We start from the raw sequence: 144,179 nt of genomic DNA on the forward strand, positions 1-144,179 counted from the left end.
ACCTGTTCAAACAGTTCTGTTTCCAGATTGTATGAAAATCTGGAAATTACCTTTTCTCTTAATACAATTTGAATGATAAAACAAAAAAGTACTTGCTACTATTACTAGGATCTTACACAAGTCAAAAGACCCACTGATATGACTCGGAATCTGCCTCCCTTCAGTCTGTCTCTCTGTTCACACTTCTATGCACTCTGTTCCTCTGTGTTTCACCAGCAGTTCCTCAGTCCTGAGTTTCATGCTGTCTATTCTTTCTGTAATTACTACTGAGTTCTGTTCAGTGTGTAATACTACAGAGTGCTACAAAGAGATGAGAGTTTCAAGATGGGTCTAGCAAAGAGGGGCATCTGAATTTTCCATTCCAGCAAATTATACTTGGTAAAAAGGAAATTTTAGTATCCCTCTTTCTCTTGCTTATGGTCAGCATGTTTGAAAAAAACGAAACAAAACAAAACAACCCTAAAACTTTAAAAATGTTTTTTGTAATCTCAGTTAAGTGGGAAGCCAGACCAGAGGTATAACTGTCCTTTGAAGCCTATTGTTTTTGCATGTAAATATTTCAATTCCTATTGATATCAAAGCAAAAAATAACTAAAAGTTTGACATTTGATGTCAAATTTCAACCTGAAGTCCCGGTAGTTTTAGACTTTTATGGCAAAAGAGACTATTTTGATCATTTAGTCTCATCCGCGTTACAGAGAAGTGCAATTCCTTCAACCAGACCATAAATTCCATTCAGCCTAATACAATATGGATTCACCGGGTCTAACTTCATTCATTTGGATCACTCCAAAAAGCTACATTTCATTGCAAGAAGCTATAACAAAAAGTGTACCTGCTACCTTAAATTTAGAAGATCTGATAGGAGCTCACAAAGCTGACATCTTCCTTTAAGTGCTTTTGGTACTTACTGTTGTTATGGGAATGGCTCAGGAGTCCTTCTGGCAAGAATAGATGCAGCAGATAAAATTGCTTTAAATCCACTGATTTGTTACACATTTAGGTCCATTACATTTAAGCATGTTTTAAACCTATTAAAATTAATGGGTAACAAATGCTTGTAAATGTTTTGCTGAAGGGGACAGATTGGTGAACTGGGACCTTAGATACTTTTTTTTTCTCTACACTATACTTCAAATATTTTTTTAATGTAGATTAGAATCACAGTCCTTCAGAATACAATAACAGCAAATTGGATATAGTAAACTTGAACCGTTCTTATTTTATGATAATTCTCTTTTTAATAACTGTATTTATTTCAAAAGCATTCCACATTTAATATAAATAAAAAGAACATTAATGAAGCAATAGTAATATGATTAACATAGAAATGGCTCTGTCTTCCTTGGCTGATTGTGAGCTATGGGCAATGAAGTAAATCCATTGCTATCTGCTAATCAGAAGTTCAATATGCTTAACAAAGCCTCAAGATTTAGCAGTAAGATAAACTAAACATGAAAATAGTTCTGCTTACCCAAACTTTGCTTTTAGGTAAGTAAGTAAGCCAATTGAAAACTGAACTGGAGGCAAACCCACAATATAATATGCCCTACTATGAACAATTTCTAACACCAGTATGTGCAGTGTGTTTCTCCCCAAATGAAGAAAGCTGGATGCAGAAGGAGCAGAGGAAGTTAATTCCCTTTCTATAGATGTAGGTCACAAACACTGAGTGTCCATATTTGTTTATAAATTTATAGGTATGGAGGAAACAGGTAGTTCTGTTTACTGATTTTACTTTAATTCTTCGAAAGCTAAACTAAAAGTTTAATGTATATTTCCTGTGATTGTTATGAGACCTGATCGTGAAGCTGCCCTCAGCTTCTGGTTATATTCTCAAAAGTCAGAAAGATTTACCACCTCTCAAGAGGACATTCCTGCTTTCATTTGTGAAGTGAGATAACATGCTTTTAAACTCTCTTTTCTTTGATACTGAGCAACATTGTTTTAAAAAGAAAATGGCTGGAAGATTATTCAACTTCCATAGGGTGCTGTAGATGTAAGAAAAGGTTGAGCCTTCATAAGTTCCTTCACTGCAGCCATTTATTTTGGTTATGTAAATGCAGTTATCTGGTAGAATTTTTCTATTATGAGTGCTATCTGAAAATATTGAATCAACCTGGAGGTATGTAGGGGTTGAGGAATACCATTGTTTCAATATTCCCATATTAAGCTCCTGTGAATAAGTGTTTACTGGAGAAAATCTGAAATGCAGATATGGAGGTATATGTTTCACTACCTCTTTAGATTGCATCAAAGCCCTTGAAAATCAGTGCACCATATTCAGAATGCTGAATATTCAAACAAACTCTTATAAATATTTCAAACTGATGCAGTACTAGAAGAAAAGAAATTGTAAGTGATGAGGAACTTCTCATCCTATTTAGCAAGGTCTTAAAAAGCATCATTGTATACTTTTCCCCTGACACATGTATGTTTACACAGAAAAAAAACCCAAAACTAAACTTACAGGATAAATGAGAATGGCCTTCTGGGTTCTGTTACAGCCCTTTTGGGAACCGTACATTGACTCCAGTCCAAATGTCATTAACATCTGTTGCCCTCTGTGAATCAGGTTTAGATCCCAGGAATTTTTCAAGTACATGTAATAATTCTACTTTGAAGTAGAACTACTGGCAACCTCAGGAAGGACAGCAAGCCTGATGCGGAGGCTGGCACATATCACCATTACCAACAGGACAGAGTAATCTATCTGGAGTTCCTTGCACTATCAGAACATAATATTTTAGTAGCAATAAAACATGTCAAACAGTTTTGCAGTGGGTCTGCTGTTGATGGGTTCTTGTTAGGCCTGCTCAGAGCACACCTTTTGGACAGGGTTTATCAGAAGGCCTAGGTTGTATTCAATTTAAGGAGCCTGGGAGTTTTTCTTGCTTGGGGACTGTGGGAGTCCAAGACTCTTCTTCACTTCGCATTAAACAAAAAAATGTTTCCTCTATCTTTTACTCATTGCTTTCCAAGTAAACTAGACTTAGATTTTTATGTCCTAGCTGAGCTAGGACTCTAATGAAGTGCCCAGTCCAGATAATCAGGTATATCCAGATATACCAGGACATATACTAGAAGAGAAGTCTAAATACAACTATAGTTTTTACTCAGCTTAGTTTCTCAGTCTCACTGAATTCCAGGAGAGAAGCAGGCATGTCTCTGTTTGGGTGATAGAAGCTCTTGGTATGGATGGACTGAGTGGTAAGGGAATACGAAACTTTTCAGTAAAAAAACGACTCGGTCTAAGTCTTTCTAGAATAAATGAGCTGCTGGGGTTATTCTATCACAATTTTTATAGGGTGCTCCAAATCATGCCTAAATCCCATTTTATGTACTTACTATCTTTTTTCTGTCAAGATTCTTGAAAGGATACTTTCTTTACCCAAAGAGTTTACTGGATAAATAAAGATTTCTTTTTTTCCTAAAAGTGATGGTTCTTTATTAAATTTACTGTTAAAATGCTTGTTAATTTAATGAGTAACATTATATTGTATATTTATTTTAAAACCATAACTTTGTATAATATATGTCACAGGGAGTTTCATAATCCATTAAAAAACATAAAAATGCAAGTTTATCTTTAAACACGGAGAATAACATAAGACTGTAGGAAGATTAACCTGAGCAAAACTGTTAACACTTTCCAATTTTTTACAATAGAAAACTAGATCTTTAGGTAGTATGCAGTGGAATCTTGAAATCCACTAAACTACAGTAATTTAAAATAATGAAAGATCTGGCTTAAAAAAATATCTGAAATGTATTTAATTTTTTAAAAAAATATTGGGCTATTTTTAAATTTATCTTTTTAATATTAAGCTAGAAAGCATATATGTAAAGCATATTTAATTGGACTCTATATAATGCATATGAGATCAGTTTATTGTATTCAAAATTCCCTGGAATTATTTTCTCACCAAAACCACAGTGAACAGAAAACAGTGGGAAAATCCATTGTACTCTTTTGTACCAGTGTATGACAGAGCTATCGCGTTTATTGTTTTCATTTATTTTAGTGTAAAAGCCTTTTGATCTCTTTTCCAAATATAAAAAAAGAGATTTATTTTTTTATTTGAGAATGCTATAATCTTCTTAAATTAAAACATGGATGGGTTTAAACTTCATAACAGAGCTTTTAGGTTTTCACAGGTCAGAGATATTTGGATACTACGTATTTCTAGGAAAGTCTGACAGTTTAAGCACTTCATTACAGTTGTTTTCTCAGTCTATACTTTCAGTTCAGTTTTTAAAAAATTACTTGTGTTTATGAAACCTTCTGTTTTGATGCTTAACTTTGCAGAGCTTTTGAACAGCTCTATTACGACATGTTCAATAACCTGACACCTAGGCTTTTTTCAGCAGCCTAAACACAGGCATCAGGTAACTTCTGAGACGATCACCTACAAACCAGTAACCTTCAGAAAAACTGAACCTTCACTTTTTTTCTTTTTCAAGACTAAAAGCTCAAGCTGTTGGGGTTAACAGAGATAAACATTTCTATAGACTAGTAAATATATTAGTGACATGAAAATCAAAGTATGATATGTACTTCATGAAGTGTTAAGACAGTCTGATCATCAACAATTGGACTATATTTAAATAATACAATTTCTAAAATTTCCTAGAACTTCCAGGATTGATGTATCACTTCCTGGCCAAAGGGAAAATGGTTTAGTCAGGATGATGTCAGCATGTTTGGTACTCCAACATGCGCTCCTGGGTGGAAAGTTCAGCAATATAGAGAACACATGTTCACATAATTAAGCTTTACAAGAGAAGATCAGATCTGATTTTTTTCCTTGCTTGTTACAAGTTACTGGATTTTGGGTAAGCTTATTGCACTGTTTTTTCCTCTATCTATTCCTCTTATTTGGATGGTTTTGGTGAGTCAAAATATGGTCAGTGGTCTTTTTATTCAAATAAATGTATGTTTTAATAGATGTAAATACCAGTATAGGAAACATCAATATTAAGCTGGGTTTTTTGTTTTTCAGTACACCGACATCAGAAGCTGTTTTCTTATCCCACAGTTGCATCTGAACTCTCCTTGTAACTTGAAAAGGAATCAAATTAAAAAGACATAGCAATAACAATTCCATAATTAGAGACATGATAGTAACAAGTGATTAGGAAGGTACAATACATACATAAGTGTATATGTACATATAGAATCATGGAATCATTCAGGTTGGAAAAGACCTTTAAGATCATCAAGTGTACATACACACATTCACACAGGTATATATTGCTATGACTAAAATTTTTGGGGGCTCTGAGAACTAAGAATATGCATGACAAAGAATGTATTATTTTGAACTGTAATTGAAAACACATTCTCCAGTATCCATTAAGATACTGCATCTTAATGTTACTTAAAAGGTAATTATCTGCTACCATAGGTGACCAGGCTGAGAAAGTATACTTTGATGGATGATCCACACAATGGATGTATTAACAAATTGAAGAAAAAACAACCTTCAGTGGGAAAACCAATTACCTATTATATAAGGACCACAAAATTTAACCATGGAGAGAATGCATCAACGTAGACCATAACTAATTGCACAAGTGGATTGCCTGTAAATTATGTGTATAAAACTGTAACTCACACAACTGAGTTGCTCAAGCACTTTTCTTCAGAATCAGGTATGCAAAATCAATCACTCTGGTTTTCTGTATTGATACAAAGCTTAGTATTACTTTATTATCATTAAAGTACGTATTCTACCCCTTGTATTTAGTCTGATAGGCTGCCCTTAAGGCCTGGTTGCACTTTGGATGTAACACTAAGACATACGCTATGCTATTCCCCTGGGTCCAAGCACTTTCCCCGCTGCCCAGGTTGTGCCCTGGCCACAGCAAACTGCCGCTCTCATCTGATCAGTGCGTCCGGGTTCACTGGGTGCTGTCCCCTTGGCCCTGCCCAGAGATCCTGGCACTGTGTCTGACCCCTGCTTCCCCTCACCGGTCCTGTTCCTGACCCTCACCCACAGGACAACATCCTGGCCTGATCTTGGTCCATGCCCATCCTCAGGGAGGTGCCCAATGCCTGGGCCGGGTACCCTGGTGCCCCTGGCAGCCCTGTTCCTGCCTGGGGCAGCGGGATGGGCCCTGGCTGCCCGTCCCTGCCCTGACAGCTCCAATGCAAGAGCCCACAGTTCCCAGCGCCCTGGTCCCATGGAGCCACTGACTCACACTGTGCCCAGACATTGTCTTCCCTTGTGTACTGATCAGTTTTTTTTATAGTTTGAAAGTGACAGCTACTCTGGAAGACACAGTCACAGCCTGTCACTTGGCTGGACCAAATAACAAATAAAGACATAGAGTAATAACAGTGTCTAAACCACAACTGCTATGCCTGGTATAATTTTTTTCCTATTTTCTTCAATAAGTATAGTTGTTTATCACAAAAACATAAGTAGAGGTAGGTGACACAAAGAATTAAAGGAAAAATAAAAGTTAGAACAGACACATGGCTTGAGGCTGACTATAGTGACATCATCATGTACTCTGGGCTGAATCAGGTGCTTAGAAAGAAAAATTATTTATCCATATTCAATAATGGGAATTTATAAATAATATTCAATAAAATAAGTTTAAAAATATTTAACAAAGTCAGCACTTTGGTCATAGTAATTCACCAGTTATAAAGTATAGTTTACAATATACATTTAATAATAAATCAATATATAATAATAAAATCAGTTGTACCAATAATTTAAAAGAATGAAACTAGTGGAAGTGGCTTATGTATGATACCAACCTTTCCTGGTTATTACATGTCATTTTTTTCGTTCATCTTCAAAAAACCCACCTTGATTTAAAAAAAAAGAAATGCTTTCTGTAGCATCTGACTGGTTTAATTCACCTGAGATTTAGATTTTTATTTTTTTTTTACATTTGTGATGAAGTAAAATATTATTTTGTTGCAAAACTGTAGATTCTGTACAAGAAAATACAACTGTAATACCCTAAACACACCAGGCTCAAAAAATAAGAGACATACTCACAGTTGCAGGTGCCTTTTAGGTTGTTTTATTTTTTAGATGAAAAATTTCTCTTTTATCTTTGTTTTTCATAATCATCCTGCCATGCCTTTTTTTTCATTCTCTGTCCTTCTCTATCTTCTCTACAATCCCCTGCTTCTCCAAACTCTTACATTTTTTGGCAGCAATTTACCAAGTTTTTCTCTAGAGAAATACTAATATTATCTGCTTCAACATTTTCTGTAGTATTTTTGCTTTGGATAGCTATTTTTTTCAGTGAAAATACTAGGTTTTGTGTGGAATATGTCTCATATGCTTATTCTAAATGAGAGTTGCAGTTTTTCCTACTAGCTTCAAAGTGCTTCAACCAGCCCCATCCATTTTTCTCCAACACAATATTAAAGAGACATGTAATTGCGTTGCATTTTGAAAGCGTTGTAAATTATGCACAATCAACAAAGCTATTATGTGACACTGCAGAATGTACAACTAATGAAAATGTAATCACCAGACCTTATCATTTTAGCTGAAGTTTTAAATTAATAATACAGTTTCATATCCCCAAGAGCCTTCTAACATTTATTTATCATGCCAATTTCCATTACCTAATCCAAAATAATTGTGTTGATTCTCCTAAATGATACTAATAGCATCCTGAAAAGGTCTACAGTTTCAAAAGTTTTATGACAATGTACACATATATATCACATTAATATGTACATGCTGTAGTATACCTCATTAACAAAGGTTTTTAGAATTTATAATTTAACCTTGCAGATGTACTCTTCTGTGACCAGGCCACAGACTCAATTGGTTTCTTACCTCCATAAGACAAAGACTGCATCAAAAGCACTGGATTTTCATATACTCTCTTCACTTCAGGTTTACGATATGATTTTCACTCTCTTCATGCCCCACTTTTGAAGCTCAGTTCAGTTTGAAACTTAAGACTTTATTTTACACTCATAAAATCAATGGCAAGGACCCATAATTATTATGAAAATATTTCATAAATATTGCAAGACTTGGCCTTAACTGCAGAAATGGCTTGCTGACAGAATCTCCTTTTCATGCAACTCCCATCGCCTGTTGGAGCAGAGAGGGAGATGGAAGTGAGTTGTCAGTGAGAAGGGTTGAATGCAGTTTGTTCTGAAAACACGGAGGACTCTAGTTTGAGCCCCTTCACCTTCCATATACATCTTGAACACCCAGAAATGGGAACATTTCTAAGCCCTCTTGACACTACTTTCCATTCCAACATTCATGCACAAACCAAAAATGCATTTTGCTAAAGGAACTTGTGCAGAGAATAAACAAGAAAAATTTAGTAGTAATAAATTCACAATATTTATTCAAGCACCGTATCATATTTTCACTCTATTAAGCATTAAGCTTCATTCTTGATGCATTGCTAGCCCCTTCTACCTTCCTTTTCCCATGCTGCAACATCCTCATTCACTCTGTGGGGGTGAAAAATGCAAACAATCCATCAGATCCTTCTCCAGCTTCTAAGGGAACTTCCTTCCCACCTACCTTTGGTTATATACTGGTTAGAATCTTATTCAGTATAGCATAAGAAGATTTTCATAAATGTTCTCTGTAGCTTGAAGAGGATATCTAACCGCTGCCTCAAGCTGCACCACGTATTGTTCAGCACCTCCACAGTATCTACTAAGTCATCAGGATGACAAGAGCTTTTTAGAGCTCTAGGCTAAGCAAAGCACCCAGCTTATTTTGCCCTTATTTCACTTCAAATCTCTGCATAGGCTTCTCTGTTTCAGTGATTGTTTACTCTTCACAGGGCATTCATTCGTCTCCTTTTTATTACCAATCAGTGACAATGGTATTTAAGCTGTCCAAAGCTCAAAACATAGATTAGCTTTGCTCAGATCTTTCTCCTAGTTAAACCTATCTAATAGTTGAAACGCAAATTATGTCTTTGCTTTCCAAAATACGATCCCTGAAGTTAGTTCCTTGTTAGTGACACATCTTCCTGCTCACCAAGCAAGTTCTCAAAAGTATTATAGGGTGTTTCAGTTTACATTTATAAAATGAGATTCTTTTCAGCGTGGTGAACTCCATCTCCAGACCAGTTTATTCACATTAAGTACTTTAATTCAGTGAGAGCATGGACATGAGCATTAAGAACAGGTAAAAATGCTTTCCAGAAATAGGGAACAGTGATTACACTTTTTGGTAGTGGGGTCATAAACAGAGTTCAGCTAGTACCAATGCACAACTCCTTTAAAAAAGGGGTCTTTTAAATGAGCAGGAGCTAAAGAAGTTTAGTTCTTTAATATTCTATCAATAATTACACTAACATTTTATCTTTTGTAATCATGGTTCTGCCTTTGGTATGGTATATTCATAAAATGTGGTAAGTAAGTTCCACAAAAATGTAGGGAACAATAATAAAATAATTAAAAAAAAAAATTGAAAGCTTTGTCTTCTGTTAACAGCTATCAACTGCCTCAGCTGCTTACTTGCTTTTCAAGTAATTCAGAGGAATAAAATGCTAGAGATCGTATAAAGAAAGCATTTCGATGTCTGTTCTATTTATACTGTTTTGCTCATCTAGTACTGCACTGTTTTGCTGCATAATTGAGCTTTTTGTTATCTTGTATTCTCTATAGCTCTAGCTGATCTCAAGTTCAAGGGAAAGGGAATGAAAATATATGATATGCAGACGTCATTTCACCTAACTTTTTTGTTTTGACTTGTCAGGAATTCTAGAGACTGAACCCAACATACTTATGTATACTAGAACGGATCATTGACTGTAAGATGGGGCATGACAGTAAATCTGTACGACTTCTGTCTACTCTGGACATAATCATGTCACATCTTACATAAAAAGGTGCAGTTTATCAGACACAGCAGGGGTGAATCTAGCCATTAGATTTTGCAAAGACTTTAGATTTCTTTAGAAACCAGCCATCATGCCATAACTTTGTAATCAAATAAACTGTTTCTAAAGGAATTGCTTGTATTTTTTTCTCAACTTGTTTTTTACAAGTGTTTTTGTTGCCCACACAGACATTGGTAGTGATCTATACAACATGCTCTTATCAATGGCAGGTATGATAGAAATTACCATACCTAGGTATTATTTTTGTGCACACAAATTCATGTAGAGCAGAACAGAATACATAACTGTATATTCCTTCTTCCCAAACACAGTTAACTCTCAATTCTATAGAATAATTTAACAAATTGATACCTGAATTTTTACAATTACAAAAACTAAAAGCATATATAGATAAGCAAGAAAGATTTAGGGAAAACAATAAAAAAAAATTCTAGGTGAAAGTTTTGATTATGAAGTATTAGGATTCCCAGAGCTGGATCTGAACTCAGCAGTCAAGTCTGAAGAATGTAACACAAGGCAATGCAAATACAGTGTATTATGTCTGGAACAGGTATTAAATACCTCTGCACCTGTTATAAAATGCACCTCCACCACTGCTAACATATCTATGATTCCCCTGCAGCCTATGGAGAGGACTACAGTTAAGCAGGTAGTCCCGGCACCCTGTGGAGAAGACCACACCAGGGCAGATAGCCACACTGCAGCCTGTGCAGGACCCCATGCTGGAGTAGGTGGGTGTTTCCTGAAGGAACTGTGGCCTGTGGAGAGCCCATGCTGGAGCAGATTTTCCTGACAAGCACTGCAGCGTGTGAAGGAGCCACTCTGGAGCAGACTGAAAGGCTGCAACTCATGGGAAGGGCCAACACTGGAGCAGGGGAACTACGTGCAGAGGAAGGAGCGGCAGAGAGGAGCTGTTATGGACTGACCACAAGCCCCCATTCCCCATCCCCCTGTGCCGCTTGGGGAGGGGTAAGGCAGAGGAGTTGGGAATGAAAGGGTGAAGTTGAGCTGGGAAGAAGGGACAGTGGGGAGGCAGTGTTTTAGTTTTTGTCTTTGCTTGTCACCATCCTGTTCTATTTTAATTGGTAATAAATGAAATTAATTTTCCCCGAGTCCAGTCTGTTTTTCCTGTGATGGTAACTGGTAAGTTATCTCCCTGTCTTCATCTCAACCCACGAGCTTTTACATTTTATTTTCTGCCCCATGTCCTGTTAGGGAGGGGGAGTGAGAGAGCAGCTGGGTGGGGGTCTGGTAACTGGTGAACCCATCACAGTACGATACCAAAGTTTGTGCTGGTAAAATTCCTAACAATAACCAAGTATCTGTAGAAATCTTAAGTAATGAGTAACTCTACTGCTGTTATTTTGGAAATGGTTAATTTTCTACAGTGACTTTCTCATATTCTGAATCCTTGTTATTTTTCTGAGCTTTCTCTATATAGAAGTAGAGCACATCAAACTGGTATTTTGCTCAGACATTACCCTAAAAATACATCAATACAGACAAGACTGAAAAAGTTAAAGGAATACAATGTATAGGTAAAATACAGATATCTCATAAATTTGGCAAGATGCTTCTTTATAAGTAAAAACAAACAAACAAACAAGCAAAATCCAATTTCCTCCTTCCCCACCAAAAAAATCCCACAACAGATTTGGCTATTATGTAATTCCCCCTCCTAGGGATGTGGCCTGTCTTCTAGTGTGGTAGATGTTAGGGTTCCTTAAAGAAGTCAAATCTCCAGAAGCAATCTGTTCATATGCAGAGATCTCGTAGAGTACAAAGACACATGGAAATTTTTTAAGTGAGTACGATCTACTGTAGGAAAAAAACCTCTCCAGCAACATGGATGAGACAGCACGAAGGGTGAGAGTGTTGTTTTTAGGAAGAGAGCATGAAATCTTGACCTACCTGAAATCAGTTAAAGAAAATGCTCATGTCAAGGCTAGTGTTTTCCTTGCAACATAAACTGGGTTTTGAAAGAGACTGTAACTCTTTCAACAGATCAAAGAATGAAAAAATAGACTGCAGAATTATTTAATAGATGGGGCAATGAGACCACACAGAGATACATAAAGCACAGTCAACCCATAGAATCCACCTGACAAGCAAAAAGACTGACAATATTAAAAATATTTAAGAACTTTATATGAATAGTGAAGACTTCTACAGCTAAATTAACTGGAACAAAAAATAACAGAGGAATGGAACAGAAGCAATATGCAGAAGGAAACCTTTCTGTTTTGACAGGTTATTCCATAATTTTCTGCTACAGGAATCCCTGAACATCTTATGTTGCTGTTACATGGTTATGATGAGAAATAAGGTACTGGTAAACATATGAAACAAATATATTAAAGACACATTACAGTTATAAGACAGATCTATTTAGGACTCATTAATAAAGCAAGATAGCAAACGTTAGAGGAAAAAGCTCATGAAGGAGGAAAATAGATCTGTGGGTACATCCATACAAATAAACTTTAAACACAAACTGGGCTGCTTTGTCTGAGGGCTGCTAACATTGGATGGCTCATGACTCTATAGTGAAACTCTCTCCTGTCTCCTCTCAAACATAGTGGACAAATCCATGTTGTGTACCAGGATCTGTCCTGTGCTAGCTCCTGAACAGTTTTTGAGGCTTGTTTAGAATACTAGCTGGTACAGGCTGAAACCATAAGGTTCATGCCAGTAAGTGAAGAATAGGGACAGTTGTGAGTTAGTGTTCAAGCTTGCACCTTGGCAGAATTTAGTTTACTAATAGAGATATAGCATGCAATTCTCTCTGTAAAATCAACTTCTCCAGGCCAAACACACCCTGATTCCTCAGTGTCTCCTCGCAGATCAAGAGCTGCAGCCCTTTAATTGATTCAGTACTGAGAGTACTTCTACAGCTTTTGTTTGTATAAAAAAAAATGAGCAGACTGATATTTGCAAACATTCATAAACCTCTATCTTAGCTAGGATTAAGATCCCTTGGGTTAACCATGTTAGCAGCTTTTCAGGGAATAAAAAAATCTCTACATATCCATTACAGAGCCATAGCATGCTATGAGAGAAAATAATGTTGATTTACTTCTGATTCTCCCTATTGCTTCTTGGGAGAAACTTGTTTTGGTTTGGGGTTTTTTTTTGTGATTTGCTGAAAGATGTCCATGGACATAAGATGTGTAGATGCAGGTGCAGAAATATGAAAACTAGCAGAAGATATGCTGTCTAAGAGAGGATTCTTTAGTCTTCCTTCACCACACTATCCTAGCTAAGATGTTGAGACTGTCAATTAGAAATGTCCTAGCCCATACACCAGCTCCTGGGCTGTTCTTCATCTAAGAAAATAGCCTTGTCACACAAGTGGTCTGAGCAATGGAAAGTAATATTTTTTTTAAGATCACTGTTAGGGGTTGAAATGTGAATGCTCTGTAGCGCTATACCACAACATTACATCTAGACAGAGTTATCATGAACTAGAGAAATTAGACTGAATTTTAGCGAATAAAACCTGATTTTGCATTACTTGTAGTTCTTTTTTTTTTTTTCCATTTTGACCCACTTGACCTGGCAGCCTGTCAGTCAGATACTTTCCTCCTGATGTCTTTTAGATTTCCCATACTCCTTGCACTCCAGTTCTTTAGAATCAGAAGCCATTTCTGAACTGAAAGAAGCAAAGTAATTCATTACCATACCAATCACACAAGTCTAGGTTATATCATGATTTTGTCAATGGAATGTTTGATCTGGTAAACTGTCTGAGAAGGAGGAGAAACTCTCCTCTTCATAAAATACCTGCCTTTTTTTTTTTATATGCTCACATTCCCACTCTTTCCCTAATTTTGGATATATTTTCCATTTTTCTTTCTTGTAACCCAGTATTTCAAATCCTCTTGCTTATCTGTCTTTTAGTTAGCTAATAGATCTAGGCTGCAGTATTTTGACTGCAGATAATGGTTTAAATCAATTTCCCTATCTTAAAAACAATGAGAATTAAATTTCTTTAATTGTTTTTTCTTTCCACTACTTCAACAATGAACATAAATTGCCATAAATTTCCTTTCGCTCTACTGGCAAAATGCTTATGTTTCTCTGCAAGAAATTTAGGGGAAAGACTTTGAAATTTTAGAAATTTTATGATCTTTCTTGAGGCAAAATCTTTTTTTTCTGTTTCATTTCAATTTGCAAAAGAACCAGAGCAAGAAAAGGGACATCTCAAAGTGTGAATATTTTCATTTAATTCTCTTTTTGTCTTCTTTATACTTTACTTCTATAAGTTTAATTCTGCAACTGAGAAATATCTCTCAAGAGAAACTTGCTCAAACCAGAATGTTCCTGCAAAATATTTTGACAAATATTATATTTTCTTTAAGAAAATTTTGCACCTTTTGTACAAGGCAGAAGTATAAAAAGGTGAATTCCAGCACTGAAAATCTATAAGCTGTAGACATAAACAAGAAGGTGAGCTGATGTAACAAGGAAATATTTTTGTTAATATTTAAAGGGAAAAAAAAAAGAACTTGTTAAAGACATAAAATAACTTTTACTAGAGAATGATCTTAAGTGGGTTAATCTATAGATTTTTCAAAAAAAATTTTTTGAAAAACTTACTTATCAGCAAGTATCTACTCAAATGATGCTCAGCAGTCCTTACCTGCTTCCCAAAGAGTGACCTCTGGAGTTTTTAACTAACGTATTGACCTTTTACTGGGTCTGAGAACTCCTCCACTGTCATTTCTTTCTAGAATAACCCAAATTCCTGACTCTATTATTCAGAGTCTATGTTTGTTCAGGAGTCATTAGACACCATGCTGTCGTCTATAGAGGACTGAATGAAAGAGAAACACATGCATAAAGTGGATGACTGTGGTTACCCAGAGTCATGCTACTTGTATACGGAACAGTAGTAGAGAGAAAGACATAGAAATATCAATTTGAAAAAGCTTTGTTTTGATATATAACCAGGAGACCTATTTTGCCCTCAGAACTGAAACAAACTCGTGGTGACTGTTTATATTTCTTTAATCTGTATTTTGAAAATCCATACCTTTAGTGTCATATCTTCCCAAAGCTGGAAATTGCTGTTGCAGCAAACTAAAATTACATATTATGCAGTGACAGCCAGAAAAGTTATCTGTGAAAGATCTTGAAAGTTCAGCTATGGTTAGATACACTTTAAGAAAAAAATAAAAAAAGGAAAAAAAGCCAGCAGTCTGCAGATTCCGAGGGGTGAATAATTTTTTTCTGAAGTTATTCTAATTCACAGTTGCAAGTGGTTGAACCGTTATATTCTGAGAGTGGTTATTAATTCTTAGTTAACTACTAGAACAATAAAGGATTTAGAAATGACATTCTCATTGAAGAACATGTTGCACCATTCGTCCAACTTTGCTATCACTGTGTGGTAAATTAAAAATAACTCCATCTCTCCTTTCAGTACACTCTCTTGTCTCATTCATCATATCTAATGCATTCTAACCTAAGTCGTCTTTATTCAAAAGACCACTGATTGCAGAGAATACTTCAGGTTGAAAGGGACCTCAGGAGAACTCTAGTCCAACCTTCTGCTCAAAGCACCATCAACTATTAATTAAGCCCACGTTACTCAAAGCTTTATGCTTTTGGGTCTTGAAAACCCCCTAGGACAGAGAATGACAACCCCTTTAGGCAACCTGTTCCACTGCTCAACTGTTTTCATTGTGAATATATTTTTTTCCTAGTATCAGGTCAGAACCTCTCTTGTTTCACCTTATGACCATTGTTTCTTCTCTCTACGCACCTCCTTAAACAGCCTGCCTCTGTATTTTCAATAATTTCCTCTTAAGTATTGGAAGCTGCTATGAGTTCTACCACATCCACCAGAAACTGTCCATGCTGAACAAGCCCAGTTTTCTCAGCTTCTTCTCATGTGGGATGTGCTCCAGACCCTGATCATACTCCTGGCCCTGTGAGGGACTTTATTCAAGACTATCAATATCTTTCTTTTACTTGGGAGCCCCAAGCTGGATGTATTCTAGATGTTGACTAGTGAATGCCGAATGAAGAGGAATAAGCAATCAGTAGATTGATTCTCTTAATCTAGTGGGTATGTTCCTGCTGATACAGGCAAGTATACTTTATCTTTCCTTGCTGCCCAGGTACATTGCTAACTCAAACCTAGCTTGCTGTCCACCAGGTCCCCTAGGTCCTTATCAAAAGAACTGTTCACCAACCAGTCAGTGCCCAGCTTGTACCACTCCAAAAGGTAAGTCAGGAGAAAACATTAATTTCTACAGTCTCACTTCTGTACAAAACAGTAAGCATAAATAGTTCTAAGGCTACAAATTTTTTTCTGGATAAATTTTAATTTCAGATAAAATAATTTTTATAGATGTAAGCAGTTTTAAACTCAGACTGAGGCTAGACTGTATGCTTTGTTCAAAGAATCACAGATTGGTTGAGATTGGAAGAGACATTTGGAGGTCATCTGGTCCGACATCCCCAATAGGTTCACCTAGAGCAGGTTGCCTAGGACCTTGTGCAGACAAATTTTTAAGATCTCCAAGGGTGGTAACTCCACAACCTCCCTGGGCAACCTGTGCCAGTGCTCAGTCACCATCATAGTAAAAGCTTTTCTGTATGTTCAGATGGAACCTCCTGTGTTTCAGTTTGTGCCCTGTCACTGGGCACCACTGAAAAGAGCCTGGCACCATCTACTTTGCACCCTCCCATCAGATATTTATATACATTGATAAGATCCTGCCTGAGACCTCACTTCTCTAGGCTGAACAGTCCCAGCCCTCTCAGCCCTTCCTTACAAGAGAGGTGCTCCAGGACCTTAATCATCTTCATGGCCCTTCGTTGGACTTACAGAAATTTATTACGCTTATTGCTGTTTATACAACAGAAACACAAACTATATCAACACTGTATGGCTGTAATAATTATCTTCATCAAGCATAAGTATGTCTGTTCAGGAACTTGTCACAATAGTGTTACTATTCTAAGAATCTTCCAAACCTGAGCATTTTTTAAAAGCTGGTATTCTACTCAGTTGTTATACGTAAATAAATTACAGTGATGGAGTTAAAGGGAGTTACAAATGCCTGTGGTAACTGAGAAAGGACTTTACTACTTACAAATACGGAAACCAGTATCAGAGGTGAGCTAATGAGCCTAATGATCTGAAGGTAACCATGTCACCTGCACTTTTTTTATGCTAAAGCTTTGCAAGTAAGTCATGAAGTAGACTAATTCTGTAAGCATGAAATCTTATGACATCTATAGAAGATACTGAGCAATAGTCATGGTGCATTAAATCTATGGCAGATCACATGCTTTTATGCAGTGGAGTTTATTAAAATGCCAGCAAAACAAGTCATTAGGCTAATGTTAATTAATGATTAAGCAAAAAAATTAGCCCAGCAGGTGACCAGTTTATCTGCTTGAGCTGAATATCAGCTTAATTCCTCCCTCAAATTTTTCGTGCTATTAGATTATAAATAGAATTATAACTAAGTATAACAAAATTGTTGCGTTTCATTATTGCATATTAATAGCTATAGTCTATATTTGATCTCCATACAAAATAAACAGAAATCTATGCATAGAATTGTAATGACTTGGGCTGGCTGTAAATATAATATAGGATGAGTTGAGATTTCATATTTAGGAGAGAAGGACAAAATTAAATGAAATAAAGTGCATCTACAAAGCCTTACTAGAGAATATAAAGTAACTAGAAAAGTAATTTAAATATTAATTTAAAGGAAGAGAAGTGAACAAATAACTTTCCTCAAGCTGCTGTACTTGTAGCAGAAACCTTCCCCCCACTTGTCCCCAACAAGAACATTAGAGACCAGTGGAATACAATCACGAACTGTGTGCATAACTCACATGCTTTGTATTAGCATGTCCCTTTTTCTCACTAGTCCTGAAAACTGAGTTAATCAGAGAAGTATGGTAGGGAAAAGTTGCAAATACAGCTATCAAAGGCATCTCTGCTCATGCTTGTTACTGTCATTAGTATCTGTTGTAGTTTTAGATGCTGATAGGTGCCGTTCCAGGAAAAGCTCTGAAGAGCTTATGTTTCATTGCAGGGTATAGATTACTGAAGAGTGTTTATTCACCTAGAGAGATGGCTCGTTAGAGGGCAATTGCCATTTCTAGCATCTATGTTGACTATAGTGTTCATAGTCAATTGTTACTCAGTTCCTTTTAAAAAAAAGGGTTAAAACCAGCCTTTCAGAGAGGCAGAGCTGATGCTTTTTTACATCCTTATGTAACATCAGCTGTGCCTGTAAAGAAGAGAGAGTTCCTTATTGAAGGAGAACACAGCAAAAATAGAGAACAGCTGTCTATTTCAGTTTCAACTGCCAAAAAATTTTTAAGCTATTGGTTGAGATGCTTATTAGATTTAGAGACTGATTTGCTTTGATTTAGAGTTCTGTCATGTTTAAAATGCTCTAAATAGAGTACCAAGGGTGTATGTCTGTAGATATGTGCTCAAGTATATATTTTTCACTATGATTCATGGATGCAGGTATATTTTCGAACCTGTGGTGTCTGAAAGTTACCCATATTGTTCAAAAAAATCATAATGTGGAGTGTTTACAAAGTTTTCAACTTTCCTATGGTTTGGGTTTTTTTTTCTTTTTTTTTTCTGAGAAATTAGAACAGTGTTCTGTCTTTAGATATTTAGTAGGATTTAGTGGATATTTACTAGGCTTTTATCTAAAAAATTGTGCAGTACATTTGTGCCATTTTCTGATAATTTTGAGCGAACAAGCTTTTGGACTGCATTTCAGCAGAGAGTTAAGGCATGATGCACAAAAAGAAGAAAAAAGGGAGAGCAACATTCACTTGTAATATTGCTTCAAAATTACCTACAAAACAGCAAAAACAGCTTTATAGCAATCTTGATACCTAGAGCATAGAATCCACATGAAGTTCTGAGTGCCATGGATTGCTCGCTTATTTAGCAAGCTTGATTTCTACATAGTGGAAGTCATAGTTGTTCCAAATTTTTGCCTATGAAGAAAACAGAGCAAATTAAAATGTACTTGACAGGTTTACAGTATCTTCATAGCATGCTGAGATACCTGTAATTCAGAGGCAAAAGTGGTATCTTCTCTACACACAGACAAAACTATAGGGCTGTATATTTTCCTTATATGGTATTCTGTGAGCCCCTCTTGGGCTTCAGTAGCATATTCAAATTGTTACAGAAGAAAACTAAGAAGTGATATCATTAAGGAAAAATCAAGACTGAGCCTTGGAACAAGGACTGTGTAAACAGCTGTTCTTTGTTGACTGGAATTTTTGAAATTCAAAACCTAAAATATAAATTAGGGTTGGGCCTGAGGATACGGTGATGTCAGAAGAAAGCACCGTGAGTCCCTTGTCCATGGCACTTTCATGTAGGAGTCAGATAAAGATTCTTATTTATGTTTTAAATCTGGAGAGATCATTTTTACTGTCTCACTTGATCTTCTGTAGAGCAAAAGCATAGGACTTCCAGAACCTGTAATCTAATTGCAAATGTAATTTCAGAGTAAGGTATCTCATGTATAAATGGCTTGTTTCTGACAGTTGTACTTGGATATAACATGAGAATAGCCACTGATCTACAGCTGTAGCTAATATCACTGGTTTGGGTTGTTTGTAATTTTTTTTTTCTGTTTCTCAGCAGTATGTGAACAGATTGTTTAATTCCTGTAACTGTCTTCCAAGTGTCCCAGTTTCTTTGCTGTTCATACATCCAGGAGTAAGTTATTTATCTTATATCAGTCAGTTGTAGCAGTACTTTCAGATTCATAAATGTGTTCATGAAAGGAAATCAATTCCAAATTGTCAGTAAGAAGCAGATTCAGGATTACTTGCAGTTTTCACAGAGTCTCTGTTTTCTGTATTTGTGCAACAACGTCTGGATAGTCAAAATGCCTTACAGTTAGTTCCTATTTTTTCCTCCCTTTGCTCTCCTCTTGCCTTTATGATCTACCAATGATCAGGGTTAATTTAGTTTGATTTCTGGGAGGTCTTTTGTTCACTGTTATCTTAGTAAGGAATGTAGGTCTTAAATCATCGAGTTCTGAGCCAGTAGCATCATATACCATTTTGACTGATTGTACTACTTCTTTTCCCTTTTGCACTCTTTCCCAAAAGCATGAGAGAATTCATCACTCATTTGTTTATGCTTTTTGGTAAAGTAAAAGCAGTATTCAGAGATATTCTTCAGTCTTTAATAAACATCTTTGTATATCATATTTTGTTAAAAATTATCTGATTGTCCCTCATATGTATTTGTACGTCTAACTTTATTGTGTAGGAACAGAATGGTATTGCACAAAATGTGTATAGGATTTGTGAATACCAAAAGAAGGGGTTTTCAGGTCACCAGGTGACCTGAAAGGGGTTTGTAATTCCCTGTTTTTAAGAAAAGAGTTTTTAATTCTCATTGTAGAATATTAGGAAAGAGATCATATTTCTCCCCAGGCTAGTATTTTCCTTCTCTAACTAGAGAAGATTTTTCTGTGTTGTGAATGTACTCTGATGTACTTGTTCTTTGTCCAAAAGTCAATGTACTACAAATTCTTCTGTGTTTAATTATTTTGTGTGCCCCAGTTATCTTTAGCAGCCCATTCTTGTTATAAAGATTTGCTGTTTCACTGCCAGTAGAGGGAGCACAAACCATTGGATTTTACCAGACAAAATAAATGAAAATAACAGCAGTATTTTTATTCTAAATGCATTTTTATTTAATTCATTAAGAAAGAGTAGTTATTTTTTTATTAAATAATCAAGCTTTTAAAACTGTTCAGTTATTATGGTCATTCTGAAAATACTAGTGTGTCACTTTTATGAAATTTTAGGGTGAGTTGCCTGCAAGTAATTTTCTTTCAAGGACAAAATTATTGCCTGACATTAGTCATCTGCTGGTGTTCTCATAAGCAATCCCTTAAAATCAATTTGTACATAATCCAGAATCAGTCTTTACCTACTTAACCTTTGTAATCTGCAATAATTTTACTCAAAGGGGATCATCAGAATAAATATAAATTAAATATTTTAATTAATATTTCACCCAGTGCTTTTCCTTTCAAAATTTTACAATGAAAATATATTTTATTTTTAACATGCTGAATTTACATTTTTGTGAGAACAAGTATTTTTGAGTAACTTAGAAATTAGTTCTTAAATTACAGTATGCTTGAAAATAACTTTGTTTATCTTGTTTTTCTTTATTTTCATAGCTTGTATTGGAATGAACTCTTATCATTCCTTTGCATTACAAGCTGTCAAGCTGCAGGGAGTCTTATTGCGTGGGTTCTTCTAGAGCTGCATTTTATGTTTTGATTTTTTGTACATTCTTGCTTTACCAAGCTGCAATCTTGAAACCAGCCAACACCCCAAACACAATAGTTTCTGTAGGAGTTACAGCTGCTTGGCAGTTCTCAAGACATATAATTTTTGTAATATTGAACATATTTTCTAGCATTATAGCAATAGGCCAATTAAGATTATTTGATTGCAGGTAGATCTTTTTTTGACTAGTAATTAATCACTGCTTGAACAGTCAGTAAAAGCTATGCTAGGTATGGTTCCAACTCCCAGTCCAACATCTCCCTGTTAAAAGTTAATGGCAATCATAGATTATGGTTTACTATGACATAAAGGAGCTGTATTTTTTTGTTGTTGTTATGTATGTTTGTGAACATGAGCTATAAAGCATATGCATATCATATTAATTTCAAGGTAATTGGTTTATCAATATACTTTTAGTAAGCAATACTTCTTCTATGATTTTGAAGTAAATAATTTGAAACTCAGTCTTCTGGGGGATTCTGAGCACATTCTAATACTGTTTGCTCCTGCTCTTTTTCTTTTAAAGAAACTCTGCTATTGCTGCTTCTTTGTTAGCAAAAAAAAAAAAAAAAAAACCACAACACAAACACCACACGCAGATTTACTCTTAGTATCTGTTGACACAGATATGTACTATTATATATGCCTTCATATTTTTATAGCTATATAGCACACAAGAAAGTAGTATACTGTGACTTCTGGGTCAAACTTTAAATTAGGACACAAAACTAAACCTCTTGCACGTACTTGTTTAAAACCACAGGAAAATGTTGTCATAGCTGAACCTTTTAACTCTCAACATTGTTATTGCTCCTGCTGCCTGAAAACCCACCAAACTCTCTTCTTATGTCTAGCTACTACCCTTTGATTTGTGTCTTGTAGCTTTTGACTACAAGATGAGGAAACAGTATCTAAGCAGGCAGCAAAAAATTCAACTTCTGTTTCTGTCCCAGCTTATTTTTCCGGAAAAAGGCAATGAAAGCCTTTTTTAGAAATTATTTACTAAAATAGAAAAATCACAGCTCCTAAAGCATTTTAAATGCATTTGCATTCATAACAGAAATTTCTCTAGGATTTCTTGGGGCCTGGGAGTTTCTTTTCTGCTCTGTGAATGCCTTCTGTATTGTAAGTCTGAGCACTCACGGAGTGCATATTGTAATTAAAATCCTACCTTTGAAATTTTTTTCAGTGTGGGAAAATGACCCTTTCACCTGCTAGAGCCAACCTCTCCTGTGTTGTCTGATTATAACTTCAGTATTTTTCACCGGTTTTAAGCTGCGTTTTGAAACCTCATTGAGGATTAAGACTATGCATATTCATGGACCTATGAAGATGTGTGTACATTTCTAAGTTTTAAAAAATAGACACTAAAAATGTAAGTTATTTTAGACATTCTTCTATTTTTGTTGAAAGTATTCTGCTGTATGTTCAAGTAAAAGCAATAGGGACTTATAGTTTATAGATAATTTTCATCATAGATACTTAAACAACAAAAGTCATTAATGATTAAAAATTATATATCATGACATCTGAATGGGTTTACTTAAAAATGTTTCATTTAAAGCAGCCATGGAAAATTTTGGTGTATGATTTACCAAACTGCTCTAGTAAAAATTATTTAAATTTAGTGTTTTATTTTTATATTTCTGACAAAATGGTTTGATAGTTTTCATTTTGATTCAATTTATTATTTTTTTTATTTTAGAAGACTGAAGATGTCTGAGTGAAAGTATTTTTTTCTATCCAAAATAAAATATTTTTCCTACTGTAAACAACTGTTATAAAAGCCAAAACTCCTTAGTTCACATACCTGTAATGTTAAGAGACAATCCTTCCCTCCCCAAAGCTGAAGATTAAGGGGGAAAAAAAACAAAGAAAAAAACCAAAGGAACCATTTTAGTGGGAAAACATTACCCTTATTTTTCAGATGAAGAACTGGAGCATGGTTTTCAATTGGTTTGTCTACTGAGAGGTCTAGAGGGTGAAATGAGCTTGACATTTGAGAGACTGAGGGAAATTTCTTTATGTACTGTTCTGAAGGGAAAGTAATATTCTGAGGATATGGACTAATACTTCTGAAAATGAAGCAGTGGATTTCTCACTCTGTTTTCCTGTAACGAAAACAGGAAAAAAACCCACCAACCTCAAATACCCTTTTTAAAAGGGACTTATTAAAAAATCATGCATGCATTTCTCAAGAAATTTGAAAAAAAAAAAAAAAAAAACCCCACCACCGTTCCTTAGCAGAAATAATAATTTATAGTAAGTAGCATATTTTATAGTTTTTTTGATTCATTCTTTTTTCAATTGTCTTACCACAATGTTCCTTTTTTTTCCTGTTCTAAGACACATGCTTCATGCAGTTATTCCCAAACTATGATTTTGCCATGCTAAGGTTTCCTGTCTTCCAGTTCTACATTTCTGTTGTTTTTATCTACCTTTGCTCCATTTTTTTCCTTGTTTTACTTTCTCTGCTATTTTAAATGCTTTTATCTCAGTAATTTTTGTCTATTCCAACTGAAAAGTCTCTTCCCCACCTGCCACCCTAATATCTCCGTATAAACAAGTAATGACCACCCAGTCCTAAACAAAATTTTTGTCCTAGTGCTTTCTGTTAATAAAAAGCATTCTTTTCTGGGAAGAGGATTAAAATGAACTCTGGTAGAAAAGCCCTCATTGTCAGAGATGAAGTATGAGAGTCAGAACCACCTCAGCATCAGTATGAGGAATTTTGTGTATCTTTTAAGATGACTGATAAGAACATAACTCATCAATTCATATTTCTCCTACCTTTTGCCATGTTTGCTTTTCTGGAATGAGAGTTATATAAATCTGGGAAGTCATAATGAACCTGAGGTCTGTGGAAATCCAACTATTTTGAAGTCATTTCAGTTAAATTTCCTCAGAGAAAGACAATCAATAGAGTTCTACAAGTAGTTTAATATAAAAGAAACTGGTAACTACAGCTCCTATATTAATCTTCATTATGAATGAGTTTTAAAATGCTCATCCTGTTCTTGCCTCTGACTGAGAGTTTGACTATTAATCTTAGTGAACATATGACTGGGTTTTTTCTCTGTGTTTGTTCTGCACGTATTGGAGGATAACTAAAGAGTTGTTGGATTTCTGCACAGTCTTTGTTTTTGTTTGAGAGTCAGAGAACAATGGAGCAAGAACCACTCTGGTCATGGCAATCTCCCTCTTTTTTAAAAAATATAGCATTATTTTTGCAAGGTGGGCTTGATATCAAGCTTATTGAAATCAAAACAAGCTGTTTCCACCATCTCATTAATTTCAGCATACTTCACTTTTGGCTCTAAATTTCAGTTTCTCTCTAATTGAGACTTAAATTGTACAGGCAGAGAAACCTCTGTTTCCTCTAGGATACTGAAGTAAAGTCTAATTAGAGATTTCACTGCTATTGCTCTTTTTTACTAAAATCCTTTGGTATTTTCTTGTAGTTCCATAAAGCCTGCTATATAATTGCAAGTGGTTCGGTAAGTTCATTAACTAATTCCCTTAACACAATGGGTTTCATATCATACTGACCTGCTGACTTATATATGCTAAAATTTTCCAAATATTTTCTTACCTACTTTTATCAACAGCTATATTGACCTGGTCTTCATTAATTCTTAATTATTCAGAAAACTTTCATCTTTTCTTAAGAGCACTTTAAAAAAAAAATGAATGCAGAAGCTTGGTTATTTTAGAATTATCATTGATTTGTTTGTACTCATCATTACTACACTTAAGCTACCTGTACTGCCTTCCTAGCTCTCTAAATCTCATCTTCTGATCTGTTGGTGAACATTGCCTTGTTTTTTTTCTAAATTTCCCTGGCAAGCATTAATTTAGTTATCATGGAATATGATCTCCTGAAAGGGGAGCATGGAGTTAGTCAAGATGATAAAAAAATCCTTGATAACACATTTATTTTGTAAATATGGGCTTTGCAGTTACATTAAAACAATGAAACAACTTCAGCATCCAGCTGTGTCTATAAATTAATGGGATTGGATGCAGCACCCTGTTAACATTTTCTGGGTCAGATTTTGTCAGCCTTAATGAGTGTAACTGTTCAATGTGAATAAGGTTTGCAAAATATGTCTCCAGCGGATTATAGCTCTACCTAAGCTATGATCATTTTTTCCCCACCTCCTGTACTTTTCCCTTTCTTGCCTCCTCTTACATTTCTTCATAGAAATCTAGGCAGGCTACTTAAAGTCTACTGCACATCTACTGCACAAAGTAGTAACGTCACAGAAGCAAACTGGAAATCTGGTAATTTATTTTCTGCTTTTTAGTTTCCACAGGACAGGATTTTTTATTTGGTTCTCATCCACCCTTTTACCCTTGCAGTTACAAGATACAGTGGTTTTATTTGATTGCTTCCTGTGCAACCATCTGTGGCTGTAGCTAACATTCTTTTTTTCAGTCTGCTCTATGGGCTACAGCCTGGTCTACATGGAAGAAAAGTATGATTGCTCAAAGAGCTTTTCTATCAGTGAAAAGCTGATGCAGTTATTTGTCTCTTTCATATATCTTACTGTGTATGTAATCATAACAAACTTTCATTTTCGCCTTCTAATACCATGGGGAGTCTGTTCCAAAATGAAAATCCTTATCAGTCTTAGGAAATTACACTCCTTTTCTAAGATAATTCTTACAAGCAGCAAATGGAGACTTGAAGCTTTCAGGAACATACATGTGTATGTATACATTCATGCTCTACCAAGTGAACATTGTTAACAGATCTGACAGCACTTTCTGCAAGATGTAGTAGCAGTAAACAAGATGGCTGGGACTTATATATCATAGATCAGTTATTTATTGTGCTTTTGAGTTACAATTATCATAATAAAGTATGTCTCTCTATTTTTATATCATTTCAACCACTTCAGTGAAATAATGAGTTATTCTAAGTAAATGCCCATACTATTTACAGGGATTTCTAAATCTTGAAGAATTTTAGCTTATGAGGTCTGCTCATGTTACTCATTGTATCTGCCTCAGTGTTTTTGGAACAATTCTGAGTAAGTCTGTAACTGAACTTCCAAATCTTCTTGATAGAAGGATGCTGTTTTCCTCTTTCTTGCTTCTTCCTTTCTTCTCCCTTTTTGTCCCTCAAGAAATATTGTCCAAGTATGCCTGACAGTTTTAATTACTTTAGATATTATTTAGATTTGTTTAGACATGCTTAAACTTTTAGATACTCATTGCTCTTTAAGATTCAACTAGTAATAAAATTTGAGATGCTTTAAGATACCATTCACAGATAAATAATGTCTTCTCAGGCAATACTTTTAGTCCAGTCTTAAAACAAGGGCAAAAGTATAATACTTAAAGAGGAGACACTCCAACTGTAATTGTTTTATAGATTTATTGACATCTGAAGTCCTTGAAATAAGTGGTTTGATCAATGAAAATATTTTTGCATTATTTTATCAAGAAACCTTGCCAATTGAGAAAAGATAAAAGTTTTTTAGGAGGCTAAATAGACTTAGTAAGGAAAAAAAAATCTACTGAGTTTTATGACTTAACCACATTTTAAATTTGTATCCCATCTATCAAGCAAAGTAATCCAGTCTAAAATTATTTTTTTCCATACTAAAATTAGAATTTCTGAGCCTTCGAGTCCTTACTCTTGTTAAGACAGGGACCTATATGTGATCAATTCAAGAAAAAAAAAAATCTTTATATGTGAGAGGTTGAACTATATTTTTAATTGTCTATTATATTCTTGAAAGACTGCAAAAGTATTGATTCTTAACTTTGAACTACTCCTGTTGAAACTAGAAATATTTTAATTATTAATGCATATTTGGAAGTGCAAGCTCTCAAAAACCTTAATGACTTTTTGATATTGAAATACCAGCAAAGTACTTATTTATTTGTATCTACCCAAATAATTGCCCAATAACTGAAGGCAACTTAAACATGAAAAATGAAGAAGTCACTTAAATCTTGGAGTGGAAACCAGGCCTCTTGGGTGAATCATAGAATCATAGAATGGTTTGGGTTGGAAGAGACCTTTAAAGATCATCTAGTTCAAGCCCCCTGCTATGGGCAGGGACATCTTCCACTAGATCAGGTTGCTCAAAGCCCCATCCACCCTGGCCTTGAACACTTCCAGTGATGGGGCATCCACAATTTCTCTGGGCAACCTGTTCCAGCGTCTCACCACCTCATCATAAAAAATTTCTTCCTTATATCCAGTCTAAATCTACCCTCTTTCAGTTTAAAACTGTTGCCCCTTGTCCTGTCACTACAGGCCCTGGTAAAAAGTCTGTCTCCATCTATCTTATAAGCCCCCTTTAAGTATTGAAAGGCTGCAATAAGGTGTCCTGAGAACCTTCTCTTCTCCAGGCTGAACAACCCCAACTCTCTCAGCCTTTCTTCATAGGAGAGGTGCTCCAGCCCTCTGATCATCTTTGTGGCCCTCCTCTGGACTCGCTGCAACAGGTCCATGTCCTTCTTGTGCTGGGAGCTCCAGAGCTGGATGCAGTACTCCAGGTGGGGTCTTATGACAGTGGAGTAAAGGGGGAGAATCACCTCCCTCGACCTGCTGGGCACACTTCTTTTGTTGCAGCCCAGGGTACAACTGGCTTTCTGGGCTGCAAGCACACATTGCTGGCTCATGTCCAATTTTTTGTCCACCAGTATCCCCAAGTCCTTCTGCACAGGGCTGCTCTCAATCCCTTCATCCCCCAGTCTGTACTGATACTGGGCATTGCCCCAACCCATGTGCAAGACCTTGCACTTCGCCTTGTTGAACTGCGTGAGGTTCACATGGGCCCACTCCTCAAGCCTGTCAAAGTCCCTCTGGATGGCATCCCTTTCCTCAAGCACACCAACTGCACCACTCAGCTTGGTGTCATTCGCAAACTTCCTGCGGGTGCACTCAGTCCCACTGTCTATGTCATTGATGAAAATATTAAATAGTATTGGTGCCTGTACAGATCCCTGAGGGACACCATAATAATAATAATAGTAATAGTAATAGTAAAATAGTAATAATAATATATAAAAGATTGCAGAAAGCTACTTAATAGGTAACACAATATCAGTAAGATATTAGCTTATACACAGAAAGCTAAATGAAATGTTGGACAGTGAGATAGAATACTAGTGGTCTACTCAAAACTTAATCATAGATTTAAAAAAGCATCTGAAAAGAACAGGGGAAAAGAAAAATAAGAAAAAAGATAATGACAACTACTGTTTGCTCTTTTCCTGACATAAAGAAAACTAAAAAAAAAAAACAAACCTAAAAAAAACCCCCACATAACACAAACACATAAGGAGGTTTTATGCAAGTTTTACCAAAGTGGCCCATGGTACAAGAGTGAAAAAAAATGACATTAAATTGTAGGCAGTGATACATTTCAGTGTCACAGAGTAGAAAAGTGATCACAGATGCCAAAAGGAAATAGTCATCATTACAGAAGAGAATCTCTAAGGATGTGATCTTCCTTCGTTTTGCATCTATGGGAGACTTCCCATTTTCATTGGACCTCAAGAGTTGTGAAACCTTTGTAATAGTAATTAGTTTTAGAAACAAATAAATTAGCCACATTTCTAAAATTAATTACATATAGCTTCATTTTTCCCTCCTTACATCAATCTCAGACAATATCTTATTATCATTTTTTATCTAATAGATTGTAAAACTTTATTCCTGAGACTTGTAGACTGAGCTACTGAGCCTTACATCCTAACTTGTAATCTCTCTCCCCAAAATAAATAAATAAATAAATATTCCTCTGTCTTACCTGAACAACTTCAAGATTAGTTTCTCAGCAGACCTAGTTGATATTGCTTGTTTTGAAGACTTAATGTAAGTAAATCACAGGCCTCTTAAATATTCTTTGTGTGCTATCTCTAACATTTGATAATTTTATAAAGTGAAAGTGGAATTTGTATTCTGAATGGAGTTGCTTAAACCTATCAGTGTGCCCCAAGGAAAGAGTGACATCAATTTGTCTTTTTTTTGTTTTCCTGAAAGGGAAACATTTTTAACTCTTTCCTGACTTCATTTTCTTTAGAATAGTAGTGTTATAGATTCCACACAATTTTATTTTGCATGACAGGAGATAAAAAATTAAAAATGGTAAAATGGAAAACTTATCTTTAAGAGAGAGTCTTACGAGATGAATACATCTGTAGTACTTTGGTTGAGCTAAATTATACTGATATATGTTTATTACACATTACATAAGAAATTATTATGAAACTATGCAAACATAGTTCCAACTAACAGACACTGCAATGAGATTACTCACAGGATTAGTTTTCAGTTTGATTGTTTAAGTCAAGTCTACTTCATGTAAATAAAATGAAATTTTATAGTAAACAAATGTCAAAATCAATGAACAAGGATGAGGAAATGAAATCACCATTTTTTCACTTCAGACAATACATTGTGGAGACCTATTAAATTTAATCACCTATTAAATTGGATAACAGAGTTAGTATCAAGTCCTGCAATTTGGCGGCAATAATGTTTGGTGATTTATAGTTACGTAATTATGTAAATGCACACAGAAACACACATTGACTCACACATACAAATGTGTATAAAAAAAACCCAAAACACAAAAAACTTTAAGTGGTGAGTTGTCTCTAGTAAGTTGTCCTTATCTAACCAGCAGATAAGCCCCACCCAGTTGCTCACTCCCTCCCCTCCAGTGGGATGGGGGACAAAATCAGAAAGTGGAGCTTGTGGGTTGAGATAGAGACAGTTTAACAGCAAAGGCGAAAAATAGAAAAAACAAGTAGTGCAAAGTCACTCACCACCTCGCACCAGCAGACTGATGCCCAGCCAGTCTCCGAGCAACAGCTACCTTGGATAACAACACCCCATACACACCGTTTTATTGCTGAGCATGATGTCATGTGGTATGGAATATCCCTTTGGTCAGTTGGGGTCAGCTGTCCCAGCTGTGTCCCCTCCCAACCTCCTGCACACCCCCAGACCACTCGCTGGGGGGCAGAGTGGGAAAAAGAAGACCTTGATGCTGTGCAAGCACTGCTCAGCAACAGCCATAACAGTGGTGTATCAACATTGGTTTAGTCACAAATCCAAAACACACCCCCATACGGGCTGCTATGCAGAAAATTAACTTAATCCCTTTCAGACCCAGTACAAAGTGTCTCCTGTTAATACTGTGTGCTCAACTTTAGATGATTAACATTTCAGAATATCTGGGGTTTAGTACTTTTTGGGTGAAGAGGAGAGCCATGTTTAATCTTGGTTATGATGACAAATACTACTGAAAATTGTGTATCAGATTTTCTCATTGGGAAAATGACATCTACTTATTTTATGGCTTTCTCCTAACGCTTTGGTATGAACTATGTTCTTAAAATTGGTAGATAAATCATTCGTAGTAGAAGGACACAAGTTTTGCACTGACTTGACAGTACAGGGTCAGGATTGTCTGGACTTGCCCTGAGCTGAGTTGGTTTGAGCTTGTTTAGCTGTAAATACAGTTGTCTAGCAATCAGGTAAGTATTTTCTATATTTGTTTTAATTTAATTTTAGTTTATGAAGAAAACAAGTGGTTATACTGTGTCGGCTAAACTGTCTATGACTCCAGAATAAAATGTGGCATGGAAGAATGCAAACGTACGATGATATCAGAGGTCCCAGCTACATAATTGCAGCCTTGTATTGTTCAGGAAAAAACAGTTTTAGAGACACAGGAGAGCAGAAAAACAGAACGATTGGGAACCAATGAAAAGATAGAGCATGTATGTGTACTGTTTTCAGATAACATTAAAATAAAACCATGCAGTCTCAAGACTGAGGAGGAAGAAACCATCAACATCAGTCTCTTCCTGCTGGACAGGAGGAAGAAACTCCTACCATGAACATCACCTGGCAAAGATTACAGGATGCTGATGACTGGCTTTAGCCCTCTCTGACTGAAACCAACAGTCTTATAACTCAGAGGAACACTGGAAATTTGAGCATAACACCAGCAAAGTGGCATGAAGGTTTTCTTCTATATAAGAGTTTTAACTGTATTATTAATGAAGTTTTTTTTGTATAAAATGGGGTTATGGGTATACATTACTGCCACTGGACTAATAATTTGGACAATTAGACTGTTAAAATTTTAATCAAATCAATAATAAACTCTTGACTCCCTGTATCAAGTGTATTCCACTTTCGTCCATGAACAGATTTTGAGCATATCAAATTGCCTAAGAGTCTATGGTAGAAATATGGCTAAAATTCAGCTCTTTACCGCAGCATTCAGTTGCCCAAACTCCAACACTATACCGTATTTTTTGACATTTATTTTCTGTCATCTCATTTATTGAACAACCTTTTTTTCTGTAATAATTCTTTTTTTAAAAAAAACCCTATCTTTCAGGAAACAGGGTCATTTACTCAGCTCCCAGAAACTCGACAGCAATTTCTTTTCTTGGGAAGAATTTGTTCTGAGCACTACATTAAAGAAAGGGTCTGGCAGATAAGTCATTCCATGAATGTCACAACTGACAATGCCCAGTTTCTTTTGGATTAGTGTTCTTGAACTACTTGAATTAGTAGAGTTATACTGAGAAGTAATGCTATCAGCATGAAGAAAATATCTCACCACACTGAGAATTTTGGTGACAACAGGCAATTCTTGCACGTTTGACAGAATAAATGCATCAATGATAATGTTTGCTCTCTACCTGGCCATCTACTTGCATAAAATGTATAGCAATGTATTTATCTTTGTCTATGCAATTTTCCTTGGAATATTAACATGTTTACTAGGGAGGGGCCTTACTGACACATGGTGTTCAGCTGTAAACATATATATCCAAGCTAGTTCTCCCAGGTTTCTGTAAAGCTGTTGGAGATAAATAGACATGATTCCTTTTGTGCAATTCAACTTATCCTAATGTAGTCATCTATAAAGGTGAGAGGATTTGTGCTCTAAGACAACTTATTCTCTCCACTGAAAAAGAAACATGGTAAGATGTACAGTGTTTTACTATCCGAACTACTAGTTTAATCGCTAAAGGTCATATCATCCTGCACACAAGTCAGACACTGACAAAAGAGTTTAAAATCTTCCTGTGACTTTCACAGAAATTTGCTGAGGAACTGTAGTGCTTTGGAACCATAGGAGTGTAGAATAATTCAGGTGGGAAGGAACCTCAGAACTTTTCTAATTCTGCTGAAAACAGGGGCAGCTGTGAGGTCAGGCCAGGTTGCTCAAGGCTTTGTCCAGTCAGGTCATGAAAACCTCCAAGGACAAAGACTACACAACCTCTCCAGGCAACATCTTCCACCACTTGACTCTCCTCATGGGGAAAAAGCTTTTCTTTAAATTCAATCCAAGTCTGTCTTCTGCCTACTGATGCCCATTATCTCTCATCCTCCAGCTACACACTGCTGTGAAGGGCCTGCCTCCGTCTCCTTGATGAGCTCCCCATAGGCACTGGGGAGCTGCTGTTAGGTCCCCCCAAATTTGTCTCTTCTCCAGTCTAAGTGAGTCCTGGTCCCTCAGGCTTTCCTAACACAGTAAGTGCTATAGTCCCAACCATCCCAGCAGCCCTCTGCTGAACTTGCCCCAGTGTGTATCAATATCTTTCTTGTATTTGGGGTACTTTAAGATCCAACACAAATCTAAGGTCTGTCTTTATTTATCTACTTCCACAGAACTACTGAACAACTCAGGAGTGCTTTGTGACTTCTAAGTTTTAAACAGTTTTACCAGTTTTTTCTATGCAAAAATTCATTCATTCAAGCTCACTGGTCTTGAATTAATTTTATTTTGAGATTTCTGTTCACATCTGAATCTCAAAGTAAAAATTAGGGAGATGTAAGCTCCAGCAGATTAAACCCCTCTGCATAACAAATCTTCTGATTTTTCAACAGCTGTAGACAGGAATGGAGAATTTTTTTCATTGCTTCATTAAAGCCTACCAGCTGTATTTCCAATATTTGACTTTTAAATTTCCAATTACCAATTTCTTCCCCAAATTTCCTTTGCTAATTACAGACGCAGGATAAATTTTCTAATTATACTTAACATCTTATATTGGTATATTTACCAACACAGACAGCTTCTTTTAACATATGGTTCATTTATTTGGCATTATTAGCACATTGTAAATATGTTAAATACCCATGGTCAATAGTCATTTGAATCACTCAGACTTCATTTATTCAGTCACATCTTATTCACACATTTCTGAGACTGTTCTTTAAACAGAACAATTTTTCTTTTTTTTTTCCTCTCTCCTTGCATGCAGTATGCAGTGTGTGTGTGTGAGTGTCATGCCATTACAAGACAGAGAGTAATATAGATGTAGGGAAAATATTTGTCTATATATACACCGCTTGGAAAGATCAGTGCTTGAAAAAGTCTTTGATAGGACCACACAGTACTGTAAATGGACATTTCATGGAACTTTTCCTTTTCAGAGAAAATCTTGATAAATCAGATGTATTGCCTCCAGAACATTTCAGTCACGGTTAAATAAAAAAGCTGAGATAGGAAAAAAAAGAGAGTTAAGCATATATATGTATTTGCTGCATCTCTTTATAACAACAACAAAGTCCTTTTAGAAATGGAATAGCCATGAAGTGGCTGATAAATATGGACCTCTGCCTTTCCCTGAAAGCTCAACACTGAAGGCAGTGGCAACCAGCCTTCTTCACAGTCTGTGTTTTCATCATTTAAATAAATGTATCATGGCTTCAAATGTTTTAGTAGATCTGGGCTTGAGAAAGTTATTTATTTGGAAGAATTTATTTTCTCTGGGCATTTTCATCTGTTCTTAACAGAAACAAAGTTATATACTTTCAGATGACTATAAAGTTTCCATTTAAATTAACTCTTGTCCTTCTGAAATTAACGGTATATGTATCCTACAATGTTTTGAATCTTGTATTTCCTATCAGAGGGAATTCTAGAGCAGGGTTATAACTCTTGATATTTTCCATTACAGGCTTGTAGGTCAAGGACTTTGAGAAGTTGTGGAGCAGACCACATAAACAGCTTTATTGAAAATATTTTTCAGTGAATTATTGCTAACAGTTATGTAGTAAAATTATGTAACCCTCTAGGGCTATGTAATACAACAAGCAGCTTTACTGTTAGTGCCAGTTTGGCTTGATTTCTTCAGGGAAATGAGTCTTACTGTCCTTTTTGATCTGTGGATACTCCACACAGATTATGACTTTCATTGTCTATTCTTACTTTTTAGATACATGCAGAGCTCAGCTTAATATAATTGCAGTGGAGGTCTTTCACAGGTGTCCTGGTTTTGGCTGGGATAGACTTAATTTTCTTCTTAGTAGCTGGTACAGTGCTGTGTTTTGGATTTAGTGTGAGAATAATGTTGATAACACGCTGATGTTTTAGATGTCGCTAAGTAGCGCTTATCTTAAGGATTTTTTTTCAGTTTCCCATGCTCTGCCAGCAAGCAGGTGTGCAAGAAGCTGGGAGGGAGCATAGCCAGGACAGCTGACCCCAACTAGCTAAAGGGGTATTCCATACCATGGAACATCATGCCCAGTATATAAACAAGGGGGAGTTGGCTGGGAGGGGTGGATTCCTGCTTGGGCATTGGTCAGTGGGTGGTGAGCAACTGCATTGTGCATCACTTGTCTTTTCTTGGGTGTTATTTCTTTTTTTTTGTTATACTCCTTTTCATTACAATTATTATTATAATATTATTATTATTCATAGTTAGTAGTGTATTTTATTTTACTTTAGTTATTAAACTGCTCTTATCTCAACCCATGAGTTTTACTTTTTTTTCCCTCCTCCCCACCCCACTGGGAGAGGGGAGGGGGAAGCGGCTGAATGGTGCTTAGTTGCTGTCTGGGCTTAAACCACGACAACAGGTCAACAATTTGTTTTTTCAAACACAAGTTACACATATGCAAACATTACCAGTCTTTAAATCTGTTACTTAATGTTATGCAATCAACTTATTTACATAGTTTATTGTTTGGGGTTTTCTGTTTGTACATATTGATCAGTCACATTAAAAAACAAACTTGTGCTCGTTTGCTGTGTATGGAACATAGTTTTGATCACTGATACTAAGCAAATGATTGCATTAACAGTATTTTAGTTTAGAAAACTAAAATGTGACTAATTCTGGTTTTAGATAAGGCTTGCACATAATTTTCTCTGGAAATCCTAAAGCCAAATAGGACTTATCCACAAGACTTCTGCTGAAGACCAAGTGAGACTTCCTCAGTACTCTAGGAGTTAAATGTTCTAGATAAGCACATTGTGTATTAGTTGTGCAGTGAATAACAGACTCAAGACGAGCACAGAGTGTACCTCTGAGCCTCGGTAATAATGCAGACATCCGACATACAGGTGAAGATGGGAGTAATGGGGTAACCTGAGAATCAGGTGAAAGACATGAAAAAAATCCTCTTCCTGGAGAAATATATTTGTGCTGAAATATTCTGCTACCAAAATAATCGCAACTGTAGGGAAATTACGTATGCAAGAAATCCTAGAATCAAATTTGAATTAGTTTCTTGAGGCTAAAATTTTCTGAAGAAACTGATTAAATCAAAACTTCAGTAGATTTTCTCTTATGTTTGTCTAAGGATCTACTTGAAGCAACATTGAGGAAAAATACATAACCCTCTGTTTTTTGGATAATAAAAAAGTTATCTGTCAGAGTCCTGAGTACACCAAGAGGCTCTAGCTGACCTGACCAGCCTGTAACTGTCTTTTTCCATAATTCTTTGCAACCTCTTCCCCAGGGTCTGGCTGCTTGTGTTGAAAGCCAGCTATGATATAGTGCACCTGTGTGACCTTGGATCAGACCTCTATAAATACAGATAAATTTCCAAAAAGAACAGTGAGAAGTAGAAAGTGATATACTACAGGAGAGCTGTCAGATGCCTCCCTGGGCCTCTATCTGTGCAGCTTCTGCCTATTGACCTATGCGTTGCATTTAGGCTCAGGCCCTTGGTCCTTGCCTGAGCTACATCAGAGGTATGCTGTGCAGGGCCTTATTTCTTGCTGACCTCAGCCTTGCCATGGTGACTTGAGTTCCCAGCTTGACCTCAGACCTGCCTGGTCACTATGGATTCACCCAGCAATCGCTGGGCATTCAGCTGACCCCAGTCACCATTACCATCCCTGCCCTGGTACCGAGGCTTCGTGACTGTTGATGAGTTGCCACCCTGTCAGCCTCACACCACCCTCAACTCCCGGGTCCCTTGCCTTCATGGAGCAGCCCATGCTTGCTGCTCCTCACAGGTAGCTCAAAACATCTTGAGTCATAAACCAAGCACTATGGAGTATGTCCCTCCGTCAGTGCAGGAAATACTTGGGGGGTTTTGTGGGAGGTTTTTTTTTTAATTTCACTTATAAAGAAGAACAAAATAAAATCAGCAGGCATGAGCAGCCAACATAGAATGCATAAAAATGCATATCACCCTAGGTTCTGCTGCTTCTATGGGCTATTATCTGCAATTTTAGAAAAAATCAATTAATTAAATTTAATAATTGTATCATGAGAGATACTGGAAGGATGCTTTCAGTCTGCCCCTAAAGCCCCAGTTCCATTTAGTCTTTTAAATCTTGACTTCAAAGGGAACTTGATCTAGCCCTTTACACAATTTTTGTATCAGGTATATTTATTTTAGCTCCAGTTTGTGTTTTTTTTCCCACTTTTACTTTTTTTTTCCACAGGTTCCTTCTGCCCTCCAGAAAATATTGCTTTCGAAATTTGCATTTTCATACCTCAGCTCACTAATCTCAAATAATTCATGAATACATGCAGGGACTTGACAGATGTAAAATTGGGCTGCACAGCATGTAGGAATGCTGATGTCCTATTAAATATTAAGTGAGGACCCAGAGTATAAAATCCAGAATTACACGATATTGCTGTCTGAAACTTCATTTTCTGTTTCAGATTCTTCTTTGAGTCTATTCCAGTCTAGAATTTATTCTGGAAACAATTACTAGTTATAGTTTCTGGCTTTTGACCTACATTGATATTATTGTTCAATTGGTTTCAGCAGATGTACTCCAGTTGATAGCGGATAAAAATTTAGGCTGAATTGTTTTCATTTTCTCACTTTTCCTTAGCTCAGTCATGTAGAACCACAGCTTATACCAGCTAGATGTACTTCTTTCTGTTTTTCTTTACTTGAAAATATTTCCTTTTCTTTTTCTTCCTATTCTCTAATTTACCATTGTCGTGGTTTAACCCCAGCCGGCAGCTAAGCACCACACAGCCGCTCGCTCACTGCCCCCCCACCCCTGGGATGGGGGAGAGAATCAGGAAAAAAAACCTCGTGAGCTGAGATAAAGACAGTTTAATAGGACAGAAAGGAATAAAAAACAATGATAATGATAATAATAATATGACAATAATAATACTAAGAGAATTAAACTATACAAAGCAAGTGGTGCACAATGCAATTGCTCACCACTCGTTGACCGATGCCCAGTTACTTGCCGAACCGCGATCCGCCCCTCCCAGCCAGCTCCCCCAGTTTATATACTGGGCATGATGTCATATGGTATGGAATATCCCTTTGGCCAGTTTGGGTCAGCTGTCCTGGCAGTGTCCCCTCCCAGCTTCTTGTGCCCCTCCAGCCTTCTTGCTGGCTGGGCATGAGAAGCTGAAAAATCCTTGACTTAGTATAAACACTACTTAGCAACAACTAAAAACATCAGTGTGTTATCAACATTATTTTCCTACTAAATCTAAAACACAGCACTATACCAGCTACTAGGAAGAAAATTAACTCTGTCCTAGCTGAAACCAGGACAGCCATTTATAAAATATAAGAAACAAGGAGTGAAGGCAGTCAAATCTCACATATCTTTAAGCTTTACTGCTCATGCTGAAAGGGGAAAAAACAAATCTATAACTAGTTTTACAGTTTTCTCATTCTTGGAAATAGAGGACAATTAGAGATATGTGAATTTGCCAAGAATGCAACTGTGCTGCCAACTTCTAAACAAACAAAGGGAGGGATACAGAGAAGATCGATTTACTTTTGAAACTGGTTCCTAAGGCTATCAGCCTTCTGCTGTTTTTTTCTATTGCCATGTGACTCTTGAAAAACCGAGGAGTCTTTCAAATTACTCTATGCCAAATGTAAACAACAGTACTGCAGTATGATTTGAGGTTTTCAGTATTTTTCAAACTACATAGGAAAGATGGAGAGAGCTGCCGTCAAGAAATTAACAATGTGATACAGAAATGGAAAGCCAATGAAGCAATGGAGTGAATTCATTCAAAAGTAGGCTTTTTTTTAATACCTTAATATTCAATATCAGTTTGTTCTTAAACTCTGTGGAGAAAAGATACAGAAATATTTTTTTGACATTGCAAGAATCACAGTGTAAAAACTGATGTTTGACTAAATAAATGGAAATTGCTGAAACAGCAACTGCAGAAGGAATATACCAAAAGCTGATATGATAGCTAGGAAGTAAATGGAAGAACGGGGAAAAATTGTTGCTAGTAAGATCTAAGTCAATGTCTCAGAATTTTTTCACCATTTCTTCACCTTGATTTACAGTGTCTTCAAATAGTGTTGAACAACTGTTTTAGTGGGTGATCCATTTATTAACGTCCTTGAAAAGAGTAAACTTTAAGGGCATGTTTGTCATCTATAGAAAGTGCGTTCTGAGTGAATCGACCTGGGAGTTAGGAGGGGAATGTAACAGTGGAAACATGATTCCAGGATAGGTAATTCCAGTCATGAACAATAAATTTCATCGTTAAAAGATCTTCTGGTCTCTCTTACCTTTTAGTTTTGTAGATGGACATAGTCATACCTTTGACCAGTCTCAAAATGAGACTGTTAAGACTATGCGATATCTTGTCCCGGTTAAGGTATCTGATGGTTATCTACTGGATAGCAAGCTAACTCAATTTGGCTTTTCATGTCTAGAGAATTTTTTATACCTCCCCGAATCTTTCTTTATTGCTTATGTGAAGCTTCACTCAATATGCATGCAAACATGTGGCTCTATTACAATTACAGAAATGTTCAAGGATAAACATTATAGCAATCAATGACCACAAACCTGTTAATCTCTTTTCTTAAATCCTTTTCTTTCTTTTTTCTTGTCTTTTTCCTCAACTGAAGTAGTCTAATCTATGTGCTAGGAACATGAGGTGCACACTGAAATAAATCCATATAATTCATAAAGACATGTTTTGAAAAGAAAGCCATGTTCTGAAGAGAAACCTTCTGGCTAGGGATCAAGAAGCAGTTTTCTTTTGAGCAAGGAAGAAGAGACTGTTTGTATTTCACAGTTCAGCACATGAAGGAACAAAACCCACTAAAAGCTACCTCAAAGTGTATCAGTAGGAAATGGTATCAAGACTATTCAGATTGTTTACTTCATATAGGACTCTGGTTTAAAATGATAAAAGCAGAATCAGCTTTCGGACAGATAACTATGTTAGGTCACATAAAACACCTGTTCTCTTCTACCGAGATAGCATCTATGTTATGCTCTACTAAACTCATCTTGGTAGTGATGACTTGACTTGAAATAGAGATTATGACAAAGAGAAGTTTCATTGTTGCTATTTGGATGTAGGTAGGAAGATAATAATGGATTATTCCCAATAATCAGGGAATGCGGAAAAAATTATAGAGGTCTAGATGTTTTCTCACAACAGCTCCTGGATATTGTGAATCATATTCCAAGTAAACTAGCTCTTCCCATTTGCTCTAGGTTCAGTTTAGTTCCCAGTTTAGACACATGAATTTCAGATCCATAGACAAGCATGTAAAAGGTAGCTGTGATGATTCTGAGCCAAGTTCTGGACCAAGTTCTTCTGTGTGTCTGGTCACAAGTTATTTTGGGGCATAAGCACAGATGCTTAGGTTATGATGCTTGTGAAAGGAGCCTTTAGTTGCCTATTTGAATGGGGGAAAGACTGTCATTATACAACATCTTTTCCATAAATGTATGTTTGACTTCAGGATTCTTGAACAGCTTTCCAGGTGGTTGGAAAAGCTAAGATGCTGTGATTTCACAGTTATGTATAGTTCATCATGCAAGTATGGTGGTAATGATGGCTTCTTAGCAAGCTAAAGCCATACACCAAATCAAGTAGCAAGCGACTAGTTGCTTAAGGATATTCTTAAACTTCTTTTCGACACAGTCAAACAATTTAGCACAGAAAGTAAATAATTTTTCTTCCTACTGACACTATACAGAAGTGTTGCATAAAAAAACCAAAACCAAAAAACCAAAGCTATTTAATTTATATCTATTAAGTAAAAAGGGCTAATTCATAACAAAAGCATGTTATTGGAACATTAATGGATTTTACTTGCCTGCAGCTTGTTCTTACATGTCACTTAAAATTATCACAATGTTAAAAAGCTGGAGTATCACACTAAGAAATATTTGACTATTGACTCAGAACAAATTGCCAAATACTGGATCAACAAAACTACTTCCTGGAGCACTTAGAAGGGTTTTTTTACGCAGATGCTGAAACATACAGGCATTATGAAGGTTCATAGTTCTGAAGAGGTCATTGCTAGAGGTGCTCTAAGTACAGAGTGAAACAGTAAAAACATTTAGAGTGTGCTCCAGAGAATAACCATAAGACAACAAATTCAGGCATAATTTTGCCTAGAGAACTATGTAAGATTAGCTAACAAAGCAGTTGCTGCTACATATGCATTGAGCAGTGGTAGGATGGGCAGCAGAAGCACTGTGATTGTTGATGAAGAAAAGATATTTTTAAAAAATCCACAAACAGAATATCTCATTTCAGTGCTTCTAGTTATCTACTTAGAAAACAGAGCTCAAGTGAGGTAGAAAATGAAATCAGTTGTTATTAAGAAAAAATAAATTATACATCTAATCATTGACATGTACCCTTTTTTTCCAAATATTTTGTCTAAATATTTTGTCTGAATATTCTCCTTTTCATTTTGTTATGATCAGCTGCAATGGAATGCCTAATGGAAAATGTTAATGGCTACCATAAGTCACACAAGTGGATCAAGGTAATGGGTCAGTTTTGGGGATGAATGAAAGGAATATTTTCATGAATTGCAAAATGGAAAAAAAGAAACATTATTCCAATGTATTAGGCCCTCAGGTAAGTACCGAGCAAAGATTTGGCCAAAAACAGTTTTCATGAGACCAGTTGTGAATGAAGGGATATCTGTTTGTGATAGAGATAGTGAATTGGGAAAAGAAATGAAACACTGAAAGCAGAACAAGCAATTATGTTTAGTGGTAGCAACAAAGACAATGAAACTTTGCATATACTGTTTTGAGAGAAATGGTGGAAAGTCTAAGCAAGGAAAAGCCTCTTCTGCTTATACTGTATTGTGGGATAGAATTGTATATATATTTTAATGTAAAAAATATACAAATGAGATATGACTGCTTACAGAATTTGTCCCAACAAAAATGACCTGACAACTTCCCAGTTCTTAACTTAGGCTTGTCTAAAATGTACTTCAGGCACTTACAGATCTTTTTAAACCTCAAGACAAATAAATAATGAAGATTTAGTATGATTGTATGGGTTATGAACATGTATTTAAAAGAAAAAATACAGGAGGAAGTAAATACTCTTTAGCTTTCCTATTTGTGCTGGTTTTGGCTGGGGTAGAGTTAATTTTCTTCATAGTAGCTAGTATGTTTTGGATTTGTACTGGAAACAGTGTTGATAACACAGGGATGTTTTAGCTATTGCTGAGCAGTGCTTACACAGAGTCAAGGCCTTTTCTGCTTCTCACACCACCCCACCAGCGAGTAGGCTGGGGGTGCACACAAATTGGGAGAGGACACAGCTGGGACAGTTGACCCCAGCTGACCAAAGGGATATCCCATACCATATGATGTCATGCTCAGCATATAAAGCTGGGGGAAGAAGAAGGAAGGGAGGGACATTTGGAGTGATGGCGTTTGTCTTCCCAAGTAACCGTTACATGTGATGGAGCCCTGCTTTCCTGGAGATGGCTGAACACCTGCCTGCCGATGGGAAGTGGTGAATGAATTCCTTGTTTTGCTTTGCTTGCGTGTGCGGCTTTTGCATTACTTATTAACCTGTCTTTATCTCAACCCACGAGTTTTCTCACTTTTACCCTTCCGATTCTCTCCCCCATCCCACCAGGCGGGGAGTGAGCAAGCAGCTGTGTGGTGCTTAGTTACCAGCTGGGGTTAAACCATGACACTATTGCAGCAAGAACACATACTACTGATGATTGCTCCTCCAAAGCCTCTGAGACATTTTCTTGTCCATTTCTTTTCACATATATCTTTGTTAATTTGGATGCTTATTTAGAGCTGTACAGCAGCTTTGTCAATAAGGCTGCAGCCTGGCCCTAATGTATTTGCTTAACATTATAGCCAATCCATCCTAGAAAGATAAATAATACCTAGAAGTTGAATCCCACTATCTTCTTTAAATATCAGCTTTCCATGTCCTTCAGCTATTGTCCTGGTAACAGTATTGATTTTAGTGTGCATCATCGCTGCTAAAAAAAGACAACAAAAAACCAAAAGACAGAAGCACTTAGGATATTTTTTCAGTTTCCTTGAACTGAGATTTATTTTTCTTATTATTTTTAAATGAACATGTTTAGAATATTAGTCAGATAGACTTTTTAAAACCTTCTGCTTTTAATCCCTTTGTTGTTGTTTCAGAAATTCCAATCCCTGCCCTATTTTGAATTGCTTTTTTTCTCTTATAGTGGCCACTTGAAAATACTAGCCACTTTTGATAGCAAAGTTTTCCACAGGAAGGAAATCTTGCAAGGTCTTTAGCTTCTTGTTTCATAAATGAATACTTAATTTATATGGCTTCCTTCAATATTTGTCCTTACTGTACAACAGAAATTCAAAATGAAGATATTGTGGCATTTTAATGTTTAAACTTTTATACAAATATATGTGCGGCAGAGTAAAGCTTTTATTGATTTCAGGGTTTCAGAATTGGTATTAGATGTGGATGAAACATTTAGTTCAACTTCCCACTTCACAACAAATAAAAGAATCGTAACACAAAGGGATTTGAAGATGTTTTCATAGTAGATATTAAAAAAGAAAAAAATGGTTCAAAACCTTGTTCTCAATTAATCACCCATTTGCTAGTGAATTGCACTTTCCCCAAATAATTATTATAATGTATAAGCTGAGAATGTGCAAACGTATTATACTTTAATTGATGCTACTGTTCTGGACACTGAGGATGAGACTTGGGTCTAGTTTGAATCCCTAAATTAAGTTGCTTACATATGAATCTTGTGTTAAGATACCCAAAGTTATTCAAAGCACCCACATGGTGCTCAGAGGTATGATACAGGACTTATGGGAGATCCATGCCTTTCTGGAACAACAGCTGGAGACCAGGAGAGGTATCCTGGGGCACCTCAAGTGATACTAGACACCCGTGTTTGGGAAACTGAATTGAATGCCTGGAGAATACAGCAATGAAATCTAGGGAGCAGTTCAGCTCTCCCTAAAGTGAACCCCTTGGACTCATTCAGTTGTTCACACATAGACAGCTAATACCGTTTCTGATTCTGTGGGGTACGCTTACCTGGTGTTTAGCTCCCATACCAGGACACTTCTACTAAAAGCTCCAGACCGACAGTGTATCATCTGGATGATTTCTATTCAGTCAGGACCAGGCTGGTACAGTGGTATGACTAAAGACTATGGAAAAAAATATGGTTTTCTCCAACTTCTCTGCATGATCTTGTGACCTAGAAAACTGCAGGTTTCTCAGAATAAATAAATAAATTGTTGAATGAGCATGTCAGAAACCAGAAGAAGAGAGAGATTAAATATAAAGGAAAAACATAAATACTTCTGTCCCAGGGATGTCTTTCTTAAATGTACAAGGAGGAAGCTAAGAGAAGAGAAGGTATCTGCAAAAGAGATTGACAGACTGAACAATTTAGAACAGAGGCCATCTGAAAGGAACGGGGATCTTGGATTCCTGAAGAGATTACAACCTAGTTGCAAGCAACACAATAAGAAAATTAAGGCATTGTATATCTGTGTTCCTCAGAGTGAAAGACATTCTTCTAGTCTATTAATACATAATTTTTCTTATCTGTCATGCCAGGACTCAACACAGGCAGTGATCTGCAAACATTAATAGCAGTATGCAGCCATATGTCATAAAAATAGAAAGTTGTGTATGTAAAATAGAGTATATACATGTTCAAATATGAACGTGAACATTTCCAAGTTTGGAGAAAGGGAGTTGAAATTGTTGAAATCATGCTGTTTCTTGTACAAAGTGAGTTAAAATATATTAAGATTACAGTCAAAGCTAAGGATAACTGGTAAGTGTGGGATTTGTTTGATTAAAAGTACATCAGTTAGTCTCCTACACTGCCTTTATAATCAACTTAGAGAAACAGGGACTTCTAGAATACTTCATCTCATCCTAATATAGCTTTTTAACATAGGTCAGTGAATCACTTATATCCTAATTTCACTTTCCTGGCTATAAAGGGAGCTTGGCGTTAAGCTATCTATATCTAAGCTAATCATATTTTAGATGTCTAAAATTAGGTAACAAACATCACATGCTATTTTTTCTGTGCAAAAGAGCCATTTCAAAAAACCTTCAAAGGCACTAGCATCTTCAAAGTGGGAAATGGCAAACAAAAGTTTGCTGACAGGAATACTTCTGTGACATAGAGTCAGCTATGAGGATAAACAATAAATAAGAACTAGAATAGTGTAAAAAGTAGCAAATTAAGTTATAAATCAATTTAACACTGAAGGAATTAAACTGAAAATTCAAATGAAATCAACAGCTCCTGGTAATTGTGAGTCTGAAGAGTAGTGGTGGACAACATATGGATTTATTGACAAGAAAGCATTCCATTACTTAAACATAGATGTTTAGTAGCATGTAAGACACACAACTGTATTCCACCTGTGGTGCAACCAGTGCTCAAAGAGGAGGAGATCCCATAAATCCTGTGTCATATCTGTCAGCTGTTACACTCAAAATCTTGCTGTGGGGCATGAGGGCCACACTTTATTTGCAAAGCCAGGAATTTACTGTTAATCTAATTAAAATCTTAATTAGAATTAAATCTTAACAGTCTAATCAAAGATACATTATTAGTTTAGTTACAATGAGAGTAACAGTTGTTCAAATTATATACAGGTTAAACTGATAGAAGCTTTCAACTATCTATCCCTTTCTTTGGTGTTACGCTTTCCTATGGTTTTCGTGTCCAAAGGTCATTGGATTCAGTTGGGGAGGGGATTTAGAGTTGTTGGTGTCCCAAGCTCTTTGCTGGGAGAAGTATAATGTTGATGATGGGGTCTCTTTTTCTTTGCTGAGAGAGGAGTATGCCATTTACATTTATGGTTTCCTTCTCCTTAATCTAGGATCTGTTTGTGGTCACTTTTTATGTTTGCTAACACATTCTATCTCTTGCTTTTGTCTTCTATAGTTCATACCACATCTGAATTTATCATATATTCAGTGACTTACATAAACTGCAAGTCTGCATTTCTTTTAATATCAGTAATTGATATTTGGTGATTATTTTTATAGCCTTAGGCCTCCTGTATCACCATGTTCCCCTTTTCTTATTATATTATACCTGCATTTGGTACCCCTACTTTCAAGAATTCTGTCTTCCTCTACACTATATAATTATGCCAATGTCATATATATTTCATTCCACACAGAATAACTACTTGCTTGTTACTACTAACTACTATCTGTATAAAATTATGGTTATATCACATAATTATACCCAGCTAAATTATAATAATTAATAACATTAGTCTAATTTATTAGTAGCTAACTAATTTATTTGATGGTATAATTAATTAGGAAAAAAAAAAGGGGACCTAACATGGAACCATGAAACACTGATCTTATCAGGTCACCTTTAACATGATCTCGACTGGAGGCAAACATGATGCATATGGACGTGCATGGCAGGTGTTGAAGTGGCATAACATTTCTATTCTTACATGACGAAGACTTTGTATTCTTCATTGGATAGTTCTAACAATGGGAGAGCATATTATATTTCCCTTAGGTGCTAATAAATCCACTCTGACCAATAACACTCATGTAGGCCCATGAAACGGATCATTGCAACAACACATGAAAACTTGTAACTGGAATTTTTACTTCAGGATTCTTGGATTTGTACCTTGCTTAATTTGCTTTACAGTGAAAAGAATCTTTATTGTACAAGTTATTGTTTTCTACTCCAGATACAAAACTGATTATCAGGTAAGGCTGAAAATTTTGCTTCTTAGAATTTAGTATTTATGAACACTGCCAGGTTCTTGGATTAGACATATCATTTCCTAGTCAGCTTTTCTTTTATGATTCAGATCTCAAAACACCTCTAATGTTTACTTCATTGGTAAAAAACATGCCTGTAGATGACATTCTTGCTTAATTAATATCTCTATATTGCATTTTTCAAACTCATGTCTTCGATCATCAAAAAATATCCTTATTACATCACAATATGTGATTACTTCTGCATAGTAATCCTCTGTGGATTTTTCACCTATTCATCATAGTGGCTTGTTCATTTTTCAAGAGATTAATTATTTCCATTATTAAATGTTTTCTTCTTTCAGCTGCAGTTTTATTTCCCACAGGTGTTCTTACAAATAGCATATATTTTTAATATAGTTGTTGATTAAAACAGTGACTCAAATATTCTGTGTAAGATTAAAATATGGACTGAGTGGGTTTGGGGTTTTTTTTGTTTGGTTAGTTGGTTTTTTTAATACATTAACACTCTTCCAGACACTCAAACTGAACCTAAGTGTGAACCACTTTATCCACTTTATTTTTTAACATGAAATATAAGGTCTTTGTTCAACTCAGACCAGAACCATAAGGAAAAACAAATAAATTCTTATGCTTATTGTCTAAACTAATCTTCAAATAAAAACTGATTTCTTTACTCATCCTCTCACTCCTGACTGCCAGTTCAGGATTAACACGCTTAACTGCAAATAATTTGTGGAGGAGTATTACGTTACAGTTTTTTTATTCCATTCCCTATTCATCTTTGCACAACCGACGACTCAGTTGTTTATGGTGTGGAGGACAAAACTGGGAGAGGCTTGCAGGCGCAGCAATTCCTTTGTGGGGTCTGCAGCTAATGGCATGCAACAATTTCAGGCACCCAAGGCTGAGTGAACAAACAAACAAGCAAACAAAAAAATAAATAAAGGGAAGAGAAAGAAAAGGGAAAAATTCTCCCCAGTGGCCAGCCATGAAGAACAATGGGCACTTCAGACAAGTCCTCTCTGGGCGTCCTGTCCAGCGCAGCACGTGGTGATGATGCTTTCTCGCTAGTACCATTACACTTTTCACTGTGACCCCCTCAAGCTCCCCATTGGTAGTTTCTGTTTACGATTCTGTTGGCATTGCTTGGAGCATCCCTAATTAGGGTTGGATACTGCAGACTAACTGGTCATTAAATTCTGTGTAGGTATATTACTGGGTAATAACAGATCTTAAAAAGACTATTAGTTTATTGTTATCTCTAGGCTTTCTTGTAATGTGATTTTATAGGTGTGGTGGGTTAACTTTAGCAGCAGCCAGATGCCATCCAGCTGCTCACTCACTCCCCCTCCTCAACAGGACAGGGGGAGAAAATGGGATGAAAAACTTGTGGGTCAAGATGAAGATAGGGAGACTGTTATCGGTTACCATCATGGCCAAAACAGACTCAACTTGTACCACCTGCAGCTCCTCCATTACCAAAACCTTGCCATGTACCTCCAATACAATGGGGTAAAAGCTACAAGGTGTACATTGAAGGGATCTTAGTGCAGAATTATAGACTAAAGCTACAAGCAAAAATGTGAGGACATAGGGAAACAACAGGGTCATTTAACATCAGTGGCAGTTGTTTTCTGTAAGAAATCCAGCGTGATAATGATTCACGCTCTGCCACTGCCAGGCCATGAGGGTAAGAGTACTCGGGACACCAGGGTAATGGCACTGTACAGCAGCCTCAGGGTGTGGAGATGAGAGATCACAAGCTCGCAAATGAATGGCAGGCTACCCAGTTGCAGGTGGAGGGCCCTTAACACTGCCAAGTTTAAAGCACCTTAAGCGTGGTGCAACAGGTGCAGGAGCATTTCTTTTTCCACCATGTGTGTTGCTCTTTCTTGCAGATCCAGAGACCTGTTCAGTAGTATAATGGTTTTTATTTGGTACGTCAATAATTAAATATTATTGATTTATCATTTAATTACTTTAATTATTGAAGTAGAAGTTACTCACTAATTATTTGAAATTTAATTATAAAATTACTTTTTCATCTGTTTTACCTCCATCTTTCTTTATCTTCTTTTTTGTGCTTACTTACTACAGACTCACACTTTTTTTTTTTTTTAATCCTAGATTAAGATAATTTTTTTTTCTTTTGTATTCCAGGTAAGTGGATTTATAAATGAAGTTGAAAGAAAGAGGCAAAGTCAAGAAAATGTAGGAACTATTTTGCCTTCAGGATAAAGGCAGCTCCTCTCTGTAGACAAAGATACTTTCAGGAACTTTTAATGAGACTGCAGCAGTGTGTATGTATTTGCTCTCAATTTATTTGGTAGTAGTTGTGTTTTGATGCTAGTTTTTTCAGCATGCTGTGAGGAAGAAACATGAAAGGCTTATACTACCTTTTATACAAGCAACAGTTACCTATTCTCTGTTCAAAATAATTTGAGCATTTTGGTCTAAAGTCTTTGAAAGAATAAAGTTAGCAGAACACTCTAGGGCATGTAGTTAATGTAAACAAGAAAACATTTAATGTAACAGTTGTGGGGAGATGCTTTATGAGCTTCAGACCATTTTGTGTGCCAATTCTAATGCTTTTCATTTTATGTTGCATCATTTATTGAAATAATAAGGAGTGATCAATGGCTGGCAAATGGATCAGTGTTGTTCTGAATCCTTTTTCCTTCACTTCTGATACTAATATTACAGATGAATGCATTTCAAGCTTCAAACCTCTTGGAGGTGGGTGGAGGAGAGGGTTAAAAAAGTTTCAAGGCTTTGTATGGATTCTGACATCCTTTGCCAAGCTTTGATGCCACCACATGCTGCTTTGGCTGTTACTACCTGGGCTAACATCAGTCTGTATCACTCCTAATGGCACACCTTCACTTCCCACCCCAAACCAGAAACCAGGTGCTCTGACCTGTGCTGCTGTTATGTCTCACTGCATCTTCCTTCAGGGACCTGAAGCTTATATTCCCAGATGCCAATTCCTCTGACTAGAAGCTGCCTGCAGCAACTGACTAAATGTTACTTGACTCAGATAAAGTCTCCATGCCGACTGGCAGGATTTGCTTTCATGAACTGTCTGAAAGTACTTTGCATACTATTATATTGTGGTTTGACAATGGATATATTACCTAGTGAATCTGTGGCTGACAGTTTTACTTCTATGCTTCACATTCATGCACAGGAAACTTCCAGTGTAGATTTATAACTCACTGTATTTCAAAGTGTTTGCTTCTTTAGATTTCCCATCTCCTTCTACACTGGATAAATTCACATAAAATGCTAAAGGAGGAAAAAAAAAACCATTCCAAGATTGATTCTGTGAATTAATTTTCAATATGTGCTGCAGACTTCTGTTTTTGAATACAATAAATATTTTTCTCCTCAGAAGATAAAATGTTTCACTGAGAGTTAACCGTGTTCAGGAAGACCGATAGCTGAGGACAAAATGACACTTCAAAGGGCGCACACTAAATAAGCTTAGGCTTCTTTTGTGCAATATCTATTTACATGGGAATAGATTCCTGGAGCAAAATTGCACCTGAACTCAACTGTGTGGAAAACTGAGGGTTAAGCAGTTAAGCAATAGGTAGAAAATGACAACCTGAAAGTCAGTTAAAGGTGAGTTCAGGACTGAAGTGCACCTGAAAATATAGCATGTGAATGTGGAGCATGTCAAGATAACAAGGTATGCCAGTAGACTGAGTAGCTACCTGGAAGCTGTGTGAGGTCAAAAGGCCAGAATGCAGCTCACTGAGGAGAGACAAGTTGATTGCTACATCCTAATTTGTGTGCAGCAAGAAGTGCAGAGAGTATTTGCAATGATGTTCCTAGAAGAACCATTATTCTGAGGAAGAGGCTCAAGACAAGTAGGGAAAGAAGGTTAAATACTTGGGTGTCAATGGTAGAAGAGCTTATGGCTTTTGGGGTCAGTGTAGAGATTTTATTATTTTAGGATACTGTGTGTATTGTAGCTTGAGCTGTATAATATTTGTGTAAGTGTTGAGAGGTGAGGACTGGCACTTTTTTTCTTTTTCCCTTTTTTTTCCAATCTGCCCTGCCCATATTTACAGAGATAAAACTGAATTCAAGAGAAAACAAAGTATTACTCTCTGAGTTGGTATTACATCTAAATTGTAAACACTAGAGATAAACTTTACAACTCAGGTCTAAACTAAAAATATTAAAAATGGGAAATATTATTTCAAGCAAAAATTCATTGGCATAAAACAGTTATTTAAAGTTGTACATCTGATACATCTGATTGTCTTTCTTGCTAGTAGTGAACTGAGCCACAGTATTCACATCTAAGTTTTAAACATTTCCAGATAAAGATGAGAATGCTTAAAAGTTCCATTTTTATGACTGGAACTGGGGGTGAAAGAATGTATGTATTAGATCAAATCAAAGCAGACAGTTTCATTTAGAAGACCAATCATAAAATCTTCAACTTTGACAATGCTCAGATTGAGTAGAGCTTGTAATGATACATAAGCTATGCATAACTGTAAAAGATTAAGGCCATTAAAGTAAACGATGAGCAAAGGATGACTAAAATGTCCAGCTGTCTAGTAATACCAAATACTTCCCAGATTGTTCCTATTTATGGTAGTGCTGTCATAGGAGGAAGATTGGGGAATTTCCTCAAAGTCTGACAGCAAACTCCGGCAACTGGTTTTGCATCTCAGTCAGGGACAGGCAGGAAGGGAGCGGTACATGATGTGGTGTTAAGGGAAAGGCTGCGACAAAGCCATCTGAGGGAGATGTTCCTGACCACACTGGAGGCCGGGCAGAAGGTACCACCTACAAAGCTCCCTCCTGTCCTTTCTCCTACCACCCTCAGTGAAGCAGGGGTCTGAAGAAGACACCGTCCTCCTCTGAAACATCCTGTATGCCTTTAAATACTGGCCAACCATTAGAGCTAAAAGGTTGTAATATTTTTACCTTTATTAGCTTTTTATTTCCTATGGTGCTCCTATTAGTTTCTTTTCTAAATAATCATGTGTAATATAAATTTTAATTTCCTTTTCTGCTAAAGGAAGTTTCTTAGCTATTTGTAAAGCAAATTATACTCTCCTAATTGTCTTTCCATCTACTGTACCAACTTCATACTGTAAAATAAAATGTTCTGTATTGTTTGTTTAGATTAATATCCCTTAAAACATTAATGTTCTTAAGAATATACATATCTTTTTCAACTCATTTAGCTCTAATATTTTATCTTCATGAAAAAACATAAGTTTTTTCAGTTGTTATATCTTAACCTTCATAACTATTTAGAAAAATTGTATGATATACTAAGAATAAGCATATAGAATTATAATTCTACAAAAAGAAACATCAATACATCACTTCATAGAATAAATTTCTTCTCTAGCTGTATATTGCTTGAATAACACTAAACAGCACCTTTTTAGAAAACATTACTGTGCTTTTTAAGAGGTTTATTGTGGGAGAAAGAAACTACTTATCAAGAATTTCTGTTATAAATAGGCATGAATTGTTGTTCTTTTGTGCAACAACATCTCATTTGTACAACATTCTTCACATAACCAGTCTGCGGGATGCTTTATAAGATCAGACAAAACAGAGAATCACAAAAGTACTTCAAAATGAGTGACAAAAACAGTAAGAACAAAGAATGAAATCCAAGCTTGAATTAATTCAAAATCCCATGGGGGGGGGGGGGGGGAGGAGTTTTCCTTCAGGTATACAGAAGTACCAGTTTTCTAATAACTCCAGTCTATTACTGTATCTGGCATTGATTACAAAATGATTACAAAATTATTACAAACCTGGTATATATTCTGAGCTTTTACTTTGCCAGACTTACTGGAATTTCAAAACATACACTGTTTGACAGACAATTATTAGGAAAGTATTAAATATAATTTGTTACGTATGCATTTCATAATTTTAATTTCCATATGAGTGTCTTCTGAGGGCAACATCACATTATGCAAACACAAGACAAAGCAGAAAAAAACCCACACCAGAGAATATGTAAATTAAACTCTTAGAAATATGATTTATTAGAAGGCCTTTATATTTTATGATGTAAGTGAATATCTATGAGAAATACAGGTGGGACAAACAAATAAAAGGGCACTATCAAGACTAGTTGCCACACAGATGACTGCAAAGTTTGTCAGAGGACAGTTCCTACTTTATCATCATCGTCATTATTATTGTCATTATTTTTTGAAACAGTGATCAGGATGCTCAAGTAATTGTAAACATGCAAAAAAAGTGTTTATATGGAAGTCTGCTACATTAATAGGATTAAATTTAACTTCATAAAGGTAAAATATTGAGTGTTTTTTCACAATGATGCAACGTAGTACCCAGAAACTTCCAGCTTAGTTGAGTGGAGATTTATTTTTTGCAGCACAGAGAATTCAGCTCAGCCTGTGAATCAATCTGTCCTCCTAGTGCTGTAAAGGAGCAGAAAGCAGCAAAAGAAAGATTTATTCTATGATGAGGTCACTTTTCTGCAGGTTTGCCCCTTACACTCCAAGTACCCTTTTTCTCTGATTCCATACATTTTGGAAACCTGAGCTCTATGTGACACCTATTTGTTGCTTAAAACAGCCTTAAGCATTATGAAGCTTATGTTGTGTCCTGTGTTTGACATGTACCAATAAACATTGCTAAAAAACTGAAGCGATTTTTAACAGGCCTTCTTTTGAAGTGTTATGAGAGACTACCAGCCCCTCTACAGATCCTAACCTACCACTTCTTTTTCTATGTTATGTCTATGTGAGCTTGTTTAACCATACATATCATGTTCACTTCACAAACGCGTCAATTCCATACTGTGACAGAGTATGTTTCCTTATTGTCTACATTCTTCTAGATGCAGTCACTTCAGCTTACTCTGGGAGAGCACTGAGAACTTCTCTCGTGATGCAAATCCCTAGCATGTTTATTGGTGCTTGTGTGTGCAATTCTGTAAATTATTATTGCATGCTTTTTCACTTACAAAACACTGAATGCAGACAGCTTTAGTCTTGAACTTCAGCTACAGTCACTATAGCAATCTCACTACTGTTTCTTCAGTGCAGACCTAGATGGAATGCTCATTCATCCTTGTACAGAAAACATTCCACAAACACAAATAAACTTAATACAACATACGCCCACCTTAAGCACACTACTGTAACAAAAGAGATGGAACATGTTAACTTTCAAGTGCCCTATACTGTAAAGGCATTCAAAACTTCTTGGACCAAAGTTAGCTCTGTTAAAACCTGCTAGCCTAATGCCTTTTTTATTACTTGCAGGAAGCTAAATATCTGGGCTGCAATCCATGGCTTCAAAACTGTAGCAATAGCTAATGATTTTCTGCTAGATGACACAGCTTGGACTGCCTGGACTATGTATTAAGCTCCTCTGTCTAAATTCCACTTTGGTCTTTTCTACTTCTTCTTTTTTCCTTTTTCTTTTCTTTTTTTCTTTTTTTTTCCCCTAATAGTACAAAACTTGTGACTCCTAGCACAATTCATATACTGCTTAATGAATATTCAGGTGAATCCCCACCATCAGCTTTGTGTTACTGATTTGTCAACACAAATGTGTTGAAAACAGACTTTTATGAAATATTCTCTAAAAATAATTTCTAACTCCCATAGAAATAAATATTTATATAGAATATTACTTGTAGAGCATGAGTGTCTTAGAAGTCTTGTGGAAGACATTGTATTTGAGGAGTTAGTGATCTTGAGCAAGGCCTGACAGCCATTTGGGGCCCAGTGTTAGGGCCTGAGATACCCGTATGTTAGCATGAGTGACCACTATATAACCCCAGGTACATAACAATAAAGGGGAACTTGCTGGAAGGCTCTGGATATGTACTGTTCCTGGCTACGCATCCTAGATACGTGTAGCTAGATCCGCTCTGGTGGGCATTAAGAAAAAGACCTGTCAAAGAAGATGTATAGTTCTGTTTGGTATAGTAGATACAAAGAGCCACAGTACTATGTGTGGGGGTGAACCTGTCCACGGATGGGATCTGCACAGCATGCTGTGGCTATTCATCTGGGGTCCATCTGATGATGAACGAGAGCGGGATTCCCAGCATCTGAAGGAATGTAAGATTTACTTGCTATCTATATTTCTTTTCCTATTTTCTATCATGTTATTACCATGGTTATTAAAGCAATTTTGTTAGACCATTTGCTGCTGTGCCTTTCTTATTGAGATCCAGAAAGAACTCTGCATCTCCTGCTGCAGAACAATGAGTGACAACTGTCTGTTACTCAGAGCGTTTCCTGATGTTTTCCTGGTAGGTTTTTATCTTCCTGGAATAAGTTGTTTTGCTGTTAGCAAGACTGACATAGTAGGTAATCTTAAAGAGTAGATGAAGTTAGTCTCCAAACTCCAGAAATACTCTGTACTCATTACCAAGTGAAGGACCAAAGTTACTGTAGCCTATACAAGGTGATATGACTATAGAATCATCAAGGTCGTTCTGATCATTCATGAAGGCCTTTCAGACAAACACATTTTGAGTCACCATACCTACAATCCCCAGGAGGAACCTGAAGATGACCTCTGGGTCTTTGCTGGGTCTGTGCTCCAGTGTCTCTTGTTCAGAAACCAAGACAAAACCACAGCAGTGCACTTCTCTTCCTTCAATGGATCCTACCAAGAACTTAGTGTCAAAGCAGAGACAATCCAGGTTCACACGCTAATGTAGTCTGTATATCCATCTACCTGATTATCAACTTTTTAATGCAAACTACAATAGACATTTCAAAAAAAAAAAGTTGTTTGCTTGTCTCTTATATTTCACATCAGTCCAAAAAGTGCCTTCCGCTAACACCTGAGCGAAAAAGAGAGTAAATTCTGGTAACAGTGAACTCAGACACTCAATAAACTACCACTACCACGTTCCTTTTGAAAATACTGAGAACAAAGAAATTATATATTTTCAGGTAAGAACTTTAAATATTGAGGAGGCAGGTAGGGATATAACTCCTCTGTCCTCTGTATGTTGCTTCCTCTATCCAGAATGTTGTCTACCTTGCCCGAGCTGTTTTCCAAGGCTAGATATATTTTGTATGGGATGAAATGAGGAGGGAATTGTCAGTATTAGAACTTCTTTTTGCCTGTAAAAATTGGTTAACCGTTCCTCATGTTCAGTCACTTGCAGAAAGGAGGGTCTATTATTGTGTAATTTGTACTGTTCTACTGTTTCAGAATACAAGTTCTAGTGTAAAGCCAAATCTGAGTGGTTGCATACAAAGTTTTAGAAACACACAATTTTGATTCAATCACATGCTAAGTCTTTTTATTCATTGAACTCAAAAGGGACAGGATTCAATGGGACAAGTTACGATTAATGGTTGTTCAAAATGTGTGTAGGTAAAATAAGTAACGTTTTTGGTTCAAATAACTATTTTAACCCAAATATTATCACTATATTGACTGTTAGCTAGCACTTTCTTTTATCTCACCATTCAAAGGTAAAACCAAAATAAAACAGCAAAAAAAAAAAAAGTAAAACAAGCGAAAACCCAGTTACGTTCCAATCCCTTTGAACTGATGCAATCCCATAAAAACTATGCTGTGATATTGTTCTATATTTATATCAGTTAGATGTGACAAACCACACAAGCAGGGAGTGCAAGCAGTGGAGAGTCATTCTTAAGAGCATTCTTAAGGTAATGCTTAATGAATATATGGGTAGATATGTATGTTCAGTTTAAAGATCTATTTTAATGGACCTTAGATATCTTATTGTACATATCTTGTTGACACAGATCTGTATCTAAGATCCATAAAAACACAATTTCCCTTTCTGAAATATGGTCAAAATTAAGACATCATATATGACAAAGCTATTTGTTATCCTATATTGCCAGAGTAGTAAGAGTGGCAGCAGAAGTATCTGAGTATTATAATTTCCATTTATGACCTAAGGAAAGAGTTATTCATCTGATCTGACGGTTCATTTATTTAATGAGACATATGGTACAACTCTTCATTTCATTAATGTCACAGAAACACCAGACAAATAGCGATGTATTTTAAAAGTCAATTTTCTTTAATGATATCAAAATGTAACGGTCAAATTCAACAGGAATGTTATTTTGTATTGAGATATAATAGCCAGTTTAAACAGGAATATTAGGTCGTAAACACTGCGAGAAACGCAACTTATTTACAGGTTCGGGATGTCAGTTGGGAACGATACTACACGAACTGTAACCAAACCTAAGCTTAGAATGATGACTCAAAATGCGCAGTCACTCACCGATAAGGCGAGGCTCTCAACCTGCAGGAGTTTCCGTGGGCGGCGTCCCAACCCACGGCGAGAGTCCCCGACTGCAGACCCGCTGCTCCGAGGAGGACTGGCTCAATGTGCCCTCCGGCGGGGCTCCATTTATACCCTAGGTCGGATCGGGGCTCGTGGTCATCTATGGTCAGTGGTCTAGAAACTTCTCTCAACCGAGGGGTTTCACTGGTTGAAGTGTTTCTGGCGGGCTCGGGTAGCTGGGGTGTGTGACTTGGGGCACTCTGCATATGTGACTCCAGCCACCAGTGGGCTGACCAGCTTGACCCCCAAATTACAGCTCCTAGTTTAACTCTTTCCTTTCAGCGGTCGAGAAGTTTCAGCCTTTATCGGGGCGGGTGCACCTGCTACACTTACACTCCCCAGTCTGTGGTTTATTCCTTCACTCATTCACGTGCAGGGCTGTAACAATGTGCTGGGTTATAAATGCGAATTCTTCAGTTGTATAGTCCATATTCTACTTGTATGTAAATTTGATGATACCATTATAAATTATCTCTTTTTTAAACTATTTTTTGTTTTATTATGGTCTGTGGATATGTACTTTTTATGGCAGTGATTAGCAAATTAGGTTAAATTAACTAGTGTCTTGGTTAAGGCTTTTAGAATGCCTCAGGCATATTGTTCACTGAAGCAGCACTGTGATGTAATAGTTCTGCATTTATGGTTAAAATCATTTAAACTCCTTTTCCATGGTTATATCACGTCTTCAGTTAGATTTTTCAGTTCCACCAAGATCATAAAAATGTCAGGTAAAATAAAATGATAGATTTTGTTATAATGTAGAAACTTCATCATAGCTCTATTTCACAGTTTCACCCCTCCTTACTCCTTATAGTAATAAGTATATCCTTATTATCTGTACTTAGTAATCTCCTTATTACTATTTTTGGTATTATAATGTGAACAGTTAAATTAAAGAAGAAGGGAGGGAAAAAACAAACCAACTTTGAAGAGCCTTGTTCCCTTCTTTACCACTTCCAGCTTGACTCTGGAATCAATATTATATTAACTGATTATCACTTGAAAATTGAGGAGATATCACTTTACCATGGAAATTTGGAAACTTCTTAATAAACTTCCTTTTAAAAATTGTTTAAGATGAGCTATGAAGCATATGAGAATGTGACACGTTTGCTAATAAACTAAAACTTCTAGTGTAGCTAAATCAAAGACTCTCTCATGCTTGCCCCCTGTATAGTTTTGGGTGAGATGAAAAGGATCCTCACTGGATGCATGTTCTGCAGCCTCTAGATAGAATTCCTTAATTTGGTATTTGTTTTTGCTCCACTTAGTAGAAATTCGATGCCATAGGAAGTCTGTAACATTAACAAACATTTTCTGTTCATTGATGCGTAAAAGAAGTATAAGTTACGAAGATAGTCTAGGAAGAATAAGAGTTAGAATGGTGGAAAATCCCAGCAGTAAAACAAAACAAAACCAGTCTTAGTTGTGAGGCACAAGCTTCAGAGACTGCTGGAGCAGGACTGAAGACCTGTTTGACAAAACAGGTTGAAGCCAGCTTTCCCAGGTATCTTCTGTAAAAACAGACAAATACTCTATATTGCAAGTAAGTATAAAAATTCAGCTGACATGGAGGAGTCCTAATTTTTGCAGGGTAGTTTCATACTGCACCATGAGGAGATGGTAACTGTCTCTGTATACACCGTGTGGACAGATCCAATCAAAAAGCGAGTTTTGGAAACAATACCGATGGCAGATGTCTGGAACTTGACCTTTACATGGGGTGCTGCTTCCAGTGAGATGAACTGGGCTGGGAGGAACAACCTATTACGAAGATAATCATACACCATGTATGGGGTGGAACAACCTATTTGCAGGAGGACCTAGACAACCAGTGGGGGAACCAACTCTACATTGTACGTCTGCTTATAAACTCTTTAAATAGAAAAATGAGGTCTGGTCTGGAAAAAGACAACTACTGAATTGAGACAAAGATCCTGGAAATATGCCTACAAATGCATGGGGATCCTTAAGGACCAGGACAGATATATCCAAGACTTGTAACTGTGAGCAGCTGCAGAGCACAAAACAAACATGACTCTGCCCGACTTTCACAGACTAGCAATGTCCCTGACCACACGGGAAGTTGAGACTGAGTGAAGGTGACTGTGGGGGAGTGAGTGAGTGTGTAAAAAAATCAATTAGGTTAAAAGCTTTAATCTTACTGGTTGTTAAATAAAAAGTGTCCAAAATCCACTATAGGTTGTGAACTCCTTTGTGTCATCCATAACAGAAAAACAAAATGTTAATTAGAAAGATAAAAAGGGAGTACACGTCACCAAGGAGCTGAAACTTGGTTGGCAGTGATACCACAAGATACTCGCAGACGAGAAGTTCTTCCTCCTACAATTTTTTCTCCTGCACCTGACTCCCCCCTACAGTCCTGGTCCAAGATTAAATGGAGAGATGGTTCATGGCAACTCCATCTGTATTATGAGAACTTGTTACTTTCTTCCCAGGGGATACCCATTATCTAGGTATAGCAAATGAGCTGCAGAGCTGGGCTGTAAGGAGAAGGATTAAAAAAAAAAAAAAAAAAAGGCTGTTATTTTTTCCTGTAGGATCTCTGTGTAGGCAAGAGGAAATATATGGGCAACAGCAAAAATGAAGAGATTCTGCATATGGGTTCAAGACATTTGTAAGGTTGTGGTTAGATACTGAAGGTGAATAGAGAGACCATGCTGAAGGCAATTGTTCAGGACTGTAAGAAGAGTTAAAACTGCCCCTATTTATCAGTCTTCTAAACTCTCCCATCACAATGATCTCTAATTCCCTAACTTATATATACGTGCGTGTGTGTACACTCACATATAAATATTTATACATATGTTCTGTTGCAACAAAGCTGAAAAAGAAGTGAAGTTCAAACTTCAAAAACTTGGAAGATTTATTTTAGGAGAAAGGTTCCCTGCCCCTACCAAAGTGTTCAGATATTTCGTCATTCCATTTCAGTTCAACAGATTGAATTATAAAACAGTTTGGGCCACATTCTCACTATTTAATTCCACAAACCCTGTAGTTCTTCCTGAATGTTGGTGGAATATCCTACATTGTGAGAAACGGTGTTGAAAAAGGCTCCAAAGCATTTTGCAGAGTGTATGTATTAACTCTTTATTAGTTCATTAGGGCAGCTGTGTCTTTTAAGAGCCAATAATATTGGAGACTAAGCATGCAATTTTACTATAATTCATGCTTTAAACTTCTTTCAGCTTACTTTCCCTCCTTTTACTGACTGCCTTTTTCATCTGGCTATAACACTTGTCCTCTGAGTAGGAAAGACTGCCTTCTTTTAGATCTATTTATTGTTTTTCACCAGTAAAAGAACTTTATAGTAGTACAAAATTGCTTGTTTATACTTACCCAGCTGTAGCTACCTATTTTCCCTTTATGAGATTATTTGTGAAACAGCCTCCTATCAGTAAAGAGAAGAAATGGCAAAGAAAAGAGGAAGCGCACATCAGAAGATATCCTGAAGGGGGGAAATACAGTATAAGGAATGGAGTCTTAAATGTCCTTTGGCAACACTGAGATCACAGCTATTATTACAGGAGGTAGAAAGACACTTTAGAAAGCAACAAAACAGCACCTAACAGTTTCAAAATAAAAACTTTCCCTGTGAAGACCTTTCAAGACTATATGGACAGTAGTCTGAGAAAATCCCCAAAATCAAGATTCCCAAGATGAATTATGGGATAAAGAGAAATAACACATTGTATTCTTGGAAGATATTCTTGACTGTTAAATTTCAAATACTAAGCGACTCTGTGAAAGAGGCAGAGAAGCTACCTCTGGAGACAGTATTCTTGCTGCTGGATAAAGCCGAGTGTCAGAACAAGCCTAAAACAATAGATGTGTTGCAGGCAGCCAAAATGAAAGAGAGAACAAGCCAGGAAAAAGCACACAGCATAGGGCACGGACCTTCTTCATGAGCACAGCAAATGAATGGAACTTGAATGAACTGGAAATAAGTTCACAATATAAAGCATGGCACTGAAATACTTCAGTACCTTTTTTGGAAAGAGTGCATTATTTGAGAAGTAATTCAAGGAAGACTGATCCAATTTACATCCATTATTATAATGACTATTTTTGTAAGGATAGTGATACTTTTTGGAAAATATTTTAAACCTCAGAGACTAAAGAAACAAAATCTGATAGTAAAAGAACTAGTTTCGTGAAGTTCTACGAAATGGAATTCTTAAATTTATCTCAGGGTTTATGTTCAAAATGAAATTCTCAAAATAACTGAATCAACAGATTTTTTTATTTAATTATTTTTTTAAATCATTCAATCTGTGCCCGACAAGATCATGGAGCAGATCCTCCTGGAAACTATGCTAAGGCACATGGAAAATAAGGAGGTGATTGGTGACAGCCAACATGTCTTCACTAAGGGCAAATCGTGCGTGACAAATTGGTGGCCTTCTACAACAGGGTTAGAGCATTGGTGGATAAGGGAAGAGTGAGTGATGTCATCTACCTGGACTTGTGCAAAGCATTTGGCACTGTCCCACACAACATCCTTGTCTCTAAATTGGAGAGACATGGATTTGACAGATGGACCACTCAGTGGATAAGGAATTGGCTGGATGGTCGTACTCAAAGAGTTGAGGTCAACAGCTCCATGTCCAAGCGGAGGCCAGTGACAAGTGGCGTTCCTCAGGGGTCAGTATTGGGACTGGCGCTGTTTAACATCTTTGTTGGCGACATGGACAGTGGGATTGAGTGTACCCTCAGCAAGTTTGCCAACAACATTAAGCTGTGTGGTGTGGTCGACATGCTGGAGGGAAGGGATGCCATCCAGAGGGACCTTGATAGGCTTGAGTGGTGGGCCTGTGAGAACCTCAGGAAGTTCAACAAGGCCAAGTGCAAGGTCCTGCACCTGGGTCAGGGCAATCCCAAGCACAAATACAGGCTGGGCAGAGAATGGATTGAGAGCAGCCCTGAGGAGAAGGACTTGGGGTGTTGGTTGATGAGAAGCTCAACATGACCCGGCAATATGCGTTTGCAGCCCAGAAAGCCGACCGTATCCTGGGCTGCATCAAAAAGAAGCATGACCAGCAGGTCGAGGGAGGTGATTCTCCCCTCTACTCTGCTCTCGTGAGACCCCACCTGGAGTGCTGTATTCAGCTCTGGGCCCCCAACATAAGAAAGACATGGACCTGTTGGAGCGAGTCCAGAGGAGAGTCACGAAGATGATCAGAGGACTGGAGCACCTCTCCTCTGAAGACAGGTTGAGAGAGTTGGGGTTGTTCAGCCTGGAGAAGAGAAGGCTCCAGGGAGACCTTATAGCGGCCTTCTAGTACCTAAAGGGGGCCTACAAGAAAGCCAGAGAGGGACTTTCTACAAGGGCATGTAGTGAAAGGACAAGGGGTAATGGTTTTAAACTGAAAGAAAGTAGATTTAGATTAGAGGTAAGGAAGAAGTTCTTTACTGTGAGGGTGGTGAGGCACTGGAACAGGTTGCCCAGAGAGGTTCTGGATGCCCCTCCCTGGAATTGTTCCAGGCCAGGCTGAATGGGGTATTGAGCAACCTCATCTAGTGGAAGGTGTTCCTGCCCATGGCAGGGGGGTTGGAACTAGATGATCTTTAAGGTCCCTTCCAACTCAAACCATTCCATGATTCTACGATGATCTGACTAATAGCTTTGGAATTTCTATATTAGATCAATATTTACAGGTAGCAGAAGTACAAATTAGCAGACTTGCAGACAAGGAAGTATATCAGCAAATTTAAAACATAAATCAGCCCCTGAATACTATTTCCAATTCTGTAAGTCATATCATAAACTATTAATCTATCCCCAGACTCCTCAGAAATTCTGAATATTTGAATTTATAAAATATTATCTTTTTATTTACTTTTTCAAATGTTTAAGTGCAGATCTAACAATCACAAAGGACTTCCAAACTGTTCTTTCAACTGAATCTGATTAATTCATAGCAGGCCACAATTTTTCTTAGTTCTATTTTTGTTGCTGATACAGCAGAAAGAGCTCTTCATGCTTCCCTTGTTACTTTCAATGCCACTTGAGCTTTGCTTTTCCTATTTCCATCCCTGCATACTCAGGCGATATTTCAGTATTCCTTCTGGATATCCCATCCTCACTTACACCTCCTGTACACGTCATTTTTTGCATTTGAGCTCAGTCAAGCTTCCCTATTCAGCCAACCTGGAGTCCTGTTGCACCAGCTTGACCTTCTGCCCAGTGGTATGGACCATTCTTGTGCCTGAAGGAGGTTGTCCAGGATCTCTCCTTGACCACTTTACTCTTCAGGGCAGCTTCTCATAGGAAATGCCAACCAGATTCATGAACAAAATGAAACCTGTATTCTTCAAGCCCAAGTTTGCAATTCTCTTTTTCATTTAGTTGACTTCTCTCAGTAGCTAAAACACCACCATCTTTTGGTTGCTGCAGTCAAGTCTGTCAGCAACCTTAATATCCCCAACATTTTTTTTCTTATTCAAGAGTGACAAAGTTCTCATTTAATCAACTTGTTAATCATCAGTGTCAACCAATTGTCTTTGACCTTCTCCAGAAATCTCCAGGATTGCTTACATTCCTTTCCAGGAAATGCTGTGGTGATCAAAGTCTCCCATGAGAACCAGGGCTTGTGACCAGCTTTGCTCCATCACTCCAGACTCTTGTCCTCCCCCAGCTTTGTTACCTCCTCAGGTTACACTCAGTCCCTTTGGTGAGGCAACCAGTGGTGCAGTGTGTGTGTGTGTGTGTGTTGGGGACGGTATGGTTAGTACATAACATTTTTTCTCTGGTGCTCTTTTCTTTTCACGCTTATCCTCTGCTCCAGCACGGGCTCTCTGCAGGCCACAGTTCCTTCAGGAATATCCATCTGCTCAGGCGTGGGGTCCTCCACAGGCTGTAGTGTGGATATCTGCTCCACCGTGGAGCACCTCCTCCTTCTCTTCTGACCTTGGTGCCTCCTCTGCTGTTTGGCACTTTTTTGTCCCTTCCTCCTCTGGCTGACTGATGTTTTTTTCCCTTTCTTAAACATGTTTTCCCCAAGGCACCACCACCTTGGCTGCTGGGCTCAGCTGTGCCCTGAGGTGGGTCTGTTGGAGCCGTCTGGAGCCGTCTGTGTCCAACACCAGGCAGCCCCGGCCTCTCCTCACAGAGGCCACACTGCAGCCACCCGCTGCCAACACCTGGGCACCTACACACAGTACATCACAAAAGAGTGCCAGTCTGAGTAAAAGTCAAAATAATGGCTACTAGTATCTCTTGGAGCTCAGATAGAAGGTAACGTATGGACTATTGGGCTCAACACTTATAAATGGGTATGTGAACTGAAATGGAAAAAGGAAAATACACTGCTGGTCCTTCAGTCTTGTATGTAACGTTGGACTTTGAGAAATGCTAACACTAGTCATATAGACAGACTTAAAGGAATTTAAAAAAAACAAGTAAAACAAATAAAAATTAGATACTTGGGGCTTTACTAACCACATTAGTTTCACAGTTTTTTAACCCACATTGAGCATAATTGTGTAAATACACATGAAAGACAATTATTATTATTATTATGTGAGCAAGTAATACAGTCTGGGGGAAAAATTTTAAAATTCTGTACTACACTGTACATTAAAGATACAAAATTCAGAACTCGGCAACTTTGAAATTCATCTTATGAACATTTATGCCTTCTTCTCAGCATTGTGGTTGTTTTTATGTTTGCTTGAAAAGAAAGAAAGCTTGAGGAAAAATGTACAAACAGATTGCGTGATTAGCTGTGGAAACATACAGTGGAGGAAAACAATGTGCTGGTCCGGAGGTGAGGAATACAGATAGGACAAAATCACTGTTCCCCAAACTCCAAATACATTCCTTAGTTTTTTGGCACTACTTCTCTCAGGCTCTTTTGTGACCTATGTGTTTAACATCTTATGTGGGACACAGTGAAGATGGAATTCCTAAGCCAATGGATTGTAAGGGTAAGAGGGTAGCAAAACAGAAATTATTAATAAAAATTCTACAAGAACTGTTTTGTTTCATTTAGTTATATGGTTTTGTTAGGTACAAAAAGACACTGATATCCTCTTGAAAACCTAGCAGCTGTAAATTTCACAGGTTACTGGAGAGGGAGAAAAATTATAGAACTTAAAGGTCCCTGTTCTTGTTTAAAAGCTTTGTTTGGAAAAAACCCTGTGAGATATAAATTTGTTTTCATTTGAAAAGGACTTGCCTTGTGTTTGAACTCTAGTGGGGAAGACAGCCTCAGGGTGAAAATGAAATGAGCTTAGCATGCCATTAGGATGTGTAGAAATCAACAAAAAACTGTATTATAGGAACTCAGGACTTCCAGTGTTTCTTCTGATTTGTTGTCCAAAATCATTACTCCTAAAGTGTTACTCTAGCATCTATTTTCTATAATTCTTCTTTTTTTTAGAACCAGCTAAATTCAGTGTGGTTTTGGTAAAGCAAAAAAACTGGTTAAGTACATATATGAAGGAAATAAAATGAATGTTAGAGAAACAAAAAATTAAGTTATATTCAGGCCTGGGGATATAAATTCTGTTAATGGAATAAGAAATTGCAGGAGCTGTGGTTTGAAATTAATCTCCCAAATCACACTCTCCCCTTTACTTTTAGATCACCACGTATTCCAAGAAAAAAAACAGTCACAGGATCTGGCTCCATCTATTTAAATAACTCATTTTCCCTTGTTCTTCCAGGTCTCTGATGCCTGTCTGCAAAATCTATTTTGCTAAAAACGCTCTTCATAGGGAGAAAACAGAAAAGTTTAACACTGATAGAGTAATGTCTGCTATGTAAAGAAAATTCTGAGATGCATATATTGTCAGCTTCAGAACTTTATCCATTTTGCTTTATACTCGTCATCAAGATTTTTTCTTTTGTTTACAGCCTAAATTTTAATGGCTATGTGTTTTATACCATTTTGCCCAGGAAAACGCTCCAAGCACTTTATTGTCTTCTTTACACCTGCATGACATGTGACACGGAGTGTTCTAGCTGATAGTATCTGCCCTTACAGTATCTTCAACAGTGTGTCTTTAACACTTGCCATGTGCATGTCCACCACATTTTTTCTATTATTCCACTACACAGATGTACATTAGCTAGGGACCAACCTACAATATCCCCTCAGTAGCCAAATACAAAGTTTGGAGCACTGCACTTCTTTTCTTCTGACGTCTCACTTCTCCAATTCTGATGCCTTCGTCCTGACTGTAGGCTTTCAGGTTGTTCACCTTCTTGCCCTTGGTTCCAGGGCTACCTCAGCCTAACCATCTGATAACCAGTATCTCACATAAACACCACCTCATTTTCACAGAGGAGACATGATACTCACAAGCTTTCAAAAGGAAGGGATTGCATGGCCCCAATCTGCCTTCTGAGCAATAGGATCAGAGTTGGCATCAAGCCAGCCTGAGCATCATTATAAGCAAGTATTCTGTCTGTGCAACAAGGTTTATGAAAAAGGCATAAGGTTGATGCCTACATAGGTAGGATTAAATCAAGAATAATTAGATGCTTCAGAGGAAAAGATAAAAGGAATAAGGGAGCAACATGCAGGCAGGAACAAAAGAAAAGTCTCAAATGAAGATGTATAAGCAAACTTTAATTATCTGATGTTTCCCATGGACTAAGACCTAGTAACGTGCTGTTACACGAACTTAGTTTTACATCTGTGGATATCCAAGTTCACAGGAAAATATCAGACCTGCACTGCATGGATCGTTATGCCTCATTAATACTGGCTACGTTAAACAACGTCTTAGGAAAAGGGCTTAGGATCTGTTTTGCACCAGGAGGTGCTGGTTCATTACGATCCCAGTCGAAAGGCCCTTGGACTTTGTAAGGTATCATTTAAAATGCTATTTCTTAGAGCTAACACTCTGCAGTAGTACAGATAGTCTTAAGTCCCTTTAGATGCTGGAAGCCCCAAGCGGTGTAGCGTCAAACAGGACTCCTTGTGCACCACACCATGCCAACCCCACCCGTAGCAGAGATTCTCCCCTTTCTGTCACTCAAGCTATGATAGGATTTTCTTACAAGGAAACGACTCTTTTATCAGCTCTACAGTCAAAACAGAAATTACGTTGTCACGAGAACTTCCTGCTGCACACTTAGACAAAGGCAAGGCCATGCAGGCGGCATAATGGCCGCGGCCAAGTGGGAGCTGCCTGCAGGTTCCTCTGTTACAATGGGCTGGCTGAGGTTATGGTGCAGCAAAGGGATTCGTGCCGCACAGCGCAGGCTTGCAGGCCCCGCTGTACATGCAGCACAGCACAAGCACAGGCCTGGGCCTGCTCACGTTAGCTGTACTGTGCGTCACTAACTGTTCGGCACACAGCGGTCTTCCAGTCAGGATCGCTACAAGATCAAGGAAAAGCAAAGTTCTGAGAACGCCTTGAAGGTAGGTCTCTATTTGTTGATGTTCTTAATGAAGGTAAATGATGAATGTAGAAGAGAGAGGGGGGATTTCTGTTGGTTCATCCTTGTCTTCAAACAACAGTTTGATTTCTAAGCAACCAGAACATGCTTGTCACAAATAGCAGGCTGGCAAATTTATCAGCTGCATCTGCTGCTAGACACTATTTGATCTGAAATCTTTAAGTTACAATCATATTGTTCAAACACTGTTATTTTGGCCAGAAAGGCAACTGATACCTGATTTGTCAACCCAACTCAGGTAAACATTGTGTCAAAATAAACCACAAGATGATTTGCTCCTACAAAATGTATTTTGATTTCTTTTTAATAAGAAGATAACCGCTTCTATTGGCCACTGCATTATAGTCTTGCAATTGCAAATTTAGCTGTTATTGGGAGAACTAGAACATAAAATTTGCAAATCAGTCTTTGAATTACACTCAATTTTAAATAGGTTTGATTGAAAATACATTGCTTGTATGCAGACACTGATGGATTAAAAATGGAAGATTTCTAGTTAACGAATAGTGGTTCACATTAATACTGTATATAAAAGTACAATATTTCTGTCAGTTCTTCCCATCATATCTATTTTATCTATTCAGGAGTTTACAGGCATAACCTTATATACAGTAATCATAACTCGGAAGTTTTCTTGAGAAGATAACCTGTGGCTACCATCAAATTTTTCGATTTACTTTGTTTTATATAGGATAGTTGTCATTGTCTTCTTGGACGGAGCTTTCACTTGATTGTATTAAAATACAGTTCATTGAATAACAACTTTAATTAGGCAACTCAAATCACTCCTTAGCAATAACCTGTCCTCCTTATTATTTGTTACTTTACTGATCTTTCTGTTTTCTTGTGAGGAAAGGCTGAGAGAGCTGGAACTATTCAGCCTGGAGAAGAGAAAGAGGCTTGGGGGGACCTCATCAACGTGTATAAATACCTGAAGGAAGGGTGCAAAGAAGATGGAGCCAGGCTCTTTTCAGTTGTTCCCAGTGTCAGGACAAGGGGCAATAAGCACAACCTGAAACATAGCAGGATCCTTCTGAACATCAGGAAGCACTTTTTTACTGTGAGGGTGACTGAGCACTGGAACAGGTTGCCCAGGGAAATTGTGGAGTCTCCATCCTTGGAGATATTCAAAAGCTGTCTGGACACAATTCTGAGCAACCGGCTCTAGGGTGGCCCTGTTTGAGCAAGGGGTGTTGGACCAGATGACCCTCCAGAAGTCACTTCCAACCTCAACTATTCTGTGGTTCTGTGACTAATAATAATCAGACTCTTAGTATTTCAATTATACACTTGAACTTCTATTATACAATTTGATTTTATCTTATAAATTACACGTATATTTTGGCTTTTCCTGTATATAAGGTGTGCTTCCTCTATGCCCGTAAATAATGTTTTGAGCATAATAAGGGGAGTTTGTGATTTGATACTGGGTTTTGATGCTGGTACTGTTCTTTGATGGTATTAGGTCAGAACCTTTTTTCTGTTTTTCTCTGTTACCCACACCAGTCACTCATCAGAAGTTCCTAAATCCTATGCAGCACTCATATCTTCTATCCAGTCAGGAGCTTTATCTTGTCTACAACAGGCAGTTGACCCTCAATTTATGTTCTCTTCTGTTTGTTGTGGTCTTCAGATTGTTCTCCGTCTAGTGGATGTTATAACTAAATTAGGCTGCTTAAATAAGATATTCTTTGTTACCAATTATCATCAATTCTTCATTTGCCAACTTACTTGACCAAGTATGTTGGGAGAGTTTTATGCAATCTGAATAAACTTGCCTTCTACTGATTTTGTAAGGTATATATGTCATTTACTTTGAACTTAAAAAATTTTGGGGAATCTCCATCTGCAAGCATTACTGCAAAGCTCCTCATCCAGCTCCTTTAGATCTCCTACAAAAATTACATGTGGTTAGTCTTTTGAAAGTGTTTAATGTTAGTATATGATCCCACACTCTCCTTTGTAGAAAATGATAATTTACAATTCCATCCATAGGATATGGGATGAATGTATCATTTTAAATATAGGCAGGACATACCTTTATCTTTTTGACATGCTGTGCTTATTTTTGCTTGTGTTTTCATCATTGTTTTTACATATTCATCAAAAATATTTCCTATTCTTCAAAAATTCAGTACTATGTCATTGAACAACTGTCCTTGTTATTGTTTTAAATTTGTTTTCAGTCAGTTGTACTAATAATCACTCCAAAAAGTTTCACTATTCATTATTCCTATTTCTAGAATACAAAACAAATGTTGAAATACCCATGTCTTGAGGAATGGAAGATTTATTAGAACCAGTTGGATATAATTTTCAGAATAATTTCTCACTTCTGATATTCTTTCAAATTTACTTTTTCATTCCAAAATAATAAGAAAAGCAAGTTCTTAGTAAAGCCTTTGAAACCAGCTACAACCAGAATTCCATGGCAGCTACAGGAAGCCTCTGTTGAGGCCTGGAATAGAGCTGCTGTCTATGTCATAATCTACAGGTTGCAACAAATGGATATGATGTATATTGTTGTGCAAATACTAGATTAGTGTAACTGAAAGTGTGTGTTTAATTGTATTTTTTTATTTAATGTCAAAGCAAGGACAAAAATGCACCTGTAACCGTATGGAAATAATGCAGAAGATGTTGAGGAAGTGAGAGAACTCTCTACCAGTGCAATCATTTCAAAGAAAGTCTGATTCAAATGCTTTTCAAAATTTTATCTTGGTTTAGGGCCTTTTAACATTTGCTATAGCTTAAGCTTTACTCTTGACATACTGAGGCATGGAAGTCATAAAAGAATCTGATCTGGGATCTTAGCTAAATACTTCTATAGGGTGACAGAAGATGCCATAGCTGCTTTACTGTAATAAACAGAATAATAAACAGTCTTGACTAGAAAGCTTGCTGACATCTGGTTTTTTATATATATATATATATATATATATATACACATGCCCTCTCATATTGAATTTTTGGTTCCTATCATCCACTTCAGTTTTATTGATAGCCTTTTGATCATGAGTCTCAAGATGTATGCCATAGAAATTACAGCGAGAAGATCAAGGAATTAGACTCTCTCTTAGTGGTTCCTTCAAATTTTCTCTTAAAGTATTTTTGAAGTCAATGTACTTCAAAAATATAGTTAATCTTTGGGGAAAAAAAAACCAAACAAAAAAACCCCAAACACTTTGCCTCAATAATACTACTAATAATAAATTAGCATCATGATGTAGAAAAAAAATACCAATTTTCAAATTTCACATTACTAAGCTTTATGTTAAATTTAATAGCTATATTTTTGAAACCTTGAGAAGTACTTGCAATTTAAAAAACAATCTAACATACAAAGTCAGCATTTCCTAGTGGTGGTGACTGCTACTGACTTCTATTCTGCAGGAAAATATTTTCCAGAAGGAAAATTTCCAAGTGTCATGTAGTTAAAGAAGATTAAAGGAACACTTTATAGTATATTAGAGGGAAAAAAACCCTACTAGACCTAGGGCAACAATGAATATATTAAAGCATTAAGTATTCACCGACCTTTCCCTTATTGACAAGGAAAAAACTGTCATGTCTTCAGGATATTATTGTGATACAGTGAAATACTTCCTGCAGGATATGAAATCCCTTATAGAAGAAATTAAATTTAATTTTTTACACGTATGAATGATAAATGAAAAATGTAGAGAACTTTGCCCATAGTGTTCATTTTAAACTTCATGGAGCAAACAAGATCCCATATAGTTTATCTTTTTTTAAGTAACTAGGAGTTGTAAAAAACGTTGCAATATTATGTATTTTCAGAATGTTGTCCAGGACATTTGCTCTTTTATCTTTCTTTTTTTCTGTGAAGATGGAAACCAAATAAAAAAACCCAAGAAAGTAATCCAATAACTCCTTTATTTTATTTACCGGTCCATTCTGTATATTTATTTCAGTGAAAGAAAGAGTGTAGTGCAATTTTCTAAATTTGTGCAAGGCCATCACTCTCAGCTTTTACACTGCCCTTGTTGCTACACTTGTAAGTAACTCAAAGATCTCTGGGACCTTCCATCTCAGTCTTTTAATAAGATGAAGTCTTAGTAACTAAATGAACTGTATTCTCTCTAGATGTCTGTTGTGGTTCTGTGGTAAGTAAAAAAACTCCTGCAGTTTAAACATAGAGACACTTTAATTGTATATATGAGTCAAAGTGATTTTTCCTTTATCCTTTTTTGAAAGCATGATTTTATTTATTTTTATATTAATGATAATTTTGGAGAGGATGCTGTATGCATTTCCTTCCACCTTAAGATTGTGCAGGATTCCATTTTCACACTTTCCGAAAGACTGTTAGGTAACGGTAATGCTGTATTAGCAGAGGACATTTTAATTTTATAGAATTCCTATTGGAACTCCATGATGATGGAAATGACATCGTTCAGTCCCTGAAGACTGTGATTACCTAAAAACTTCACTATATTTTTTTAACTCTCTTATAAGTGTAGGTCACTACTGAACACATTTTATAGATGAATGAGCTAGCATATAAATAGATTAAGAGTTCGTTGAATGCTATACAAACAGTAAAAGCCAACCTGAGACTAGACTTCTCCTTCTATATCCCAGTTCAGCACCTGAAACTAATGGAGAACAAATTATGAATTACGGACAGAGAAGAAACCACCAAACCAGGCACATTCCTATCCTTCTTCCTGAAAGCTCCATGAATGTGAGTGCATATGTTTAATCATGATGAAATCATGTTTGTTTTGCTTTATATGACTTGTAGTGCCTTGGCACATGACAAATGCATGTCTAGGCATATGATGTGAAAGCACCTTATTCGTAGTTTGAATGGCTCCACAATAGGTTTCATTGGATGCCTAATTTATTAGTATATTCCTTTTGGGTAGTGGAAGTATACTACAGACACAAGGTTTACAATGTATTGACTATTTCAGCTTTTACAGCTATAAATCTATCCTTTTTATTTTCAGATTAATTTCTTACACTTTCTTTGTCTTTATGTCTTTCCATATATAATTGCAGTTATAAAAATATTAGAGGATATTAAGAAAGATCAGTATACAATATATCTCACATAATTAAGAGTAACGTTATTTTCTGCAATAATATGCACTATTGCCTAGAAAAGTCAATATCATGACAGGAAATGGAAAGCTAAAAAAAACCCTATAAAAATGCATCAGTGTCCTACAAGAAGAGTGTTCACATTTCATGTCAATTGTTTTGGCCCTTATACCCTCTTAATGGATGTTCTAAGCTCAAAATTGAAGAACATAGATAATTGGTTTTAGAAAAAATGCTTGAATTTGAAATGAAAGTCTAAAATAGTCTTCAGGTCAGAAGGTACAACATCTTTTATGTTACAAGTAGATACTATAATCTTACAAAGTTTATACATACAGCTTCAAATAATACATTTTCTCTATGGCAACTGAGGTTACCAAAGTTCTGTGAACTCAAAAGTTTACAGCAGCATAAATAACTATTGAGGAATCTAAACTGTTGTATAAAGAATGACTCTTTCTCACATATTGTATTCATTGATCGTATTGTACTGATTATGTCATTAGTCTGTTTCTCTATAACTTTCCAAGAAATGTTCCAATCTGCTAACAGCTAGAGCCTCAGGTTTGTCACAACTGAATTTGCAATTTCTTCATAATTCAGGACTCATCTAGTTTACTTGTCCACCACCTTGAACTTTGAACTATAGCTTTAAATACTTGTGATTTCTGTTATCATTTATATAGGTGTAAACAACAACACAGCTTCCAAGAAGCAGTGAGTCAAGTTCAGTATCTTTCTGTTATCAATGGCAGGTTGCTCTGCCAAACTGTATTTAAAGACCTACTTTATTCATAATTATTAATCTTTGATCTTAAAGAAGTATATTTGACTTCAGTGGACCTTATTTAAGGACTGACATATTCTATCTGTAGGCTCTGAAATTTACCCAAACCCAGATGGCAGATTATGCCATTTGAGATCAATTATTCTTGCCTAGTTCACCTTCCTTCTAAAGAAACCAGGTCTCAATTTTATCACCTTTTCCAAACACTCTGGTCAAACTCATGTATCTTATTTTGATCCTTAAATTTCATTCTTCTGGCAAACTGGTCTGTATGAACTGCTAAAAGGTGCTCATCAATGGCGTTTGAAGAAATACAGAAGGCAACTCAATTTGGTCTTCTGAAAGAAAACTTACATTTTATTCCTTAGTAGATGTTCTGCACTGGAAGGGGTGCAGGGTTCTTTCCAGATCTCAGTAAGAAAGGCAAAGAGGCAAAAGGTGTAACATAACTGCTTTAATAATAATACAGTAGAAATAAGACAAATACAGAGTGTGAGTAAATCTTACACCCCTTCAGATTCTGGGAACTCCTTTCATGCAACATTGGATGGACCCCTGGTGGACATCTACTGCACGCTGTGCAGATCCCATTTGTGGAGATGTTTACCCCCCCTGCTCCCTGCAGTACTGTGGCTCTTTATATCTACTGTACCAAACAAAACTAATCATCTTTTTTTGAAAGGTAGGAGTGCCATATCCTTCTTAATGCCCACCAGAGCAGATCTAGCTACAGGTATCTAGGATATGTAGCCAGGAACGGTACATATCCAGAGCCTTCCAGCAAGTTCCCCTTTATTGTTATGTACCTGGGGTTATATAGTGGTCACTCATGCTAACATACGGGTATCTCAGGCCCTAACACTGTGCCCCAAATGGCTGTCAGGCCTTGCTCAAGATCACTAACTCCTCAAATACAATGTCTTCTACAAGATTCCCAATACAGTAGAGATATTCCAAGATGGCATATTACTCTCTTTTCTTTTCCATTAACATTGGCCATAGCAGTGCTCTCTCCCATATCATGCAATGTGGATTTGCAGAGCTCTCTCCCAGTTCTGATACATTATTCCTTCCTTACCTTTTGTTCCCATCACCTTCTCTTTTATATTCTGGAAGAACACCTGTGCTGTTAGCATCTTTCTTTCCCGTGTTTATTTTGTGTGATCTATTTTACTTTCCTGTGACTTTCCAGATTAGAATTTACAGGAACATCTGTACTGCTGAAAAACATTTGTCATGGAGAGAGCTCGGGCATTAGAAGTCTGACTTTTCCTGTCTCTTATTACTAGCTTCCTGCCTCATTCTGCATGGACTGGTCCAAATAGGTCTCCCCATGATCTTATGTGCATAGTCCAGGGGAGATCTTACTTCATGAACTACTACCAAAATGTGGAGTGAATGAAACTGAGTTATGTTTGAATTGATTATTCCCACAAAACCTTTGAAACCTCAACCTGTATGCTGTCATGCTTCAGGATCTGGGATATGTACTCCCTGCATTATGAAAAAAAAAATGCCACTTTGGTGCTTTATAAAACACTCCTTACATGTTTTCAGATGTAAGTAATACATATTTCAATATGTAATACATATTGAAAAATAGTATTTTTGTCTTAGTAACAACAGGGAAATATGTAATCCTAGAGGAGACACAAGGTTAAGTGCTGTGTTATGTGCTAGCATGTGTGGGCACAAGAAAGTCCATGATCTCATGCTCTTGAGTTTGATGATGCCCTGCCTGTAGTAAATGCATCCAGAATTTGAATGTAGATGCACCCCATAAGCCTTAGAAAAATACTAATTTTGCTTTGTACTCAAATGTGGGACAAGCAGTAAAGAAATTAATGAAATTACTATCATCATCTTAGTTTACAAATACTCCTTTGCACAGAGCATGAGGGACAGTATCACTCTTCTTTTGCCATGGTCTTTGGTGTCTCAGTGTAATAAAAGTTGTCATCCAAGTTGCTCACTTGTGCCACAACAAAAGTTACTTTTTTTCTTTTTTCCCCGCCCTGTCATTTCTTTTCATGTTTATTTGCATGGGAGCTAATTTGAAACAGATTGCCTTAGTTTCATCATATTTGCCATGCTTTGTTTCTAGTCTGCTAGGATCATTTGCTTGTTCTTTTTTTGGAAAGTTTTTCTGTTGCACAGTGGATGTTAAGACAAGTTCACATGCACAAAGATTTATAAACAAAGTCTGCAGCTGATGGCATACATCCACTCTAATGATGAAAGTTACTTTTGTGGAAAAATAAGAGTAAAAGAGGAGAGAGATAGAGAACAGAGAAAAAGAAAACGCTCCCCCTTGGCCAGCCCAATACTCGTCCCCAAACAAATATCCCCTACTGGACATCCTCTTCAGTGCAGCAGCTGTTCCCGCATAACATATTTCACATCGTAACTAGTTAGTTTTCACTAGAACCTGCTCATACTTGCTATAGTTGTTCCTGCTTCATATGTTGTTATTGAGCCCTGTAATATAAACAAATAGCTACGAAGGGCAGGAAAAGGAGAGAGGGAAGGGTTGATTCTCAGGCTGGTAGCAGTCACTTCCCACAAGAACCCGCCATAACAAGCAGTATTGGGACTTGAATGTGCAAGGCCATGAAAAAAACCACATAAGGGCACCAACATGTGAACATCAAGAGAAAAATACTGCCACATACTGGGAAACACAGCCATAGCAGCTTTCTGAGTGGTGAAGGGAAAACAGCCTCCAGAGTTGCATATAAAAGGCCTTGACAATATAAAGCTAAGGCACCTAAAGTACAGAGCATCATTTCTGCCTTATTATCGATTAAGTTAATGGGAGTGTTTTAAACTTACCTTTTAGATAATAGATTATTATCTTAAGGAGAATCTAACACATTATTGACATCAATTGGATTTCTAGATGTTTAAGCAAATTCTGTATCTAACTATATCCTATTTTAATATAGTTTATTTGGAGAATGATAAGAGTGTATTACAGTAAGCAATGCACAAGTAGACAAAATACGATACAAAGATTAGAGGAATGAGTAATTACGAGAAAGACAGATATTCAGAGTAATCTGGAATGCTTGGAAAGCTTTCCACTGTAGATTGCAATCTATCAACGTAAAGTTGTACATCAAGAATGGAGGAATGGAGACCTTATTGGCTAAGACATTGTATTAGATAACAGGTTAATATGAGTTATGATAAAAAATTTTTGAGGGGACAGTCAATGTGATTTTTGAATACACAAAAAGAGAAACCCACAAACAAACAAACGTATCAGACATAATTGGGATGTTCTTTAACTTATACATTTATCCCTGGTGTAATCATCTCTGAAGTGGTAAATCCACTTCTATATTTCATAAGGGAAATGTACTCAACTAAAAGTTCAAAAATATTACAGGCTTGTGAGAAAGACTGTAGGAGTTCAATCTTTTTAATCAAAAGACAATAGTTGTATGAGATGATTTAATTTCAGACAATGAAAAATTTGCCTGAGGAGTAAAAGTGCAAAGTAGGACAGCTAAAAGGCTGAAAATGGTCTAAAAAAGATGTTTGTATCATTCAGCAGAAAATGCTGTGCAGAATTTTCAGACAGCTTAAAACACTGAAACATTTCACAAGACCTTGTAAGGGACTCCCCACCTTTGACAGCTTTAGTCAGAGACTGAATACTTTGATGTATTTGAAACAAGAATTAATTCTTAGAAGCTAAGTTATGCAGAAGATCAAAACTTGATGACTTAAAAAATCTCATTCAGTCTTATTGAATGTGTTACTTTATACTTAAAATGATTAGCTCCTGATGTGATGGCTTTGCTCAGAGTGAAAATATTTAGAGGGAATGTGTGGGAGGCAATGCTGGGGATGAATTTTCCTTGCCTGATTTGTTTGACCCATGCAAGTAAGTTCTAAATCTTTTTTTTTTTTTTAATTTACATAAATAAGCAAAGTTTTGTCTAAGAAACAAAGTAGTAATATTGTTTCGCTGTTTGGCCTTTATGATATCATGAGACTCTAGATTTTACATAGTCATTATATGCATCCAGAGTACTCAAACTGAAGAGGAACTTGGAATACTGTTTGAAGAAAGTTCTTTTTAAAAAGAACAAGGGAAGCTGGGGCTGGATGTAAGGGAAAAAAAATCACCATGAGGATAATTAAGCCCAGGGAATTTTTCCCAAGACTGGACTGGACAAAATCCCTGAGAAAGGTGGCCTGAATTCAATGTCCATGCTCTGAGTAGGACTTTGGAGTGGGTTGCTTCCCAAGGTCCCTTAAAACTTGAATGAATCTTTGATTCTCTAATGGCATTACTAATTTCTTTTTCTATTAAGAAAATCATTTTATATCAATGTAGGTTTTTTTTCCCTTTATTGTGTTTTTTCTCAATACTTGTAGTTTTCCCAATATTTCCCTCTTTATTATCAGAGGTGGAAAACTGAAATGGAAGTCGTATATGAGATTTCTTAACAAAGGTTAATACATTTCTGTTCTTGAACATATCACATACTCTTTTAATTGACTCAAGATGCAGAAAACAGTGTATACGAAGAGATTGTTCTTTAATCTTCTATATAGCCAGCTTCTATATAGCTAACCTATGTAGCTCTTCTATATAGCTAGCTCAATGTAATATTACTGAGTTTACTCAATAAGAAATCATTAAATACAATTTCATGCAAGAGTACAAACTAAAGTATATTAGATACGACGTGTTTCAACAATCCATTCAATTTTAGAATGATCATTCCCAAAGTAATGTTTCCCACACCAAAAAAGAAACATAGTTCATATCCAAAATATGTCTTATCATTCCTCTTCTTTTGCATTTACAGATGATTTAACAGCAGCAGTTTTTATAATGCATAATATATCTGCATCATAGAGCAGATATTAGTTTTTCAGCCACACTTTCTAAATTCTGGGGATAGATGTCTAGCACAGACTTATAGTCAATAAATACAGGTTGAATCAATTTCTGATTTCATTTGAGAGTTGTAATTCATAGAATATAATTTCTAAAAAAAAAAAAAAGCCACTGTATAGCCTTATGACCCATGATAGCTTTATGATATTGGAACTATTTTTACCTATTTCTGTAGAATAATACCTGTAAGAGAACCTGTAGATGAAGGAGATAGGATATGCTGAATTTCGAGCCAATTTACATTATTTTCAATCTAAAATCAATACAGAGTTCCTGAGATAGTATTCTGAAACATCACAGACGAGAAAAGTTTTGCTGCAGTGGTTTGAGGCAATTACAATTTTTATAAGGATAAACAGCAAACCATCAAATGATAAGACTTGCATTTCATTTTGACAAGTTAAAAAATGACTGTTCTTTAGCTTTAACTCACCTCCTCTACTTTCTTACCCTCTAATTACAGTGTTTTAATTCCCAAACTGCATTACCTACTTTTGCCTACTCTCATTATAACCACCCATGGCAAGCACCTGTGATCATTGCAAAGATGATTCTGACTTCACAATAGAAAAGTGTTGTTTGAAGAAGGGAAAAATATCAAAAAGGTAATATCCAAAACTTCCACCAGTCTTACAAGGAAATCCCTGCATCCAAGCTATTTCAATGCGAACATCAACATCTGTTGGGGAGAGAGACCACAATATTTGAGTCCTTCATCAGATATTAAAAAAATGTCTTGTGTACCTCAAGCTTCCTTCTTTCTCTGCAAAACTCATAAAAAATATACCTTGCACAAATATAAGTCCAATCTGTGAAAGTCAATAGTATATACTAAAAAATACAGAAAGTTTTTTTTTTAAATATACAAAATAATTTACATAGTCCAACAGCACCTGCTAGTGTAAAATCAGGCTGTAAGAGCACAAATTTTGTTCTGCAGTGTCATAAAGGAATCTTGCAGTCTTGGGACCTGTAGTCAGAAAAGGCAAACTATTCCTCAGAGAGTTTTCTTTAGTCATATAGAAGACTGTAAGCATTAAAATGAATACTTGAACTGAATTGGGGGCAGGTACATTGACTTGATGTGCCTGTTGTTGTTGAAGAGGCAAGCCATGGGATTTTAAGTGAATTCAAGTAATTTGCACAACTTCACATGGCAAGCCACAGACAGAAAAGGGCATGTATATCATCTGTCATTATAATTATTTTCAGAAAAGTGATTCACAGGGACAGTCTTAATGAGTGAATGATAGAGAGTAGTGACTAATTCTTCATAATCAGGGCTGAGGACCAATCACCAAAGTCACCTAAAAGACAATGATTATCATATGGATACAAACAGTAGTTAATCAGAAGTTGCATGTATTAACCCCATACACACCCACACACACAAATGCACAGACATTTAGGTTGTATAGCTGAATTTATAAAAATTATAACCTTATATATAGAAAGTCTGAAACTTCGACCTCACCCTGACAGATGTAAAAAACCCCCAACATTAATGACACAAAATTAGGATAATAGTTCATTAAGCTATTTATTATCATGAGGGAATTTCAGATACCTGTGTTCAAAGGACATTACTGTATTAGGGGCAGGTGCCCAGGTCTCTGTGAGGAGAGGCTGGAGCAGCCTTGTGCCAAGGGCAGTTGGTTCCAGCTGGCTCCAGCAGACCCACCGCAGGGCACAGCTGAGCCCCTCAGCCAAACTGGTGGCGCCTCTGTGGAAATATATTCAACAAAGGGCAAAAAATGACGAACAGGCAGAGGAGGAAAGAACAAAGAAAGAAAAACAAAGAAAACCAACAAAAAAGAGAGAGAAACAGGAGAGGGAACACCAAGGAAGATAGAAGAGGAGGAGATACTCCATAACAGAAAAGATATTCCCTGCAGTCCATGGAGGACCACACTGGAGCAGATATCCACACTGCAGCCCATGGAGGACCCCAGGCTGCAGCAGATGGCTGTTCCTGAAGGAACTGTGGCCTGTAGAGTGCGGCCTCTGCTGGAACAGGGCAAAAGAGGGAGAAGAAAGGAACAACAGAGAGAAATCATTATGTACTGACCATAGCCCAGACTTCGATCGTCCTTGTGCCACTCAGGGCAGGGGTATATGAGTCTGAAGTGAAGGAGTGAATTTGCGTCTGGGAAAAGGGAGGAGGAAAGACATTGTTTAAATATTTGTCTTTTTGTTTCCCACAGGCTTTCTCATTCCATTCTTATTTTCTTCCCCCATCTCACTGGGTGGAACAGGATGCAGTGAGTGGATGGGTGAGTGTTTGGCTGGTAGCCAAGGCTTACCCACCACAATTACTAATTCCAAAGTGTAGAGAGGGCAACAAATACTTCACATAAATCTATGTACACATTTAAGCTGTAGATCAGGACATTTTTGAAGGTAGAATGAAAGCGTGATAGGAACAGAATCAAAGGAAAACTTTTGCATGTGGTACATGTGGAAGAATGCACCCAATTTTTTTTTTTTTTTTTTTTTTTTTTTTTTTTTTTTTTTTTTTTTTTTTTTTTTTTTTTTTTTTTTTTTTTTTTTTTTTTTTTTTTTTTTTTTTTTTTTTTTTTTTTTTTTTTTTTTTTTTTTTTTTTTTTTTTTTTTTTTTTTTTTTTTTTTTTTTTTTTTTTTTTTTTTTTTTTTTTTTTTTTTTTTTTTTTTTTTTTTTTTTTTTTTTATGCACCCAAATTAGCCTCTTGCGCCATAAAAGTGATGTTAAAAAAACCTGGATGCTCAGCCCTGTGCTTGCATCTTGTTTTGAAGATGAAGGTCTTGGGAAAAATCTGGATACTCTTGCATTTGAACTATTTTTTTTTTTTTTTTTTTTTTTTTTTTTGATCCAAGGTTTGTAGCTTATTCAAAAAAATATACAGCATGTTAGATATTTCTAGGACTGAGATAGAACACAGTGAGCCTCAAACTGTTGAGAATTACATATATGGTAAAGCCATTATCTTGCCTACATTTGTCAGTATTCTGTTCATGTTGCAGTATCTTCTTATCTTGATAATGATACTTTTCATCTAGGTAACAGTGTTCAAGTGTGTGTATATTGTTTGTCATCTCATTATTCACTAAATGCTTTCAACTTTACTAATATTCTCTGCTCCTAATTGAAGACATTTGATGTTTCAGATTTAATTTGGCTTTTCTGCCATTTGTTCTGTTTTCCTTTGAAGTTGTTGTTCATACCAGTCAGTTGTTCCCAGCCATATAAAGCCATTGTTGTGGTTTAACCCCAGCCAGCAACTAAGCACCACGCAGGTGCTCACCCCTTCCCCCTCCCAGTGGCATGGGGAGGAGGATCGGGGGAAAAAAAGTAAAACTCATGGGTTGAGATAAGAGCAGTTTAATAACTAAAGTAAAATAAAAAATAATGCTAACTACTACTAATAAAAATATAATAATAATAATAATTGTAATGAAAAGGAATATAAAAAAAAAAAAAAGAAAACCCAAGAAAAGCCAAGTGATGCACAATGCAATTGCTCACCACCCGCTGACCGATGCCAGAGCAGCTATCCACCCCTGCTGGCCAGTTTATATACTGAGCATGATGTTCTATGGTATGGAATACCCCTTTGGCTAGTTCAGGTCAGCTGCCCCGGCTGTGCTCCCTCCCAGCTTCTTGCACACCTGCTTGCTGGCAGAGCATGGGAAACTGAAAAGTCCTTAACTTAGGATAAGCACTACTTAGCAACAACTAAAACCTCAGAGTGCTATCAACATTATTCTCACACTAAATCCAAAACACAGCACTGTACCAGCTACTAAGAAGAAAATTAACTCTATCCCAGCTGAAACCAGGACAATATCCACCCCTTATTCTATAAGATTTACGTCATGCCCAGATCCCACACTTTCCGATACATTTCCAATTAGTCACCACCACTTTTCCCATCTTTTAATACACACACACAGATATCATTCCCATGGTCTATAGGCCATCTCTGTCAAATGTCTGTTGAGTTCATTCAGTCCATGACTTCGGGCTCCATCTGTCATAACAGTCTGTCTGGACAGGAGGGATGGTGCAAAGTCCACTCATTGGGCAGAATAAGATCAGGCTTCGGTGCGGTGTGGTGGGCGGGTGACATTGAGTGCAACAGGAGGATGGCGTGTAGTGTTGGATTGTTGCATGCTGAAGTCAGTCCTGGTTCCATCACTACTGCACTTCACTTGGTTTTATTGAAGTTCATTCTTCATTAATCTAAGTAATTCTTACTGTAATACCATTGATATGGCATATAACAATTATAATAATGATGACATTTGTAATGATCTCTTTTTGTTTCCTTCCAGAATCTGAAATCCTAGCATTAATTTAGCTTGAAGATTGCTTAATAATTTTCAACTGCTCCAATAGTAAAGTTTCTTTGTCTTTGGCTTGACAGTGAATCTCTCATTATATAGACCTTGTCATAACCCGACTACTCTGAGGGGTTATGCGTTGGTAAGGGTTCAGACTGCTGAGGAAACAGATCCGGGCTATCCTCCGAGGTACAACACCCTGGTTCTGCCTTGGCTGTCTTACTTCCGCCCAACTGTTTAAAGTAGTTATATGTCCAATACCAAACCAATGTCCACACAACAATATTTAAAAATCAGAGATAAATGAAAAGTACCCACTGGGTTCCAACAGGAAGAGAATTAAACCAACTGAACATCAAGGTTATCAATATATGTACATTTTATTAAGCACCTAGGTATGCATTAATAGTTTCTATATTAGATCTAACTATTCAGATAGTCATGGATAAGAGTATATAGTAATCTAATAGTAACAAGAATGATGATAATACAGATAACACAATTGCAATTAAAGCAACTGGCAGTGTCATACGGTCAAGCGTCCTTGGCCAGGAGGATGTCACCATGCTAGTGAGATGCTCAATTAGCTCTGCTCCTAAAGTCAGCTTTTATAGATAAAGGTTGCTTTACCTACACGCAATTGCTTGCAACTGTGATCCGAAATCAAACCACAAACCACATGCCAAGTGCTTTTTCAATTTTAGGGACAGTCAGTGCTTTTCAACTTAGGCACAGTAGCTGCTTTTCTAAGCATCCTCTGTGTGCTTGTGGTTGTAGGCCAGTGTGTATCCTGTCAGCGCACACCATCCAGCCTAGAGAGAGAATGGGTGGGAATCGGTCACCACAGACCTAACCTTTTAGTCCATTTAAAATCTGCATTTCTAATCTAGCTGATCATGTTTCTGGGTGTATTGTTTCTCGACTTGATTGTGGAGCTGAGATGAAGTGACTTTGTTGCAAAAGTGTCATAACAAACTGTGAAAATTATTGACTCAGATAACCTTTGTTCAAATTAAGTTCAAGTAAATTCAAAGAGGCAACTATAAACTGTGGAACCCAAATACAAAATAAAAACACACTCATCTATTTTTTAGAAAGTATCTATGTTCACTGAATAGTGTGAAGACACTATGGTGACCAGGACAGCTTGTCCGCTTTGCACAGTCTCTTCGCTAAAGGTCCAGGATGGGTCAATCACTGGAAGGAAAGCCTTCTCCTTTATACTAAGGAAGGTGTGCCAGGCACCCCTTGGATCTCTTGCTGTCTTTGCTGCTCTTTTAAGCATTCATTTGATACCTCTCTTACTTCACCTCTGCTACTACTTTATGAGATATTGCCCTCCAGCACAGGCTTTAATGAATCCCTCCAGCACTGTAGCATAAATTAAGGGTCGAGTTATATCAGAACATCTCCAGTTAATTATTTTAGTGTCCTTTTAACACAACATGCTGCCATTTTTATAGGAAATTGCAAACTTGGATAAATAAAAAACCAGTCCCCTCTGGAAATGAAAAATGAGAATCTGCATCATTTTATTATCCATGTAATGAAGGTGAATCTTCTCTTTAGGATAACATAGTCACCCACATCATGTTACAAAAGAGATTATATATTGACAGGAAGATACAGAAAAGAAGGAAATCAGCCCTTGCTGAGATTAGCACATCAGTATAAATCTCGCTGTTTTCTCACAAGACTTCCTACTGTCAGAAAAAGAATGCTGTTTGCTGAGAAGGCACAGGCAGCCTAGCCTCTGTTGTACAACCAAGCAGTTAAAATCTGGTGGAAAGCTCCCTTGAGTAGTTATGTACAGATCTTTGTGTGGGTTTTTTTTTAATGATTGATGAACATGGCTGCAGTTTGAATCCTTACTGGGCTTCACCAGTTCTTTACATAAATGCGTAAATAAGACTTTCTTAACAGCAGGGCTTTTTGTTTGTTTGTTTGTTTGTCAATTACCTTGCTTTAAAAAATTCTGCTGCTATTTGCATTCACATACCTGAAGAGTTTATGACCACTCTTGTGTGTTCGGAATTCTAAAAGAGATTATAAAAGCAGGATACAGCAGTGTGTATTGTATGTCACAATATTGACAGAATAGTGCTACCTAGAGTAAAATAATTTTAGCCTGGTCTGACTCTTTTGGCTGGCAATGCATTAGCCCACTGTTGAGAGAGAAAAGATCAGATGTGCTAAACGGAAGAGATTATGATTAATGCCTAATATAGGTTAGTCTTCAAAAGGTAATAAGTGACACCTGAGCTAACAATTCAGAACATACAATGTATTTAGTGTATTATGTATGCTTTGGTGATAACAGAATATTTTATACAATGAATTGCTTAAGCACAGGCTAAATTTATGTACATCATATCTAAGAGCATTGTTCAGGAGTGTAAACGAAGCATATGAATAAGTGTTTTGCTAGACCAGGATTTGTCAGAAGGCCACAGAAAGAATATAGATTGTTGAGAGTAATTTTATTATTTAAATATATTTTGCTATCTTTTCATTTTTAAGTAATCATCACAAAGTAAAAAAAAAATTCACAGTGAGCATTTGATTTTTGATATGTGACTTCTGAGTTGTATTGATCAGTTGTAGTGACAAAAATCTCAAGGTACTATTTTTGTTCCTACTTTGTTTTTGAATAAATCTTTTAAACAGGAGGAAAGACTAAAAAGCTAGACTATTACAGAGACAAGTAGTGCTAGATCTCACTGGGGATGTTCAGAAAGTGTATATAGTAAGGTAAACATTATTTTCTTTCAAGTGAGCAACATAAACAAACTAATAAATAAATAAATAAAAGAATACCCTGTGGAAATGAGTTATTGCACAGAAAATACCTCCAGTTTAAGGACAAAGCTCACAGCAGTATGGATGTCTGAAATGACAGTCTGGAACAGTTTACCAGTTACATTTTTGGAAGAGTTATAGAGTCTTTGGGATGACTGATCTTTGTTTTATCAGTATGTGGTTAAATGAACATTTTTAAAGCAAATAATGGCTTATGTGAAGATTTACATTAAGCTCTTATTTTTCTAAAAAGAAATATTAATGTCCTGTAGAAATTGTACTAGTTATACTTCTAGAGTCATATCATCTAGAGTGAAGTGCAAGAGCATATAAGTCATAAGAAGGAAAGAATCTTATCTACATTTGAACAAAGGCATCTTTGTTGCTTACTCATGACTACTAATTCATGAACATGCAGATTTACTATATCTAATTTAATTGACATTATGATTAAAATGCAAGGTTTTAATCTGAAGACAAGTGGATTACTTAAGAACATTTTAAATATCCTCTGTTCATTTTTGTGCATGTATATATGCATAATTCTGCTATACAATATTTATGTGCATCTTCAGAACAAGTATTTTGTCTCATATTCCTGCGACATTATTAAGAGTACTGGCAGCTTTATATACCCTGTCTAAGTTAGTATTAATCACAGCAGCCACATTCCAAGATTGGCCATTTTGTTTCTTTTAATTTAAAATAAATAAATGTGGATGCACTGTAATTTCATGAGAGCACAGAATGTGATTCTGTCAGGGGTTTGCCTATGTAAAAATGATAGACTTCGTATTGAAGCACAATGAATGCTTTCCTTTGTAGGAATGTGCTTTGACTGATAGCTGAAATATCTCTTCACCTTGCTGTTTTGGGCTATTTTTTGCTATGCTCTGAATAAACAACAAGTCGATACTGTGTTTTCACCATATGCCCTATGTTCAGTGGCATGCTACTAGACTAGTCCTCTGGGAAGCAGATCGTTTGAGCTCATATTCACCTGAAGATGAATACAAATCTCGTATCTTAGAAAAGGACCCTACTAATTTTTCTGGTTTTGGCCTTTTTTTTCTTTTTTTTTTCCTTTTTTTTTTTTCTTAATTAGATCAGTCCTGATGAGGCTGTTCCATTCTGTATAGAGAAGGAAATATTAATTCGGCTAAAGACTGGTTTTTAAAAGGTTTCCCAGAGAGGAATACATTAATATGAACTGGTTATCATTGTTCATTAACAAAATGCATGGTGATAATTAGATACCTTGGACTATGATTCCCACTGGCTGGTAAAGGTTTAAAACTTCAAGAGATCATACAGTTATATTCTCTTCTCCTTGTTTTCAAGCTTCCTTCTTGTCTCTGTAGCTTTTGTATTCCAGCCTGGGGGATAGAGCCTTCCCTCAGAAGATGGCAAATTTGAACTTTTCTGGCCAAAGTTAGAATTGATCCTGAGTTTCCATTCTACTCTAGGCATTAGTCTGTTATTTAGTGTGAACCACCTCCCTCTCTGGCTGTCATTTTGCATGAGAGTGGCCTTGGTATTGCCGGGGTTTTCTTATATGGAAGATATGTGCATGTCAGATGTTTTTGAAAAATCAGATCAGCTTGGGCCTGTCAGTGCACTGTGTGCCTGATTTGTGAATGCCCGAACAACCTGAGGTTTGTGGAAAGGCTTGAAAGCTTAGATCTGTCAACTTGTGATATTGCTAGTCATGAAAAACTACAAAAACTAGAGTACAAATTTTAATAAAATTATCTACAATGGACACGTACATTCTTAAGCAGTCATTTTCTGGAATCGCAATCTTGGATTTAGCTACTGAAATTCTGTTTAAGTTAAGTTGCACTTTACACAGTAAGGTTTTTTGGGGGCACTGCTTAAGACAATCATCAAATTACTTCTCCTCCATAACACAAAGGTCTTTTAGGGGTCTAAGATTCCTATGTTATATTCACTGATAACCACAAGATTAAAAATATTTCATGAACTAGAAAGTGATGCAATTATATTTTATATTCAGTGACTCTGAGATGGAAGCTAAAGAGTATGTTAAAGAAGATGAATTAAAATGTGCATATTAGTTTCTCTGAGATGATAGCAGCAATGTCCCTGTACCAAATCCAACAGTATGTGTCATTGTTTTAGGTTTTGTTGTTTGGTTGCTTGGTTTTAATTTAAAAATAACTAAGCCCCCTTAACTTCAGGAAATATTAGGGTACACTTTTATTTGTTTGATATGATGCCTGTATTTCCATTTATTGGGACTGGTATTACTGAATACTGTCACTTTTACAATATTAATGGTAATATAACTAAGATGACTAGAAAAACTAGAACCTTTATGCAGACTTGTTGAACAGTCATGTATTTATGATGTTCAACTTGTATTAATATCCTAAAGAATGAGTATAAATATTTCTTAATAAAGTTTTTTCAATATTCATTATTTTAAAGTCAGTTGCATTCATTACAGTGGTTAATTCTTCATTACAAATACACAAACACACATATATATTAAACACTTCCCAGCTAATTACAGTTTTAATTAGTGTAGTCAGCTGTCCTACAGACTTAAGTACCTTCAGTAATAAAATCAAACTTTCAGTTCCAGCAGATGAAAGCGTGAATTCCTGAAGTTATGAATAATTGAATGAAATTGGCATTTGTAATGCCAAGATAAGGTATAGCTGTGTTAAATTAGGTTGCAAGCTTCTAGTATTTGGTGTAAAAACACAAACAAGGTTGCACAAGGTTGTTGTTTCGCACACATAGGCTTCTGATGGTATTAGACATTATAGTAGGCATTCACACAGGGCTCACACATATAATGCAGGACTAATAAGAGACCTGTGCATTTCTAAAGCAGCAGCTGAGAGCTCAAGAGGGACACCCAAGGCTCTAGTAAGTCGTATTAGGTGTCTGTGTGTGGGAAACTAAATCAGTTCCCTGGTGGAAGTAAACAGAAGGACTCTCCTCTTCTTACTGATGGTATTGGCAATAAAGCCAGCGTTCGCATTTGGCTCACATGTAGGCAGCTTAATCTCAGACTGCATCTCCTTTCTAGTAACTAAAAGCAACTTTCACCTGCTGGTACATGTTTCCCATGAACTGTGCTGTGTCTGTCTTACCTGGCGTATATCCTGTCACCAGTTAGAGCCATTGTTGTGGGTTGACCTTGGCCGGATGCCGGACACCCACCAAGCTGCCCTCTCACTCCCCCTCCTTAACAAGACAGGGGGAGAGAATAAGATGAAAAGCTTGTGGGTCAAGATAAAGACAGGGATATCAGTTACTAATTACCATCATGGGCAAACCAAACTCGACTTGGTGAAAATTAATTGAATTTATTGACCTCTCTATGGGCTGCAGGTTTCTTCAGGGCATATCCGCCTGCTCCAGCATGGGCTGCAGTGTGGATATCTGCTCCACCATGGTCTCTCCACGGGCTGCAGTGTGGATAACTGCTCCAGTGCCTGGAGCATCTCCTCCCCGTCCTTCTCTGACATTGGTGTCAGCAGGGCTCACATTTTTTCTTGGTCCTCTCTCTCAACTGCTGTCCCCTTTCTTAAATGTGTTTTCCCCGAGGTGCCACCAGCTTGGCTGAGGGGCTCATCTGTGCCTTGCAGTGGGTCAGTTGAAGCCGGCTGGAACTGTCTGTGTCCGACACGGGGCAGCCCTGGCCCCCCCGCTTACTACCACCCATTCAGTGACTTTTTATGTCATTCGACAGTTATTATGGACTTAATTTCATCTTTAATATATGGCTTGTATTGGATAGTGAAATGATAGAGGTGCACAGCCCTTGGGAAGGAGGCGTTTCTAGGCTGGACAGCGCTGCAGGCTGGTTGCTACCCCTCTCATGGGAGTACAGTGTGTTCCCTTGGCACTGTTCTCCCCACAGAGCCTAAACATACATGGAAGGTCCTCTCCCTTTACATGTTCCATCACTGCAATATTAATTCTAATACTCTCTACTTGAATTAGCCAGACCATCAAGTAACATGTCATTTGTGCTGCTGTGTGTGCTGAAATGATGTCCTTATGCATAGTTACTGTTAATATCTAATTACTGACCAAGCAGCTTGACAAAAACCAGCTTAATATATAGAAAGATTTATCTCTGCATGTGAGAAAAAAATTTGGATTGTAACTCAAGCTAGTTTTGTATGCAGAAAACAATTTGGGACGATCTCTATGTGTAGAAACAATTAACAGAATAATTCTTTGTGCAGAGATCCTTGATTAAAATGATAATAAGTCATTTGCAAACTTGACTTTGGGGAATAAGGTATTCAATTATTAGTCACATCTTTGAAAGTCAGCCCTTTTACCGTGTCTTTGGCTATTCATATTGTGTTATTCCCAGTTAAATTACGGAGTAGTGTTATCTGCTTTGATGACAAATTTTGAAGTGCATTTGACATTCACTGCCACTGATACTAAAAGTCTTGCTATTCAAAAATTAGCACTTTTTATTTGTGTGTTCATTTAATGGGATTGTATTGTTTTCTCTATGAAGGCCGTACATTTCAGCACCATTTCTACAGAACTATTTTAGTTTTAATCCCTTCTAAGTTATAGAGAACATCTCCACATTTTATGCACCTCCACTTGTGATCAAATTTAATTCATCTCTAGAATAAACAGTAACACTTTCTACTAACTTTCTATGGAGATGTACCTATTAAATTTAAATATAGTCTTTAATGATGTAATATGTCAAATAAAGATGAGCAGACCTTATGATGACAAGGGACTTGGCTGGTTCCCCAAACTTAATTATCAGAAGTTTTTAAAAAGTCCTGCAAATTGGGATTCCTAACAAAAAAACCCGCCTGTAAAATATCCCTCCAAGACAATGGGAATAACTCTACAGAGAAATTTCAATTTTATTAATCAGCTTATCCTGCTTAAAGGAAAATTAAAATGAGATTAGTGGAGGAAAATTTCTTATAGCATTATATTTGCTATTAAAAAAAAAAAGAAGAGGGAGAAAAAAGGGAAAAAAAGAAGCAATTTACTTCATAACTGCCTTTGGTTAAAATCAAAATTAGAATAAAACACAGGCAAGGCCATCTAGATGAAGTGTTTTCTATGATTTTTTTGCTGTGGTAGAAACAATTCTTATATATGCCTTTAATACTGCTGTGTTTGCATTTCAGTAAACATGCAGCTTAAGCAAAATAACTGTGTCAGCAGTTGATTGCAGATCAATATTTCCACAGTACTGCTGAGTGCTGAATTAAGAAAGTTGTCTATTTCAGAGATAAATAATGCTGATGACTGAAGGAAAGCTGAATTTATCTAGGAGAAAGCCCGGTCTTGGAGATAGCTAAAATCTGTGTAGCTTGTGTCATGTAAAAATTGTGGTTTCCTTCTTCAATAGCTAAACAATAATACAAATGAAAGATTTACAGCATGCAGAATTTCTGTGTTGACATATTCAGTAAGTCCCTCTTAACTGCAGAGCACAATGGGCTAAAAGCTGTACTCTGCCAAATTTACACTAAATTTCAGACTATTAAAACAATACATACCCCCCAAAAACTTTAATTTTAAATTAAAAGTCAGTCTGCTTAGCAGATGGAACAAAAAGAGCAATAGATTTTTGCTTCAATTTATGTAGAAACCTTGGAAACAGCAACCAAAAATCCTTTGTCATAAGACAGAATATATGTTCAAAGTATTTCTGTGACTGTGTACAAAAATAGGGGTGGCTGTGAGAAATACTGGAAACATGGAATATTAGTGTGTTTCTAGAACAGATAGTTCATTTCTTCTTTGTATTTTTCATTATAACAACCAAGACAAATACCTGCCTGGTGCAAACCTAGAAGAGAATAAAGGTGTCTGCCTTTATCCTCAACAGGTTTATACAGTTGCTAGCAGAGGTAAATTATGGACCCAGTGTTCAAGTGGAAGGTGAAGTGATCGATGTAATCCTGACAAAATTCTGGAAGTCGTGAAAACACCTTATTTATTTATTTATTTATTTATTTATTTATTTTTTAATTAAAGGCAGAATCAACACTAAAAACTAAATGAGAATCCCTATAATAAACTGAATAACTCCCTGAGGAATAATTCTTAACACCACTCAGGGGACTTACTAAGTTGTCAGGGGGATGTACCTTCAAAGCAAACCTTCAATTTCTGATACAGTGCATTCTCTACATGATAATGCTGTCCTAGATGTATAACAATATTGAATCTGTTTTTAGACGGTAGTCACAGTCTTTTTCTTTCATTGATATTAGTGGCAAATTATGGGAGTGAAAATACTTCAGTGTACAGTGGTTAATGAGATATCGCTGGGGATCCTGCTCTATACATGGTAACTAGGGGCATGAGGCAAATAAACCATGGCTGAAAACACAGATAAAAAAGATATTTTCCAGCTGTAAATATATGGCACCAAATAAGTTTATATTAATGTATATTCGAAAGATTGTCTCCACGTATTTCATACTCACATGATCCCTAGGAAGCCTGTATTTATAATACAACCTCCAAAACAGGTCTTCCCCAATGACAGGCTGAGATTTTAAATGCTGCTACAGAAGCCAAAACTACACAGTTCATCACTGGTAGTTAGGAACTACTGTTGCATGTAGTTAGCCAAGTTCAACACTGGTGCCTGGAATAGTATCACATACTCATTAATTTTCACAAGTAATATGAATGTGGTTTTTACTGGTGCTATAGTTAAGTAGCAATGAAGTAAAAATAAGCTTTATAAAAAACAGTTGCCAAGGGCAAGAGGCAGTTAAAAGTATGGTAGATAAAGGCTGATGGTGTGGTAAACATACACAGAATTAGGAGTCATTATGAATGGAGCTTAGGTAGTGCTGGGGGAGGAAGGAGCTATTTTCCACATGACAATGCTCAGTGTAAGATAAACACTTGGATTTAACATCTGGAAACTTGTCCAAAACATTAGTATTGGTGGGCTGCGGGTGAACATCATAAAAGTCCCTTCTGTATGAGTTTTTGTGAATGGGTTCTACAGGTGCCAATAGAAGCAGATGGAAAAATAGCTACCAGAAAATAGTAGGCCAAAGAGTGGAAGAATAGATGCTGAGAGGTAGCATGTGAAAGTCTCTAATACCTGATGAGCTCTGGAGACTAGCAGTCCTGCTGAGTCCGCAAGAACAGGTGAACTCAGAACATCAATAGTTTGTTGCCTCTGTCCAAGGCCACCAGTAAACACCAGCATCAACAGTGGGTTTGTATAACTCAGACCACATCCAAGAAGGTGGTGGCTGCTATATGCAGACAGGTACTTCAGGATTATATAAACACCTGATGAAAGCAGGACCTTCTTGAAGGACTTTCTGAAAACCAACCTGGCAGCCACACTGTGACCCCCTGCTTCTGTGTAAAGAGCTAGGTCTGGCCTGCCAGCTGTTGCTCCAACCAAGTAACAATTAGTAATTGTGTGCGTGCATCTACATGTGCCTGAGTGTACTATGGGAAGGGATATGTGAATGTGTTGTACGAACAGTTATCTGCTCTTAATAACAACAGCTTAATTAATAAAAGGTGTTCTAATAAATATTGGTTGTAATCAGTGTCTCCCCTGATTTAATCCCCTTAACAGGGAAAAGGGAATTTACAACAGGAAACGAGTCCCTCATGCTTTTTGGAGAAAGAAAGGACAAGAGATTGGCTTGGAGATTTTAAGTGTGGGATTGTGATTAGCGCCTGTGAGAAAATGAGGGGGGAAGATGGAATGAAAGGGGAGGTAGTAAAATGGTTATGAAAGATAAAAATGATTTGAATTGTTGAACTGATTCAGTGGCCCAGGAAAAGTATTTTATCCTCTCATCCACCCAGTTCACAGACCATTGTCCGAAGTAGGGTGCTGCACACTGGACTTTTTCCTATGAGGTTGAAATCTCACAGGAATAATGAAGAGAGAACTGAATGAGACTGAACTGCTTGTCATGTGGCCTGCACATACAGTCATCAGAAAGCTGCTACTCCTATTTGTTTATTTATTTAAACCGAAAGCCATGTAATCCCAGTTGAATTTTTAAATTAAGCATACTGTGTTTCTGGGTTCCATTTTATGGAGGATATTACGTAAAAGACTATGACTTAAAATAGATTAAAATGTAGGCCTTAAAATGCATCATCCTGTCTGTTTGTATTTTGGAAAGAATACAGTCTTTGCATGCTTTTTTCGTGTATTTGGAAGGGGTAAAAAAATGATTTTTGCTTCCAAGTAGTTGTCCCCACAATGTCATACAATGATGGAATGGAATTTGTACCAATCTTTTAGAAACTAATTTCATAGACTAACCTGAGTAATGCCTGGGAAAGGCCCATCATCTTGACTAGAGCAGAAATAACGGCGCTCTCACAAAGCACAGACTGTCATGAAAATCGCTTGGAGACAGAGTATATAAAACAGATAAAAGCTCACAGAACATATTTTGAATTTTACTCTGTTTTAAAACAGTGATAGATGGGGGGTTCTTATGTACTTACTTAGCAATTTCACAGCAGACCTAAGATAAATACTGCTGTAGAAAAAGATCAGAATCTTATCTCACTGACCATTATTTGTCAGCAAAATTGTACTTTAACATAAGCTTTGCAAAACTGGGATTTATTCTGTTCCCTCTAAGAGTAATGGCAAAAAGTTAGCATGTAATTTTAATTGTCCTTGTAAGGAATTTATTATGTTCAGGCTTATGCACAAGTGTAGCTAATGATAATATCATTTGCTAAAATTGTCCATTTTTAAATCAATGAGCTTGAATAATCTTCATCCAAGATCCCTAATAGAACTAGCTGTGGAATTTTTGTCACTAATGTTAAAACTTCTAACAAATCTTGAAAAGTCACAGGGTTTAGAAAGATTCAAGAACTTCCTATACAATTCTGATATTTTTAAGAGCAAGAAAGCATACCACTTGGGACTACATTTTTTCTATCTTTGACAAAATATTAGGGTGGTTAAACCAGAGCGACAACAAGAAACCTCTTGTTAAAAATAAGTTGGTTAAATTGTTCTGTAGAAACTAGATCTAATTAAACTATTTTCATTTACTTCATTGTAGGAAAGGTAGATTTAAAAAGCCTTTGTTGATATAGTTTGGCCTTCTCCACTGCATTTGGTTTTGTTTCTTGCCATGGTCTTAAAAACAAAGAATATTTCAACTAATCTCAAATTGTAGTAGTTCATAGAATAGACTTTCACTAGAAATGACTTCCGAATTCTCAATCCGGTGTCATTCAAAGTTTTATTAAAGGTTGAAATGATACTACAGAATGTTGTTTCTGTACTTCAAGAAGTTAAAATGCCACAGGGTATGCAAACAAGGGAGATAAAAACCAGCATGAAGCCATTACAGTATGAAGTTACATCAGCTGAGCTTCAGAAGCTTGTTGGAGGGATAATTTGAGATTCAGTAAAATTGCAGTGCAAAAAGTTCTACAGATCTCTGACAATGTCATAACAAGTTTCAAAAGCTGTAACTGGAACACAGAAATTTAAATCAGAAATGAGATGCGACTTCCTAGCTCTAACTGTGAGAGGATTAAAGACAGAAGAGCTTTCCAGCTGAGATTGTGGGATCATCATGACCTGAAGACTAAAATAAGTCCTTATATCTTTCTGAAGTACATCCTGTAAATTATCTTCTGAGGAAACTGTAAGGTCTGTTTACAGAGAAGATACTTGAATTGAATGATTATGTGGTTTCTACTCACCTTAAGACGTACAAATCTATTAATGTTTATCTCATATCTTCAGGGTTTATTGAAGAAAAGGTTTTCTTGCTTTTTCTCTGAAACTGTGTTTTAGTATAACCTTTCATTACAGGAGGAAGTACAGTTCCTATTCCAAACAATGGGGTGTTACAAGCTTACTTCAGAGATGGAAATTCCATCAAGTATGTAAGAAATTCTTCAGTCTTAGTATGTAGAACAAAATTGTTTCTGTTCCTTTTGTAAAAGTACTTGCCAGACATGCTATAATATTTTTCTATGTTACCTATATGTTCATGTTAATGAATTGTTCTCAGACAATGTTGTTGTTATGCAAAATGTTTAGTTGGGTGTCTTATAGACATTTTCAGAGTTTGTTTGTTTGTTTGTTTTTTTTATTTACACAGACTATGTGTGTCAATACTATTGCTACAAAACTCAGTTTCTTGAAAATGTAGTATTTTCACAGCTAAGCCGACATTATACTCAAAATTGATTCAGGAATTTCTTTTAGAGAGGTTCTTATCTCATCGTCCTACAACCGCTGTATTATTGAACTAACACCAAGTCTTAGAAATGCTCTGCAATAAAAATATTTAAAAATATGATGTAGTACAATAAAAATTAAGGAGAAAAAGAAAAAGATTACTTACAGTCAGTGAAGTGACAAATGACAGTCTAAAAAAGGAAATGGTGGTGTAGTAAAGACTGATTATTGGATAAGCTCAGATGGAGACAGTGCACAGTATTCCCTACTGTTAAATATCCCTACTGATGGCAACAGATGCATACTCACTTCTTGCCTATGGATATGGACTGTGGCTTCCTTTGGAAAAGTTTTACAGGATAGGCAAAAAAGGAGTGATGGCATGTTTCAATAGATGCCCTGTTTTGAACAAATGGGAGACAATATCTGAATGGTGCATGTGGTAGCATACTTGTTCCACAACCAACATGCTGAGATATCAAGTGATATGTAATATTCCTATCAATTAATTCATCTATTTGCCTGACTCTACTTCAAACATGAAATATCTTATTAAAATACAATGGAATTATCAGGAAACCGTTGTGACTGTTTTCTTTTTCTTTCTTGATTCAATTGCTGAATTGAAATAAAACAATAAAACAAGATGGTTAGATTTTAATAGAAATGGTATTTTTCATGTTTGGAAGAGAATATAGGAAACATTTTCATTTTTGATTGAAGAAAATGTTTTGCTCTGGGAAAAAGTAAAAAAAAATCATATATTTTAAAGTTGTTAATATTTCATTTGTCTTTCCTAAAATGCTTTCATTTTTTTTTAAAATACATTTTTGAAACTATTGAAACATATTTTTATACTTTTAATATTCTTTAACCACGATATTTCATTTCTAAGTAAAACATTTCACCAATTTTAGGACCTCTACTTTTCCAACTCCAGCAGCCATAGCTTTTCCTTCTTCACCTTTTGCTTTCCTTTTTTTTCACTTATACCACTGTATTTTTTAAAATCTTTTTATTCACTGAAGATATGTCAACAAGTTGTAGTCAGTGTGAAACTTCACTGACTGACACTGATGTAGGAAAAAAAGGTTTTACATTATTCAGTCAATAATGATTTGATTTAGCCACAGATGTAAGGGTATAGGCTTCTTTTGTTGCACTGTTTCAGGCTTCAGTAACATTATTAAAATCCAATTCTGTAAAAAATAACTATCACATGCAAAAATGAAAAAATCACTTCTTTTTAGATGGTCAAGAAGGTGGCATAAAAAGTCCTTGAAATACTTATCCATTTCAGATTTTTTTTCTGTTTCTTCAATTAAATCAGTTTTGTTTAAGAGTACTTCATCTAGTATTGAAAAAAGAAATCTTTATTCAATATTTCTTTGCTGAATTAATTTCAGCTGTCTGATTCAGCAGAAAGAGAAGTGAAATCACTCTGAGGATATTTATTCATTTTTAAACTGTGAGCGAGAGAGAGAACATACCAATTGTTGTCTGTGAGTAAAGCTGCTGTTCTAACAACTTTTGAACCCTGTCTTTTGCTGTGTGAAGTGAAACACCAAATATGGTTGATTTTACAAACTTTTATTAATCTGCTTAAAGACTTTTAATTCATTGGACAAACATTGTTAGAAACTATTCAAACCAGAATAGCCTTCAGTAGTCGTAGTAGTAGTATCATTATACTACAACATAGTCTTTGTGGTTATTTTGTAATTCCATATACTTTCTTTAAGTAGCAGATTTACAATATGTATTTATGTAACTCATTTTCTCTCAGATTGCTGTCTAACATACATAGGATATCAGCTTCAAATGTGATTTTATTTTTCTTTTGTAATTGGTACAGGTGTTATATTGGAATTAGAAATTTTGGGAAATCATCTGTGAGTGTTTTGTGACATGGAACTTTTTGTTGTCCAGTGTTTCAAAGTGTATGGGTGTACTTAATCTCAGAAGCGTGGTTTCTTCAGCAAATGGTAGAATTCAGAAATCTTTTCCCCAGTCCACTTCAATAACTATCAATTAAAGGTTATATTTCAACATCTCTGCATGGTTCGTAATTAAACAAATGAGATTACAAAATATGTAAGAAAACACTGCTTATGCAGATCAGTTTTCACTGTAGTTGTAGGTAGAAACACTATGGAAAAAGTTTATAAATAACTGAGCATTTGTCAAAGTATTTTAATATTTCATTTGCATATGGTTTACTTCTTCAAGCTTTTTAATACAGCCATGTTCTTTTCAAATGTGCACCAAAATTATTAACCGGCTAGAAAATACCATTTCAAGCACTACAGTAGATTTTCTGAAGGAATATAGGAGATAGAAAGTTATAAAAGAAGATAACGTAAATGCCAGGTTTGATCCTCTTTTTTTTACTTTTTTTTCAGAATAGTCATAGGCTGCTAACTGTTAATTGGCTTTAGCTAGCTGCTCTGATTCTTTTTTTTTTCTTCTGAATTTACAAGGCAGATTTTACTCCTGCTGACAGACATCTGCTCTGGGAAGGTTGCCATAACACTATTTAAAATAACAGAGCCTAATTTATTGGTACAAATCAGGAGAAAATGCATCATAGTAATTGGAATAACTTTACATTATTAAAATTTACTCCATGGGAGAGAGACACCTCAAGGTATCTGCCAATTATTTGTCAGTAACAATGAAGAAACTGCTACTACAAAGGTCCTGGGAAGCTCTTTGGTGAGAAATCTGGCTAGAAAGAACATTTGCTTGCCAAAACATTTTGTTTGACTACTATCCTCAGGCTGAAGAGTAACTAAGTAGAATACTAAATCTCTTTGGCCAAATATGCTAGGCTTTTCCCATACAGCTGCCAATTCTGTTAGGAGTGAAAAACCTTGTGTTTTCTCCATAGCTTAGCACAATGGTTATGGTTTACACCCTTAAAAACATTCTGTCGTATACCATGTTCATAGCACAGTGATCTATTTAATTCCACTGAAGAAAAACATTGCAAAGGTGGGTGATTTTAGCATACAACTAGTCTGAGAAGCAGTTTAGAAATTTCTGAGGATTAAAGGTAGATTAAAATTAGGAAATAATTTAATTTTTAGTAGTAAAAGGAATGTGAAGAAATTACTAATGGATTAAAAGGTGGATGATTCACCTTGGAGTTTGGCTGTCTGTGTGGCTAACAATTTTGAAAGTTTAATTTTTACTTCATCGGGAAATATTTTTATTTCTCTTTGAGGATTTAAACCTTACATAATCAGTTGTCCTTTCTGTCTTTTTTTTTCCTCTCTCCACTTATTGCACCTCAGATTTCAAAATGTGATATGTATTTTTGTGCATATTAATTCTCTTTGTTGGTTGAGTAGAAGAGGAAGGAATGAAAGTTTAGAATTGTACTACATATACTCATTGGGAAAAAAACCAAAAAACCCAAACAAAAACCCCAAACAAGGAAACAAACAAACAAAACCCCTGTCAGAGTTGTTGAACAAAGACAATAATTGTGACTAGGGCTCATATCAGTAACAGAAGCTAAACGTACATGTCATCAATTAGAAGATAAGTAAATTAAATCCCCTGTGTTTCAAGGTTTACAGCATCTCTAAGTTTGTATTAAGAATGTTTAATTTTTTTAGTATAACACTATATATGCATATATATGTGTGTTAGATTTATTACTACTTTATCTGTTTATATACACTATTTGGCATTACTAATTTTGCTCTTGAATCTCACAGAATGAAATATAATCTTTTGTTTGAACTAGAAGCAAATTAAGTGATGTATGTCCAAATTCCTGATCTACCATACCATACTGTTGAAATCCCTGGCAAATTCTCCATATATGTAGTCATAAATAGCGTAGATTCTAAGTGAGATACTAATTATGTATCTAATTATTCACAAGTCAGATGTCTGAAAACAGGGACACAAGAAAAAAACATGCTGAGTGAAGAATAGCCTAGAGCTCAGGAAATGTAACTGCTTTAGAGAAACCTAGGTGCCCTCCTCGGAGCTTTATTTTCATCCACTTCTTCAGGCCGAGCACTTCATGTCAAGTTTTGAAAGATGAAGCAGGATTTATTTTAATCTTTAAAACACCACCAATGGAAGATTGCTTATGGAATTTAATATTTTATGTGTATATATATTCCGTGGGTTTTAGCAGACTACTAGATTCTTATTTCATTGGAAAATAATACAAACCTGGGGACCAGGGGGGCGACAATACCCACCAAATTATTCCATACTAGAAAAAACTTTGAGAACTAACATGTCATTCTTTGCTTTACAATGGGGAATATCAGCACTGAATATTATTTATGGAAAGTGAAGTGGAAAATTTGTAATCATCCTCATCCGGTAAAATAATTTCAGGATATGAGTTGAGACAGTTTTCTGAGAAAATTGCACTCTTGAAGTCCTGAAGTATTAATGTAAATGATCATCAGCTGTTAGTATTCTGGCAAACTTAACTGTTTCCCAGTGCCTATTGTTCCACATAGTAAAAAAAAAAACAAAACAGCAGCAATAACAAAAAAATCTCTGGCTTGTTTTCATGAGTTACTTGCTAGTGTATTTCTTATCTTAAATTATGGCTCTTGAGAAATACTTCTTATTTGAGATGTTGCTTCTGAAACATGAAAATGGCTTAGTAATTATTCTGGAATCATTCCCCAATTTGACAATTTTTTCTGAACACTTAAATATATGGTGATCAGAAGTATTAGGCAAATATTTCAAATGCAGACACTGTGGCAATAAGCCTAAAAATATACATTCAGAAAATTAATTATATCCTCTGGTCTTTCTTTGTTTAATAAGCATATTTTAATTCAGCAGTTTTAATTTCAATAACATGCTGATTTAAAGAAAAGAAAAAAAAATTCTCCCTGTTCCCCAGGTATATATCTATTTACCTAAACCTCTTTTCTTTAAAGATTATGGTCAATCAACTAAAAATCAGAGTAAATTTGAGTGGCTTAAAAATATCTAGTGATGTGACTAAAGCAGATAACCAAAAATTTCATCATTAAAGTTTTTAAAGAATAGAAAATAGAAGGGGGGGAAAAAAAAGAAACATATTTCTGGCAACTTTGTGCCCAATCTTTAATATTAAACTTCTTCTGATAATTTTTCTACTAAAAAAGCATATACTTTTTAAAATTGAAATTGGTAACTATGCTTTCCCATCCATACCAATATGGCTGTATGATTTGGTAGAAAAATCAGTATATACCTCTAATAAAAAAATCATAGTGACATCCAGAAAACTCAGATGTATTCTTTAAAATTGTCTAGTATCTGAGTATACATATATTTATTTTATTATACATTTTACAGTTAATTTTTGCCAAATAAGTGTCTCAGCTAACAAATCCCAGTCAATTTCAGTATGGTTCATTACTGGGAATACATAATCCTCCTTAGGTTTTATACATAGATTTGGTCATTTGACAGTAATTACAAAACTACTTTCTTGCATATGAATTGTAGCCTAATTAAACTAGCCTGCAGGCAGCCACAGCAATGATGCTGGTTAAGCAGCATTTTCTACATTCCCAAATGCTACTATGTTCTTTTTGCTTTTGCTGAGTTCATGCATTTTCTGCCAAGTTAAGCTACTGAGGCAATGCTGTAGGGGAAATTTTCATTGAAAATACATTCTTTTTTGAGATCTCTTATAAAAATTAACAAAAGATCTGGCTGACCAAATGTAGTAAAATGTCAGTTGATTGGTTTTATTGGTTACAGACCTTATTGATTACAGAACAAATGTAAATTTGCAATTAAAAGTGAATGGATCAGTGAATATATTTTGGAGATTTTTAATACTTTGCTTTGCGTTTCTGATCCTGTGAACGATTAAGCATAAAATCCCCTCAGTACACTCAGCTGTTGTTCTCTCTGGAGGTCTTGGTTTGAAGACAGGTTACTTGTCATTGAACAGATGTTATAAAGTCAGTAACTAAACGTTAATAAAATACTAGTAAATTACAGCATTCTTTAGCACACTTTTTAAATTTATATTAATGAAATATAAGTTTAAATGACATCCTCAATATCTTCTTGGTAGGCATAATTATTATGTTACATACCTGTGATGCTTTCTTTGCTTTTTTTAAGGGCTTTTTTACAGAAGCGCAATTGGCAGGTAGCTTGTGGTTGTACCTTCGGAAAGCTGGGCTGTATTGTCAAGACTTTAGCCAGAAGGCTGAGGGCAGTGATTCTTCCTCTGTATCCAGCATATGTTCACATCTTCTAAATGTGTTGAACATGCCCACATCTAGATGGATCTGATCGTTAGTACCTCTTCTGAAGTGGTTGCTCCCCTTTGTCTGTTTATAACCACATTGTACTGTTTACAATAATCTTCATGCTGATTAACGGTGTGTTGTTAATTCAGAAAGATAAGTGCACGTGTGAAGAACAGTTTATCTTCTGAAGTTTCTGCACATGCAGGTTCTCTTATTTGTGGAGCCACATGCTCCATGTGTCTTCACTCATGACAACAGAGCATGAGACACGTGTATAAATAGAATTTTTTTTTTCTTTCATCTGCCTATGTACCTGTATTTATGCTATGGAAAAAAAGATGAAGAAATTGTAATTTATTTTTAACCCCAATCTTTATACTTATTTTATTTAGGCATATTGAAAATAAATATAAAGGTTCTTTCAGCTGAAAACTATGCCTTTCTGCTTTGTTGCTGTCTTTCCCTGTTGTTGGCTTCTCTCTTGGATCCTATTAAGGCCATGTTTTCAGATGACATTAACATATTTGGACCAATGTGGTCCATCAATAGTGGATCAGTATCAGCTGACTTTACAAGCCGCTCAAAAAATATAGTTACATTTTGTCTCTCTGATACAAAAGGACAGTAAACAATGTAGGTGTCAGAATGGCACTTCTTGAACACAGTTTCCGTTCTTCTTGGTATAGATTCTTCAGCAATAATCATCCATCTTCAATGAGTGCTGGAAATTATTTTTGAAGCCTGTCTTATGTGCTGTGCTGAGTGGAGCACAGGAGACATATTTCAGTTCTGCCAACATTTGGTCCTTCAGAAATAATTTCCAGTTTCCATACTGGAAACATGACAGATAAGTCTTACTCTTCAGAAGAACTTAGTTTTTTTTCCCTTATATTCCTTTTTTGGTTTGTTTGTTTGTTTGGGTTTTTTTGGGGGGTGATGGGGTGGGGGCTGCCCGTACTCTTTCTTCTTTGGCCATTTAGGATGTTCCCCTGCTTGCCTGATTTTACTCCCTAGTTTAATGCTGCATCTTGAATGTAGTTGGCCAAGGTCTCCTCTGACTCACTGCCTTTTTCCCCCCATATAAACAACAACTTGTTTTTAGCACAGAGGAAGGTCTTTCAGATTTAGAAAGTATTAACCCCTCCCCCAACCAGTTATTTGCACCTATGTTCAGCACAGTAATAAGAAAAGACATCTACCTAGAAAGAGACTTCACTTTTTCCTCGTATTTCTTTCTTTGCTGCTCTTTTTTTCTGATTCTGATCAGCCTCATGCAAATACTAGATATCTATTCAGAATTTTTCCTTCTTCGATTTTTCATGACTAATATGGAGTTCTGACACACTTTCTAAAATAGCTGAAGCATAAGAAAATTCTAATAATGCTCCCTTTGACTCTCAGCTTCAGTATCTGGGGATATTTTTTTAAAGTACAACTGCAATTGAAAATGAAAATTTTACTGAAAATTTAAAATTTCAATTTACATTATCCAAAATGAGCTTCAAATTTTATGCTAGCTAAAATGACTGCTATGTTAGGATACAATCCCACAGAATCAGAAAAGTAACCTTTACTACAATTTCTAAGGAAAATTTTATTTTTCAAATTCAGATAATGGGCATAACTGTGCAGCCAAGATAACGTTTAATTTGGAGCCAGCAAGGCCAGGAAGAACAGGAAAGGTGACTCACCAAAATAATGTGTCAAAGGGATACTTCCTGATTCAGCTATTCACAGAATCACAGAATGGTTGAGGTTGGAAGGGACCTCTGGAGGTCATCTGGTCCGACATCCTTGCTCAAGCAGAGCCACCTAGAACAAATTGCTCAGAACCATGTCCAGATGGCTTTTCAGCATCTCCAAGGATGGAGATTCCACATCCTCTCTGGGCAACCTCTGCCAGTGCTCAGTCACCCTCACAGTAAGAAAGTGCTTCCTGATGTTCTGGCAGAACCCGCTTTGTTTCAGGTTGTGCTTATTGCTTCTGGTCCTGTCACTGGGAACAACTGAAAAGAGCCTGGCTCCATCTTCTTTGCATCCTCTCTTTAAGTATTTATATACATTGATGAGATCCGCCCAAGCCTTCTTGTCTCTGGGCTGAACAGTCCCAGCTTTGTCAGCCTTTCCTCATAGGAGAGATGTTCCCATCACTTAGCCATCTTAATGGTCTTTCGTGGACTTCTCTCCAGTATATCCATGTCTCTCTTGTACTGAGGAGCCCAGACCTGGACACAGCACTCCAGATATGGCCTCGCCCGTGCTGAAGAGAGGGGCAAGATCAATTCTCTTGACCTGCTGGCATCACTCCTCCTAGCGCAGCACAGGATACCATTAGTCGTCTTTGCTGCAAGGCTGACATTGCTGAGCCAGTTAGCCATCACTGGCTCATGCTCTACTTTGTGTCCGCTGGGAGTTTCAGGTGCTTTTCTGCAAAGCTGCTTTCCAGCTGGGTGGCCTCCAGCACATAATGGTACATGGTGGTGTTCCTCTCCAGGTGCAGGACTTTACACTTCTCCTTGTTGAACTTTACGAGATTCCTGTCAGCCCATTGCTCCAGCACAGCCCTCTGGTCTATCAGCCACTCCTCCCAGTTTTGTTTCATCAGCAGACTTGCTGAGGGTATGCCCTGCCCCATTGTCCAGATCACTAATGAAGGTGCTAAACAGGATTGGACCCAGGATTGACCCCTGGGGTACACTGCTAATTATTGGTCTCCAATCAGAACATGTGCCATTCAACTGCTCTTCAACTGCTGTTGATACTTCCAATGCAATGGGACATCCCACTGCAGCTTTTGCTCTAGAGTTAAATGCAGTCAAGGCACTTTCAAGTCCTGAGGTTTCAGTTCAATTTTTATGAACTTCAAAACATGAGATAGCACAAATGAACCCATATTATATGCTTTATTTCACTTACAGACCCAAAGTTGCCAATGACAAAATCTTATGAAAGATCATATTTATAATTCTGCAAATTCAAAATGCTAAGTGTTTGGTTTTTTTTTTCCTGCCAGCATAGATATATATTTTTAACATCCTACTCCTTTTTGCTCCTAGATCAATTTATACGAAGTAACGTAAAGTCTTCAGAAAATGGTTCACCTCTTTCCTCATTTTTTGGGTCCTCAAAATATATTTGTAGCCTGATTATTTGTCAGAGGAACATACTGAAGGAACCAGAATTTATGTTTTTTCTCTTCCACTTCTGTAAATATTTTCTGACATGGTAGGAAATATAATTACTGTATATGCTAAACTCTAAATTGCAAAAAAGTAATTAAAAGCATAAGGACAAAATTTAGAGGACATGACTGTCAGTAATTTCTAAATAAAACACAGTTTGTTAAAGGAATACCTGATAACTATAATCAACAATGAGGAAATTTGGCATGATCTTTCTCAAAAGAAAGGAGATACTCATACTTACATACAAACATAGACACAATCACAAAGATTTTTCTATCAATAATAAATAAACATAATCCAGAAGTAAATACTTTTCCCTATATGGGCATTTTTATTTTAATAAGGTTTATTAGGGACAGCTTTTAGCCTGTGTTCATATGAGGTTTTTGTAATAGTTAAAACTATACTGGTTATTGTATGGTAATTATCATCATATAAGGGTCAAAACCCTTCATATGAGATGGGAAACAGCAAAATATACATACATCCTTGTTATGCTTTTTGATTTTGAAATGCCTAATGCAAAGCTATATAACAAAGATTTTTAGTCTCATAGTTTTTTTCATGTTATTTATTTACCTTGCCCCCTTTCCATACCCTCCTAAAAACTGTACTGAGAATTAATCCTGATAATCTAAGCTATTTGAAAAAGTACAAAGTGCATTTCTTGGGATGCAGAGCTATATAGAAGGGCAGGCTATTGAACATCATTCCTTCAAGTTTGGTTTGTTTCTCAGATCTCATTAGGAGCTCAAGTGCAAACTGAGTTTGAGAAGATAATTTTCAACTATACTTGTCCAGATTTTTCTAACTGTAACATGTAATGACAATCTAGTCCATTTTCCTGTTCAAGAGAAATGCATTCATAAAAATCTGTAACTCAGCCTACCTTTCTTTTGGAATATAAATGCCAACAAGGTGAAGAGAGGAATAAAAGTGAGATAATGAAAATCCAGTCTAAAATCTAAACCTTCCTCAGTTTGTAGTGATGACAATATATGTTAAACATAGTTACTTTTAATCTGACTTCTAAGCATTTGTCTAGGATTCCTAATTGGGGTATGATCATTCTGTATAGAGCAGGGATAAAAGACAGACATGATCAAAAGGCAGTTCAGATCACAAGTGGACTGATTCCTATAAAAATTGTTACCCTCTTCACCTTGCCTAAATAACAGAAGATGACAACACTTCTATCTGAAGTAATTTTTTGAGGCTTTAATAACCTCTGGCCTCATTCTGTAAAAGCTTTTTGAACGGGATTATTCCATGTCATAACTTTCAGTCTGACAAAGAGTAAATGCTGAGAACAAGCTTCTTTTATGAAGCTTGAGGTGAATGCATTTGAATGTGCATTCTAATACACGTTTAAGAAGCACACTGTAATAGCAAATTGTAATTATGAAATTTTAATAAACATTTTGATGAGTCTTACTGCAGAACATCCTATTTATCTTAGTGACAATTACTCATGTCCATAATTATTTTATATCTGTTCATTTCAAATGATGGAAAACTTTGTGTATTATAAGGTTACTAAACTAAAAAAACCATAAAATTACAAAGGAAGAAAGCAATATTTCCTCATTTCAAGTGCTCTGTGTGTATAATTTGGTATCTGTGTACTTGTGATGCAAGGATGTACAGTTATCAGTAGAATATTCAAATTCTTTTGCAGGAAAAAGTAGAGACTTTTTGTTTGTTTGTTTGAGTTTTGATGCTTTATAGTGGGGACCAAAGCTTGAAATATAAAATCTGTCTTAAGTTCAGATTTAAGGATGTGGAAAATATATATGTAATAGTAATTCTGCCTCTCTAAGACTTATAAGCTTACTGTAGGTATGATCTTGCAGACATTACTTGTTCAAATGAACATCAAAATCAGTTAAGTCTTGCCTGAGCAAGAACTAAGTAATCAGTTTTATAAATTATTGGTTTTTTAATAGAAAGTGAATCAATTCAAACAATAGAAAGATGAGGGCTGAAAGGTACTGTATAATATGACTCTATTGGAGTCATGGACTCTCATGGACTGTTTTCTTTAAATGTACTAGACATTTCAGATGACTCTATTTTATGTTGCTTTGTTGGTAATGTTACATGCTTTACAAGTCTTGTCAGTGTGCATTTTCCAGGTGTAGCTGTATAATTTGTTCATTTAATTTGGGTGTGCTTTATTGGCTGAGCTGTATCGCCCAAATCAACGTTTCTGTTGCTTTCTTCGATAGTCAGGGCTTTACATACTGTGTTAATTCAGTTGCTCATATAGACAGCTTAACTGCATATCTTATAGAAACAGCTGCTTCCTTTGATCTGGTTCAATACTATGGTATTCAGGTTTTTAGATATGCTACCTGCCAATCATGCTGCATGATTTGGCTAATAGCTGTTTACTTTAATAAATGAATTCATTACTGTTTGAAATCATTGTAGCTGTTGCCCAGTGTGTATAGCAGTCCATTGGACAAGCATCTCCATGCAAACTTCAGTGATTTCCCTGGGATTTTAGTTAAGGTGAAAACTATAAAAATGGGTTTCTCTAACTGAAAGAGTAACATTTGTATTGCCTCACAGATTTCTTCAATTGCTTTTCCTCATGTGTGCCCTTTTTTGTTTATTTTTTTGAGAGTTTTTTGACCTAACTTTCCCCTTTTCTATTCACCACATGAAAGTAGGTGATGCAAATCTAGTAATACAAATTTTGTTGCACTTCTAACGTGTTCTGCATTAGCCAACAAAATCTGGTGAAACTTCATTTGGATTAATTTTTTTTCACTTTCAAAATTCCCTCTGATTGTGTCAGTTATGTTCACTACTGTTCTTCTTGTCTGAACTATATAGCCATAATATTGGCATTAAATGCTTGGTAAACAACTGCAAAGTTCTGCTTGATTGGTAAGTGAAATTATCTTATAAATAGAGTATTAAAAGTATTTCAGTAGATTTTCTAGTGAAATACTCTCTACAAATATGATAATCATCAACAACAGCAAAACATCAAAACTTCAAAATCACAAACCTTTGAGAACATATTTTTAAAAAAACCCCAATGTGTACATTGCATGTTTTGCATAATCCTTGATTTATAAAAGTATTTTTATAAAAAATGTTTTCAGTCATTTTATTGGTAATGATCCGTCATCCAATAACCCTACTTTTAATGTGTAGATTGTTAAAGAAAAAAACCTGTCTTCCATATAAGTATATTTTATCTTTATTTAAATCACAAAGCATTTAAAAGTAAACATGCATAACTGGCAAAATTTCCAGTAAAAACGTGCGTTCTCATCTACACATTAGGAGAGATATAGCCCTGATTTATACCATACAAGATGTCTCTTATTCTCATTCCTGTGCATTGCAACTTCAGTTAAAGCATCCATTAGAAAAGAGGTTTGCGTAGGATCGGTACAGACTTATTGCTTAATATACCTGAAAAGTTCTTGCTTTGTGATTTCCATGTGCTTGAGTACATTTTAATTATTTTCTAGAAGTACTGTTTTTTTGTACATGTATCTTTCTGATAAAGAAAAGTAGAGTGATAAGCTGAGGATGATTCAGTTCTTCACAGCAAAGGAAGTTATTGAAGATGTCTCTAGATTTCTGCATTTAAACTCAACTACGTCCTGAGAACAGAGATGTAGTGTGATTCTGCCTAGCCAATCCTAAATGTCAAAGAATTCAAAAAATGAGAGTTTTCAAGACAAAGAAAAGAGAACAGGCATGTGGCAGATGCTTTTTAACTGCTGACCAGGAGAGAATGATGTGCTGATTATAAAGCGTAGAAGCATGAATATAACCATATTAAGATTTCTGTTCCAAGAAACTTTATGATTTCAGTATTATTGATTATAGAATAGAATAGAATATTTCAGTTGGAAGGGACCTACAGTGATCGTCTAGTCCAACTGCCTGACCAATTCACAGCTGACCAAAAGTTAAAGCGCATTATTAAGGGCACTGTCCAAATGCTTCTTAAACACTGACAGGCATGGGGCATCAGCCACCTCTCTAGGAAGCCTGTTCCAGTGTTTGACCACCCTCTCAGTAAAGAAATGCTTCCTAATGTCCAGTCTGAACCTCCCCTGGAGCAGCTTTGAACCATTCCCATGCGTCCTATGACTGGGTACAAGGGAGAAGAGCTCAGCACCTCCCTCTCCACTTCCCCTCCTCAGGAAGCTGTAGAGAGCAATGAGGTCGCCCCTCAGCCTCCTTTCCTCCAAACTAGTCAAACCCAAAGTCCTTAGCTGCTCCTCATAGGACATGACTTCCAGCCTTTTCATCAGCTTTGTTGCCCTCCTCTGGACACATTCAAGGACCTTCACATCCTTCTTAAATTGTGGGGCCCAGAACTGCACACAGTACTCGAGGCCGCACCAACACAAAATACAGCGGGATAATCACCTCTTTTGACCAGCTGGTTATACTGCGTTTGATGCACCCCAGGATGTGGTTTGCCCTCTTGGCTGCCAGGGCACACTGCTGACTGATATTGAGCCTGCTGTTGACCAGCACCCCCAAATCCCTTTCTGCAGGGCTGCTCTCCAGCCACTCCTCTCCCAATTTATACTTGTGCCCAGCATTACTCCATCCCAGGTTCAGGATCTGACATTTGGACTTGTTAAATTTCATCCCATTAATCATAGCCCAATGCTCCAATCTATCAAGATCCCTCTGCAAGGCCTCTCGTCCCTCAAGAGAGTCAACAGCACCTCCCAGTTTGGTATAGTTAAACTTTATAATGGTGCATTCAACTGCTGCATCCAGACCATATTGATAAAAATATTGAACAGAACTGGCCCTAGAATTGAACCCTGAGGAACAGTAATGCAACACTGTACACATATACTATTAATAAATGCAAACATACTACAATTACATAGTTGTAAGGTAACAAATACACAAAATTTAAGAAAAATATGATAGTGGAAGAATGAGAAGAAAAACAGAATGCAGAGAGATTAAGATATTAGTACTAGAAATGGTGTAGTAGAGTATTCAACAAAAAAGTTTAACTGACTAACTAGTTCTTTTTAATGGGAAAATACAAGTGTTTGTAATAAATCCCAGGAAAAGGATGCTAAATATCTCATTGGAATATGAAAACTACCATACTGTTTACAGTATAATGTCTGTATAATATCTGCAGGTTTCATTCCTTTTAAATTTATAATCTCCAGAAAACTTTCCACTGGATGTGTGAACCCCTTAGTATAAAATATAATCTTATTTAACCCTTAGATGATAATGAATACCTATTCCTACATACCTCATACATCACGTAATCCAACTGCTCCAGAAATTTGCTTTAAGAAACAAAATGTAGAAAACAGTAAGAATTAGAATTATTAAATTATTTCTAGTAATTATGCACCTTCTTTAGGAATGTATTGCATCTAAGTATCCTAGTTTTTAACTTTTATATCTAGTTTTTAACTTTTATATCTAAAGTAACATGGTGTCCTTTATTCTTGATTTCCTTAAGACTTTTTACTAATATCTTCTGTTTACTAATACTCTATTTCCCAAATAAAATTGCCAATGTAAACTCATTTTGAGGAAAAGTGCATTACATTTTAATTTCAGGTTCTAGTCATAGCACACAGCACGAGGAACAGTCACTGTTAGACAATGCTTAAGGGCTGAAATGTGTTTTCTTTTACACAATTATCTCCATGAAAATTATTGCTATAATCCAAAACTTTAATTGTTTTTCTTTTTCTAATCCATATGGAACTGATTAGAAATTAGAAGTAGTACTTAAATATTTCCTAATAAAAGTGTATATATACAAACTAATCAGTACTTAAGATATATAATTAAGTAAATGGCTGCAAACATAGATTACTGAAGACCAAAGCAACAGTTTGATTAATTTATTTTATCTGTGCATATAACAATATCGATATACAATGTTTTTCTCTTTTATCTGCAAATATTTTTTGTAACTCAGCAGTATAATGTGATGAATGTACCAGGGGAGTTTTGAACTGAATGAGAAATTTGCTTGGCATTGAGAACAGCAAATTATGCATCTTTATATAAACCAAGTATAAATGTATTGCTCTCTTCATTTATACTAGCACATACAACAACAACAAAAATATTTAAAAAGAGAGCAATTAGCAAAAGATTAGCAAAATTAAATTTATTATTCTTAAAAACACTGATATAAAAGTAACAGATATATTTTTTCCTACACAAAAGATAAAAGAATATAGCACATATAAGAAAACAAAGCAGGATAGAGGTAACATATTAGCAAATGGGCAGAAAGAATGTTTGTACCCTTTTACTTGCCATCTGTGCTCTTTATTCAGTTCCAGGAATGTTCTTTTTATTTCCTAAGGGCACAGACATCACCCTAAAATGGTGAATTAAGCTATGGCTCCATTGTCAGAAATGTAGTGCTCCTACATTCCTCTAAAAGAAACAACAGGTATGCAGGTGATGTGTGAGTACGTGTGTGTGTGTGTGCGTGCCTGTGTCTGTGTGTGCATGCATGCACATATACTAAGATAGTATATAATTCCTTTTTTTGTTTTTTAACCTTGGCAAGCATACAGAATAAAAAAATCCAGATGAAACAGTGAAAAATTATTAAAATTACAAGCTACAGAAAGCAGGGCCTTTTGAACATAAACTTAAGGAAATCAAAGGGCAAGGGAAAAATAAAATGCTCATACTCTTTATATATTCATAACATAATGCTTCATAACCCTTTCAACAATGAAAGAGTTTCTTCACTATTGCAGAAAAATTAGGAGTGAGAAAGAGCAAAATATAAAATTATACTGGGATGATGTACTGGTTTTGGCTGGGATAGGATGTCGTGGTTTGACCCTAGCCAGCAGCTAAGCACCACGCAGCTGCTCACCCCTCCCCCCTCCCAGTGGGATGGGGAGGAGGATCGGGGAAAAAAAGTAAAACTTGTGGGTTGAGATAAGAACAGTTTAATAACGAAAGTAAAATAAAATATATTATAAATTAGTTATAAAATAACTAATAATAATAATAATAATAGTAATGAAAGGGAATATAACAAAAAAAAAAGAAATAAAACCCAAGAAAAGACAAGTGATGCACAATGCAATTGCTCACCACCCACTGACTGATGCCAGAGCAGCAATCCTCCCCTCCTGGCCAACTGCCCCAGTTTATACACTGAGCATGATGTTCTATGGTATGGAATACCCCTTTGGCTAGTTTGGGTCACCTGGCTACGCTCCCTCCCAGCTTCTTGTGCATCTGCTTGCTGGCAGAGCATGGGAAACTGAGAAATCCTTAACTTGGGATAAGTGCTACACAGCAACAACTGAAACATCAGTGTGTTATCAACATTATTCTCACACTAAATCCAAAACACAGCACTGTACCAGCTGCTAAGAAGAAAATTAACTTTATCCCAGCTGAAACCAGGACATAGGGTTAGTTTCTGTCATAGTAGCTTGTATGGTGCTATATTTTGGATTTGTGACCGAAACCAGTGCTAACACAGGGATGTTTTAGCTGTTGCTGAGCAGTGCTCACACAGAGTCAAGGCCTTTTCTGCTTCTCACACCACCCCACCAGCGAGTAGGCTGCGGGTGCACAAGGAGTTGGGGGGGACACAGCTGGGACAGCTGACCCCAACTGACCAAAGGGATATCCCATACCATATGACATCATGCTCAGCGATAAAAGCTGGGGGAAGAAGAAGGGAGTGGGACACGCGTTTGGAGTGATGACATTTGTCTTCCCAAGTAACCGTTATGCGTGATGGAGCCCTGCTTTCCTGGAGATGGCTGAACACCTGCCTGCCAATGGGAAGCAGTGAATGAATTCCTTATTTTGCTTTGCTTGTGCGTGGGGCTTTTGCTTTACGTGTTAAACTGTCTTTATCTCAACCCATGAGTTTTCTCACTTTTACCCTTCTGATTCTTTCCCCCATCCCACCAGGGGGTGTGTGCAAGTGGCTGTGTGGTGCTTAGCTGGGGTTAACCCAAAATTGATGGTCAGATTCCTTAATGGGTTTTTAAAATTCCTTTGACACTAAAAAAATTTATCTGAGATCAGGTGACTGAAACAGGAAGGAGTTGATGGCAGGAGTATGAACGGATCATAGATAACTCACTAGGTACCTCCTCAGAATTCATTTCTACAGCCTTCCTTATCCAACACCTGTTAGTTATTACCAGTGGAACAAGGTTCTTTCTCCTTACATAACAGTAAAAACATGAAAAGGAGTAAAAAAATGAGTGCCAAAAATATCTGCCATTTTTAAGTATGTCACCACAGCAACAACCCTTTATGCCATTGATTTTCAACTTTCTCTGTTTCAGCTGTTCCATTTAATGTGAATATTCAGCACAAGTACAAAGACACATCACTTCCATATGAAACTACATGACCCAGCTATATATAAATAGTCGTCTTATTGAGAAGAGTTATCAGCACACCATGTCAGACTGGTCAGACAACAACCCTAATTCTTCAAGGTGCTCTTCATGATCCAGTTCAAACAGAAATCTGTTTATGAGTGGCTGTGTGAAGAGAGAGTATTATTTTAACATTAAAAAGCCTGCAAAGCTGAAGAAAAGAGAAAAGGAGGGAAGGAGGGAAGGAAGGGAGGGAGGAAGGGAGAAAGGGAGGAAGGGAGGAAGAGAGGAAGGGAGGAAGGGACAGGGAAAGGGAAGGGGAAAGAAAGAAAATAAAATTAGAATTTTGCTTTTATTCAAGACACAGTAATGTATGCAAACTCTTAGAGTTCAAATCTTCTGTGGAGGAGTGCATCAATTGACCACACCTTTCCACACATCTGACCACATCTGACCACACATCTTTCCACTGACCTAGCACTGAGGAAAAAAGAAAAAAAGAAACAAGAAGAGAGAAGCTGCCTAAGTATTACATTGAGGGTGAAGTATATGCATCAAGAATGTACAGCTGATGCCTGAAGTTTAAAGAGAACGTCATGTAATTCAAAAATGAAGAATGACAAAAACGCATGAGTGGTTGGGAGAAATTCTGCTGACACCTGACAAAAGAATGATCTAAATGGACTTAATGGGTAGACATAAAACCTGTTAAAATTGTATTTTATGGAAATTATATTGTAACATGGAGGAAACAAAATAATTACAGTATTATGTGAAAGACTGGGAAACATAGTCTTCTCTATACCATCCTCTGTTGTACAGTTAGGTGTATTCACTGTGTGCTTTACATTCTTCAGTTACATTAAATCCTAGAGTAGATGGTACTTAACCTTCCCAACACTAAGAACAAAGATTTCTCTGAATAAATTTAAATATTTTGGTTGACAAAAGAGGAAGTCTGAAGTTAAAACCCTGTCAGTTTAGGATTCAGTTATGGTTTCACAAAGATCTTTCTCATTCAGTATTTGAATTCTGTAAATCAGATGTTGAGCATTAGTAACCATCCAGATAAAAGTTCTGACATCCTCTTATTTTCCCTTCCATGTTCCGATATATTTTCATGTGATACTGGGTAAAGCTGATAAAAATCTTCATGTAATAAAGCATATGTGTATCTTTTCCAAACCTAAGAAGCACCTGAAAAATGCTGCATGCCTTCAGTTCACAATGACTGTGTTACAAAACATAAGTGTTACTATTGCCTCTTATATTTTGTCCCAGGCAAGGTTATGGTTCCATGTATCTCTGATCATCACAACCAATGACTGCAATTTCAGAAAATTTTATGTCATTAATATTTGGGAATATTAACACTGATAGAAATAAATACTGTAGATACATTACAGGGTTGATATACTAGTATATTGCAAATGGTGTATGGAAGAAAACTTCATTACATCCCTAATTACAAGGGATATAGAAGTACTTCTGATTATCTTAGACATAGATGGGTTTTATAGTAATAATTTTGCAGGGTCAAAACAAATGAGGACTGTGAAGATCTTGTGAACCAGTTTGCAACATAGTTATTGAAAATGAGATTCTCAGACTTCCATATAACTTGTCATTAAAGACAAATGCAGATGGTGTTTTTACTTTTGAATTTCCTTTCCATCTGTGGCCTGTATGTATGCAAATAACTGAACTAATTTCAGATAAGAGGATTCTGTTGAAGTGCAAAATCTCAACTAGCCTACTTTCAGCGAAAATGGAACTTTTTATGAGTGCATTTGCCTAGACAATTGCTGTTTCATTAAAACAGTTTGAATCCAAAGACTATGAATTCCATTTACCAGATGGAAGAAGTATTGCTTTAAAATTATTGCATTAGGAGAGCACTTTATCCTAGACAAAATTTCACCATAACACCTTTAATGGTTGTTCATTTTTGAAGACAATCAGCCTGTCAGAAAAAGCAGTTTTATTTACTCATTGCATTCAGTTACTGACAATAATCTCAGAAAAAAGGTGCCTGTGTGAAGAGGAGAGGATATCTATCTGAATTAATAACTTGTAGTGTATTATTAAACTAAAGACAATGTTAGGTTTGACTTTCATCATGGTATGCAATGGGAAAGCAAAAAGTATCTGTCTTCAGACATATTTGGAACAATATCACACACATTTTTTATTCACAAAAAATATTCCAAGGATCAGAAGAGTCTACAGGAGGAGCCACATTTTTTTCTGCTTCCCTAAGAATTATCTATTTACTCAACTATTAGATAATTTATTCAATTATTTTTTACTCCACTTCTGGATAATTTACTCAATTACCTCTTTACTCGCATATAGCAACTGCTTATAGACTAGACTAGCAAAAGCATGTAAGGGAGTAAATCTCCTATCATGTATAGAATATAGCAGTGTTCGTAGTAAGCAGAGTAGAGCTGGAAAATATTTTGACTCCATTCTAGGGAAGCCAGAAGACAGTGTGGTCACAATCTAGTAGCTAATAGACTTACCAGCTTAGGTTGAGTCAGTTCTTAACACAGAGGTATGTATAGAAGTCCTTGTTAACTTAATAAACTTTAATAAATAATATTATTTTAAATATATTTTAATATATTGTAAATATATTTATATTTTAAATATATTTATTGTCTATGTATATGTTTATTATGTATTTATATGTACATAAATTGTACATTTAGAATAGAACAAAAAAGTTGTTTTTACTGGGGGAAAAAAAAATCTATATTTGCAAAACTGTCTTCTAAGCAATTGCCCATTATGTTCTTAAAGTGCGTAAGCTACTGCTTAACCGCCACTGCTATACTACTCATTTTAGAGATAGTTTAGCTGATAATGCAAAAATCTTTTAAACAGGCATCCTTGCCCATCATTTTAATATTGCAAGAATAATTATTTCATCATCTTTATATTGCAAGAATTTTAAATTGAGTGAATGATAAATTCTAGTTTCAGTTCAACACCGTATCAACTTTTAGATATAATATTAGAATATGAGTTACAAATGAAGAAATTGCTATAGATACTGAAGACTACTGTGGGACCTCAGCATATGAGATGTGTAAGTCACTGGTAAACCTTTCACAAACCTCCATTATTTATATACCTCCACATATGGGCAGAAGGAACTTAAAATGTAACTAAGTCTTCAAAAAGCTCACCACCAATGAAACAATGGTTTCAGTAAGGTTTGTCAATCAATGCAATTATATACACAAACTGCAAAAAGGACACAAAACACAGTATCACTGTTTTGGATGACGACATCATAGAGTAATAGTCTAAAAACAGCAAAAGAAATTTGCAGATACATGCAACTGTGGTCCTAAATCAAGTCTTTCAACTAAATAAATTTGTATGTCATATACTGCATGAAATACAGAACTCTTGTCATCTGTTTCAAGGTCTATTATTTGACCTAATTAACTTAAAAGTTGAACATTGTGTATCAGTAATATAGTTCCATATTCGATTCATATTCTACAGAATAAAAACATGGAATGTAATGTTACATTTAGTTTTGTTTGCTATGAGTTCAGCTGTTTTCAACAATGCATAATGTTTCCTTACATTACATAGATTTGTATTGCTTATTTAACTCTAAAAAATCTTGCAAAACCACACACTAGGTTCTCAGTTGCCTCAGTACAACCTTATTTTGTTTTCAATAATCTGTTAAACACAGCCTGTAAAAGTTAAAGCGCACAAAATGTTTATAGACATGCCTGACAACGTGAAACAGTCAAGATTTACAGACTTAAGCATCTCAGATTGTATTGTGGCAATACAGTGTTTATGGCAATACAGTGTTTATTACATCACATAAAAAACTGAAGTTCTTTAATAGGTGCAATTTTTGAATGGTTAAATTAGAAGACATTCTTTTCTCTTGCATTGATCTGCAAGCTAACAGGTAGTGTCCTCTGAAAGCTTCTTTTGTTTCTTATCCTGAATTAAAGTTTATATTAATATAATTTGATTTGATTTATTATATCAATAAGCATTTTGCCTACAGTATTACAGAATGACATCTTTGTTCCAGAATCAACCCACAACAATTCCATGCAGCACAAAACAAAAGGAAAACTCAAACCCAAAGAAAACCAAACCAATCAACCAAAAGCCCTTAATCAGACAATACAAGATGTGCCATCATGGAAAAGACTTAAATAAATCATACGTTATCTTTCTTTAACATTTACCTGTTCTGTCTCTCACCTCTTCCTCCAATCCCTTGCCATTGTTTACATGAAAACTACAGTTGGAACAGGTTACCCATGGAGATTGTTCCATTTCTGTCCTTGGAGGTTTTCAAGATCTGACTGAATGCAGACCTGAGCAACCATTCCTGACCTCAGAGCTGCCCCCGCTTCAAGCAGGATCTTGGACTACAGACCTCCCGAGGTCCCTTCCCACCTGAGTGATTCTGTGGTTCCAGAGTTCTACAATTCTATGAGTCCATGAATCCCTCAATCTCATCATGATTGTGGTGAGAACTTGAAGGAGTAAATGTCTTGAAACTCTCCTCCCTTTCTCCAACCCCTTTCCCTATTTCACTTACTATTTTCCCAGTAAGGGAGGACTTGAACCGTTGCTCATAGGATAATCCCAAGAAGATGGAGAATTTAGTATTAGAGATTTGTCCAAACCCATCATTAAAAGGGCCAAACCTAAACTATCTTCTCAGTTCTAAACATAGTATCTTTCTAGATAAGTTCTTCTGCACATGTGGAAACCTGTGCATACAAGGATAAGTTATACAGTCTATTAGAAATTCTGCTTCTGTGTCAGTTTATGGATATTTTACTGTGAATCATTCTAGCAGCTTGTACTTTAAATAGAAATGAAAAGGAGAATAGAAGAGATGATGCTAACTTTCAAAAGATATTATGAAAATCAAATTGTCTGTGTTGTTCTTATGCCAATACCCAACAGAAATCAAACTGCAGAGGGGTTCTTGGCTCAGCATCTCTAATTTGCTCATCTACCATAAAAGCTTGAACACTTGTTTTGCCATAATTTCAGTAATTCCAGCTTGCTGGACAGCTGTCAATACACAAGATACCGTTAGATAACACTGTGGATGGACAACTGGGAGGTTATTCGCTTGATGTAAATGTCTTGCCAAAGTTCAATTATAAGCTTTAGCTACTTGGGGAGCATCTTCTGGCTCTCAGTTTGCTAAACTGATGCCATAGGCACGGTGAGTTTATTAGCTGAATACCTTAAGCTGTCTGTTCATGTCAAGGGCAGCCTTTTGTGAGGATTCTGGATAAGCATCAATCTGTGATTTTAATAGTTCAGTCCATCTAGTATTCCCAGTTATTGTCAAGGGAGAGTCCTGTGTTATGGCAGTGCCTAGCTGGCAGAGCTTAGGACACTTTCTGACTTCCCAGTTGTTATTTTGAGGCATGTGTACTTCATTAGCTTTTGAGCAAACAAGCGTTTTTCTTTCCAGGAAAGCTGATTGTGCACAATGTATTGTTCTTGATTTTGAAGGGATAATGTTGGCTGTGATTTTGCCAGCTGTTCCTTCCCTCTCAGATGGAGATAGGAGGGATTTCCATGGAGACAAAGAATGTGTGCTTTTGGACGACTGTTAAAACACCACAGTTTTTATGGGTTTGCATATAAACTTTTTCTGCTATCTAGAACTTTTTTTTTTTTAGCACATAAAATAAGTTACTTTTTTCTCATATTCAAGCCTTTAACTGAGCGGACCGATTTCTTGTCTAATGCATCCATTTGGTGTTGGTAAGGACTTAGATTCAATGAAATAAAAGCAACTTTTTTCTTTTCGTTATTAATACCCTCATTAATGAATTCTTTTTCATTCATACAGTTGTTAGATTTGAGAGAAATAAGATGTAACCTAGGACAAAACAAAACAAGAAGGTCTGTCCAGCATTCTGGTAAGATGCTATACTGAAGAGCTGTTTGTGAGGGCCTAATCTTTCAAAAGTCACTGAACCTGGCTGCTGAACTGGCAAGGGTCTGCTGAGGGCCTGCTTATCCTCATCTAAAGCTTATCTGACTGATGTCACGACACAGACCTGTGTGTGAAACTGATAGTTCAGTACCTCAGATTTTTCAGGCTGATGCCCAGTTAAAGTCGGCTGTCTTTATGTTAATTTGTCTTACATATGATAATGAACTTCATGCTGAGAGGGAAGGAAGTGTGCCAGGAATATTAACAGCTATGGATCTTTCATGTTTAAGACAAACAAGTTAAAAGCCGTACAATGTGAAGCGATCTGCTGAGTGGTTTTGAACACCCTCAGTTAAAGGATGTAACCAGGATTAAAACAAAGCAGGAATCGAATGTTAGTGAAAAAATGCTTCTACATATTTCTTTGATACCAAGGTAAAGATTAAGAACATTACTTTTGTGAATATGAATGTTTAACCAGACCTTGAGGAAAGAGAGAAAGCACCTATATCTTAGCCTAGTTCTAAACCTTTGCATATATAACTGTATATGCACATATTTAAATATCAAACTCATTATTCCCGAACGTTCCACATAAGGATCACTGACCTGCTTGGGTGTAGCTATAAACAAGCATGAACAATGTAATTATACAGAACCCCACTCTCAGAGTTGATCCAAATTGTGCTACATGGCCTCGAGTTTGCATAATGTTATCATACTTCACTTGTGCTTGAAGCTGGCTTTTCTTCTGGTGCTCTGGTCAAAGACAGCGTTGAAGCCTATGACCCTTGGTTATAAGAACTCATAAACTCATGCTGTGGTCTTTCCAAACCTCTAGGATGTGCAGCCTTCCTTCCTGCATAATTTTAAATATAAATGTCCCTTAAAGCTACACTTCCAGAGCTCTTCTGAAACTGAATTGTATCTTAAATTGTTTCTGCTTTCTCTCAGCCTTTAGAAGTGACTGGTCTTCTAATACTAAAGCATTATCTGTCCTTAATGCCTCACTTCAATAAATTGGATTACACTATAAGCTTATAACTTCTACGCACTGCTTAGGTACCCATATGTGTCAACAAGAGACTGTCAGAAGTGCTGTTTTAACAGATAATTATTTCAGCTTTTTTTTCTTTTCTTTTCTTTTCTTTTTTTTTTTCTTCCCCCTCCATCTCTTTAATTGCCCAGGAAGAGAGAATGACTTCAAGTGTCCTTTAAGGAAGAAAAGCACATGCTTTAATGTATTTCCAGTCTCTTGCCTTCTGAAAAAGAAAACGCATTGACTGTTACTCTGTGAAGCATCAGCAGAAAGTATGCATACCCAAAGGCATTAAATGTCTTTCTTAATATTTAAAACGGATGCACTTTTTCTTTAAATGATTTTTTTTTACATCTGAATACACTAATTTGCAACTGACTATAATTTAAATGTTATCTTCTATCAGTTTTACAATACATCAATGCAAAAGAAGAGCATTTCTGCACAAAATGAAATTACTTTTTTGCAGTCTGAAAATTGACAGGCTTTGGCCATAGAGGAAGCCTGCAGCACACATAAAATATGCTCTCATTATATAATAAAATATTTTGCAATATTTTGATTACTATTTTATTCCCAGCTCCTTACCAAATAATAAAATAACAAATTTGTCTTATTTTGGAGTTTGTCCTTTTGTTTTATAGGGTCAGATAATCATTCAGAAAGGTTCATCTGCAACTACTTGAAATAAACTACTTTTGACTGGTCTTGCTCTTCTATTTTAACCTTCTATCCTGATGTGGACAGTACAAAATCAATGAATCAGACAGCGCAAGTGTAAAAAAATCTATCATAATACACTTGAATGTTACTTACAGAACTACCTCTCACTTGGGGGGGAAAAAAATCTTACTAGCAGACTATAATTTGTGAATTCAGCAATCTGTACAGTTAACATTGAAATTAAGAGACCAGAATTTTTTTCTTGTAACATTTCTGAAAAAAAACTACCCTCATCTTTGGACGTTATCTTCAGACTTGTTTCAGACACAAATTATCTGGGAAATACCTTTTTTCCTCCTTTCTTTCATGGCCTGGGAAGTTAAGAGCAATATGAAATGACCCAGGAACAACTAATTGCCTGCCAATCACAATACATTATGATTGCAGTGTTTCAAGTTAAGAAAAACAAAAGTAACAATAACAACAAAAAATCCCTGACTGTATTTTAATAGAACAAATAATGACATTAAAGAACAAAAAGTTACAAAAGGAAGACAACATCTCAACGTGAATAATGTATTAGCGGAAAAATTCCAAATCTTTCCTCTGCTTCTATGACAAAGGTAGATAGATAGATGGTTGGTTGGTTGGTTGGTTGGTTAGTTTGTTTGCTTGTTTTTTTATGGCTAAAGAACTTGGATGAGCTTGGCTCTCGGATGACAGTATTGCCTTTGCTGCATATTCAGAGAAAAATGGGCAGGATGAGTAAAAACCACTCAGATCTCACTATGTGCATGAATCCCTACATTAACGTACAATTAGTATGTATGAGAATACGGACTTACCTTGGTTGTGATTTCAGACTGCCAAGAACCCGAGAAACCCAGGTTGTGATTTGACCATAGCAAGATAAAAGGAAAATCCAGAGATATACTTTGTGGCCTGTAATGACTGAAGCAACAAAGTGACACCAAGTAATTTGAACAAATAAAACTGTTTGTCCCAGAACAGGGTAAGTCAATGATGACTAACTCCTTCAATGCAAAATATATTAGATCTGACAGACCTTAGATTGGATATTAATATATTTTGGAAAGTGTCAAAGAGATATTACTGATTAGGTAAATGGTCAGCACAGCTAATTTCATGTCTTCAAAGAAAAATAGATGCAAAGCTGCAAAGTTTGTCATTTTGTTTTTTCTTTTTTTTTTTTTTTAGATCACTTATTCCCAGAGCTGTCAAACAGAATCAGTAGAAAGAATTACTAGCAAATTGTGACTCTGGCCAGAAGGGAAAAAAACACACTTTAACAAGAGGGATAGTCCAGTCTAATTGCTATGAAAACTAAGGAAGCTGGTACTAGGTGAGAGAACAGGGAAATTTAAGTTCTGAAAGAAAGCAATCATTAGCTGGGGGAACTGCCAGATACAGCAGAGTACCTGGCTTAAAAGGGAAAAAAATTGAATAAAAATAAAAAGATAGAGTTTGCTTATTCAACCCATTATCTTCTTTCCCAGCTCTCAAAATCTGTTGTATTTTTTGTCATTCCAATTACTCCGTCTCACTGCGGTACATTTCACTTTACAAGGAGAAAAAATCCAAATATGTAGACATTTAATTTTATGCATCAGGCAAGCTGTGACTAACTTTCCAGGTCATTAATAAATTTAAAGAGGAAATATTCTTTATAAATCTGTCTGTATCTAAATCAATAAAAATAAATGGGAGCTAATTTGATATAGGTACTGTTTTATTCCACATTTTTTTCTGGTTTTTTTGATTAAAACCACAAAAACCATAAAATCAAAAACTACAGTAGAAATTTTAAGAGTAAATATATTGGAAATATTGAGTTCATCCAGATTTTGAAAATTTTTTTACAACATGAGTTTTACTTACTCAGATATTAATTTGCTGGTTTAGTATAATTTTATGTAAAAATAAAAACCAGCAAAAATATCGTTGACACAAATATGGTCACATATTCTTAATACATGATTTCTTAATAAACTTTCCTACCTAAAAACTTTCCTGCCCCTACCCTATTCCTGATGTGCAAGAGAAAGAAAATTTAAAGTAACATGCCAATGGCAGTAATGATGAAATACCAAATTATTGCACTGTAATTGGTATACCACATTCACTCAGTTACACTCACTCACAGGAAGAAAAGAGAAGATTCTCTCTCCCATTTCATTTTGGTATGAATTCGATTCTGACCATTAAAGAGATAATCTAAGTAAGACGCAAACTTGATCAAACCGCTCACTCTTTCCCTTCCTTTATTGCAGATTTTCTTCAGCTATAAAATCATGAAAGACAGTTTAGCATTTCCCTTGTGATTTAGACAGAACTGCCAGGTTTTTTTGAAAACAACAATTTATGCAAATTGATCAAGAATTTGATGGAAAGTATAAAGTATTGGTCAGCTTTGTATTCTCACTGATACTGGCACTATGCTTTGAATTTCTTATGCTGCACTGGAAGTGAAAAGTGTCATTTGGCCAACGGAGAAGTGTCATTCTATTAGTTTTTCAGAGACTGCAAAGCTGAGATGCATTCTGTATTTTTCTCAAAATTCCCCTTTGAGACTTCAGTAGCCAAATAAATTGAACAATATGAAAAGCAGCAAATTCTATTCTTGGGAGGGAGGATGTTATTTAACGTTTAACAGCATTATATCCCTGACAACAAGGTCTGGAAATTTCTTGGTTTAGCATCTTTTTTTTTATAGAGATTAAATATTCTATAACCTACATTTCCATTCGATTAATTTTGTGTATAGTCTCCTGGGACAATTCATGAGTCATTTAGAAAACCTGTTAAAGGAATATTTCAGATTGCTGCCATTTTAATAGTGACTATTAAGTACAAGTAGATTTTTAACATTGTTCACCAGCTCTCATGGTTTACGATGTTATTGGAAATTCTCTGAAATATCGTAGTGGTGAGAACTGAGTAAGATACAAAAATAGATGTCTGAGATTTAGAACAAGGAAATAAAATGTATTCAGCCCCAACAACAAACATATCACTCATTCACATGCTTAAAAATGGAGTCTCATACCTAGATGACACTGATGCTATATGTACATGAACATTTTTTTAAATTCTGTAAAACATCTTTCTGTATCTTAAATGCTGGAATAATTTAAAATCTTACCTAAAAGCCTAGCATGAGATTTAAATTTATTTTTTTAATTTTTTTTTTTTCCTTTTTTCATGGCTATCTGGAGTTCGTCAACTTTTACCTCCTAAAATTCATTTGCTTTAAGTTAGTTTTCTTGGCTCCCATTATTATCAATGAATAGAGAAGGGAAGAAAAGAACTCAGAAGAGGGCAGTCATCACCTCAGATAATTGCCTCACACAGTTGTTAGGGTCTATGAATCTGAAGCACATGAAACCAAATCAAAACTGGAGGGACAGTCTTTCTGACACAGAAAGAGTTCTTACAGTTCTTTGATTAGTATTATGTAAAATTTCCACAGCAAACCCTGTATATTAATACCATAAAATATGGTCTTGGTAGGTGAGTTGTATAATTAATGTTTTTTTCATGATATGGTGGTTGTAAAGTGTTGAAATTTTGAGAAAGTGTATATAACTTGCTTATTTTTTATGGATGTCGTAACTGAAAGCCTTTTGAATATATGTGTATTGGGTTTTCATGACAAGGTTTTGGTAGCAGGAGGCCTTGAGGGGTGGCTTCTGTGAGAAGCTGCTAGAAGCTTCCCCTATGTCCGATAAGGTTAATGCCAGCGGGTTCCAAGACGGACCCGCCGCTGGCCAAGGCCGAGCCAATCAGTAACAGTGGTAGCGCCTCTGGGATAACATATTTAAGAAAGGGAAAAGAAGTTACAGGGGAGTAGTAGTTGCAGCGAGAGACAGGAGTGAGAAGATGTGAGAGAAACAACTCTGCAGACACCAAAGTCAGGGAAGAAGGAGCGGGAGGAGGTGCTCCTGGCACCAGAGCAGAGATTCCCCTGCAGCCCGTGGTGAAGACCATGGTGAGGCAGGCTGTCCCCCTGCAGCCCATGGAGGTTAACGATGGAGCAGATATCCACTCTGCAGCCCATGGAGCAGGCGGATGCCCGAAGGAGGCTGAGGCCCTGTGGGAAACCCGCACTGGAGCAGGCTCCTGGCAGGCCCCGTGAACCTGTGGAGAGAGGAGCCCACACTGGAGCAGGTTTTTCTGGCAGGACTTGTGACCGTGTGGGGGACCCACGCTGGAGCAGTCTGTTCCTGAAGGACTGCACCCCATGGAAGGGACCCATGCTGGAGCAGTTCGTGAAGAACTGTAGCCCGTGGGAAGGACTCACACTGGAGAAGTTCGTGAAGGACTGTCTCCCGTGGGAGGGACCCCACGCTGGAGCAGGGGAAGAGTGTGAGGAGTCCTCCCCCTGAGGAGGAAGGAGCGGCAGACACAACGTGTGGTGAACTGACCCAAACCCCCATTCCCCATCCCCCTGCGCCGCTTGGTGCGGGGAAGGAAGAAAGTTCAGGAGTAAAGTTAAGCCTGGGAAGAAGGGAGGGGTGGGGGGAAGGTGTTTTAAGATTTGGTTTTATTTCTCATTATCCTGCTCTGATTTGACTAGTAATAAATTAAACTAATTTTTCCCCAAGTCGAGTCTGTTTTGCCCGTGATGGTAATTGTTGAGTGATCTCCCTGTCCTTATCTCGACCCACGAGCCTTTAATTTTATTTTTTCTCCCCTGTCCAGTTGAGGAGTGGGAGTGATAGAGCAGCTTTGGTGGGCACCTGGCATCCAGCCAGGGTCAACTCACCACAATATGATAAAGCCTTTAGGCTAGGACAATTAATATAATAGTGATGCAAATGAAACTGTAAAACTACCATTTTAAGACAAAGTCACCAATCCAATATGAGGCAGAAGGGAGGCCTGCTGTCTCCGTCTGCCTTTACAAACGATGATGGTGGATAGGACAAGAAACAATGAACTTACATTCCAAGAAGGAAGATTTGGGGAGGGCATCTGATGATAAGAATAGTGAAATACTGTAGTGTACTCTAGAGACACAATAGAATCACCATTACTAAAGATTTTTAAGAAGAGCAAAGTCACCTCAAATCTAGACCAAATAGATCAGGCTGCTCACAGCCATGTCCAGTCAAATTCCTTGACATGGCTGTTCATCTTTGCAGCAGGGCACACTACCAACTCATTGTTGACATGTTCATCATGTCTGCTAGGACTCTCAGGCCCATTTCTGCAAAGTTGCTTTCTAGCCAGTTGGTGCCCAGCCTGTGCTGTTGTGTGGGATTATTCCATCCTATTTGAAGGACTTTGCATTTGCATTTGTTGAACATCATGGTGAGGTTCTGTTGACTCATTTCTGCAGCTAGTCTAGGTCCCTCTGAAGAGCAGCCTGGCCCTCCAGTGTTTTAACTGTCCCCAGAATTTGTTTTCATCTGTGAACTTGTTGAGAACATACTCTTGTTTCATTGTCCAGGTTGTTGGTGAAGATAGAAAATCTTGCCCTAGGGATTGCCTTGTTTAGATCACTGACAGATGCCACAAGTAGCTGGCTATCAGTGTCACTTCGTCTCACAGGTCACAGATGTTTGAGACTGATGGTTCAGGCAATTTTCTGCTCACTTTATCATGCATTTATGCAGTCTATATCTCAGCAGTTTGTGTATAAGGATACTATGTGAGACCACATCAAAGGAGTTGCTAAAATCAAGGTATATGACTTCCACTGCTCCACCCTTATCCCCATAGCCAATTATTTCATCATAGAGGGTGATCAGGTTATTTAAGCAACCAGGTTGGTAAATCGCTGCCAGCTCTTCCCAGTTACCTTTAAATCCTTCATGTGCTTAGAAATAATTTCCAAAAGGACTGGCTCCATAACCTGGGGCAAGGCTAACTGGTCTCTAGTTCCCAAGATTCTCCTCTTTGCCCTTCTTGAAAACAGGGGTGATGCTTGCTTTCTCCAAGTCATCAGGGACTTCCTCCAATCATCACAAACTGTCAAACATGGTAGAGAGAAGCCATGCAATGACATGGGCCAGTTCCTTCAGCAGCCTGGATGGGATGGCATGGATGCATCCCACCTTGTCCCATGAATGTGTGTATTGCTTAAGTGCTCCCTAGCTGGATCTTCCTTTGCTGTGGATAATACTTCATTCCCACAAACTCTGCTAGTGGGCTTAGAGACTTGAGAAGCCAGAGGAAAACCTTAGCAGTGAAAACTGAGGCAAAAAAAGGCAATTTACTATCTTGGCCTTTTCTATGTCTTTGGTCACTAGGGCATCTGAGCAACAGGCCCATATTTTCCTTAGCCTTCCTTATGCTACCAGTTTACTCACAGAAGCCCATTTTGTTGTCCTTCACATCCCTCATTAGCCAAGCTTTGGCTTTTCTAGCTCAACTCCCGAGTTTTGGGGTAATGCCTCTACATTCATCACAGAATGCCTGTCCCTGCTTCCATCTTCTCTGTACTTCCTTTTTGCATTTGAGATCACTTAGGGGTTTCCTGTTTATCCATGCTGCTTTCTGCCGTATCTTCCTGACTGGCTCCATGTTGTGGACCATTCTTGTGCTTTGAGGAGGTTTGCCATTGAAGAACAAGCCAGTTGTCCTCAGCCTCTCTGCCGTCCATGGTGGATATTGGAACAAGCCAAGATCTTCTCTCCTGAAGTCCAGGGCTGTGATTCTAGTATTTATCTTTTTCACTTTGTTCAGAATTTAAATTCCATGATCGAACAGACGTTGCAACCAAGGCTGCCATCCACCTTTGCACCCTTTATCAGTTCTTCCTTGTTTGTAAGCAACAAGTCCAGCAGAGCACATTCTGTATTTCAGTCTTTGATCACTGGCATCTTGTGGATATTAGCAAGTGAGGATTTTAGTATGTGTCCTATGAACTCAGGAGTTTCGCCACCCTAATACAGTGATCTTGTGCTGGAGATTCATCATGAAAATGATCTAGATAATCTTTTCAGGTCTCCTCCATCCTCATTTCTATGAAAGGACCATGAAGAATAAGTCAAATGGAGGGAGATGGAAGTAAGTCCTATAGGGTCTGTGGATAGTGAGGCAAGGCTCAATCCAGATATCACAACTTATCCAGTCATTTGTCTCACATTACCACCTTGACACTCTGTTGCATTTACCCGAATAAATAAGTAACAAATAATAAAATAAATAATATGTGATCACTTTGTGGGTTTCCAAACTCAAAAAGTTTGGCAAATAAAAGGTTATTGGCAACTCTCTAAGAGACAAAATAACCTAAGATCCTAAAGCTTCATCAAAAAATATGTACACACAGCATTCACAGAACATATACTTCTGTCATCATGTTGAGAATGGAGTTGATAAAATCGTGTGTAAATTATTTAATAGTAAAGTCATTGGAATAGGTGCTAGCAGCAACAGCTTCCCAGAATGAAGGAGAAGACTGCTGCAAGAAGTACCCTTACGTGTCATGTTTTGATTGAAGTTCTGTGGAGAACCCTCTACACGCAAGAAAGAGAGTGTCAGCTTTTGGAGTTACTAGTTGTAATATCATTCATTTAATATATTAGATTATATAGCATTCCACAAACTTACTGTTTTCTTTGTTGCATCCTGTTGACTAATCCATCGTTCCATAGGTTTTAATGTTTAATGAATCTATACAAATGCAATGCATTTATTAGTTGACTTGGGTTTTTTTTTTGTTTTGTTTTCAGAGAAACAAAGCAAAAATGGGTTCACAAATAGAATTCTCTATGAATTTGTCTTTTAAATTCACTACTGCAAAAACCCATGTTACTATAATGTCATTAGCGCTATATCTGTTTCCACCTACAAAGTCTGTGGTATGGGCAAAAGGGATATATGGAGTTAAAGACTTAATGTTAGCTAGTTAAAGGTTTAATAATCTAGCTTTAGTAATCTAATAACCTACACCCATAGTCAGATAAGACAGAAAAGATCATTAATGATACCTTTAAAATCGTTACATAAGAAGAGTGACTAAAACCAATAACTCTTCTCTGGTGTTACTCACCCCTGCCCATGTCCCTGTGCCCCCCCAGCCAGTGGTGCCGGTCTCCATTAGCCTGGGGCAGCAGGTCTCGCTGAGAGGATCAGTGTCCCATGGTCCCCACCAGGAGGAGTGGAGTGCCCATGGTAGATGTGGCCCATATGTCATTTCTGCGAAGCCTAAGCAGATGTCTTGAATATCTTAAGACATCTCAAAAGGTACTAGATGTCTATGTATGGAAAGTGCAGCAGGCCCTTAGTGGTCATCCAGCAGAACAGGTCTCTATAGTTCATTTACAGTCCTGGATAGATCTCAATTTTAATGGGAGCTCTGACACAAAGCTCACAAATCCATATCTGTACTGTGGATAGCAGCTGAATGCCGTGCTTGAATTCAGGGAGGGCAAAACTGTTCCCTAGGTGTTACTTAGGAAGCACAATACATTAAAGTCAAAAGAAAAAGCAGACACAGCAGAGGCTTAACAAAGATACATCTTTCCTCTCAAACAACTGTGTGTCCAAAAGGATATGCATTATTTCTTATCATAATAATGAAAACTGTCATTTTTGGTGACAGTGCTGTGGAAAGGAACTTTACGCTTTGCATGGTTGTTTCAAATGTCACCTGTATATTTTAAAGGATGATTATGTACTTGTATTATCACATTTTGCACACAACCTTACCACTAAAGCATTTAGGAGTTTAAAGATTAAGGAAGCAGACTAATCTTAACTGTGAAGAAATTTATATTTCATCACAACTTTGACCTACAGATTTACCTTTAATATATTTCTTCTCTATCCTGAATTCAACATCAAAATAACTTATGTTAATAACCATTTTAGACCTAAAATCTCTATTAACAATTTCATCAGTAAGCAAACAAATAATTTTGTGAGATAATTTTTGGTTTCTTTAATTCAGGTGGACTGCTATCTTTCATTAGGAAAACTGCGTAACTGTAAAATTATTAGTTTATTAATATGGCAACTTACACATTTAAAAAGGTGTACAATTAGAATCATAAATACAAAGCTAAAACTAAAATTTAAGCATAGGCATATTATTATAAGTATTAGCTGGTGATGTGATGAAATAATAATCCAGAATCTTCCTTATAATTCTAGCTCAGCTTAAATGGTGGCTTTTTACACGTATGGATTTCAGTTGTGTTCTTTGCTTCTCCTAACGAATAACTCTTTGACATTTATTTTAACACTTACAAAGAAAAATGCTTTCTAAAATGAAGTTACCCTGAAAGATGCCCCAATGATACAAACATGAGTATTTTCTTTTTTATATATATTTGCAAGTTTTCACGTCTTTGTGTTTTCATATCTTTTGGGTTCAGAGAAAACATTTTTAAATGTTGCTATGTTCCCAAGTCTTTACCAGATATGCTCCTTCCTGGTCTGCAGGGATGGAAAATCTCCTGCCTTCTATAGAATGAAAAGCTTAGACAAACTTTGTTGATTTTGAAACAAGCTATTTATTCTTTTGCTAAACTCTCTTTATTTTTTTTTACCTCTTTCATGATCTCTCCATGGATGATGATAAAATCATATCCACACATTGTAGCAAACAAGTAAAAAGAATCTTAGCCTGAAATAATCTCAGAAAGACAACAGTAGTACATCTAGAAGATGGCTTGCTTGTTATCTCATTTTATTTTGTTTGTGTTTTCCTGTCTGTGCATTCATTTACATTTTTTTCTGTTTTCTTCAAGAAACCTTCAGATTTCCTTTCAGCTTCAGCTGAAAACAAGCTGAACAAGTTGGAAATTATATTGGAATTAATTCTAACTAAGGATTTACATTGCAAATATGTGTAATTAATAATGACTTATTCTGAGAAGGCACTTGGCAACTGATATCATATGTAAATCAGGAGGTAAGGAACACCTACAGTCATAGTTGTCTGAGACTTATGATTGTCACTGAATTGTTTAAAATGGATGCAGCCACAATAGTTTATCTGCTCCTTCCTTTTATCTACAGATAGAATTCATTATATCTAATTTACCTTTTATCTACAGGTAGAATTCATTATATCTAAAACATTTCATACTTTTTTTTAACCATATCTTAAAAACTTTAAGTGCTGGAGATTCTATTATTCACTAAACACTGTGTTCTGATACTTACTTGTCCTTACAGATAGACTTCTTCCCTCTTAATATTTAGATCAAATATCCCTACAACATGTAGGGCTGTTGACTGTTCCTATCCATAGCAGAAATAAGTAGTCTCATCTTCAATGAAAATAATCAGTTTCTAGTTTTATTAATAGCCATATTGGTCCAGAGTTAATCAAGCTGATACAACTGAAAGTAGATTTTGGCTTTATGGTACACACGATTTATAAACTCTGAAGGCCTTTAGAAGCATAAGTTTTTTAAAAGACTTTTGGCCATTTTCAGAACTGGCAGTCAGTATAGCTAGTTCAGTGCCAATGGGAGGGATCTTGTCAGGGTGATTGATGGTACCAGAGTTAGACGTCTGTGCTTCCAGGGCAGCCAGTTAAAAGATCGAAGATCTTCATCACGCAAATGAAGAATTGATCAGGAAAAGTTGTATACAAAGGTAATCTAAACTCCTGCCTTTTCTGAAATTTAGAGATATGAATTAGGTGGCTATGTTTGAAATCTACTTCTTGTCCTGCATCATTGTCTAATTCAGTAGGGCATATTTGGATTTTTAGAATCTTAGAATCACAGAATCATAGAATGGTTTGAGTTGGAAGGGACCTTTAAAGATCATCTAGTCCAACCCCCCTGCCGTGGGCAGGGACATCTTTCAATAGGTCAGGTTATTCAAAGTCCTGTCCAACCTGACCTTGGACACTTCCAATGATGGGACGTTCATAACTTCTCTGGACAACCTGTTCCAGTGTCTCACTGTCCTCACAGTAAAAAAGTTAGAGTTTTTTGACAGCTATTACATGAAGTAGACCTACCTTTTCTAACTTCATTTAGTGGAAGAAAGGGATTGACACCCACGTATGTCACTTTCCAGACTGGGATCTTGAGGCTGCCCCTCCTTTGGAAGCTCATATACTATAGAGACTCATAGCAATGAAGGAGTCTTGCACCCTGAGGACAGTTCAGTTATTGATTAGAAACCTTAGTAAGGTAAGAAGGAGATCCTGAGTTACAGTCCTTCAGACCAGATTATTTATACACAGTCCATTGAACAATCAATGAATTAGAAAAACAGGTATTCTGGGGCTGAAGGTTAAAACAGAGGTCAGCTGATATAATTTCAATATTTGAAAGCAATTTCACTTCAATGAAAGCCTCTTACTTCTACAAAGAGTTTTGACAATTTGTCTTGAGGAAAGAAGATGTGTATAAGGAACAGGAAATGGAAAGGAAAGGGAAAGGATTTTGCAATGAAAGCATTTAAATTTTATTTCCGTTTTATCTAAGTTCTATCTGAGGTAGCGAAAAAGTATTTTGGATATTTTCTACCTTAGAGTATTCAATTTGCTTCTTTGACAAAACTTTCAGTAGAGCTAAAATAATCTGTTAGCTTCTTGGCTGTATGATGGTCAAAACATAGGATATGATTGCAACATCTATTTAAGAGCTTGGCAGTACATCCATGATTTTTAGAGTGTTCTGACAGTTTTTGTCAATATTTGCTATTTATTCTTGTATGATAAGCTTAGTAACCTCTGTGTCTAAAGCTCTTTTCTTTTTGCCTGTCCTTGGATTTTCAAATACGTTAATGTTTATGAATTTAAATTTGCACCTTTTTATACTGCCACAGTATCACCACTAACCTCCCACCCTTTTTTTTCTCAGCTACATTTTATTACTATTAGAACAGGTGCTTTATTTTCTGTGAATGACTTTGATATTTTTCCATAGAATATTAATCCCTTGATTTTCATTAAATTACTTCATCAGGACGCTGTTTATTTTTCTTCATTTCAAGTTGAAGTGCATTTGGGGCAGGAGAGTCTGTAATAAAAACTCTTTATTCATGGGTTTGGGTTTTTAAAATTACTTTATTAGCTTTAACTTAGGACTTCAGTTTGACAATGGAAATGTTGTGGTCATATCTAGTCACTCTCCACTGGTACAAAAGTATATCACCAGCATGCTGCAAAATTTTGTTGGATACAGAAATTATTAAAAGACTATTTTTAAACATCTATGTTATTCTTTTTTTTTTATTTATTTTATCAGTATTCTATCATTAGGTTGCTCAGAGTGCAAAATTAGTATCTCATTATCTTACCTATTGTACTTATGCATGTATTTTTCTGAAGTATCATCGTCATTTCCAGTCTTTTGTTGAAATCACCTATAATCACAACATTATGAAATTCTGAAAACTTAACACATCTGGCAACAAATGATAAAAACTATATTTGTTTAAGTGTCAAAATTTTATCACTGGCCAGTTTTCATTTGTAGTCAGTACTGCTTCATTCACTACTGGGGGTTCTTATGCCAACTTCCTATCTACTTCCTGATTCTAGGAAAGGTGAAGGTCTTCTTTTCTGGAGCATGGATATGCAAATGTATCTACTCACCTGCTCTCATTCCACGAATATTGAGAAAATAACCATTCAGATCTAAAATTATTGGAACACTTAAATAACTTTGCCCTAGCACTTAAAGTTTTCATGATCTTGTTTTACTTTCTGTTCTTTCTGGTTTGTTTTCAGTAATAGATTATTTAAAAACAAATTCTTCATCTACTTTCACAACTCAAATATATGGTGCCTATTTAAAACTATTATCAAAGTAGCCCTGATCTCTGGAAAAACATATATTTTTAATTGAAACTATTACCCTTGCCATAAAAATTTTTCTTATACTTGTTAGCTTTTAAATAATAATTTGAATGTATACAGCCACAGCATCAAAGAGAGATGGGTTTTTTCCTAGTTATACTGTGACAGTACATGTGCACCACTGTATGTAGGTAGATGCATACAGATTGACTCCTGAGCCAGGACTGGAAAGTCAGGGTACCTGTTACAGATCTGTGGTTCTGCAAGATTTTTTTTTCATAAATCCAGTAAAGACAGGAAGTTCAGTAGTTGCTGTAAGTTCCTTTGCAGGATGATATAGGATCTGTCACCCATTCAAATGGACTGAGATATTAGAGTAAGAGCCTGTGGAGAGGTGCTTTCCTGTCATGTTGTTTCCTCCAAAACTTTACTTACCTCTGCTAAGAGGGAAAGGTTGGCAGCAAGGTGTGCTGGTTTTGGCTGGGATAGAGTTCATTTTCTTCATAGTAGCTAGTATGGGGCTATGGTTTGGATTTGTGCTGAAAACAGTGTTGATAATGCAGAGATGTTTTAGTTATTGCTGAGCAGTGCTTACACAGAGTCAAGGCCTTTTCTGCTTCTCACACCACCCCACCAGCGAGTAGGCTGGGGTGTTACGACCCAGACCGGACAGACCAGAGGGTCGTAGAGGTTCTGGGATCCCCCCGGGCTAAATTAAGGTGAAACAACACCAAACGATCACTTTGAATGCTTTATTTGAACAATCCAAACTGTGGAAGGCGTAACAGTGGGCAGCGTGGGTTGCAGCAAAACGTTCACAAGAAGAGAGAAAAGAGAGGAAAAAAAAGAAAGAGGGGGGAAAAGAAAAGAGAGAGTCACCACCCTTGGATCCCGCGGCGTCGGCGACGAGCGTGGCAATCCTCAGGTGATGGGCGCGCGCAACGTGGCTCTTTGCAGTTGTGTCTTTTATAGTCTAAATCTCCGTCCACAGTCACGCCTCTTGAAGACTTATATGGGTTCATTCCAGACAGTTCTCAACATATATAGTAGTGTTCCAGAGGGTTCTTTATCTACTGAGCATGTGCGGCTTATTGGGGTGGTGGTCTTAGGGACTTTCCAAGGAGCTACAAGCCCCCTCCTCAAATAAGCTTGGTGTGGCCTCTGGCCGTATGTGGTGGGTTACCAGGCTGGTTCTGCCAGAACACTGGGCTGCACACCCTCCGGCACACCCCCTGTGTCCACGCCAGCCAGCTTCTTGCTGATGGCCCTCTTTGTTATGCAGACCGCACCTTGGTTCCTACAATGTTTGAGACATTGACAGACGTTAACTCAGTCCCTTACATGGGGGTGCACAAGAAGTTGGGAGAGGACAAAGCTGACCAAAGGGATATCCTATACCATATGACGTCATGCTCAGCATATAAAGCTGGGGGAAGAAGAAGGAAGGGGGGAACATTCGGAGTGATGGCGTTTTGTCTTCCCAAGTAACCGTTATGCATGCTGGAGCCCTGCTTTCCTGGAGATGGCTGAACACCTGCCTGCCGATGGGAAGTGGTGAATGTTTTGCTTTGCTTGCATGCGTGGCTTTTGTTTTACCTCTTTTAAACTGTCTTTATCTCAACCCATGAGTTTTCTCACTTTTACTCTTCTGATTCGCTCCCCCATCTGCCATAGGGGGAGTGAGCGAGCGGCTGTGTGGTGCTTTGTTGCTGGCTGGGGTTAAACCACGACACGAGGCCAGCAGATCAGACAGGGTATCAGGTACACAATAGGTACTTCCTCTCTGACAGAGCATATGCAGCCAGAAGAATCCAAATAGGCTGTAATTTCCTAATGTTGCCCAATTCAAGATATGAGCCTAATCCAAGCCTTTGAAGGCAAATCCTCTCAAACGCTGAAGTGTCTGAAAATATAAGAAATCACTTCACTATGGATGCTTTTAAGGAATCAACAGAAGTATAGCTGGGAGATTTTTTCTTTAGATATTCCAAACATTCTGGTATGCTCTTGTCATAACGGCTATTTCTACCCCCAGGAGGTTTCATTTTTCCACTCCAAAAGTTAGAATTTGTTCACTGCTGCTTGTATCAGTACTGAGCAATGAACAAAACCACTGATTTGGCGATGTCTGTATGTATGTATTTTTCTTTTTCTATTTTTAATTTCAAGAATGTGAGTAAGCCCACAAAAGTAAATTAATACTAATTTTCTAATCAATTTTTACCAAAATTATGCTCATATAGTGTTCATACATTTTTCATTATTTCATTCAGTTGAACCTTCTAACTAGCAATACTAAGGAGCAAGCACAGTAAATGTCAGAAAAATGCTGTTGAGGCATTTAATGCATTTGTTTTTCTGAAAGATGATTTGTACTGAATCCCCAATATTCCTGTAGCATTTTGTTCACATTTACCTTAAAAAAGAGATATATTAAATAGTATTTTTGACCACTACTGTTATTTCTGTTCTGAAGAAACATCTCTCTTTCTCCTCCACTCCCCCATTAAATTGTGTGAACTGTGTGAAAACCAACAAAACCAAACCAGATCAAGAAGCAAGAAGTCAGATCTGTCCCATATTTATTTATTTTTTTAACCTTTATCGATGAGCAAGTCAGCTTTCCCTGACTTGACTACATATGACAGACAGAATCTGGAAGGTGATAACATTTTGCTAGTCTGGGGATAGCTATGTTACAAATCAAACAGAGTAACAAATCAGACAGCAAAAAACATCATAGGTTTTAGACATTTCTGTATCTTGCAACGCCCTCACTCTGTAATCCCCTCCATAACCTCCCTTCCATCCCCAGGGGTTCAGCTGCTTGTCATCCAAGACCTTAGCCCTGTGGAACAGCCTGGTCACCTTGACTCAGATTTCTGAGGAGACTGTGAAGTTGTGAAAAAGAGTGATGAAAATGTTTAGAAGGCTGAACTGTACAAAATGAGAAAGGTTAAACTGCAGATAGAAGTATGAGCATCCAGACAGGATTGTTAGTTGCTTGAGGGTTCAGGGAGAATGCCAACATGGAAGGGCATAAGACTGTATGGGGAAAAAACAGTCTGGAACAGGGGCTGGCCCTCCTTCTTCACAACCTGACTAGAAGCTGGCCAGAAAAGACTCTGTGATCAGGGGAGGTCATATGAACACTTAGTCTAGTATCCTTTGTGTATTACACAATTAATAATTATTTTGTACACTGAAGTTGTCTGCATTCTGCTCACAAAGTCTCTTTGCACTCAGTAGAAGTCCCTGAACAGAACGTCCCTGGTAACACAAAGCTTGGATAGTATGCTTTGTGGAAAATAACCTTTTAGGGTAAGATACGAGACTAATAAATCACAGCATGTAATGACGCATTGTCCCAGCTCAATACTCTTTGACCACGTTCTTTTAGATATTCAACACATGGAGGATGCCATGTTTAATATCAAGGTTACTTATTTGAAGATAGTTGATGTTACACGTGATTTCTGATTTAGCAGAGTGATACAAAATATACTAAAAATACAATATAAATGTGACATTTAGCAAAATACACCAATTGTAATACACAGTTCAATCACAATACCAATGTGATTCCTAGTACCAGACTTTATTATATGCTCACTGTCAAGACGCTGGATGTTCCCATTCACCAGAAAGGAATACATGGGCTGAAGCCAGGTCAAGCTGGCACATAGTTTTGTGATGTCATTTCTAACTTTCCTTATTTTCCCCTCTGAGATATAATCCAAGTCAAAGGCTGATTCAGGAAAGAAAGCCAAAAGGAACAGTAGATTTCATGAGTTAAATAAAGTTCTTCACAAAGCAGGAATTTATTTTTTCATGACTTCACAGCAGAGCAAGAAACTGTAATGAGCAATCAGAAAATCAAATCAGTTTTTGGTTTTCTATAGATAGCTTGAGACACCAGCCTATTAATTCTCAATTGAACTGGGAGATGTGATTCAATTTGATTGAATGCCTACATATAGGGTATTTGTAGCATGTTTGGGTACCTTGCCTGTTCTATCTGCAGCTACCAAAGGGTGTGGATCTCCCATGGGTCATATGTCGTATCTATAGTCCCATTCAGATCTCCTGTACGTTGTACAGAATCTAAATGGTACTAGACCTCTGTACATGGCCAACAAATTTCACCATGTGTTTCAGCAAGAGTAAGACCCCAAAATGTAGGTGTCAATCAAGTAACCTACACCATTTCATTCACCATGGGACCTTCTGTTACCTGCTGTATGTTAATACCAACTTAAAATCTTTACTTATATTTCTTTTCACTCCTTACATTATTCCTTTTGGAATTACCAGTGAGAACATGGTAAGGCACTTGGCGTCTATGAACTAAAATAGTAATGAATTGTGAGGTTGCAGAAATTATGTGTAAGTCTACATTTTTTTTTAGATTATCACTGGTACTAAATAAGTGCCAATGTTGGATACATTTGATGGGAAGCTTAACAAATAAAGTCACATGTGAACTAGCTATGAACACTGAAATGAAAATATCTATAAGTCATAACTGTAGGAAATAACATGCACATCCTATTTGCATTTAATGCAAACTGATATTCCAATTTTCTAAAGCAAGTTTAAAGAAAACACTTGAGCACTTTTGTATATTTCTATGATGCTCACAATAGTTCTTAAAGCTTTTCTGTAAATCCTTTAAGGTGAGTCTGCATGGAAATTTTCAGGAAAGTTAAGACCCCTTGGCTCAAGTTGGGATGATAAGTAAGTACCCTGTTTGGATAATGTCATTCAGAAATAAAGTGACCTTAGTTTGCTGCAACTCAATGGTCTCTCTAAGGAGATCAACCTGTGTTGAACAATGACCACTTTACTTGAATGACAGCATCCACAGAATGGCATAATGTGCTTTAGCTTTACAATTCTAATGATTCATCTCAGTTTTCTAAAGTGTTCCTGCATTGTCAAGGTCTTACTGCCTAATGTTAAATAAAATTATGTTTTATGTAGTGCTTTTCAGAAACAAAACATTACAAAGTATTTTTAAATAATGAGGAATTTAATCCTGAGATAATTTGGCGGTGAAGTATCATATATGGCTAATCACTAATTTTCTTCACTTATTTCTCAAATATTAAAACTCACTGTAGTTATTAGTCAGCAGGAGTAAAGGTAGCGGGATATAATACTTCATTATGACTATTATTGCTTACTTTTATGGTCACAGTACTGAGAAGCTCTAAGCAAGGCAGAATCCACTTGTACTAATTGCAGTGCAAGATGAGAACAAAAATGTTTCCAGTGAATATCCAAGTAGGAGTAGACATTAACTATTGGAACTGTAACATTCAAATCAGAGGATCAAAGATGAATTCTTGGTCACACTTATAATTTGGCATGATTAGTCTCCGTAAGATCTTGTATTTTATTTGGTGTAGTTAGTCTTGATTTTTGTCTCTGGTGTTAAGAGGCTTGCATGCATTTTTCTATGTTGAATTTGATGTCTATTTGTGTTCATGCAACTCACACTCAAATCTGAGATCTGTGTGTGCAAATTTCTTTATGCTTATCTGCAATTTCATAAAAAGATGAGAAGTTCTTCAAGGATTTGGTTTCCTTGTGAAATAACACCTACAAAATAAATAATTGGTTTGAAAAATGTCATAGAACCAAAGAGAAAAAAATTTCCAATAAGTTAGTTTATACATGGAAATGTAAAGTTATTCTGACTTCTTTGTATCAATTTCGGACCCAGTAAAATCTAGTGCATGTACCAATGTTAGCTATTAATCTTCTCACTGATTCAACTTCTCTTCTGAACTTTTGAAAAGATAAAAAATTTTGTTTCAAAGAGAAATTTAGCTGTAGTCATTTTTGTATAGTTCCAATCCTTCATAATTAGCCCTAGATTGATGATTAGGTCACAGAGAATTTACTCAAATATTTTTGAGCTGGGTATATAAAAAATATTTTATTAAATCCTGCATAACAGACACATTTCTGTGGTCACCACTCTATTGAATCAATTGTTTAGCCAAAAAAAAAAAAAGTTTTCCTAAATTTTCTGAAATTTTCAGATTTTTAACCTTCACTACACAGCAGTCTAACAAGATAATGTAAAGCTAAGAAATCCAAGGTAATGTTTACCTCTCAGATCATTCACTATTTATGTTATTAATACTGCATATGACCTATCACAAAATTCCAGTCCCCTACATTCAGTTCTAGTTGAAGAAGAGGAAGTCTTTCATGATCCTTTTGTCAGAATAAGTTGTGTTTCATATCCATACAAATTCAGTGAATGCTACTGTAATTCTCACAGGAACTTGGCACACTGACTACACATAACTATGGTTAATTGAACCATAGGCAGTTGATTCATGCCACTCTTCATTAATGTCTGATCTGAGACTGTCTCATTCAGTGCATGCTCAGAGTTTTCTAAAATTTGTTTTATTCCTTATCCTGAACCTACTGTGTATTGAGTTGTTTGGGCAACAAGTTTCATTTCATTATTTCAAATAATTCCTTCTGCATCTGAAAAGAATGCATTCTTAGCTTCTTTTTCTGTTTACTTAATTCACACTTTTTTCATCTTTTTTTCACAGAACTGTAGACCTCAAAGACACCTTGATGTGTTGAAAACTGCTGCAATAACAAAAAGGGATTCATGCTGCAAAGAGATCTAGTTTGCTTGCAGCAGGGAAGATACATTATCAGTTATATTGTTCTGCTCCACGTTACTAAAACCTTTACGGTTCATGACTTCTACTTAAAAAGTACCTCTCAGTATAATGTTATCACTGAGGAGTACAGCACTGTTATATGGTTTTCCGAAGTGTTCAACTTGGCAATAGAGCAATTTTTCTTTTTTTTTTTTCCTTCTTCCCCTCTTGCCTTAACTCAGTGATTCCTTAAACACTTTTTGCTCCATAACTGTTGTTTGAATGCATTCTAGTAAAGGCACAATACATTCCTTGAGATAGTGTAATAGTAATAGCTGTTCACTTATATCCTTTATTTTCAGATTTCAAATGTTTATGCAGCCTGCAAAAATTTCTGTTTGGAGGGAGGAGGCATCCCTTTCAAGGGGAAATGAAATCTGTAAAGAACCCCTGTGTAGTCAAATCCTGCCCTCTTCCACCAGAGAATAATCATATATTCAGCTGGAATACCCAAATGTTTGATGTGCATAGACTCTCTCAGAGGTCTGCTTACGTTTTCTGCTTTTCAAGCAGTAGTCCTTTATCAGATAGTTTAGATGTGCTTTGGGACCATAGGTATTCTGCTCAATTTAGATGATTTTGATTCTGAAATATGAATAACGAGAAATACATAACAGTGACACCTGGTATCTCTGAAGTTGAATTTGTTCATGAACGGTAGGGTGGTGTTTATTACCTTTGGGTGTGTGATGTAAAGTCTATGACAAAAAAGATATGTGTCTCTACTTGTACATATTATGAATACCCATTAAAAAGATTCAGAAGCAGTTCCATTCCAGGTCCCATGCTTTTCCTTTATTGTGTGTCTCTCTAGTTTGATGCAGCATTAGGAAACAAGCTAGCAATTTAGTAGTAAGAATAACAGGAATGAGAATCGTATATTTTATTTCATGAAGTATTCAAATGCCACTTGACCAATGTATAAAACTCATCACAGATGAAAATCAATAGCCACATTTCAGTGCCTAACCTACAGTCTTGGTAAAATAACTGTATTTATGTATTAAAATACACTGATTAAACACTTGTTTTTTCTATAAAAGTGAGAAAGTAAAGTTTATGGCTTTACGTATTTCTGCATTTCAAAGAACCTGTTCAAAAAAATACTACAATACTCACATTCAGTCTCCTTGGACCTTTAAAAATGCTGAAACTTTTAATATTTCCTTCCTTATCTATCCTAGTTTGAACTAAATGATCCATCTCCATTTTTGTATTCTGAATGATCTATAATTTTGTAGTATAAGTAAAACAACAACAACAACAACAACAACAACAGTGCCTGTTCCTAAGGCTTCAAGAACAGTGGCCACATGCAATGGTTATCTTATCTAACAAAATTGGAGGAATCTATCATAATAAATTGTGTGAAACAGAACTGTCTTCTGGATTTATTTTTTAAAGATAAAGATAGACTTTGAATTTAACTTTTGCTTCTTCTGAATATTTCTTTCAAAATAGGCCTAACTCCAAATGTTAAGGTATCAGATCATGCAAATGAAATATATTTTAACTCTCATACAAAAGACAGCACTGTGCAAGAGAACAAGAGTGTCTTCTATTTAGTATGTATCTGAGACAAGAGAATTCTTACAAGTAGATGTGTTTGAAACTTCTTTTGTAAGTTTTTATATTCTGATAATTCAGAGAAATGTTGGAACATAGTCCCCTCTAATTTATTTTCTGTAAAGTTGTCTCACAAAGCTAATGCTGTCCCTGTGTACCTAATTCAGATGTTTCACTCTCTTGGAACTCATAATTTTCTGAAAGTAAGTTAACAAAAGAAAATTAGTCAAATTGAAAATTAGATGCTATAATCCCTCTATATGTTTATAATACTGATAATAGTGCCCTTAATGATTAAAGCAAAAATAATTTTGATAAATTGTTCTATTTTTCGCAACTGATCCTGCCTAATTAATGTCACCGTGCTTACTTTGTAAAGTCTCCCTTGCCAGTTTCACCCTATGTTCCTTAGTAAGCATCATGATACTGTTAGATGCAAAAGCTGTAGAGAAATTTTTGTTTAAAATGTTAACCTAATTTAAAATCATGATGATCACTGGAAGATAAGCGGACTTAAGCTATTCTTAGAAAAATAAGAAAATGACAGTAGTGTGCAGTTTTTAAAGCAACCTCATGTAACACCATTTTGAGTCACTCAATATCATTAGAATCAATTACTCTGCACTTTCATCAAACTGATATAATGGTTTGATGTATAAGAAAAATAATTTCCTCCCAATGTAGAATATACCCTCCACTTCATCATTTTCTTGCAACTTGTATTTTCTTTGGCACTATTCATTTTCATTCTACCCTTCTTTGCCAGTGGATTTATTATATCTATGCATTAGGCAACTGATCATTTCCTGCAGGTTGGAGAGTGGCCATCAGCTCCAGTGTATCCAAATTAACTCCTTGCTTCTTCTACCTTTCACGTAAATCCTATCTTTTCTGCAGAATATCTACACTCATTACAAATTTCAGGCTATTGAAAACGTAGCTTAATATGTATAATGTTTGCTTTGATAATTTTTATCGTGATTATACTGCTCAAAATTCTTCTATAACTGCATTTCTTGTAGTCTTTCATTAACACTCCTTAGATTCTTCTAAAGGGATCTTCATCAACACAGAGGAGCCTGGGTGACAAACACAAAGAATTACAGGTTAGTGGGTAGTATATCTTTTCAGTCTCAGCTCAAGGTTTAAAGGAGTGACATATGTCAGAGGATGTTTTTTGCCCCTGAAAATCAATTGAGTTACACCATGGGATTCTTTGGAGAACTTTCAGTTTATTACAAGTATTATAGAACACAATTATAATGCATTAGTGAAGGAGGTCAACACATTGACAAAGAATTTGATTTCTTTAGAAAAGTGTCCTGGTTTTGGATGGGATAGAGTTAATTTGCTTCTTAATAGCTGGTACAGTGCTGTGTTTTGGATTTAGTGTGAGAATAATGTTGATAACACTCTGATGTTTTAGTTGTCGCTAAGTAGCGCTTATCCTAAGTTAAGGACTTTTCAGTTTCCCATGCTCTGCCAGCAAGCAGGTGTGCAAGAAGCTGGGAGGCAGCATAGCCGGGGCAGCTGACCTGAACTAGCCGAAGGGATATTCCATACCACAGAACGTCATGCTCAATATATAAACAAGGGGGGTTGGCCAGGAGGAGTGGATCACTGCTTGGGCATCGGTCAGTGGGTGGTGATCAATTCCATTGTGCATCACTTGTCTTTTCTTGGGTCTTATTTATCTTTTTTTTGTTGTTGTTCTATTCCTTTTCATTACAATTATTATTATTATATTTTTTATTATTGTTAGTTAGTATTATATTTTATTTTACTTTAGTTATTAAACTGCTCTTGACCCACAAGTTTTACTTTTTTTTTCCCTGATGCTCCTCCCCATCCTACTGGGAGCGGGGAAAGGTAAGCAGCTGCATGGTGCTTAGTTGCTGGCTGGGGTTAAACCACAACAGATGGTGGTTTAGATATGGAAAATGAAAATGTATGTGATCTAAAAATTGTTCTTAGTTGTTATGATGGAAAAAAAATAAAATCTGCTTTCTTTATATTCCAGAAAAAAAAAAAAAATCATGGATTGTAAGAGCATTTCCTTTCAAACAATATTAATCAAATGCACTAAAATTTCCATCTTGATGTCAGTAGGATTTCTTGTTAAATATGTTGCTTTGCAACCTATGTGGCAACTTACAGCTATAGAGGTGTATTCAGTTGAACAAGCAAAGAAGCATTTCTGGAACACTCAATTAAGCAGGGTTTTTGTGTGTGTGTGTGTGTGCAACACTTGGAGAAAAAGTTGCTGCTACTGCATCCTCTGGAAGATTAAATCTAGCAGAGGATTTGCAGTCAGAAAGGGAAATATAGAGATGATTAAGTCTCTCAGATTAAGTTAATATATCTTGGCAATCTAGTTTGATAAGTTTCCTTCAAGAAATTCAGTTTATGAAATGAAAAG

General features: G+C 36.5%; 1 long non-coding RNA gene across 1 annotated transcript; it reads left to right on the forward strand.

The window, feature by feature from the left end:
• The first annotated feature begins 67,117 nt into the window (after positions 1-67,117).
• LOC127029474 (uncharacterized) lies at positions 67,118-113,315 on the forward strand. The gene is made up of 3 exons (XR_007768202.1): positions 67,118-67,167; positions 71,811-71,913; positions 113,052-113,315. It is a non-coding gene; the product is annotated as an uncharacterized LOC127029474 (long non-coding RNA).
• Positions 113,316-144,179: the final 30,864 nt, after the last annotated feature.

Source organism: Gymnogyps californianus, chromosome 1, assembly GCF_018139145.2.
Source record: "Gymnogyps californianus isolate 813 chromosome 1, ASM1813914v2, whole genome shotgun sequence".
Lineage (NCBI taxonomy): Eukaryota > Metazoa > Chordata > Aves > Accipitriformes > Cathartidae > Gymnogyps > Gymnogyps californianus.